This window comes from Amphiura filiformis, chromosome 13, assembly GCF_039555335.1.
Source record: "Amphiura filiformis chromosome 13, Afil_fr2py, whole genome shotgun sequence".
NCBI classification, from domain to species: Eukaryota; Metazoa; Echinodermata; class Ophiuroidea; order Amphilepidida; family Amphiuridae; genus Amphiura; species Amphiura filiformis.
In genome coordinates this window covers 14,087,781-14,231,959 of record NC_092640.1, presented here as the reverse complement: position 1 = coordinate 14,231,959, position 144,179 = coordinate 14,087,781, and the positions used below count along the sequence as shown (strand labels likewise).

The 144,179-nt window shown below is 37.3% G+C and overlaps 1 protein-coding gene across 1 annotated transcript; it reads left to right on the top strand.

Moving 5' to 3' along the window:
• The first annotated feature begins 66,968 nt into the window (after positions 1 to 66,968).
• LOC140168026 (alpha-2,8-sialyltransferase 8B-like) lies at positions 66,969 to 127,800 on the top strand. Its single transcript, XM_072191330.1, has 4 exons — positions 66,969 to 67,083; positions 71,493 to 71,576; positions 73,261 to 73,845; positions 127,284 to 127,800. Exons 3-4 carry the CDS (start codon positions 73,325 to 73,327, stop codon positions 127,546 to 127,548), a joined length of 786 nt encoding a protein of 261 aa, XP_072047431.1. The 5' UTR covers positions 66,969 to 67,083; positions 71,493 to 71,576; positions 73,261 to 73,324; the 3' UTR covers positions 127,549 to 127,800.
• The last annotated feature ends 16,379 nt before the right edge of the window (positions 127,801 to 144,179 follow it).

Sequence of the window (144,179 nt, the reverse complement as noted above, 5' to 3'; positions counted from 1 at the left end):
ACAGGGTCTAATTCTGCATAAAACCGGGCAACGTTATTTCTATAGATCTGCTGCGCATTCAAATTGCATTGTATTGCATCGTAATTTCATTTGTGTCTATGCTAATTATGTTTACACAACATGAACTAACGTGTTTTAAAGCAAATTCGCCGATAATAGGTGATCAAAAGCGATCGGAATGTTACAAAAGTACAGATCGCATTCAGCTTACTTCATATGAGATGATCTTTGGAAAATACGGCATAATTTGTCTTGGTGTTTGCGGAATGCCATGCAGTAAAATATTAATACGTTGCGGCAATTCATGATTGATAACTAACAATCGGCGTGTCCTTCGTATCCTCCACTGTCAATTTCTTATCCACTCACTAATCCTCACAAAAGCTTTGTATTGATTACGTAATGTGTGGAGGCAAATTGCAATAAGTACAATGAAATAATGAGTAGGGCGGGCTCCGAGGCGGGTTTCTTCTTCATCTTACGTAACAGTATTGTTCTCCAAAAAACCCGGAAGCTTGTCGTTTGGAGCTCTAGCTGAAATACAGCAAGATAATGTAAGATAGTAAATGTAAACCTGTATTTTAGCTAGAGTATCTCGAGCTAGTTGGGAGTGATGTGAACATTTTTGTGTTCGTGACATGCAATTTTTTCATTTTCCGAGCTACTTTGGACATGTTCAAGCTTCTTTTTTTTAAATTTAATTCAACTTTTACACGTTATTTGTTGCTTTACACAAATGTTTGATATCTTATCTGTGGTCAGGGTACATAAATTTAGCAATATACGACCCGTGTCTTCCATTTCTGGAGCTATTTTGATAAAAAGCGTTTGCCGGCTAAAATTTTAACATTGTGTTACGTAACCCGTGTTCACCAACCCGTATAAATTTTCTGTCGAACAAAAGAGGTCACGAAGTTCCTGTCGTACTGTGAATGGGGCTTTGCAACGCGATATATTCAAAACTTGTATTCACCTACTGTTATAGCATTAATCCGATTATTACACAACTTCGCCAGCGTATTCAAGACATCCAATGCAAATAATCACCTAGATTATGACGTATCATACCGTAAATATGGCGGAGTACTCAAATTCATTCAACAAAAGCATGATTACAAGCTATTGCAATCTACCGCGACAGCTCGTCTCACACACATAACAAATGCACTATACGATCAAATAGGTTGAAGACAACGTTTGATTGAATGCACTGCATTGCGCCATGATTACTGTGAAGGACACCGGTTCAAATCCTTTGTATGGAGCCAATCAATAATTTCACGCACATCCTCTATTATTGCCCAATTATTGCCCGGGATGATTGCACACTGTAAACTAAAAGAGCTATTGTTATAATGTTTGATGAAATCGTGTTTAACTATTTGCTTAAGAAAGGCACAATACAGATAAAGCAGACAGATTTACTACATGTGGTATATACATTATAGGAATGTGTGTGACTATTACCTAATTATATACGTCTAGCCCTTTTCTATTCACAGATTATCCATTGTATTCCTTTTGTTTGAGGTTCGTTGCCTCGACCATTACCTAGAGTAATGGAGTTAGCTAGCTTGCCCAGAGACCGTTATCAACACAATAGCTCAAGATAACGGTCTCGGGCAGCGAGCTAAACAAAAGAAATACCATGGACATTTTAGAAACACTATGGAAAGGATCACAACATACATGTACATGTAGAATCTCAGTTGGTTACTAGTCTCAGATAGAATTTTGGAAAAAATGCATTTACAGCTCGATTTAAATGCAAATGTTACATGGCAAGAGAAAATTATAGAGGGCTCCTGCGGTCCGTATAACAGTAATTCATATAACACCACTGGTGCTCAGTTAGATGTATGCAAATTAAATTTTAATTAGCATAACGAAGTAAATATTCATAAATAAGAAGTAACAGTATCGTTGAATGTAAACTCAGTACATGTATATAAACTTGCCATTGGTTTTAGAAGGAATCTGTCTTTATCCTTGCCCAACCCAAAAACGCTGAACGGTCCATGCAAATTAGTTGCTAGGCAAGAACCCCCGGGATACTACCAAGGGGGTGACACTAAATTCACGGTTGTTCTATTAGCCACGCAAAATCTATGAAAAATTCAGCTGGTTTACTAGCTAGAAAGTGAGGCCAGTTATCGATCCGTTATAGCTCGTTATGAATAATTCATGTTCGACCCCTTGGATCATGTTAATTGAGTTTGGCAAATAACAACGTTGTTAGTTTTGCGAACTTTGCCTGTTCAATGAGAGTATACGCCGTAGAAGTGACGTAGTTAATCGGATTAACTACCATAGCAATAGATGAATACACTTTTGGCTATATCGCCCCACACTACAACGTTCATGCGGTACCGATGCATTGAAACATAGATGTCAAAGAAATACTAATCACTTGCACCTGTAAGATTAGTCTCTTTGAAAAGAGCGGTATTGTATTAAATCTATTATATGATTGAAGACAGGTGTTGAGTGCAACCTGCTGCAGTGCAGCGCGGTATATTCAAAAATTGTATTCATCTATTGCTATGGTAGTTAATCCGATTATGACGTCACTTCTACGGCGTATAGCGCGCCCCCAATACATCTGGGCACAAACGAGGCGAAAACGATCCAGTTTAATGAAATGGCGGACGGGTATTCCCATCAGGCACCAGTGATATGTTTTTTCAAAGAAAGTCTACTAATTTGATATGAAATGACATTTTGCAATAGCAAAGTCAAAATTAGGACTTGCTGTCAATAATATGAAGGAAATATGTGACAGAGGCAAGGTGTGAAATACAAGTAGTATTTAAGTTATAATAACCTTTGATACCCGACCTGACCTTCCATCATGGCGCCTTATTCGTCTTTATGTATTTCTATTGTGCTCTCAAGTAAAATAAAATACCAACCTGCACTGAGCAGACAATGTTACTTGGCTCCCAGCATGAATTATTGATTTCATACGGAGGTAAAGAAATGCACAGTGTATGTGCATGATGTGCAAGCATACTCCAAATATTTACGGTAAATCTGAATAGTGGTCACTTTGATATATCATGTGTTCGGGAAATCACGTGGCAACATTTTAAGATTTCAGGCTTGTTTACTAGTTAATTGCCATTTGTACTCTTTATTATTTATCTTTGTTAATTAACATATATTTTAAATACTGATAAATCGTGTTTGGCTGCCCATGATATCTGTTAAATTCAATGTTTTATGAATATAATTCTACCACGCAGAGGGGTTACGCAGCAGAATTTCACATCACCTGACTTAGCTAGATTTCGAAGCTCTGCTCTTCAAATTCATGTAAATTTCAAAGTTTATACATTTAAGATATTTAATATGATACTAATTTTTGTTATAACCAACTGGTACACGAAATATACTAGCTTATTACCTATACAGAAAGGTGATTATCAGCCTTCACTCAGCAAATTGACATGCCCGGCATATGCAGCCATTCTCCGTCTGGATAACATGACTGTCGCCCTCAATACGTCTGGGCACAAATTTAAATAACAATACGCTATTTACATATCAATGCGGCCTCATGCTAATTAAAGCTGCCCCATCCAGGAGTTCATCTATGATACTACCCGACTAGGGGCGCTTCACAAACTAACCTGCGGTACTCATTACAAGTCAAGAGGCTGGGGTGCAAAGCCTTACTGTGACCTACTCATAATGGGGAGCACCATTGGACACAACGTTACTAGGTCTTTCAAATATCTGCTTATACTCACATTTTTCTAAGATATAAATTTCATGGTGTTGAAACAGATTGTAGTCCAAGACAACTCTATATAATTTGCATTATTCATTAATCATTTGAATAACAATGGTCAAGGGTGAATAAACTCCAGCGGATTAAAGCAAGTGAATAACCTACCAAAACACATCAAATACAATTGTCAATTGACATCAATTCTGTATTGATTTGATTAAATCACTTGCATTTGTCATTAAATAGACTCTGACGCAGGACACATGGGAAGAATATTACACTATCTCGAGGTGTTTTTATTTTGGGGAAAATCCCACAACTTTTCCAAAAAAATACATCAGTTTTTTCCATTTTGTTTTTTGGAAAATGAATACACTTTTACAACAAATTCGTTTATTTTTGCTCGCCGTATATGTAAGATAAACGATTAAGACGACACCGATTATCTATGGTAATGGTCTGTTTCTCACCCTTTATCTACTACATAATAGGGCGTATCCAAAAATGAATTCACGCCCTTTCAAATGTCGAGACAAACTGTATGCCTTATGTGGACTCAGTAGAGATGAAGCCGCTCTGGACCGACTAGTCACTACCTTTCTTCATCTTGCCGGTCTAGTCAATCGATACCTCAAAAGCTTCCCAAAAACTTCCAGATCTTTTGAAAGGACTGGACATTATCAGCTCTCAGGAGAGATTGCAGTCAGATCAAGAGCAAATGCTGTGAAGCTACGTCACTTGATTTAGTTGCACTATGGAGACAATCCGTTCAAAGAGAAAACACCATTACAGAGTCTGGTTTCATCAGCGCTTGTGTCAGATGAGGCAAATAATGATATTCTCAATTTGCAGAGAAGGGCCAGAATCGCGTTGAGGAGTTCGTTTCTGAACATTTGATCTATACATCAAGAATCTTGTTGTGGGACAAAATAAAGAAGCTTAAGTTACAGACCTTTTCGAAAAGGAAAGTGCGTATTGGAGACAAGGTCATGAAGTTGCGTGAGGAACATGAGTTACTTGGAAGATATCTAATAATCCAAGACAGCCGACCAAGTTTAGTTCCTATACTTGAGGAAACAATCGGCGAGTATGAGATGTCAATGGTTCCCCACTCGATGTGTGTGTTGATGGAACCATGTACATTCCCACAGACAAAGCCAGTGTGATGCACGCTGTTGAAAATGCCATTGAAATTGTCCCACAGCCTGACCTGGTGCAGAAAAATCCTCCAGTTGCCCCACAGCCTGACCTGATGCAGGAAGATCCTCCAGTTGCCCCCACAGCCTGGCCTGATGCCGGAAGATCCTCCAGTTTCCCCACAGCCTGGCCTGATGCAGGAAGATCCTCCAGTTGCCCCACAGCCTGGCCTGATGCAGGAAGATCCCCCAGTTGCCCCACAGCCTGGCCTGATGCAGGAAGATCCTTTAGTCGTTCCCACACAACCTGACCTGATGCAGGAAGATCCTTCAGATGTCCCACAGCCAAAAGTTAGTTGATGCTATGGCTGTGCTTCAGAGTATGAAGAAGACACCAACCATGCTGAAACTGTGTCGGATTTTCAGAATGCATTCAACTAACGCATTGAAAAGATGATGGAAGGCTATGATGAGGGTCAAGTTGTGTTTGATCGATACATGGATCAGTCATTAAAGAATAAGACTCGACAGAAGAGAGCAACTACATCGGTAGAATACGAAATCCATCCAGAAATGAGTCTTACCATGTCCATCAAGGAACTCCTCTCTGCATCATCGACCAAGAAGAAGCTGACATGTGTGTTACGCCTGAGATTTCTTAAATATTTCTCAAGTGACAGTTCTTTCCTGTTGGTTGTTGTATATGATCAGGGTTTGAATTCGTTTAAAATTTTTGTGTAGCAGTTTTGGCTAATTCATCATAATCAGGATACTTCCATATACTAAAAGCACTATAAAAAGTGCTATACAAATGCAAAATTGGGTAGCAGTTACTTCAAATTGTGGAGAAAACTGCTATGTGATACAGCCGAATTCGAACCCTGTATATGATACCTTCACCAAGGGACGGTACAGCTGCTCAAACAATAACCTGCCTTGCACCCCTCTATGCAAATGCTATAAGGGATGATGTTACAGATGATGCCATGGATGATACAGATGACACTTCATGATGAATAGATCTAATCGATTGAACTAACTTGACTGGATGCCGGGGGGGCACTCGAATATGAAAGTGCATGACGTACCTGTGCCCACCAGCGTACGAAACTAGGGGTCTATTTTCAGGAAAAAGGGCGTCATTCGGTGTTGGCAATGTAAAAAATGGGGTGATTTTTGTATAGGAGCGCCCAAATTTCACATCATTGACAATCAAAAATAGCCCTTTACCCAATTTTACAGTACAAAATAGACAAAACTCATTTATTTTGCTCAAAATGCGCGAAAAAAAGCACGCCAAAATTTTAATTTTGAGGACTAATTGTTCAAAAAGGGGTTCATTCAGTGTAGGCTACTGAAAAAACGGGGTCATTGGGTGTAGGATTGGCCAAAAAACGTATGTTACTATATATATGAGAGTGCCCCCCAGGACTGGATGACTGCTTAGAATAAATCACCCTAAACGTTTGAAATTAAACTATACCTGTCAACCAGAACTGTCTCTTACAAAAAATGCTATATATAATTTGAGAATACTAAGAAACCAACAACATGACTTTCCCTCGTTTCAAGTTTTCTGTTTCGGGAGCTCTATTGTTCAGAAACGAAAACGCAAGGGATTAAGTAGGATGGTGTGTAAGTTGACTTCATTGTTACGTTTGGGGCATCATGCTTCTCATTTGAAGAGGTAATAATAGGTGCTGTCAATCACACTTATGTCTGTCAATAAAGGTTGGATAAGTCAATTATATGCAACACTGGCGTCTCAAGTGGGCAATCTTACTCACTCTTACTTACATCAGGTCTGAACGCAAATTTGGTGGCATTATGGTCCATATTACTATGACATTAAAAAAAGGACCCTGCCTCTTCTCCTCTCGCTTTCTTCTCTTTCTAGTCTGTCTGTCTCTCCCCTCCCCAACTCTCACCTGTGCCATCTTTTGAATTATGTGGATATCTGAATTATATTGGATGTTGTATTTCCTTTACCCTTCTCCCCCTCTCACTGTTTTAGCAGTAGGCCTATGATCAACGTGGAAAAATCAAAATAAACGGAATAAACTCCTCCCTGCTCTGCTCGCCCCTCTCTTCTCTCGATCTCCTCTCCTCTCCTCTCCTCTCCTCTCCTCTCTCTCCTCTCCTCTCCTCTCCTCTCCTCTCCTCTCCTCTCCTCTCCTTTCCTCTCTCTCATCTCATCTCATCTCATCTCATCTCATCTCATCTCATCTCATCTCATCTCATCTCATCTCATCTCATCTCATCTCCTCTCCTCCCCTCCCCTCCACCAGATCATCTCCTCGATTCATCATCCCCACTCTCTCAAATAATAATACATTTAAAATAGATTTGAGTCGGGCAATTTTGCCTGAAGCAATTATCAGATTACCAATTCCAATGAAAGAAATCCTATTAGTTTCACTTCAACGCACTTCTCTAGTGTTGCATATTGCCAAGTTTTAAGGTGTATTTGGGACGAAAATAATTCCCCGTTTAATCGCTACATAATCATAATAACCTATTTTTGCGTGATTGCACGAACAAGTACGTAATTCTTGGCAACACTGAGTACTATTGATTAATTTATTATTTCTACGTTGGGCAATTTTCACAATCTACTCCCGCTTAGGCTGGAGTACCTATACACCCAACGCAAGTCAATTGAAGCCGTACAATTTATCGCGAATTTACGACCGTAAAATTTAGACACTTCTTTTGTCTAGATTAGCATCAACCCTCTCATCTCACTTTTTTTCATGCCAGAAATTAACATAACTCCCGAAACCGAAACAGAAGTTATCTTCGTTCAACCCGAGAAGATGATAAAAGAGGAGGTCGCTCGCTGCCCACATCAAATAAATAATGTGTGCATCCGCCTATTGATGGAAACAATGATCTAATCCGATTGATCAACTAATACGATAAGTGGCTTTGCGAGTCACGACCGGTCACGACTGTCTAGCTCTAAACGACGCATGCCCGGATATCAATTTGTTACGTCAGTTGACCGCGAAATACAATTTCTGTATTGTTTGGCATGACTGGCTGCTAAGTTTGACCCGAGATCCCTGTGAAAAAGACCCGCATTTTGGATCCAAAATAGCATTTTTGGACACGTTTGGACACCAAACGGGAGTATATGGAGAAACTGACACGAGTTTAAATTACTGATTACACTGGTTTTAAGTTTCCGTAAACTGCCGCAAATATTCAAATAGTTACCATTTAAATTTCTTTTCCTTTGACCTTATATTAATTTGACTGGAAAATTAATTATGCTTGACTTTCCATAACTTAACAATTTTTTGATTTTTTTTATGCGAGTTGCGATATATATAATGCTTTCTCACTCGTTTAAAAATCATGGTCACCCTAGTTAGTATTATTTTTTAAAGAAAAAAGCATGATTTGACTGCAAAATTGGGACTTTAACGATGTACTTCCGTGTGTGTAATATTTTCTCCACTAGAGAGAACTACCAAATCAGACGAGCGTGTGGCGGATGAACAGATTACCACAAAGGAAATTTCAAGTGGTGTTTTAAGTACCCCAAACAAAGAAAAGTGAATAGAGGTTAACTGTGGGTAATCGGATTATATGTTCGAGCGATCTCCTCTTTTCTCATCTTCTCTGGTTCAACCTTTCTGTAGTCAACAAAAGACTAGAATAAAAGGATTGTTCACACGTACCATGCTAACACTTCAAAATAACAATGAGATCCGGAACCGAAACCGGAAACCGAAACAGAAACAGAAAAGATGAAAGGACCCTTTGTGCATTGGACCATTAGCATGATTAGTGACATACATAGCTGTAGGGGGGGCAACGATGAGGAGAGACCATAGAAATGAATAAAAGAAACTTCAAGTGCCTTAGAAAGTATAGTAAATATATTCAGTATACATTAAAAGATACAAAAGTTTCAAACATTATTAAATTTTGTTAACAAATGGCAGAAATATGTGCCAAAATAGGTTAAGGGGCCTAAAATGAGGTGCCCCCCCAGAAAGTGAGGGAGGGGTGTGAACATTTGAACCCCATCATTTTCTGATAGTTTGGTCAAATCAAAGAAGCCAAATCACCAAAAAAATCAATTTTAGCAAACAAATCCTACGGGAATACATACCATACCGCACTATAAGTACCATGTACTATGCTTGATATGTCAGAGTTAGTGTCCATGTCATTTTACCATTAACGCACACGGGACCCCACCGCTCACCCCTGGTCCTCCCCAAACATAAAAAACCCAAAGCGTTAAACCAAAATATGCCAGTAAGGTCAGGGTTAATACCCGGGGGTTAATAGGCTTTTCGAGAAGAAAAACTAGAGATAATTTGCGCTCACAGAGCGCAGACAATCGCCAGGCATGTAACCCTTTAATGACCTTTTGATCTGACCTTTAACCTTAATGTTTAACAGGTCACGAGGTTTGTTGTCATCAAAATTGAGCCTCGTACCCATTGCAGATGTCCAAAAATGCATTTCTAAAATTTGACCTCTGCATGACCTGACCTGACCCCTGCAAAATGTTCCCCTGGTCATGAGATCTGTTATCCCTGAGTTTGAGCCCCATACCCCTTACAGATGTCCAGAAAAAGAAATTATAAGATTTGACCCCAGATAACCTTTAACCTGACCCCTGCAAAGTTTTCCAATATATTCCCCTGGTCATCAAGTTTGTTGTCACAGAGTGTGAGTCCCGTACCCCTTACAGATGTACAGAAAATGCATTTCTAAAATATGAGCTCTGCTGACCTTTGACCTGACCCCTGTAAAATGTTCCCCTGGTCATAAGATTTGTTGTTAACGAGTTTGAGCCCCATACCTCTTATGGATGTCGAGATAATGCAATTGTAAGATTTTACCCCCTTAATGACCTTTTAGACACTGGCTAAAGGCGATGCAGGTATGCAAGTGACGTCATTGTATTATGTAATTTGTGGAAGAAGAAGCATTTTTAGTGAAAATCACATTTTGGCCATAATGGCCTTTGGATGACCTTTGACCTCGAGTTGGTCATGTAACATTTGTGCCCCTACCCAATGGTCCTTGTGACCAAATATGGTTACATTGGCCTAAAGCATATGGCTACAATGGCTCGTTAAAAGTTTGACAAAAGAAAGAAAGAAAGAAAGAAAGAACTAGATATATTGCATCCCTGTAAGGCTGCGAAGTCCAGCCCGTGACCTTGAAGTGACATCTGATGACCTTGAAAAGATTTTAAACAAAATTGCATTTTCGTGAAAGATGTAGGCATTAAGTTTAATAACAATCTAGCTAATAAAACAATTTGACCTTTGTTGACCTCTGATGACCTTGAAATGACCTCCATTTTGTTTTAATCACATCTATATTATATATTCTAATTTAAAGTTAATTTGGACGAATTTTGGAATTTTACCCCTTTTAACCTTTAGGTGACCTCTGGTGACCTTGAAATGACCTCCATCATATTTTGAATCATATCGTGATCACATATACTAATTTTCATTCGAATTGGACAAATTTGAGAATTTTACCCCTTTTGACCCCAAAACAGACCCCTCCCCATGTTCAAGCCAAATCTGATTATAACCCTATATGCACCGAATGTTATAGTCATTCTGGCATTATTCTGATGATCAGAGCACTTAATATGCAGCAAATAGTGAATTTTAAGGTAATTTTCAGTAATCTAACCTATTTGACCCCTTCATGACCTTGAAATCCAAATCTGTGTTTACCAGCTAATGTCAATGCATATGTGTCAATCGTATCTCTGTACCATGTAATCTGTAGGAAAAGAAGCATTTTGAAGTTATTTTATCCCCTTAATGACCTTTGACCCCAAATCTGTGTTTACCCCATAGACCCCAACTATAGTCCATGCCGATGACCAAGTCTCATTGCGCTACCATGTTATCTGTATTTTTAGCCAAAATTACTCATGCGTGACATTTGACCCCAAATGAGTCATGTCAAATGTAAAGGCTGGGGTAGTGGAGCCTTTGCCCAAGTTTGGTTAAAATCGGTCAAATAATTAGGGAGCTAGAGCCAATTATGTCAAATGTTGACAGAAAGAAGAAGAAGAAACCACTGAACTAGATATATTGCATCCTTAGTAAGGCTGTGAAGTCTAGCCGTGACCTTGAAATGACATATGATGACCTTGAAATGACCTTCACCACATTTTGCATCATATCCACATAACATATACTAATTTTCATTCAAATTGAATAAACTTTGTAATTTGACCCCTTTTGACCTTTAGTTGACCTCTGGTGACCTTGAAATGACCTCCAATATATTTTGAATCATATCAAGATCACATATACTAATTTTCATCTAAATTGGACAAATATTAGAATTTGACCCTTTTGACCTTTCGTTGACCTCTGGTGACCTTGAAATGACCTCCAATATATTTTGAATCATATCAAGATCACATATACTAATTTTCATTTAAATTGGACAAACTTTAGAATTTTACCCCTTTTGACCCCAAAACAGACCCCTCCTCCATGTTTAAGCCAAATCTGATTATAATCGTACATGAACATAATGCTAGAGCCCTTTTGGCATTATTCTGATGATCACAGCACGTAATATGCAGAAAATATTAAATTTTAAAGTGATTTTCAGTAATCATCCATTTTTGTCCCCTGTTTGACCTTGAACTCAAAATCTGTGAGGACCCCATAGACACCAACTAATGTCAATGCATATGTGTCAGTCGCATCTCTGTACCATAGAATCTGTAGGAAAAGAAGCATTTTGAAGGTATTTGGTTATGTGCCGGAAATACCCCCTTAATGACCTTTGACCCCAAATCTGTGAGGACCCCATAGGCCCCGGCTATAGCCAAGGTAAATGTCCAAATCTCGATACTCTACCATGTAATCTGTAGGAGAAGAAGCATTTTTGGTAAAAATCACATTTTTAGCCAAAATTACTCATGCGTGACGTTTGACCCCAAATGGGTCATGTCATATGTAAAGGCTGGGGTAGTTGAGCTTGTGCGCAAGTTTGGTCATAATCGGTCAAATAATGAAGGAGCTAGAGCAAATTATATCAAATGTTGACAGAAAGAAGAAGAACGAGATCTGATTGCGTTCGCCTGCGACCGCGAGCATGCACAGCCAGCAGTGACAAATGAGTTATGACCCCGAATCTGTGAGAACCGGAAGTGATCCCTTAATTACCTTTGACCCCGCAAAAATATTACATAGTGCTTAGGATGTCATAAGGAATATTCCTGGTGAATTTCAGCTTAATCGGAACTTATACATGGATTTTGATTTTTTTTAAAATTTATGATTGACCTTTTGACCCCCTTAATGACCTTTGACCTCAATGAAAAAAAAAACCTTATGTACACCCACAAAATGCATTGTTCTAATTTTAATTACAAAATTCTACTTTGTTTAGTTGTCGAGATAAAAATTCTTTAAGTTATTTAGCTAAAAACAGGAAGTGACCCCTTAATGACCTTTGACCCCCAAAATAAAAATATCATGCATACATCAGGTAACACTAATTCATGTATGATGATTATATTACTCTGGTCTGTTTACATTTTGAGATAAAAAAATTTTAAACTTTTTTGATAATTTTGATTTTTGACCGGAAGTAACCCCTTAATGACCTTTGACCCCAAAACTGTAGGCATCCTAAAGACCCTAGCTAGTAGCAATGCATGTGTGCTAATGGCGACTCTCTGCTATGTAATATGTAAAGACAGTGATTTTTTGAATATTTTTACAAATTTTTCAGACTTTTACCGGAAGTGACCACTTAATGACCTTTGATCCCAATTCTGTGAAGGACTTTTAGACACTGGCTATAGGTGATGTATGTGTGCAAGTGACGTCACGATGCTATGTCATATGTGGGAGGAGTAGCATTTTTAGTGAAAATCACGTTTTTGGCCACTGACCGGAAGTGGATCACATTTGATCGGAAGTTGATCATGTGACATATGTGGCACCACCCAATAGTCCTAGTGACCAACTATGATCAACATGGCTGAAAGCATGTGGCTACGATGGTTGATTTAATGATGTTGACAGAAAGAAGAAGAAGAAGAAGAAGAACGCGGTAAAAAGAATGCACAGCGCCGATGGCGGCTGTGCAACTAGACTTAGCTGTGGTCTAAGACCACGAACACAGCCGTGTTTTGACCCATAATGACCTTTAACCCCAAAATATATGAAAACGCCCATAGACATTGGCTAATGTCAATGCATGGGTGCACGTGGCACAACTTTGCTATGTTATTTGTGGCAGAAGGGGCATTTTGAAGGTTTTTCGTCTCAGACCGGAAGTGACCCCTTAATGACCTTTGAAAAAAAAAAAAAAAAATACCACGTATGAATTGGGTAACCACAATTCATGTGTGAACATACCGTTACTGTCCTATGTTTTTCTTAGCAAATAAAAAATTTTGAAGGTTTTTCGTTTTATACCGGAAGTGACCCCTTAATGACCTTTGACCCCAAATCTGTGAGGACCCCATAGACACTGAGTAATAACAATTCATGTGTGCAAGTGGTGTCACTGTCCTACGTAATTTGTGGGAGAAGAAGCATTTTAAAGGTATTTCGTTTTATACCGGAAGTGGCCCTTAATGACCTTTGACACTAAATAAAAAAATACCACATATACACAGGGTAACTACGATTTATGTGTGAACATATCTTAACTGTCATATGTTTTTCTTAGCAAATAAAAAATTTTGAAAGTTTTTCGTTTTATATCGGAAGTGACCCCTTAATGACCTTTGACCCCAAATCTGTGAGGACCCCATATACATTGAGTAATAACAATTCATGTGTGCAGACTAAGAAGAAAGAATTGAGAAGAGACAGCACAAGCCGACGTTTGACGTCGGCTTGTAAAGAAGAAAGAACTAGACTTAGCTGTGGTCTAACCGTCGTGTTGTGACCCCTTAATGACCTTTGACCCCAAAATTTATGAAAACGCCCATAGACATTGGCTAATGTCAATGCATGGGTGCACGTGGCACCACTTTGCTGTTATTTGTGGCAGAAGGGGCATTTTGAAGGTTTTTTGTCTCAGACCGGAAGTGACCCCTTAATGACCTTTGACCCCAAATAAACATATGAGTTGGGTAACCACAATTCATGTGTGAACATACCGCTACTGTCCGATGTTTTTCTTAGCAAATAAAAATTTTTGAAGGTTTTTCGTTTTATACCGGAAGTGACCCCTTAATGACCTTTGATTCCAAATTTGTGAGGAACACGTAGACATTGGGTAATAACAATGCATGTGTGCAAGTGGCGTCACTGTCCTACGTAATTTGTGGGAGAAGAAGCATTTTAAAGGTATTTCGTTTTATACCGGAAGTAGCCCCTTAATGACCTTTGACCCTAAATTTAAAAAATACCACATATGCACCGGGTAACTACAATTTATGTGTGAACATACCGTTACTGTCCTATGTTTTTCTTAGCAAATAAAAATTTTTGAATGTTTTTCGTTTTATACCGGAAGTGACCCCTTAATGACCTTTGACCCCAAATCTGTGAGGACCCCATAGACACTGGATAATAACAATGCATGTGTGCAAGTGGTGTCACTGTCCTACGTAATCTGTGAGAGAAGAAGCATTTTGAGTTGAAATCACGTTTTGACCCCTATGACCCCTGCGTGACCTTTGACCCCACAAGTTTCATATGACATGTAGGGGCATGGTCAATGATGGTTGTGACCAAGTTAGGTCAAAATCGGTGTAAGCATGTAAGTCCTAGAGCAAATGTAGTGGTCGGCAGAAAGAAGAAAGAATTAGCTGTGGTCTAAGACCACGAACACAGCCGTGTTTTGACGCCTTAATGACCTTTGACCTCAAAATACATAAAACGCCCATAGACATTGGCTAATGTCAATGTATGGGTCCAAGTGGCACCACTTTGCTATGTTATTTGTGGCAGAAAGGGGCATTTTGAAGGTTTTTCGACACAGACCGGAAGTGACCCCTTAATGACCTTTGAAAAAAAAAAAAAAAATACCACATGTACAATAGGTAAACACAATTCACGTGTGAATATACCATCACCCTCAATGTTTTTCTTAGCAAATAAAAAATTTGAAGGTTTTTCGTTTTAGACCGGAAGTGACCCCTTAATGACCTTTGATTCCAAATTTGTGAGGACCCCATAGACACTGGGTAATAACAATGCATGTGTGCAAGTGGCGTCACTGTCATACGTTATTTGTGGGAGAAGAAGCATTTTAAAGGAATTTCGTTTTATACCGGAAGTAGCCCCTAATGACATTTGACCCTAAATAAAAAAATACCACATATGCACAGAGTAACTACAATTTATTTGTGAACATACCGTTACTGTCCTATGTTTTTCTTAGCAAATAAAAAAAAATTTGAAGGTTTTTCGTTTTATACCGGAAGTGACCCCTTAATGACATTTGACCCCAAATCTGTGAGGACCTTATAGACACTGGATAATAACAATGCATGTGTGCCAGTGGTGTCACTCTCCTACGTAATCTGTGAGAGAAGAAGCATTTTGAGTTGAAATTACGTTTTTGACCCCTATGACCCCTGCTTGACCTTTGACCCCAAGAGTTTCATATGACATGTAGGGGCATGGTCAATGATGGTTGTGACCAAGTTAGGTCAAAATCGGTACAAGCATGTAAGTGCTAGAGCAAATGTAGTGGTCGGCAGAAAGAAGAACTAGACTTAGCTGTGGTCTAAGACCACGAACACAGCCGTGTTGTAACCCCCAATGACCTTTGACCCCAAAATGTATGAAAACCCCATAGACATTGGCTAATGTCTATGCATGGGTGCATGTGGCATCACTTTGCTATGTTATTTGTGGCAGAAGGGGCATTTTGAAGGTTTTTCGTCTCAGGCCGGAAGTGACCCCTTAATGACCTTTGACCCTAAATAAAAAAATACCACATATACACAGGGTAACTACAATTTATGTGTGAACATACCGTTACTGTAGTATGTTTTTCTTAGCAAATAAGAAATTTTGAAGGTTTTTCGTTTTATACCGGAAGTGACCCCTTAATGACCTTTGACCCCAAATCTGTGAGGACCCCATAGACACTGGGTAATAACAATGCATGTGTGCAAGTGGTGTCACTGTCCTACGTAATTTGTGGGAGAAGAAGCATTTTAAAGATATTTCGTTTTATACCGGAAGTGGCCCTTAATGACCTTTGACCCTAATTTAAAAAATACCACACATACACAGGGTAACTACAATTAATGTGTGAACATACCGTTACTGTCCTATGTTTTTCTTAGCAAATAAAAAATTTTGAAGGTTTTTCGTTTTATACCGGAAGTGACCCCTTAATGACCTTTGACCCCAAATCTGTGAGGACCCCATAGACACTGGATAATAACAATGCATGTGTGCAAGTGGTGTCACTGTCCTACGTAATCTGTGAGAGAAGAAGCATTTTGAGTTGAAATCACGTTTTTGACCCCTATGACCCCTGCGTGACCTTTGACCCCACGAGTTTCATATGACATGTAGGGGCATGGTCAATGATGGTTGTGACCAAGTTAGGTCAAAATCGGTGTAAGCATGTAAGTGCTAGAGCAAATGTAGTGGTCGGCAGAAAGAAAGAAAGAAAGAATTAGCTGTGGTCTAAGACCACGAACACAGCCGTGTTATGACCCCTTAATGACCTTTGACCCCAGAATATATAAAAACGCCCATAGACATTGGCTAATGTCAATGTATGGGTGCACGTGTCACCACTTTGCTATGTTATTTGTGGCAGAAGGGGCATTTTGAAGGTTTATCGTCTCAGACCGGAAGTGACCCCTTAATGACCTTTGACCCCAAATAAAAAATACCACATATGAATTGGGTAACCACAATTCATGTGTGAACATACCGTTACTGTCCTATGTTTTTCTTAGCAAATAAATTTTTTGAAGGTTTTTCGTCTTAGACCGGAAGTGACCCCTTAATGACCTTTGACCCCAAATCTGTGAGGACCCCATAGACACTGGATAATAACATTGCATGTGTGCAAATGGCGTCACTGTCATACGTAATTTGTGGGAGAAGAAGCATTTTAAAGGAATTTCGTTTTATACCGGAAGTAGCCCCTTAATGACATTTGACCCTAAATAAAAAATACCACATATGCACAGAGTAACTACAATTTATTTGTGAACATACCGTTACTGTCCTATGTTTTTCTTAGCAAATAAAAATTTTTGAAGGTTTTTCGTTTTATACCGGAAGTGACCCCTTAATGACCTTTGACCCCAAATCTGTGAGGACCCCATAGACACTGGGTAATAACAATGTATGTGTGCAAGTGGTGTCACTGTCCTACGTAATTTGTGGGAGAAGAAGCATTTTAAAGGTATTTCGTTTTATACCGGAAGTGGCCCCTTAATGACCTTTGACCCTAAATAAAAAAAATACCACATATACACAGGGTAACTGCAATTTATGTGTGAACATACCGTTACTGTCCTATGCTTTTCTTAGCAAATAAAAATTTTTGAAGGTTTTTCGTTCTGTGCCGGCCGTGATCTCTTAATGACCTTTGCCCCCAGCTCTGTGGGGCCCCCTAGACACTGGATAACAACAATGCATGTGTGCAAGTGGTGTCACTGTCCTACGTAATCTGTGAGAGAAGAAGCATTTTGAGTTGAAATCACGTTTTTGACCCTATGACCCCTGCGTGACCTTTGACCCCACGAGTTTCATATGACATGTAGGGGCATGGTCAATGATGGTTTTGACCAAGTTAGGTCAAAATCGGTGGAAGCATGTAAGTGCTAGAGCAAATGTAGTGGTCGGCAGAAAGAAGAACTAGACTTAGCTGTGGTCTAAGACCACGAACACAGCCGTGTTTTGACGCCTTAATGACCTTTGACCTCAAAATATATAAAACGCCCATAGACATTGGCTAATGTCAATGTATGGGTGCAAGTGGCACCACTTTGCTATGTTATTTGTGGCAGAAAGGGGCATTTTGAAGGTTTTTCGTCTCAGACCGGAAGTGACCCCTTAATGACCTTTGACCCCAAATGAAAAAATACCACATGTACAATAGGTAAACACAATTTACGTGTGAATATACCATCACCGTCCATTTTTTTCTTAGCAAATAAAAAATTTTGAAGGTTTTTCGTTTTATACCGGAAGTGACCCCTTAATGACCTTTGATTCCAAATTTGTGAGGACCCCATAGACACTGGGTAATAACAATGCATGTGTGCAAGTGGCGTCACTGTCATACGTAATTTGTGGAAGAAGAAGCATTTTAAAGGAATTTCGTTTTATACCGGAAGTAGCCCCTTAATGACCTTTGACCCTAAATGAAAAAATATCACAAATGCACAGAGTAACTACAATTTATTTGTGAACATACCGTTACTGTCCTATGTTTTTCTTAGCAAATAAAAATTTTTGAAGGTTTTTCGTTTTATACCGGAAGTGACTCCTTAATGACCTTTGACCCCAAATCTGTGAGGACCCCATAGACACTGGCTAATAACAATGCATGTGTGCAAGTGGTGTCACTCTCCTACGTAATCTGTGAGAGAAGAAGCATTTTGAGTTGAAATCACGTTTTTGACCCCTATGACCCTGTTTGACCTTTGACCCCACGAGTTTCATATGACATGTAGGGGCATGGTCAATGATCATTGTGACCAAGTTAGGCCAAAATCGGTGCAAGCATGTAAGTGCTAGAGCAAATGTAGTGGTCGGCAGAAGAAAGAAGAAGAAGAAAGAACCTGTAAGAAAAAAGACACAGCCGTGACTAACGTCACGGCTGTGTAAGAAGAAGAAGAAGAAGAAGAAAGAAGAACTAGACTTAGCTGTGGTCTAAGACCACGAACACAGCCGTGTTGTGGTGACCCCTTAATGACCTTTGACCCCAGAATATATGAAAACGCCCATAGACATTGGCTAATGTCAATGCATGGGTGCACGTGGCACCACTTTGCTATGTTATTTGTGGCAGAAGGGGAATTTTGAAGGTTTTTCGTCTCAGACCGGAAGTGACCCCTTAATGACCTTTGACCCAAATAAAAAAAATACCACATATGAATTGGGTAACCACAACTCATGTGTGATCATACCGTTACTGTCCTATGTTTTTCTTAGCAAATACAAATTTTTGAAGGTTTTTCGTTTTATACCGGAAGTGACCCCTTAATGACCTTTGACTCTAAATCTGTGAGGACCCCATAGACATTGAGTAATAACAATGCATGTGTGCAAGTGGTGTCACTGTCCTACGTAATTTGTGGGAGAAAAAGCATTTTAAAGGTATTTCGTTTTATACCGGAAGTGGCCCCTTAATGACCTTTGACCCTAAATAAAAAAATACCACATATACACAGGGTAACTATAATTTATGTGTGAACATACCTTTACTGTCCTATGTTTTTCTTAGCAAATAAAAAATTTTGAAGTTTTTTTTTTTATACCGGAAGTGACCCCTTAATGACCTTTGACCCCAAATCTGTGAGGACCCCATAGACACTGGATAATAACAATGCATGTGTGCAAGTGGTGTCACTGTCCTACGTAATCTGTGAGAGAAGAAGCATTTTGAGTTGAAATCACGTTTTTGACCCCTATGACCCCTGCGTGACCTTTGACCCCACGAGTTTCATATGACATGTAGGGGCATGGTCAATGATGGTTGTGACCAAGTTAGGTCAAAATCGGTGTAAGCATGTAAGTGCTAGAGCAAATGTAGTGGTCGGCAGAAAGAAAGAAAGAAAGAATTAGCTGTGGTCTAAGACCACGAACACAGCCGTGTTATGACCCCTTAATGACCTTTGACCCCAGAATATATAAAAACGCCCATAGACATTGGCTAATGTCAATGTATGGGTGCACGTGTCACCACTTTGCTATGTTATTTGTGGCAGAAGGGGCATTTTGAAGGTTTATCGTCTCAGACCGGAAGTGACCCCTTAATGACCTTTGACCCCAAATAAAAAAATACCACATATGAATTGGGTAACCACAATTCATGTGTGAACATACTCGTTACTGTCCTATGTTTTTCTTAGCAAATAAATTTTTTGAAGGTTTTTCGTTTTATACCGGAAGTGGCCCCTTAATGACCTTTGACCCCAAATCTGTGAGGACCCCATAGACACTGGATAATAACATTGCATGTGTGCAAATGGCGTCACTGTCATACGTAATTTGTGGGAGAAGAAGCATTTTAAAGGAATTTCGTTTTATACCGGAAGTAGCCCTTAATGACATTTGACCCTAAATAAAAAATACCACATATGCACAGAGTAACTACAATTTATTTGTGAACATACCGTTACTGTCCTATGTTTTTCTTAGCAAATAAAAATTTTTGAAGGTTTTTCGTTTTATACCGGAAGTGACCCCTTAATGACCTTTGACCCCAAATCTGTGAGGACCCCATAGACACTGGGTAATAACAATGTATGTGTGCAAGTGGTGTCACTGTCCTACGTAATTTGTGGGAGAAGAAGCATTTTAAAGGTATTTCGTTTTATACCGGAAGTGGCCCCTTAATGACCTTTGACCCTAAATAAAAAAAAATACCACATATACACAGTGTAACTGCAATTTATGTGTGAACATACCGTTACTGTCCTATGCTTTTCTTAGCAAATAAAAATTTTTGAAGGTTTTTCGTTTTATACCGGAAGTGACCCCTTAATGACCTTTGACCCCAAATCTGTGAGGACCCCATAGACACTGGATAACAACAATGCATGTGTGCAAGTGGTGTCACTGTCCTACGTAATCTGTGAGAGAAGAAGCATTTTGAGTTGAAATCACGTTTTTGACCCCTATGACCCCTGCGTGACCTTTGACCCCACGAGTTTCATATAACATGTAGGGGCATGGTCAATGATGGTTGTGACCAAGTTAGGTCAAAATCGGTGGAAGCATGTAAGTGCTAGAGCAAATGTAGTGGTCGGCAGAAAGAAGAACTAGACTTAGCTGTGGTCTAAGACCACGAACACAGCCGTGTTTTGACGCCTTAATGACCTTTGACCTCAAAATATATAAAACGCCCATAGACATTGGCTAATGTCAATGTATGGGTGCAAGTGGCACCACTTTGCTATGTTATTTGTGGCAGAAAGGGGGGCATTTTGAAGGTTTTTCGTCTCAGACCGGAAGTGACCCCTTAATGACCTTTGATCCCAAAAGAAAAAAATACCACATGTACAATAGGTAAACACAATTTACGTGTGAATATACCCACACCCTCCAATGTTTTTCTTAGCAAATAAAAAATTTTGAAGGTTTTTCGTTTTATACCGGAAGTGACCCCTTAATGACCTTTGATTCCAAATTTGTGAGGACCCCATAGACACTGGGTAATAACAATGCATGTGTGCAAGTGGCGTCACTGTCATACGTAATTTGTGGAAGAAGAAGCATTTTAAAGGAATTTCGTTTTATACCGGAAGTAGCCCCTTAATGACCTTTGACCCTAAATGAAAAAATATCACAAAACAAATGCACAGAGTAACTACAATTTATTTGTGAACATACCGTTACTGTCCTATGTTTTTCTTAGCAAATAAAAATTTTTGAAGGTTTTTCGTTTTATACCGGAAGTGACTCCTTAATGACCTTTGACCCCAAATCTGTGAGGACCCCATAGACACTGGCTAATAACAATGCATGTGTGCAAGTGGTGTCACTCTCCTACGTAATCTGTGAGAGAAGAAGCATTTTGAGTTGAAATCACGTTTTTGACCCTATGACCCTGTTTGACCTTTGACCCCACGAGTTTCATATGACATGTAGGGGCATGGTCAATGATCATTGTGACCAAGTTAGGCCAAAATCGGTGCAAGCATGTAAGTGCTAGAGCAAATGTAGTGGTCGGCAGAAGAAAGAAGAAGAAGAAAGAACCTGTAAGAAAAAAGACACAGCCGTGACTAACGTCACGGCTGTGTAAGAAAAGAAGAAGAAGAAGAAGAAAGAAGAACTAGACTTAGCTGTGGTCTAAGACCACGAACACAGCCGTGTTGTGGTGACCCCTTAATGACCTTTGACCCCAGAATATATGAAAACGCCCATAGACATTGGCTAATGTCAATGCATGGGTGCACGTGGCACCACTTTGCTATGTTATTTGTGGCAGAAGGGGAATTTTGAAGGTTTTTCGTCTCAGACCGGAAGTGACCCCTTAATGACCTTTGACCCAAATAAAAAAATACCACATATGAATTGGGTAACCACAACTCATGTGTGATCATACCGTTACTGTCCTATGTTTTTCTTAGCAAATACAAATTTTTGAAGGTTTTTCGTTTTATACCGGAAGTGACCCCTTAATGACCTTTGACCCCAAATCTGTGAGGACCCCATAGACATTGAGTAATAACAATGCATGTGTGCAAGTGGTGTCACTGTCCTACGTAATTTGTGGGAGAAAAAGCATTTTAAAGGTATTTCGTTTTATACCGGAAGTGGCCCCTTAATGACCTTTGACCCTAAATAAAAAAATACCACATATACACAGGGTAACTATAATTTATGTGTGAACATACCTTTACTGTCCTATGTTTTTCTTAGCAAATAAAAAATTTTGAAGTTTTTTCGTTTTATACCGGAAGTGACCCCTTAATGACCTTTGACCCCAAATCTGTGAGGACCCCATAGACACTGGATAATAACAATGCATGTGTGCAAGTGGTGTCACTGTCCTACGTAATCTGTGAGAGAAGAAGCATTTTGAGTTGAAATCACGTTTTGACCCTATGACCCCTGCGTGACCTTTGACCCCACAGAGTTTCATATGACATGTAGGGGCATGGTCAATGATAGTTGTGACCAAGTTAGGTTAAAATCGGTGTAAGCATGTAAGTGCTAGAGCAAATGTAGTGGTCGGCAGAAAGAAGAAGAAGAAAGAAGAAGAACGAGATCTGATTGGTTGCGGTCACCTGCGACCGCGAGCACAGCCACCAGGCGGTTTTGTTGATAACCGGAAGTGATCCCTTAATAACCTTTGACCCCGCAAAATATTACATACTGCTCAGGATGTCATAAGGAATATTCCTGGTGAATTCCAGCTTAATCGGAATTTATAAATGGATTTTGACTTTTTTTAAATTTATGATTAACCTTTTGACCCCCTTAATGACGTTTGACCTCAAAAAAAAAAAAAAAACCTTATGTACACCGACAAAATGCATTGTTCCAATTTTAATTAAAAAATTCTACTTTGTTTAGTTGTCGAGATAAAAATTCTTAAAATTATTTAGCTAAAAACAGGAAGTGAACCCTTAATGACCTTTGACCCCCAAAATAAAAATACCGTGCATACATCAGGTAATACCAATTCATGTATGATGGTTATATTGCTCTGGTCTGTTTACATTTTGAGATAAAAATTTTTTAAATTTTTGATAATTTTAGTTTTTGACCGGAAGTAACCCCTTAATGACCTTTGACCCCAAAACTGTAGGCATCCTAAAGACCCTAGCTAGTAGCGATGCATGTGTGCTAATGGCGACTCACTGCTATGTAATTTGTAAAGACGGTGATTTTTTGAATATTTTTTACAAATTTTTCAGACTTTTACCGGAAGTGACACCTTAATGACCTTTGATCCCAATTCTGTGAGGAACTTTTAGACACTGGCTATAGGTGATGCATGTGTGTAAGTGACGTCACGGTGCTATATAATATGTGGGAGGAGTAGCATTTTTAGTGAAAATCCAAGTTTTGGCCATTGACCGGAAGTGGATGACATTTGACCGGAAGTTGATCATGTGACATCTGTGGCACCACCAAACGGTTCAACTGACCAAGTATGGTCAACATGCCTGAAAGCATGTGGCTACGATGGCCGATTATGATAATGTTGACAGAAGAAGAAGAAGAAGAAAGAAGAACGCGGTAAAAAGAATGCACAGCGCCGATGGCGGCTGTGCAACTAGACTTAGCTGTGGTCTAACCCACGAACACAGCCGTGTTGTGACCCCTAATGACATTTGACCCCAAAATATATGAAAATGCCGATAGACATTGGCTAATGTCAATGCATGGGTGCACGTGGAACCATTTTGCTATGTTACTTGTGGCAGAAGGGACATTTTGAAGGTTTTTCGTCTCAACCGGAAGTGACCCCTTAATGACATTTGACCCCAAATAAAAAAATACCACATATGAATTGGGTAACCACAATTCATGTGTGCACATACCGTTACTGTCCTATGTTTTTCTTAGCATATAAAAATTTTTGAAGGTTTTTCGTTTTATACCGGAAGTGACCCCTTAATGACCTTTGACCCCAAATCTGTGAGGACCCCATAAACACTGGGTAATAGCAATGCATGTGTGCAAGTGGTGTCACTGTCCTACGTAATTTGTGGGAGAAGAAGCATTTTAAAGGTATTTCGTTTTATACCGGAAGTGGCCCCTTAATGACCTTTGACCCTAAATAAAAAAAATACCATATTTACACAGGGTAACTGCAATTTATGTGTGAACATACCGTTACTGTCCTATGTTTTTCTTAGCAAATAAGAAATTTTGAAGGTTTTTCGTTTTATACCGGAAGTGACCCCTTAATGACATTTGACCCCAAATCTGTGAGGACCCCATAGACACTGGGTAATAACAATTCATGTGTGCAAGTGGTGTCACTGTCCTACGTAATTTGTGGGAGAAGAAGCATTTTAAAGGTATTTCGTTTCATACCGGAAGTGGCCCCTTAATGACCTTTGACCCTAAATAAAAAAATACCACATATACACATGGTAACTACAATTTATGTGTGAACATACCGTTACTGTCCTATGTTTTTCTTAGCAAATAAAAATTTTTGAAGGTTTTTCGTTTTATACCGGAAGTGACCCCTTAATGACCTTTGACCCCAAATCTGTGAGGACCCCATAGACACTGGGTAATAACAATTCATGTGTGCAAGTGGTGTCACTGTCCTACGTAATTTGTGGGAGAAGAAGCATTTTAAAAGTATTTCGTTTTATACCGGAAGTGGCCCCTTAATGACCTTTGACCCTAAATTAAAAAAATACCACATATACACAGGGTAACTACAATTTATGTGTGAACAAACCGTTACTGTCCTATGTTTTTCTTAGCAAATAAAAAAAAATTGAAGTTTTTTCGTTTTATACCGGAAGTGACCCCTTAATGACCTTTGACCCCAAATCTGTGAGGACCCCATAGACACAAGATAATAACAATGCATGTGTGCAAGTGGTGTCACTGTCCTACGTAATCTGTGAGAGAAGAAGCATTTTGAGTTGAAATCACGTTTTTGACCCCTATGACCCTGCGTGACCTTTGACCCCACGAGTTTCATATGACATGTAGGGGCATGGTCAATGATAGTTGTGACCAAGTTAGGTTAAAATCGGTGTAAGCATGTAAGTGCTAGAGCAAATGTAGTGGTCGGCAGAAAGAAGAAGAAGAAAGAAGAAGAACGAGATCTGATTGGTTGCGGTCACCTGCGACCGCGAGCACAGCCACCAGGCGGTTTTGTTGATAACCGTAAGGGATCCCCTAATAACCTTTGACCCCGCAAAATATTACATACTGCTCAGGATGTCATAAGGAATATTCCTGGTGAATTCCAGCTTAATCGGAATTTATAAATGGATTTTGACTTTTTTTAAATTTATGATTAACCTTTTGACCCCCCTTAATGACGTTTGACCTCAATGAAAAAAAAACCTTATGTACACCGACAAAATGCATTGTTCCAATTTTAATTAAAAAATTCTACTTTGTTTAGTTGTCGAGATAAAAATTCTTAAAATTATTTAGCTAAAAACAGGAAGTGAACCCTTAATGACCTTTGACCCCCAAAATAAAAATACCGTGCATACATCAGGTAATACCAATTCATGTATGATGGTTATATTGCTCTGGTCTGTTTACATTTTGAGATAAAAATTTTTTAAATTTTTGATAATTTTGGTTTTTGACCGGAAGTAACCCCTTAATGACCTTTGACCCCAAAACTGTAGGCATCCTAAAGACCCTAGCTAGTAGCGATGCATGTGTGCTAATGGCGACTCACTGCTATGTAATTTGTAAAGACGGTGATTTTTTGAATATTTTTTACAAATTTTTCAGACTTTTACCGGAAGTGACCCCTTAATGACCTTTGATCCCAATTCTGTGAGGAACTTTTAGACACTGGCTATAGGTGATGCATGTGTGTAAGTGACGTCACGGTGCTATATAATATGTGGGAGGAGTAGCATTTTTAGTGAAAATCCAAGTTTTGGCCATTGACCGGAAGTGGATGACATTTGACCGGAAGTTGATCATGTGACATCTGTGGCACCACCAAACGGTTCAACTGACCAAGTATGGTCAACATGCCTGAAAGCATGTGGCTACGATGGCCGATTATGATAATGTTGACAGAAGAAGAAGAAGAAGAAAGAACTAGACTTAGCTGTGGTCTAACCCACGAACACAGCCGTGTGGTGACCCCTTAATGACCTTTGACCCAAAAATGTATGAAAACTCCCATAGACATTGGCTAATGTCAATGCATGGGTGTACGTGGCACCACTTTGCTGTTATTTGTGGCAGAAGGTGTATTTTGAAGGTTTTTCGTCTCAGACCGGAAGTGACCCCTTAATGACCTTTGACCCAAAGTAAAATAATACCACATATGAATTGGGTAACCACAATTCATGTGTGAACATACTCGATACTGTGCTACGTTTTTCTTAGCTAATAAAATTTTTGAATGTATTTCGTTTTATACCGGAAGTGACCACATAATGACCTTTGACCCCAAATCTGTGAGGACCCCATAGACACTGGGTAATAACAATGCATGTGTGCAAGTGGCGTCACTTTCCTACGTAATTTGTGGGAGAAGAAGCATTTTAAGGGTATTTCGTTTTATACCGGAAGTGGCCCTTAATGACCTTTGACCCTAAATAAAAAAAAATACCACATATACACAGGGTAACTACAATTTATGTGTGAACATACCGTTACTGTCTTATGTTTTTCTTAGCAAATAAAAATTTTTGAAGGTTTTTCGTTTTTTACCGGAAGTGACCCCTTAATGACCTTTGACCCCAAATCTGTGAGGACCCCATAGACACTGGATAATAACAATGCATGTGTGCAAGTGGTGTCACTCTCCTACGTAATCTGTGAGAGAAGAAGCATTTTGAGTTGAAATCACGTTTTTGACCCCTATGACCCCTGCTTGACCTTTGACCCCACGAATTTCATGTGACATGTAGGGGCATGTTCAATGATGGTTGTGACCAAGTTAGGTCAAAATCGGTGCAAGCATCTAAGTGCTAGAGCAAATGTAGTGGTCGGCAGAAAGAAGAAAGAAAGAAGAGAAGAAAGAAAGAAGAAAGAACCTGTAAGAAAAAAGACACAGCCGTGACTAACGTCACGGCTGTGTAAGAACGCCGTAAAAAGAATGCACAGCGCCGATGGCGGCTGTGCAACTAGACTTAGCTGTGGTCTAACCCACGAACACAGCCGTGTTGTGACCCCTAATGACATTTGACCCCAAAATATATGAAAATGCCGATAGACATTGGCTAATGTCAATGCATGGGTGCACGTGGAACCATTTTGCTATGTTACTTGTGGCAGAAGGGACATTTTGAAGGTTTTTCGTCTCAACCGGAAGTGACCCCTTAATGACATTTGACCCCAAATAAAAAAATACCACATATGAATTGGGTAACCACAATTCATGTGTGCACTATCCGTTACTGTCCTATGTTTTTCTTAGCATATAAAAATTTTTGAAGGTTTTTCGTTTTATACCGGAAGTGACCCCTTAATGACCTTTGACCCCAAATCTGTGAGGACCCCATAAACACTGGGTAATAGCAATGCATGTGTGCAAGTGGTGTCACTGTCCTACGTAATTTGTGGGAGAAGAAGCATTTAAAAGGTATTTCGTTTTATACCGGAAGTGGCTCCTTAATGACCTTTGACCCTAAATAAAAAAAATACCATATCTACACAGGGTAACTGCAATTTATGTGTGAACATACCGTTCCTGTCCTATGTTTTTCTTAGCAAATAAGAAATTTTGAAGGTTTTTCGTTTTATACCGGAAGTGACCCCTTAATGACATTTGACCCCAAATCTGTGAGGACCCCATAGACACTGGGTAATAACAATTCATGTGTGCAAGTGGTGTCACTGTCCTACGTAATTTGTGGGAGAAGAAGCATTTTAAAGGTATTTCGTTTCATACCGGAAGTGGCCCCTTAATGACCTTTGACCCTAAATAAAAAAATACCACATATACACATGGTAACTACAATTTATGTGTGAACATACCGTTACTGTCCTATGTTTTTCTTAGCAAATAAAAATTTTGAAGGTTTTTCGTTTTATACCGGAAGTGACCCCTTAATGACCTTTGACCCCAAATCTGTGAGGACCCCATAGACACTGGGTAATAACAATTCATGTGTGCAAGTGGTGTCACTGTCCTACGTAATTTGTGGGAGAAGAAGCATTTTAAAGGTATTTCGTTTTATACCGGAAGTGGCCCCTTAATGACCTTTGACCCTAAATTAAAAAATACCACATATACACAGGGTAACTACAATTTATGTGTGAACAAACCGTTACTGTCCTATGTTTTTCTTAGCAAATAAAAAAAATTGAAGTTTTTTCGTTTTATACCGGAAGTGACCCCTTAATGACCTTTGACCCCAAATCTGTGAGGACCCCATAGACACAAGATAATAACAATGCATGTGTGCAAGTGGTGTCACTGTCCTACGTAATCTGTGAGAGAAGAAGCATTTTGAGTTGAAATCACGTTTTTACCCCTATGACCCCTGCGTGACCTTTGACCCCACGAGTTTCATATGACATGTAGGGGCATGGTCAATGATGGTTGTGACAAAGTTAGGTCAAAATCGGTGTAAGCATGTAAGTGCTAGAGCAAATGTAGTGGTCGGCAGAAAGAAAGAAGAAAGAAAGAAGAAACTAGACTAAGCTGTGGTCTAACCCACGAACACAGCCGTGTTGTTACCCCTAATGACCTTTGACCCCAAAATATATGAAAACGGCCATAGACATTGGCTAATGTCAATGCATGGGTGCATGTGGCACCACTTTGCTATGTTACTTGTGGCAGAAGGGGCATTTTGAAGGTTATTCGTCTCAGACCGGAAGTGACCCCTTAATGACATTTGACCCCAAATAAAAAAATACCACATATGAATTGGGTACCCACAATTCATGTGTGAACATACCGTTACTGTCCTATGTTTTTCTTAGCAAATAAAATTTTTTGACGGTTTTTCGTTTTATACCGGAAGTGACCCCTTAATGACCTTTGACCCCAAATCTGTGAGGACCCCATAGACACTGGGTAATAACAATGCATGTGTGCAAGTGGTGTCACTGTCCTGCGTAATTTGTGGGAGAAGAAGCATTTTAAAGGTATTTAGTTTTATACCGGAAGTGGCCCCTTATTGACCTTTGACCCTAAATAAAAAAATACCACATATACACAGGGTAACCACAATTCATATATGAACATACCGTTACTGTCCTATGTTTTTCTTAGCAAGTAAAAAATTTTGAAGGTTTTTCGTTTTATACCGGAAGTGACCCCTTAATGACCTTTGACCCCAAATCTGTGAGGACCCCATAGACACTGGATAATAACAATGCATATGTGCAAGTGGTGTCACTGTCCTACGTAATCTGTGAGAGAAGAAGCATTTTGGGTTGAAATCACGTTTTTGACCCCTATGACCCCTGCGTGACCTTTGACCCCACGAGTTTCATATGACATGTAGGGGCATGGTCAATGATGGTTTTGACCAAGTTAGGTCAAACTCGGTGGAAGCATGTAAGTGCTAGAGCAAATGTAGTGGTCGGAAGAAGAAGAAGAAACTAGACTTAGCTGTGGTCTAAGACCACGAACACAGCCGTGTTTTGACGCCTTAATGACCTTTGACCTCAAAATATATAAAACGCCCATAGACATTGGCTAATGTCAATGTATGGGTGCAAGTGGCACCACTTTGCTATGTTATTTGTGGCAGAAAGGGGCATTTTGAAGGTTTTTCGTCTCAGACCGGAAGTGACCCCTTAATGACCTTTGACCCCAAATGAAAAAATACCACATGTACAAAAGGTAAACACAATTCACGTGTGAATATACCATCACCCTCAATGTTTTTCTTAGCAAATAAAACATTTTGAAGGTTTTTCGTTTTATACCGGAAGTGACCCCTTAATGACCTCTGATTCCAAATTTGTGAGGACCCCATAGACACTGGGTAATAACAATGCATGTGTGCAAGTGGCGTCACTGTCATACGTAATTTGTGGGAGAAGAAGCATTTTAAAGGAATTTCGTTTTATACCGGAAGTAGCCCCTTAATGACATTTGACCCTAAATAAAAAAATACCACATATGCATAGAGTAACTACAATTTATTTGTGCACATATCGTTACTGTCCTATGTTTTTCTTAGCAAATAAAATTGTTTGAAGGTTTTTAGTTTTATACCGGAAGTGACCCTTTAATGACCTTTGACCCCAAATCTGTGAGGACCCCATAGACACTGGATAATAACAATGCATGTGTGCAAGTGGTGTCACTCTCCTACGTAATCTGTGAGAGAAGAAGCATTTTGAGTCGAAATCACGTTTTTGACCCCTATGACCCCTGTTTGACCTTTGACCCCACGAGTTTCATATGACATGTAGGGGCATGGTCAATGATGGTTGTGACCAAGTTAGGTTAAAATCGGTACAAGCATGTAAGTGCTAGAGCAAATGTAGTGGTCGGCAGAAAGAAGAAAGAACGAGATCTGATTGGTTGCGGTCACCTGCGACCGCGAGCACAGCCACCAGGCGGTTTTGTTGATAACCGGAAGTGATCCCTTAATAACCTTTGACCCCGCAAAATATTACATACTGCTCAGGATGTCATAAGGAATATTCCTGGTGAATTTCAGCTTAATCGGAACTTATACATGGATTTTGAATTTTTTTTAAATTTTGATTGACCTTTTGACCCCCTTAATGACCTTTGACCTCAATGAAAAAAAAAAACCTTATGTACACCGACAAAATGCATTGTTCCCATTTTAATTAAATAATACTACTTTGTTTAGTTGTCGAGATAAAAATTCTTAAAGGTATTTAGCTAAAAACAGGAAGTGACCCCTTAATGACCTTTGACCCCAAAATAAAAATACCATGCATACATCAAGTAACACTAATTCATGTATGATGATTATATTACTCTGGTCTGTTTACATTTTGAGATAAAAATTTTTTAAACTTTTTTGATAATTTTGATTTTTGACCGGAAGTAACCCCTTAATGACATTTGACCCCAAAACTGTAGGCATCCTAAAGACCCTAGCTAGTAGCGATGCATGTGTGCTAATGGCGACTCTCTGCTATGTAATATGTAAAGACAGTGATTTTTGAATATTTTTACAAATTTTTCAGACTTTTACCGGAAGTGACCCCTTAATGACCTTTGATCCCAATTCTGTGAAGGACTTTTAGACACTGGCTATAGGTGATGTATGTGTGCAAGTGACGTCACGATGGTATGTTATATGTGGGAGGAGTAGCATTTTTAGTGAAAATCACGTTTTTGGCCACTGACCGGAAGTGGATGACATTTGATCGGAAGTTGATCATGTGACATATGTGGCACCACCCAATAGTCCCAGTGACCAACTATGATCAACATGGCTGAAAGCATGTGGCTACGATGGTTGATTTAATGATGTTGACAGAAAGAAGAAGAAGAACGCGGTAAAAAGAATGCACAGCGCCGATGGCGGCTGTGCAAGAAGAACTAGACTAAGCTGTGGTCTAACCCACGAACACAGCCGTGTTGTTACCCCTAATGACCTTTGACCCCAAAATATATGAAAACGGCCATAGACATTGGCTAATGTCAATGCATGGGTGCATGTGGCACCACTTTGCTATGTTACTTGTGGCAAAAGGGCATTTTGAAGGTTTTCGTCTCAGACCGGAAGTGACCCCTTAATGACATTTGACCCCAAACCAAAAAATACCACATACGAATTGGGTAACAACAATTCATGTGTGAACATACCGTTACTGTCCTATGTTTTTCTTAGCAAATAAAAATTTTTGAAGGTTTTCGTTTTATACCGGAAGTGACCCCTTAATGACCTTTGACCCCAAATCTGTGAGGACCCCATAGACACTAGGCAATAACAATGCATGTGTGCAAGTGGTGTCACTGTCCTACGTAATTTATGGGAGAAGAAGCATTTTAAAGGTATTTCGTTTTATACCGGAAGTGGCCCCTTAATGACCTTTGATCCTAAATATAAAAATACCACATATACACAGGGTAACTACAATCTATGTGTGAACATACCGTTACTGCCCTATGTTTTTCTTACCAAATAAAAAAAATTGAAAGTTTTTCGTTTTATACCGGAAGTGACCCCTTAATGACCTTTGACCCCAAATCTGTGAGGACCCTATAGACACTGGGTAACAACAATGCACGTGTGCAAGTGGTGTCACTGTCCTACGTAATCTGTAGGAGAAGAAGCATTTTGCCTTGAAAACACGTTTTTGACCTCTATGACCCCTGAGTGACCTTTGACCCCACGAGTTTCATATGACATGTAGGGGCATGGTCAATGATGGTTGTGACCAAGTTAGGTCAAAATCGGTGTAAGTGTGTGAGTGCTAGAGCAAATGTAATGGTCGGCAGAAAGAAGAAGAAGAAAGAAGAAGAACTAGACTTAGCTGTGGTCTAACCCACGAACACAGCCGTGTTGTGACCTTTAATGACCTTTGACCCCAAAAATATATGAAAACGCCCATAGACATTAGCTAATGTCAATGCATGGGTGCACGTGGCACCACTTTGCTATGTTACTTGTGGCAGAAGGGGCATTTTGAAGATTTTCGTCTCAGACCGGAAGTAACCCCTTAATGACCTTTGACCTCAAATAAAAAATACCACATATGAATTGGGTAACCACAATTCATGTGTGAACATACCGTTACTGTCCTATGTTTTTCTTAGCAAATAAAAATTTTTGAAGGTTTTTCGTTATATACCGGAAGTGACCCCTTAATGACCTGTGACCCAAAATCTGTGAGGACCCCATAGACACTGGGTAATAACAATGCATGTGTGCAAGTGCTGTCACTGATCTACGTAATTTATGGGAGAAGAAGCATTTTAAAGGTATTTCGTTTTATACCGGAAGTTGCCCTTAATGACATTTGACCCTAAATAAAAAAATACCACATATACACAGGGTAACTACAATTTATGTGTGAACATACCGTTACTGTCCTATGTTTTTCTTGGCAAATAAAAATCTTTGAAGGTTTTTCGTTTTATACCGGAAGTGACCCCTTAATGACCTTTGACCCCAAATCTGTCAGGACCCTATAGACACTGGGTAATAACAATGTATGTGTGCAAGTGGGGTCACCGTCATACGTAATCTGTGAGAGAAGAAGCATTTTGAGTTGAAATCACGTTTTTGACCCCTATGACCCCTGCATGACCTTTGACCCCATGAGTTTCATACGACATGTAGGGGCATGGTCAATGATGGTTGTGACCAAGGTAGGTCAAAATCAGTGTAAGCATGTAAGTGCTAGAGCAAATGTAGTGGTCGGCAGAAGAAGAAAGAAAGAACCTGTAAGAAAAAAGACACAGCCGTGACTAACGTCACGGCTGTGTAACTAGACTAAGCTGTGGTCTAACCCACGAACACAGCCGTGTTGTTACCCCTAATGACCTTTGACCACAAAATATATGAAAACGGCCAAAGACATTGGCTAATGTCAATGCATGGGTGCATGTGGCACCACTTTGCTATGTTACTTGTGGCAGAAGGGGCATTTTGAAGGTTTTCGTCTCAGACCGGAAGTGACCCCTTAATGACATTTGACCCCAAATAAAAAAATACCACATATGAATTGGGTACCCATAATTCATGTGTGAACATACCGTTACTGTCCTATGTTTTTCTTAGCAAATAAAAAAAAATTGAAGGTTTTTCGTTTTATACCGGAAGTGACCCTTAATGACCTTTGACCCCAAATCTGTGAGGACCCCATAGACACTGGGTAATAACAATGCATGTATGCAAGTTGTGTTACTGTCCTACATAATTTGTGGGAGAAGAAGCATTTAAAAGGTATTTCGTTTTGTACCGGAAGTGGCCCCTTAATGACCTTTGACACTTAATAAAAAATACCACATATACACAGGGTAACTACAATGTATGTGTGAACATACCGTTACTGTCCTATGTTTTTCTTAGCAAATAAAAATTTTTGAAGGTTTTTCGTTTTATACCGGAAGTGACCCCTTAATGACCTTTGACCCCAAATCTGTGAGGACCCCATAGACACTGGGTAATAGCAATGCATGTGTGCAAGTGCTGTCACTGTCCTACGTAATTTGTCGGAGAAGAAGCATTTTAAAGGTATTTCGTTTTATACCGGAAGTGGCCCCTTAATGACCTTTGACCCTAAATAAAAAAATACCACATATACACAGGGTAACTACAATTTATGTGTGAACATACCGTTACTGTCCTATGTTTTTCTTAGCAAATAAAAATTTTTGAAGATTTTTCGTTTTATACCGGAAGTGACCCTTTAATGACCTTTGACCCCAAATCTGTGAGGACCCCATAGACACGGGATAATAACAATTCATGTGTGCAAGTGGTGTCACCGTCCTATGTAATCTGTGAGAGAAGAAGCATTTTGAGTTGAAATCACGTTTTTGACCCCTATGACCCCTGCGTGACCTTTGACCCCACGAGTTTCATATGACATGTAGGGGCATGGTCAATGATGGTTATGACCAAGTTAGGTCAAAATCGGTGTAAGCATGTAAGTGCTAGAGCAAATGAAGTGGTCGGCAGAAAGAAGAAGAAAGAAGAAAGAAAGAAGAAAGAACCTGTAAGAAAAAAGACACAGCCGTGACTAACGTCACGGCTGTGTAACTAGACTTAGCTGTGGTCTAAGACCACGAACACAGCCGTGTTGTGACCCCTTATTGACCTTTGACCCCAAAATATATGAACGTCCCATAGACATTGGCTAGTGTCAATGTACATTTGCATGTGGCATCACTATGCCATGTTACTTGTGGCAGAAGGGGCATTTTGAAGGTTTTTCGTCTCAGGCCGGAAGTGACCCCTTGATGACCTTTGACCCAAAATAAAAAATACCACATATACACTGGGTAACCACAATTCATATATGAACATACTGTTACTGTCCTTTGTTTTTCTTAGCTAATAAAAAAATTTTGAAGGTATTTCGTTTTATACCGGAAGTGACCCCTTAATGACCTTTGACCCCAAATCTGTGAGGACCCCATAGACACTGGGTAATAACTATTCATGTGTGCAAGTGGTGTCACTGTCCTACGTAATTTGTGGGAGAAGAAGCATTTTAAATTTATTTCGTTTTATACCGGAAGTGGCCCCTTAATGACCTTTGACACTAAATAAAAAAATACCACATATACACAGGGTAACAACAATTTATGTGTGAACATATCTTTACTGTCCTATATTTTTCTTAGCAAATAAAAAATTTTGAAGTTTTTTCGTTTTATACCGGAAGTGACCCCTTAATGACATTTGACCCCAAATCTGTGAGGACCCCATAGACACTGGATAATAACAATGCATGTGTGCAAGTGGTGTAACTCTCCTACGTAATCTGTGAGAGAAGAAGCATTTTGAGTTGAAATCACGTTTTTGACCCTATGACCCCTGCGTGACCTTTGACCCCACGAGTTTCATATGACATGTAGGGGCATGGTCAATGATGGTTGTGACCAAGTTAGGTCAAAATCGGTGTAAGCATGTAAGTGCTAGAGCAAATGTAGTGGTCGGCAGAAAGAAGAAGAAGAAGAAGAAAGAAGAAGAAAGAACCTGTAAGAAAAAGACACAGCCGTGACTAACGTCACGGCTGTGTAAAAAGAAAGAAGAAAGAACCTGTAAGAAAAAAGACACAGCCGTGACTAACGTCACGGCTGTGTAAGAAGAAGAAGAAAGAACCTGTAAGAAAAAGACACAGCCGTCACGGCTGTGTAAGAACTAGACTTAGCTGTGGTCTAAGACCACGAACACAGCCGTGTTGTAACCCCCAATGACCTTTGACCCCAAAATATATGAAAACCCCATAGACATTGGCTAATGTCAATGCATGGGTGCATGTGGCATCACTTTGCTATGTTATTTGTGGCAGAAGGGGCATTTTGAAGGTTTTCGTCTCAGGCCGGAAGTGACCCCTTAATGACCTTTGACCCGAAATAAAAAAAATACCACATATGAATTGGGTAACCACAAATCATGTGTGAACATACCGTTACTGTCCTATGTTTTTCTTAGCAAATAAGAAATTTTGAAGGTTTTTCGTTTTATACCGGAAGTGACCCCTTAATGACGTTTGACCCCAAATCTGTGAGGACCCCATAGACACTGGGTAATAACAATGCATGTGTGCAAGTGGTGTCACTGTCCTACGTAATTTGTGGGAGAAGAAGCATTTTAAAGGTATTTCGTTTTATACCGGAAGTGGCCCTTAATGACCTTTGACCCTAAATAAAAAATACCACATATACACAGGGTAACTACAATTTATGTGTGAACATACCGTTACTGTCCTATGTTTTTCTTAGCAAATAAGAAATTTTGAAGGTTTTTGTTTTATACCGGAAGTGACCCTTAATGACCTTTGACCCCAAATCTGTGAGGACCCCATAGACACTGGATAATAACAATGCATGTGTGCAAGTGGTGTCACTGTCCTACGTAATTTGTGGGAGAAGAAGCATTTTAAAGGTATTTCGTTTTATACCGGAAGTGGCCCTTAATGACCTTTGACCCTAAATAAAAAAATACCACATATACACAGGGTAACTACAATTTATGTGTGAACATACCGTTACTGTCCTATGTTTTTCTTAGCAAATAAAAAATTTTGATGGTTTTTTTTTTATACCGGAAGTGACCCCTTAATGACCTTTGACCCCAAATCTGTGAGGACCCCATAGACACTGGATAATAACAATGCATGTGTGCAAGTGGTGTCACTGTCCTACGTAATCTGTGAGAGAAGAAGCATTTTGAGTTGAAATCACGTTTTTGACCCCTATGACCCTGCGTGACCTTTGACCCCACGAGTTTCATATGACATATAGGGGCATGGTCAATGATGGTTGTGACCAAGTTAGGTCAAAATCGGTGTAAGCATGTAAGTGCTAGAGCAAATGTAGTGGTCGGCAGAAGAAGAAGAAAGAACTAGACTTAGCTGTGGTCTAAGACCACGAACACAGCCGTGTTGTGGTGACCCCTTAATGACCTTTGACCCCAGAATATATGAAAACGCCCATAGACATTGGCTAATGTCAATGCATGGGTGCACGTGGCACCACTTTGCTATGTTATTTGTGGCAGAAAGGGGCATTTTGAAGGTTTTTCGTCTCAGACCGGAAGTGACCCCTTAATGACCTTTGACCCCAAATGAAAAAATACCACATGTACAATAAGTAAACACAATTCACGTGTGAATATACCATCACTCTCCAATGTTTTTCTTAGCAAATAACAAATTTTGAAGGTTTTTCGTTTTATACCGGAAGTGACCCCTTAATGACCTTTGATTCTAAATTTGTGAGGACCCAATAGACACTGGGTAATAACAATGCATGTGTGCAAGTAGCGTCACTGTCATACGTAATTTGTGGGAGAAGAAGCATTTTAAAGGAATTTCGTTTTATACCGGAAGTAGCCCTTAATGACCTTTGACCCTAAATAAAAAATACCACATATGCACAGAGTAACTACAATTTATTTGTAAAAATACCGTTACTGTCCTATGTTTTTCTTAGCAAATAACATTTTTTGAAGGTTTTTCGTTTTATACCGGAAGTGACCCCTTATTGACCTTTGACCCCAAATCTGTGAGGACCCCATAGACACTGGATAATAACAATGCATGTGTGCAAGTGGTGTCACTCTCCTACGTAATCTGTGAGAGAAGAAGCATTTTGAGTTGAAATCACGTTTTTGACCCCTATGACCCCTGCTTGACCTTTGACCCCACGAGTTTCATATGACATATAGGGGCATGGTCAATGATGGTTGTGACCAAGTTAGGTCAAAATCGGTACAAGCATGTAAGTGCTAGAGCAAATGTAGTGGTCGGCAGAAGAAAGAAGAAAGAAAGAAAGAAAGAATTAGCTGTGGTCTAAGACCACGAACACAGCCGTGTTTTGACGCCTTAATGACCTTTGACCTCAAAATATATAAAACGCCCATAGACATTGGCTAATGTCAATGTATGGGTGCAAGTGGCACCACTTTGCTATGTTATTTGTGGCAGAAAGGGGCATTTTGAAGGTTTTTCGTCTCAGACCGGAAGTGACCCCTTAATGACCTTTGATCCCAAATGAAAAAATACCACATGTACAATAGGTAAACACAATTCACGTGTGAATATACCATCACCCTCCAATGTTTTTCTTAGCAAATAAAAAATTTTGAAGGTTTTTCGTTTTATACCGGAAGTGACCCCTTAATGACCTTTGATTCCAAATTTGTGAGGACCCCATAGACACTGGGTAATAACAATGCATGTGTGCAAGTGGCGTCACTGTCATACGTAATTTGTGGGAGAAGAAGCATTTTAAAGGAATTTCGTTTTATACCGGAAGTAGCCCTTAATGACCTTTGACCCTAAATTAAAAAATACCACATATGCACAGAGTAACTACAATTTATTTGTGAACATACCGTTACTGTCCTATGTTTTTCTTAGCAAATAAAATTTTTTGAAGGTTTTTCGTTTTATACCGGAAGTGACCCCTTAATGACCTTTGACCCCAAATCTGTGAGGACCCCATAGACACTGGATAATAACAATGCATGTGTGCAAGTGGTGTCACTCTCCTACGTAATCTGTGAGAGAAGAAGCATTTTGAGTTGAAATCACGTTTTTTTTTTTTTAGGACCCCTGCTTGACCTTTGACCCCACGAGTTTCATATGACATGTAGGGGCATGGTCAATGATGGTTGTGACCAAGTTAGGTCAAAATCGGTACAAGCATGTAAGTGCTAGAGCAAATGTAGTGGTCGGCAGAAGAAGAAAGAAAGAAGAAAGAACCTGTAAGAAAAAAGACACAGCCGTGACTAACGTCACGGCTGTGTAAAAAAAAGAAGAAAGAACCTGTAAGAAAAAAGACACAGCCGTGACTAACGTCACGGCTGTGTAACTAGACTTAGCTGTGGTCTAAGACCACGAACACAGCCGTGTTGTAACCCCCAATGACCTTTGACCCCAAAATATATGAAAACCCCATAGACATTGGCTAATGTCAATGCATGGGAGCACGTGGCATCACTTTGCTATGTTATTTGTGGCAGAAGGGGCGTTTTAAAGGTTTTTCGTCTCAGGCCGGAAGTGACCCTTAATAACCTTTGACCCGAAATAAAAAAAATACCACATATGAATTGGGTAACCACAATTCATGTGTGAATATACCGTTACTGTCCTATGTTTTTCTTAGCAAGTAAAAAATTTTGAAGGTTTTTCGTTTTATACCGGAAGTGACCCCTTAATGACCTTTGACCCCAAATCTGTGAGGACCTCATAGACACTGGGTAATAACAATGCATGTGTGCAAGTGGTGTCACTGTCCTACGTAATTTGTGGGAGAAGAAGCATTTTAAAGGTATTTCGTTTCATACCGGAAGTGGCCCTTAATGACCTTTGACCCTAAATTAAAAAATACCATATATACACAGGGTAACTGCAATTTATGTGTGAACATACCGTTACTGTCCTATGTTTTTCTTAGCAAATAAAAATTTTTGAAGGTTTTTCGTTTTATACCGGAAGTGACCCCTTAATGACCTTTGACCCCAAATCTGTGAGGACCCCATAGACACTGGGTAATAACAATGCATGTGTGCAAGTGGTGTCACTGTCCTACGTAATTTGTGGGAGAAGAAGCATTTTAAAGGTATTTCGTTTTATACCGGAAGTGGCCCCTTAATGACCTTTGACCCTAAATTAAAAAATACCATATATACACAGGGTAACTGCAATTTATGTGTGAACATACCGTTACTGTCCTATGTTTTTCTTAGCAAATAAAAAAATTTGAAGGTTTTTCGTTTTATACCGGAAGTGACCCCTTAATGACCTTTGACCCCAAATCTGTGAGGACCCCATAGACACTGGATAACAACAATGTATGTGTGCAAGTGGTGTCACGGTCCTACGTAATCTGTGAGAGAAGAAGCATTTTGAGTTGATATCACGTTTTTGACCCCTATGACCCCTGCGTGACCTTTGACCCCACGATTTTCATATGACATGTAGGGGCATGGTCAATGATGGTTGTGACCAAGTTAGGTCAAAATCGGTGTAAGTATTTAAGTGCTAGAGCAAATGTAGTGGTCGGCAGAAGAAAGAAAGAAGAACTAGACTTAGCTGTGGTCTAAGACCACGAACACAGCCGTGTTTTGACGCCTTAATAACCTTTGACCTCAAAATATATAACACGTCCATAGACATTGGCTAATGTCAATGTATGGGTGCAAGTGGCACCACTTTGCTATGTTATTTGTGGCAGATAGGGGCATTTTGAAGGTTTTTCGTCTCAGACCGGAAGTGACCCCTTAATGACCTTTGATCCCAAATGAAAAAATACCACATGTACAATAGGTAAACACAATTCACGTGTGAATATACCATCGCCCTCCAATGTTTTTCTTAGCAAATAAAAAATTTGAAGGTTTTTCGTTTTATACCGGAAGTGACCCCTTAATGACCTTTGATTCCAAATTTGTGAGGACCCCATAGACACTGGGTAATAACAATGCATGTGTGCAAGTAGCGTCACTGTCATACGTAATTTGTGGGAGAAGAAGCATTTTAAAGGAATTTTGTTTTATACCGGAAGTAGCCCCTTAATGACCTTTGACCCTAAATAAAAAATACCACATATGCACAGAGTAACTACAATTTATTTGTAAATATACCGTTACTGTCCTATGTTTTTCTTAGCAAATAAAAATTTTTGAAGGTTTTTCGTTTTATACCGGAAGTGACCCCTTATTGACCTTTGACCCCAAATCTGTGAGGACCCCATAGACACTGGATAATAACAATGCATGTGTGCAAGTGGTGTCACTCTCCTACGTAATCTGTGAGAGAAGAAGCATTTTGAGTTGAAATCACGTTTTTGACCCCTATGACCCCTGCTTGACCTTTGACCCCACGAGTTTCATATGACATATAGGGGCATGGTCAATGATGGTTCTGACCAAGTTAGGTCAAAATCGGTACAAGCATGTAAGTGCTAGAGCAAATGTAGTGGTCGGCAGAAGAAAGAAGAAAGAAAGAAAGAAAGAAGAAAGAACCTGTAAGAAAAAGACACAGCCGTGACTAACGTCACGGCTGTGTAAAAACCTATAAGAAAAAAAGACACAGCCGTGACTAACGTCACGGCTGTGTAAAAAAGAAGAAAGAACCTGTAAGAAAAAAGACACAGCCGTGACTAACGTCACGGCTGTGTAAAGAAACTACTGGGATTCAAGAGTCTAGCCGCCGCTCGGCTAGACTAAAAACAGGAGTCCAGCCGCCGCTGGGCTGGACTAAAGAAGAACTGACCAAAAACAGAACACTCGCAAATTGGACATTTGCGATTGTAAAAAACCCTGCCCCATAGAGGATATAATCCTCTATAATGGGTAGAACATTTTTTTCTAGAATAACCCAATAATAAATAATGCAAAGAATACTGGAAAACATTGTTGCTTAGTAATGGCATACGGTCGAATCCAACCAAAAGTGTACACAGTCCCGTTTTAAAGGTCCAAAATAGAATTCCTCAGCAATGTTTCCTTTTGTCCATAAGGCATATTGGCCTTATAGGAACCAAAGTGCCATTACTAATCTTGAAAAATAAATCCAGGACGTGTGATAGTTAATGTGACATCGTAACCCAATGTTACCTACGAATACTACTAGGATGCTTTCACTATCGCAACACTAATCTAAAACAATTTTCATTTATTGTTTTTTCGTGTATGGTAGACCACACCACAGGGTGTCAGGAAAAAGCTAGCTCAACCAGAACATATATTTTTTCATTTTTATAACTCGAACAATATGATCTTATTCAATTTATGTCAGTTTATTTTTTGAAAATGAAGTTTAGGTCAGTTTCTGTATTTTGTTTATCAAATGAGTATGAATCAATTTACATATTGTATTACAAAGAGTAGGATATCTGTTTTCTGGAATATTAGGAACTATAAGCATACACCTAACGCTTTTTATAATATTAGGTAAACAAACCCGGGTATTCGTAGGTAACATGATCGATTAAGCAACATCTATATTGAGTTTAGAGTTTCAGATTTTGCTATATACCGGGAGTCCCAAAAAAGGTTACATCAGGGTCTGGGTTACATGTAGATATTTGAAAATGATCCAAGTTAATGTTAACAAAATATAAATACCCTTTTCGTGACATAATCTATGTGCCCTCTACTAGTACCCCTGCGAATGTCAAGTTCACAGCTTGCGTACTTATCCCGCATTCCACGCATTCCTGAGCAAGCTGTTTATGTGATATATACTGCAACACGAGATTCATTACCACCGCCACAGTCACCGTGCATTTGGCGGGGCATTTGAGTAGGCCCAGCCATAGCATGGCAGATGCAGTATTTTATTCTGGTGAACAGAGAATAAAACATGATCAGAAGTGTACAACATTCTTACAGCATATAAGACAGCAGTCGGATTTCAACTAAAGAAAACTCAAACAAAACTTAAATGCAAAAAATTGTTATTAATTTCACTATGAGATTCAGCATGCAGAAACGCCTTCACCAAAAATGTGTTCTTCTCTAATGACCATCTTCCTTTATTTGTTACCACCAAGCGTCAACAACCTCTAAAATTTATTTACATTCAGTTTGCACTATTTAATTTTTCAATATGTTTCTTTTGTGCAATAACTTAAACCATGAAAAAAAATAAGAGAAAAATAAAAAGAGAAAATATGAAAAGTGTCACTTTCGTTCTGCGATATTTGTATGGTTAGCCACTCTTGACACTCCTGTCATCTTGCGCTCATAAGTTAAGTTGCTTTTAAGATACGGAGTTAAAACTTAACATACAGTTGCAAAAAGGATTAATAAATAATATCTGTAAAAATGACAATGTTTGGTTGTACCATCACATTTTCTACATGTAACCTTGTATATGTTAATGAATGGATAAAACGGTAATTTTCAGATCTCTTTAAGATGGTAAGTCCAAATAAATAAATGTCTTTACCTTAGATCACGAAATTTTGATGCTTTTAGCAAGGTTTTAGCACATCATTTTGACATATATAAATAGTTCAACAGCAGTAATAAATACTTGTTGAATGAATCCATATATGGAAAATATTATTGTCCGGGGGTACCACTTTACATTTTTGACAATTAATTTCCATTCATATGTACACTTCATAATACAATGTCATGTAATATGCTGTATTCGTAAGTAACATTTCATTGTTTGTAGGTTACAATTTTCTAAAGCTCTTTTGAGGTATTCTTGTCTTTATGTGAGTTTATTGATACTAGAGGCCCTATCATACAGGGTGATTTAAAATGAACTGTACCCAACTTCAAAAATTAAAATAAAATACTTACCGACATTTAAATAATTTGTGCTTGTAAGCTATAACAGGATATTATGTTTTCTATTATTGGTGAAAAAATCATGTCTTTACCTCTAATGGTTTTGAAGAAATAAACATTCTTAGAAAACACACCAAAAACGATGTTGCACACGGATGAGTATTCTATTCAAACTACCTGTTCTACGGCATTCTGCTCATTCAACTGCCCTCAAACACTTTGAGTTCAACATAAATTGCGCGTGTTTATTTAAAAATGAAAATAAGATGAATTGTAATAAGTAAATACAATTAAAATTAAAAACTTACCGACACTTTATATTGCAAGCTGTAAGAGGGTAGTAGTATATGTTTCCTATCATTGGTGAAAAAAATCAGGTCTCAATTACGAGTGTATGACTATTGCACCAGCACCATTTCTATTTGAATTCAAATTTCCCTCTACAATTTCAAGTCAACGGGTCCTTTGTTCTCAATGTATTATTTAACATGTAATCTTTGCAAACCTGATATTGTAATTGAATATTAATATTATTGATTTAATAATGCGAAATAAGATTTGTCTTGGTTTTGCTGTACATGTACGTAGTAATGGTAGTTGCAGTGTGTTACTGCAGTAAAGAACACGGATAAACCTAGTTCCGTGTGTTGGTCTAAAAATGGGATGATAACTTGAAAATGCAATATCTTCTGACTAAAACCACTTATTATCAAAATTCAAAATTTCTACTACAGAACACTTATCACTGCTCTCTACTATAGTTTTTTTTATATATACAATATCCGCAAATAATGTAAAACAATTGGGTGAAGTTGGGTACAGTTCATTTTAAATCACCCTGTATATTAATAATGTTGGTTCACAGCGGTTGAATAAGGATTGAAATGAGAAACAAACGAAACGTGACTTTAATGTGCTTGATTGCACACACGTCGCATAAAATCGTTATTACAGACTTGTGAAGTCCATCTTATAGTCAGTTACGTCTTATGGCATTTCGTTTGAAGGCAACTACAATTAGCTTTATATAAGGGTCTATAACGGTGTTGTCTAGATCATGAGACAATAAGAACAGTCGTTTTGTCTATGATATTCGTAGATAAACTTAGCGAAAACATCAATTTAGACACAAAGGTCGGTAAACGTTTAGAAAGAAGCACACATTACAGATTCCAAATCCAACTATTTATCCCCTACTAATCTCCCTCGAATCTGATTTTTCTTTCAAATAGCACATAGACGGTGACAATGATCATTGTGACCAAGTTAAGTCAAAATCCATGTAAGCATGTGAGTGCTAGAGCAAATTTAATGGTTGACAGAAAGAAGAAGAAGAAGAAGAAGAAGAAGAAGAAACGTCACGGCTGTGTAAAGAAAGAAAGAAGAACCTAACGTCACAGCTGTGTAACTAGAGCTACTGTGCTTCAAGAAGCACAAATATCAGGTGGCAGTTGATATGGTTGATGATATTAAATGTGGAAATGCTAAAAATGGAAGTATAGTTTTATAGAGGTTGTTTTCCCCGAAATACAGCCCAATGGGAGGAACTTAAAATTTGACCTGACCTATGACCTTTACGGTTTCATACTCCTAAAGCGTCAGGGATCATTTTCTGCAAGTTACAACTCAATCAGAGCAACTTCAAATTAGACCTTACCTTTGACCTTGGATGACCTTTGCAGTTTCATACTCCTGAAGTGTCAGGGATTGTTTTTCCTGAGTTACAGGGCAATCGGAGCAACTTTAAATTTGACCTGACCTTTGCCCTCAGGTAACCTTTGCGGTTTTATACTCTCCAAGTGTCGGGGATCATTTTCTGCCCGATTGGAGCAACTTTAAATTTGATCTGACCTTTGACCTCAGTTGACCTTTGTTGCATCATACTCCACAACTGCTAAGGATTGTTACTCTCGAGTTATAGCCCAATTGGAGCAACTTTAAATTTGACCTGACCTTTGACCTCGGATGACCTGTGCAGTTTCATACTCCCCATGTGTCAGGGATCATTTTCCCCAAGTTACAGACCAATCGGAGCAACTTTAAATTTGACCTGACCTTTGACCTCAGATGACCTTTACGGTTTTATACTCCCCAAGTGCCAGGGATTGTTTTCCCAAAGTTACAGTCCCACCAAAGCAACTTCAAATTTGACCTGACCTTTGACCTGGGCAAAGTTTAACATTTGAGTGAACACCACCGGCACCCCCACTACCCATTTTCTGCCCGATTGGAGCAACTTTAAATTTGACCTGACCTTTGACCTCAGTTGACCTTTGCTGCATCATACTCCCCAACTGCTAAGGATTGTTACTCTCGAGTTACAGCCCAATTGGAGCAACTTTAAATTTGACCTGACCTTTGACCTCAGATGACCTTAACAGTTTTATACTCCCCAAGTGCCAGGGATTGTTTTCCCAAAGTTACAGTCCCACCGAAGCAACTTCAAATTTGACCTGACCTTTGACCTGGGCAAAATTTAACATTTGAGTGAACACCACCATCCCCACCTCCCCCCCCCACTGCCCTCCCACACATGAACAAGCGAAACTGCATTCCTATAACAGTTCTCGACGCCTCTTACCTGGTCCACTCATACAGTTGATAGGCCCCCAAAAAATCTTATGTGAGATCCACTGTTTATCTTCTGTGGTTAAAGATTCTACTTTTACTTGGGTATTTCACAATATTTACTTTTCTTAGAAATTCAAGTTGTAACTTGTCTACTATAATAAATGTAGGTCACCGCTGTTCTATCAAATTTGACACAAAGATGATCAAAGCCAAATTAGGCTAATTTTAACATGTGACCTCATTTGACCTTTGACCTTGGGTTGACCCTTAAGCTATGGTACCATATATAAAGCTTGGGCCAGTGATTCTTCTGACCAAGTTTAGTGGTCATAGTATGCAACTTAAAGGAGTAGCAGCTTTTTTAAGATTTTCACTAAATCACCCCTAATATCCGCTATATGACCTTTGACCCCTATCTGTGTACAACTTATATCAAGCTTGGGTCAGCGGTTCTTATGGCCACGTTTGGTCGAAATTGGGTCAAGCGCCTTGCACTAGTAGCATTTTAAAGATTTTCTCATAATGACCTCTAATGACCCCTACATGACCTTTCACCCCTAACTGTGTACAACTTAGAAGGAACTTGGGTCACTGCTTCTTATGGCCAAGTTTGGTTGAGATTGATGCAAGCGTATGGCACTAGTATCATTTCAAAATATGGTTTGACGAAAGAATCGGAAGAAGAATCAGATTTGCCTGCTCAACAATATATCAGTGTGGCATTTCATGCCACCTGATATAATGATGTCTGAATGCTACGCATATCACTACTGGGCATATCAAAGCTTCTATAGATCGCACATTAATTAGTGACTTCCATTTTTTAAACAGACATAATAGTTCTATGAAATATTGTATTCGTAGGTAACGTAAAAAATACCATTCGAAAAATTATCACAAAAAAAAATACACAAATATGTGCAGATATGTCAAAATTTGAACAGGCAATCTTTGAATACACACCTTTCAGGAAACGACTGCTTTTCATAACTAATGTAGATGTTTACCTTAAGAAATATTTTGAACAAAAATGTGTCAAAAAAGCATGTTTTTGTGTGCATGATAGCATGATTCATGTGTCTAAGTTTGTCACGGAAGGGGGTCTTACTTAAGCCTATAAATATAAGCGAATAAGAACAATACAAACACGAAAGCCAAGTGTTTCATACTTTTGCGTTTTACGTTGGTACCAAATAGAACCATGATGGGGTTGGAATATGGGGTTGTAGTTGATTTTGTTGGATAAAGTGTATGTGCATTATGTATATGCACTGAATACACACAAACTTATCAATGTACATGTGAACCACATTTGCAAATTTGTTGGAGTTCAAGCCATCTTTACATACATCAGTGAACATCAAAAAAGAAGGCGGTTGTGCTCCAGGTTAAAATTTGACCCGAAATAACTGAAGCGCTTGTGTATATTATTTGGGTATGTAAGCCCGAAATCATTTTTTTAAATAACATGGCAGTTGGGGCCCACTTGTTCTGTCAGTCCGTGCACACCAATGCTATTATAGTTAACAACCCAAAAGATTGTTTAAGTCATATAACAACAGTGGTTTAGTTTACTTTCTTGGCTGACCCCTCAATCCCTGTAAGCAACTTCCCTGCTGCCACGAACGTAATCCTGAAAAAAGTTAGTATTATCTTCTTTAAACCGATGTTTTTTTACAAATGTAATCAAACAATGTAACCCCCTCTCTCCCAAAATGTAATTAGTTTCATTTATAAATCTTCATCTATCTACTGGGCTGTTCCCTTACATTAAAGTCATTCGGCAACTTAAAATTGTACTAAAAACCAGTAATTTATCCTATACTACATGTAAATATATTGATTGTATCCATTTAAAAAAATAACATTTATCTCAGAAACGTGCATGTATGGTATTGGTATCTGATTTGTCCCTAACCCTGGGTTGTTACTACCTTAATTTATTGAGGTAAAAATGACAAATTTGGCTAGATTTACTTATGCACATACACAGTGAATACATTATTAATCAAGTACCTTCATGACATTTTATTAAAATAAATAGAGAAACATAGTATTTCATTGCTAAGAAGAAAAACAAACTCTCTTGCCACTTTCGTAAATGGAGATTTGACATCTAATTTTCAGTTTTATTTTGTCTTGTTTAGGATGTAATGTGTATCGGACTATACATGTATGTATAATTATTATTTTTTTGGACTGATTTGATAATTTTTTCATGTATCTTAGAATGTTTGGGTAGTGTGACTGCATAACTTTGTATTTCTAATTTTTGCTGCCTCTTTGTAATTTGTTGCTGATTTTCTTAATTTGTTAATTTGTTTGCTGAAATGAATAAAAATTATAAACATTGAAAAAAAAAAAAAAAGTACCTTCATGACAAATTTAACTAGATTTACTATTGCACGTACACAAGGAAGTACAGACTTGACATTTAATATGGAATATTTTTTCGCAAAATTCCACGACTGGTCTGGAAGAGGTCTGTATAAACCGCACGGGCTAAATATAAATTGAGGCGTATCGGTAGATGGTGTATGATAATTGTTTGATACAAAATGTGCTTTTCATGATTTTACATTATGGTGCTCAAAATGGAGCGAATTTACCTAAAATGGCGTATTTAGGGAGGCTGAATTTGAGCTTTGTGGGGATACAATTTTGGACTTTATGCAACATTGTTCAGTTATTATCAAATTTATTGGGGTTCGAGGTGATATTTCCTAAACTTCGTCAGCAATTGGCATTCGTCACAGCTGTCAAAATACACTTTCAATAAACCAATTTTTAGAAAATGGGGAAGTTTAAAAATATGGCTCTTAAACTTGATACGTACTCAGAAAGTTTGAAGCCCTCCCCCCTGGGTTAAGTGTTATAAACTTACGGTACAAAAACAACTGCGCGGATTCCTGGTTGTCCAATAAACTCACGCTGTTTTTTGTGTACAGTAAGTTTGTAACATTTGGCCCAGGGGACCATTCAAACTTTCTGAGTGCGTACTACCTTTAAGATACATATTTTTAAAGCTCCTCCCGCTTTCTAAACTGGTAAATTACAAGTTCATTTCAGTTCTGACGAACACTTATTGGTATTAAGATTCAGTAAATATCACCTCAAATCTCAATAAATTTGATAATATTACAATAATCTCGAAGTTTTACCTCCACAAAACTCAAATGCAGTGTTCTTAAAGCCGCCGTTTTAAGCTAATTCACTACATTATCAGCGCCATATAATGTAAACTCATCGAAAGCACATTTACTATCAAACAATTATTTTACACCATCTCAAATGTTTTGTACATTTAGGGAGTGTTCAGAAATACTTTGGTGGGGGGGCTGGTAAAAGGAGGGGCCAAAAAGTTTTGGACCTTAAAGAGGGGGGACCAAAAAGTTTTAGGTGGTAGGAAAGGGGGGTCAAAAAAGTTTTCTGCTTAAAACCCAAAATTTTCGCGCCCTTCGCGCGCATTGAGACCCTCTATATCACTTTTAACATAGGCAAGTTTGGGTTTTCAGTGCTTTTGTTTGAAAAATGATGGCACTTAGTGTACACATATCTGCTAATTAATATAACATTAAAGATGATCAGCAACATATGTGTTGGTCTGAGAAATATTGGCACTTTTTATCATAGAATTTTATCTAAGTATAGGCTACAAACATCAGTAGACTTCGGTTGTATATATAAATGCGCATATATAAATGCGCACGTGACCAGATGGCCAGCGCCATATTTGCATTACATCACTGTCAATCACTGAAATGGCGATCATTGAAGGAGTGGCTACAGTTGTGACCTTGTTTCGTGGCTAGCATTGGCAAGGAACATTGGCTGGAGGTTCGATGCTATAAATTTGCAAGGATAAATCATGGATATCAAAGGATCATGATTATTGCACAGCACCCCCATGTACAAACATAACTAATGTTTATTTATTTATTTTTATTTATTTATTTATTTATTTATTTATTTATTTATTTATTTATTTATTTATTTATTTATTTATTTATTTATTTATTTATTTATTTATTCGACGAAAAACGAAAAGCCTGTTCTATTTTGAACAAATTGGGAAACAAATTTTTCCTGTACAAATGAATGCCGACCCCAAATTTCGGAAATTTCAGGACAATTTTTTTTTGTATTTTCTCAAATTGAAATTTATTTACAGATTTTTGTGATTTTTTGGGTTATTAAAAAATTTTAAAAAAAATACCAACCGACCGACCGACCCTACTTGAAAGGTCCGTTCGCCCGTAGAACAGGGTTTCTCTCTTTCTCGCCTTACTTATAATTTTATCAATATTATTTGCCCCCCCCCCCCCTTCCCCCAAAACCACCTCTCCCCTTTTACACTCATAAATTAATTGTTTTTTTGCTAACTTTCCCCTTCCGTGTAAAGTAAAACTTTATAAGCCGGTTGAATCAAACTGAACAAAATTGACGTATACAATTATAATATACCATGACAATAATGTGTATGACGAGATCTAACTTACCAGCTGAATAAACCTCAAACCATCTCAAACCATGCATCTCATACGTGATTGTACGTCATATTGTCATATAACGTATGAGCGTGATGTATAGTATACGAGATGATTAGATGCCGGGATGATTAATCATGTACAGTCATCTACGTGTTTATACTCTAAATTGTGCGTCAAAGGGTGACAAAGGGTGTACAGATTACCGATTTAGCATGGGGGACACAAAAGGTGCTTAAAACACATTTTGAATTTGTTTTTGTCCATTTGCGAGCGAAGGAGGTCGGGCGGGGACATCTAGCCTATTAGTTTGAGAGGGTCATTATACCGAAAAGGGCTAAAACTATAGTTTCCTCAATTTACGTTATAATTAGAGTTAAAATTAGGGTCAGAGTTATGTTCATTGGCGGCGCTACGGGGGGATACTTATCTTGACTCCCAAATTAATAAATCCATGACCCCTTCCTTCCGAAGAAAATGACGGCCCCCTAAGTTCCCTACGTGCAAACATTATCAAATAACATCATCGGCAGCTACCCAGTTCTGACCTTAATGCCAGTAAGAATCACATTTCGTCATCAATATGGCCAATTGCCACGCCCATTTAGCACGGAAATAATGAAATATAACTTTTTAAATCAGCTATATCTAGCTTTTCCGTCATAAATTTTTTTTTCCGTAATGGAAAATCCAAATAAAGAGTTTATGTTTCGGGTCAAATTATTTTGCCCTTTGCAATCAATGCCACTATTTTGCAAAGCCAATTTTCCTTGTAACCTGTCATTTTCGCCTATACTTTTGCGTGTGGAATTTGTGCACATCCGGGTACCTTACATCGTTGAACACGGTATGGCAACTTGTAGATGTCACGTGCGCATTTATATATGCGCATTTATATATATACCCGAAGTCCACTGAACATGATTATGTACCAATCTGATCAAAATACAACTAAATCAAGAAAAAATTGCAAATAAATTGGATTTCTTTGCACGTAAACTGCACACTTCAGTTTACTCTTTCTCATTACAAAATTATTTTGTACATGTCATAGGCCCATGGATAGATTTACCATAGGGCAGAGTGGGTACAGGCCCAGGTGCCACGGGTTTTGGGGGCCAAAACTGATACCTGTGTGAAAGGGACGGGGGTGTTGGGCTGGCTGACCCTTTTTTTGTTTGAATGGCCGAGCGGATTTGCCACAATTTTTGGAGCAGCGCCACCCCCTCCTTTGAAGGAAAAATAATAAAAGTAGCGAAGACTGGTTTCTAAAAGCGCAGATTTATGCGAACAGAAATACTGCCACCATCAGGGTAAGTTGGTGTGGCAGAACACACCGAGGTATCCGTCAAAGGAATCCCGGTCAGGGTTAAAAACACAATAAACAATGAATATTATTTTATTTTTGTTAACAAGTTTTATTGAAAGTTCTTACTCTACAAAATGCATCTTAATCTACTACATGAACAACATCAGTTATGTCAATAATGGCTTACCATACCTGACTGAAAGAAATGATTTGATTTTACAATGCACAGCTGTTTAATTAAACAATTAGCAACAGTGTGTTTTTATCTGCTGTTATGACGCAAATGGCTTACCATACTTTATTATGACGCAAATGGCCTGCCATACTTTATGTTCTTTAAAGGTCAGGTCTATTGCAAAAAGAAGTTTATCTCTATTTGAAGAGAATAATTATTACAGTATAAGTTGACACTTCTTGCAATTTTTTATGCGTATTTCTCCTTAAAAAAGAGAAACTGTGTGGGTAAAGTTCAGCCTCGTACGTGTTCTTCCCCCGTTTGAAGCGTACGTGTTCTCCCCCCGTTTGGCTGATGACGTAGGTATATGAAGCGGACACTATACCATGCTCTCAGCATACAATAACAATCACTTTGACAAGTTTGACATTAGCAACAATGAGTTGTACTATCATTCACCATAACAATGCTGCATAACAATATGCACACTTTTGTTACTATGCGTTTGCTTTGTAATATTTCATCCAACTGAAACTATAATAACTGCATGAGTTTGTGGACTTAACACAGTTTATATGCTAGTCTCAAATGAAATTCTAAGCTCAAATTACTTATTTATTTTTTAGGCCTAATATTTCTCATGATATTGATACATATGAATTGTAATATCACAATTTACTAATATATAAAAAAGAAGCGGCTGATTTTATCCATATGTTTAAGGGCTGGGGTATGAACGTTTGGACAGTATTTATTTTGGGACATTAGAGCACATCAGACATATCGAATTGCATTCTGAATATGAAGAATGTCATTCTGATATCAAATAATTTTGATTTTTGAAATTCGCAATTTAATACACATTTTATGGCAAATCATTAAAAATTGATATTTTTGATATTTAACAGTACTTGAAGTAAACTTTATAAATCTGATGATTTATACTTAAAGGGTATGTAGGTGGGATGAAAAGCCGACGATCAATTGAAAATTTTGACCTTTCGTATTGAAGATATGGATTTTTTTCCCAAAACACCAAAAAAAATTAGGTCTTTTTGCGAAAAAATTCATATCTTCAATATGAAAGGTCAACATTTTCAATTGACCGTCGGCTTTTCCTCCTGCTACATACACTTTAAGAATATATCATTAGATTTATATAATTTACTTCGAGGACTGTTATATATCAAAATTTGAAAAATATCAAATTTTTATAATTTGTCATAAAATTTGTATTATATTGTGATTTTAAAAAATGAAAATTATTTGATATCAGAAAGACATGCTTCGTATTCAGAATGCAATTCGATAGGTCTGAGGTGCTCTCATGTCCCACAAAAAATACTGTCGAAACGCAATAAACGCTCATTTTGGATCCCTTAAAAACCATTAAATTTGTAATACTTTTTAGAGTTTTTTTTTCTTGAACAACAACAGTATACGTTCTGTCCATTGAGAGCGTTTATAGTCCCTTTTCTCAAAGCGGGCACATCTCATTTCATGACGTCACCGTTTATCTAGGCCAAATCTGTCTCGTTCGAAGGAACTCACCGCTTAAGTTAGTTTTTGCGGAATATCAATTTTAAACGTCTTATTTTCTCAAAAAAGGAGTCATTTTCATTGTCCTCATATTATTAGCTTGCCAATGATATGATGTTGTTTTCGCAATAGACCTGCCCTTTAACACCTTACATCATTTTACATACAGTTTCACAATACAAAGAATACTTTTTATATGAGTTTCATCAAAGCACCTTACACAATGACAAGTTACAATACATGGTACCTTTTTTTAGATTCATCAAAGCACCTGACACAAGTAAATACATAAACAAACAAAGGTGCACTATTAACTTCATGCACAAACTATTTGAAATGCCAAACCTCACAACCATTAATTTTTCCTGAACCTTAATGTCTCTTACAACTGTACTTCTCGTTTCCCAATGTTCTCGCCCGAAACCCTTGTTTCGAAACGTCATCACCTTTCTTTCCTTTAATAATTTTACCCGCAACACCTGGGCCTAAACTATTTTAATGGTCTCACCCGAAAGTTGGCAAAAATGCGTGGGTCTAACCATGTTTAATGTCACACCTGAAAGTTAATTAAAACACGTAGGTTGAATCATTTTAATGGTCACATGACCCGAAAGTTTGCCAAACCATTTTCATTATTAAATCCGTACCCGCGACAACTGTTTTAATCCCGCACAATCCCATGCAATACACGACTCTATCATTGTACACAAACGTTAACTCGCAATTTGAGCACCTAAAACCTCCGCGTCTCTAAACTCTCACTAAAGCTCTCTCACAACTCGCCTAATCTGCAACTCCTAAATGCATAAACCACAAAAGCGCAATTGCCAACATTATTATTACATTTTACAATTATTTCACAAAAATGACATTATGAATGCACACTGCAAGCATTATCTTTGAAACCATCATAGGGCCTGTACTTTGGCTCGTTTTTTGCAGGTTTATATGGTCCAATAATCACAAGATGACTGACATGTGGTAACAAAGGCAACAGTCACTGCTATTTGATTAATTCGCCTGTGATTGGCCATCACTGTGATACGATGGTCAAAAAACCAATAGATGACTGACATGTGGTAACAAAGGAACCAGTCACTGCAAGTTGATTAATTCCTGTATGACTGGCCATTCAATACATGCCTGTGATACACTATAGTCTTTTCAAAACGTTTGCTTGACTACATTGACAATACCCGGGAACAATACACACAGTATATGCATTGGACCAGGGACTGTGTATGAAGGGACTCGAAACGGATTAGATAGCTATTGTCAAGCTATTGTTATCAGGTTATCTTTTATGGCCTTCGATTACATGCGAGTTGCATCGAGGGCGTGATGTTTGTTTTCTTATTATTTACTCATGTTGCCCTATTCAAATATTTCTAAAGTTATGTCAAATAGAGTGCTTGCACGAATGGTCATTAGTTCAAATCATCCTCCAGACAAGCTCCATAAGATATGCTAATGCATGGAGTACAAAGATTTACTTTGATCTATACCAGTTTACAGGTGATTGGTATTGTACTCCATGCATTTGCATATGTCTTCTGGAGCGTGTCTGAGGATGATTTGAACTTTCTGATCTTCCGTGCAAGCACCCTATTGTGTAAAATGTCTATCCTTTGTAGAAAATAATTTCTGTGTAACGATGGTGATTTTGGTATCTAATTATGTTTTCTTGCATGAGAAATACAACTACGCAACTTAAAAAACTGTACATGAAACCAATAACCTAATAATTACAATATGGATGTTTTTAGCAGCCCTGTTGCAAAAGAGGGTCATCGGTTCCTTGTATAGTTTTTTAATTTGCTTAGTTGTATTTCTCATGCAAGAAAACATATAATTAGACACCAAAATTACCAAAATCAGACGTTGTTAGGGGATCTAAAATGAGCGTTTATTGCGTTTCGACAGTATTTTTTGTGGGACATGAGAGCACCTCAGACCTATCGAATTGCATTCTGAATACGAAGCATGTCTTTCTGATATCAAATAATTTTAATTTTTTAAAATCACAATATAATACAAATTTTATGACAAATTATAAAAATTTGATATTTTTCAAATTTTGATATATAACAGTCCTCGAAGTAAATTATATAAATCTAATGATATATTCTTAAAGTGTATGTAGCAGGGAGGAAAAGCCGACGGTCAATTGAAATTTTGACCTTTCATATTGAAGATATGGATTTTTTTCCCAAAAAGACCTAATTTTTTTGGGTGTTTTAAATCATCAGATTTATAAAGTTTACTTCAAGTACTGTTAAATATCAAAAATACCAATTTTTAATGATTTGCTATAAAATGTGTATTAAATTGCGAATTTCAAAAATCAAAATTATTTGATATCAGAATGACATTCTTCGTATTCAGAATGCAATTCGATATGTCTGATGTGCTCTAATGTCCCAAAATAAATACTGTCCAAACGTTCATACCCTTCCCTTAACTCATGGTCAGAATTCAAAAGGTCGTTGACCTTTGAAATTTATCATCAAAGCGCCCTCTAGAAAGGTCTGACGCATAACAAACTATACATCTTTGGAATCCTCATGACCATACGAGTATTTTGATATATTACTTGGCATAGTTGGAGCACTCTGAAAATTTGACCCCCATGTGACCTTGATTGACCCCTCCCCGGAATGCCCGGAAGTTTCAGGAGGTGAGCCCAAGCTAAATTTATTCACAATCAATCAAAGATCCCAAAATGACTCTCAAACTTTTGTTCTATGATTTAGTCACGGAGTCTACAGGCTGGTCCTCTACTAAGAATGCTATAACAAATTTACATTTTTCTGGAATGTGTACACCGTACGCTTGCTGTTCCTACTGATTTTGATACTGAAATAATTATTAAAATAACGTTCTTTGATTATTTATATTGGCATTTCTAGAGTCTATCATTATAGGCAAACATGTAAGCTCATTTCGCAATGTTCAAGACAAGCCCGGGAAGACAAGCCACACGCTGTGTTGTAACTGTGCTTGGGTTCGTACCAGGGTATCGATCAACGTAGTGCCGTACTATTACACTGACTTTCCTATTCGGCGAGGATGACAATTTTGACCTCCTCATCTATTTAGAAATAGAGAGGTAGACAAAAGACCGTTCCAATTGTCCAAACATTCAAGTATCAGAAGGATGGTCCACAATAGCGTGATTCACGTAACCATGGTAACAGGGATTAAAAAGCTGTCAAGTAGAACCATGTGCTTCTTTTGTCCAATTTGCCATCAAGATTTCAAACGGAAACAGTTCAGACCCAGAGCACGATTATGTCAGAAATTTATATTTTGTTCTGGGCAGTGACGTAGCGTCATAGGGGCACGGGGGGAGGGGTCACGTGCCCGCACCCCCAATCGATTGCAAAATTTTAAAAATCCCATAGGAAAATTGCCAATCATGGTCGGTGCCCCCAATCAGATGACCCACGCTACGCCACTTGTTCTGGGACTGATTATTCGGACTACGAACGTATTATTCATGCTTGCTCAACTGAGGATAATGTAAACCAACAACCCGCATGGGACAATGGGTGGAAGCCATTTCCAGTCCCTTCAACACAGTCCCTGGCATACCATACATGTATAGGCCTATGTATAGTAAATTTGTCTGCTTTATCTGTTTTGTGCTGTTTAAGCAAATAGTTAAACATAATTTCCATAAAATGTAAGCTTTTACTGTCAGATATGTCCCCTTTTAATTTTTGAGCCTAACAAGTGAGGTAAAGCAAAGAAAATTGGAATTTACTACTAGCGCCAATGAATGTTATACGATTGTAAAACGGTACGATCCTCTGGGTGTGTGGGGGTGTGTGGGGGGTGCGTATGTGTGTCCTGCACGAGTATTTTTTTCTGCAACTATAACGGGACGCAATACGATACCGGTATGTTATAAGAATCAAACTTACAAGAAAGATGGCTGTTGTGAAATCCTACAATTCTGTCAGAGAAAATATGCATATTTGCATTAAATTTTTAATTAATTGACATAATTGATTAATTAATAAATATTTTATTTAATGATTTACCATAATTCCAAACATGTCAAACAATATGTCAAATTAAAGCTAATGAAATGCTTTATATATTGGTCAGAGCACATTTTGCAGAATGCATTTAGTATTTTAGTTACATGATTCCAAACATTCTATTCCAATTTTTTGCTATACACGCATAGGAGCTGTACTTTTAAAATCCGCACCTAATCAATAATTTCACTCCATTGTCAAAGTACTGTGCTCTCTGCATTATGGAGTGACCAGGTCCTAGAGTGTGATGGTTTTGTAGCAGATGACAGTCAAGTCTGTCAAGGTCAGTTAGTAGCCACTTGCTGAATGGATGGCCATTATCGGCTATCAAAGAGATGCCTTGTGCAGCTGCCAATCACAGTAGAGGTTTGATAACATTTTGTTAAAAAACCCAAAAATGATATAAGGACAAAGCTGTGCATGTTGGTACTTAATTGTTTGGATTCTTATGTTGAAATTCCATTGTATTAGTATTTTTATGTGTAGTGTATATTGTTCATAAATTATATAGGTTTTAAATTTTGGGCATTTTTGCTCTGTTGCACTGTACCATTATGGAATTAGAGCAAATCAATTACCGACACAAGCAGGTATACAGTGTATTATTTTATTTTTGTTTCGTATCTCAGGAGCATCTAGCTCACTTGGTAAGGCATCAGAATTTGGTACACGAGCGCAACTTTAAATCGCAAGGTGGTGAGTTCGAGCCTCATCACGGTCACAATAATTTTATAAACCAAATATTGTTCGAACTTTTCATATTTGTTTTTCTTTTATTGTTTCTTTTCTTTGTCTTTTTTTTTTTTCTTGTTTTATTTAATTTTTTTCTTTATTTTTCTTTGATTCATATTGCCAGGGTAAGGAGAGGAGGGTACTAACGGCCCATTCAGTGATTTTTTCATCCGGGCGATCGTAAAAATCATCAAAATTCAGAGTTTGTACTAGACTGCGGAACTCAGTCTTCAATGATATAGTCAGTAATAATCTTTTGGTCATTATATGACCACAGAGAACCTATTCTCTATTCACGTGGTTTCTTTTCCAACGCTAAAAGATCACGAATTTTGGTGGTTTGCAAATGAAAAGTGTCCGCACTATCGATCGATTACGTAACTGTTATGAATAATTTATTAGGTTTTTCAATGCAATCGCCTCGATCCATTAATACATATTATCTGTATTATCAAAGTACTTGGAATAGCAATCTGGTGAGTTCACTGAACTACGCCCTAATACTGATGGAGTTTTAATGGCGTTAATCCTCTCCATACACAGATGAACAAATACAATAGGAGAAGGTCAACACATATGACCTCCTACATGACATGTTATATGAGATGTACAGCAACCTGAATATCATAAAGATCAGTGTTCGTTTGTGCATATGAACTGCATATTTACAATACTAAATATTACTCGTTATATATTATGACAAATATTGGTATTATGACAACACGGTATATACATTGTATATAAAACGACTAATAGATCCTACTATCATGGCGTCAGGTCAATGTTCATCATATCCCGTATGTTTCTTAAAATTCATTCATATTTGAGACAAATTGCTGTGCCCATTTTATAGGTGCACAGGTAGATCCGTGTTTTTTTTTTAATTTTAATTTTCTTTTAATGAAAGAATTAAGGTTTCCACTGCGGGGGCCACAAGGGTGATACTAATTTTAATGCTATATTTTCAAAACGAATACGTGTTCCCGGTTGGCTCTATAGCGATTTCACAGAAAAGGTAATTCTAGTGCAATGCAGCGTCGGACTCTAGCTGAGAGCGTAGCCTAAGTCCAAACGGACTCCAAGAAGGGCTCTCCATACACAAATGAACAAACACAAAGGAGGGTAGTCTCCTCCGTGACCAGCTTGATTTCGATGGAGCGAAACCAAATTGGCTGCAGAGGAGACGGGTCATTTTGCTATGCAAATGAGCTGAGTAGCATAGCCCTGACTATCATCATTTGACGACTGAGTTCTTATAATACATCATCCGAAGAGCAGTTTCAGACAATTGCTTGGGATTGTTGGGGCAGAGGTTATCTTTTGAATTCTTTCATGACCACTGAAGCAAAGTCAAACCTGTCAAGGACACTCGGCGTGAATTGAACTGACCATGTCACTCGCAACAAAAAAATTTCAAAGGTCATAAAACATCAATTTGGTATCTTCTGCTAGTGGTTCAGCCGAAAGCCGTGCAGCCCTAGTTAAGACAAAAATAATGCATTTACGTGAATCTGTAATTTATATACAGACAGTATATATAAATTAGCTACATGTATTTGAATGGGGCTTCAACTTCGTCGATACTGCCTATTCTTGGGTTTTTTGCCAATTTTTTTCATTTAAAAATTTATAAAAGTAACAATTTTGATTTTCACTTTCGCTGGGATCACTGAATGGGGCTTTGCAACGCGATATATTCAAAACTTATTCACCTACTGTTATAGCATTAATCCGATTATTACACAACTTCGCCAGCGTATTCAAGGCATCCAATGCAAATAATCACCTAGATTATGACGTATCATACTGTAAATATGGCGGAGTACTCAAATTCATTTAACAAAACCATGATTACAAGCTATTGCAATCTACCGCGACAGCTCGTCTCACACACATAACAAATGCACTATACGATCAAATAGGTTGACGACGTTTGATTGAATGCACTGCATTGCGCCATGATTACGGTGAAGGACATCGGTTCAAATCCTTTGTATGGAGCCAATCAATAATTTCACGCACATCCTCTATTATTGCCCAATTTATTGCCCGGGATGATTGCACACTGTAAAAGAGCTATTGTTATAATGTTTGATGAAATCGTGTTTAACCATGGAGGTATATAAATAAATGGAGAATGATCGCCAGAATTCTAATCTCTTAAGTGGAGATTATCCTATTACCTCTATTCAATGAGTCACCAAACTTGAATGACTAGCCACTTCAGCCAAGCTATTGATCTCCACGATGGTTATGAGACTCTACCATGGTTCATTGATCGTCACTCCCAAAATTTCCTCATAGGAATTGACCCTACATTGACCCGTACCGGAAGGCTTGTAAAAGAGACTGTATAATGACGTCAGCTAGTCAATTAGCTGTTCAAAGTCGCCAGTTTTGATAGCTTATAGTTTCAATGTATGATTGTGCGAAAACCCGATGAAATTTGGATGTTCTGTTCTCAAGTTATGAAACTGTTTTCTACACTAGTTGTGCCGTAACTTGACAAATATACTTAGTTTTCATGTTCATATATTAAGCTTTTAAGGGGTCTGAGGAGTTCAAATATAGTGCATATGAAAGCAAAACGTTTTTACCTTCCGATTGTGAAAAAATTATGTTGGGCCAATTTGGGCCAATTGAGTTAAGAGCGAGTAAAATTTACCGGAAGTACTTCGGAATTCAGGTAAAATCTTTTCATCATCATTAAACTTCTCATTTTATAATAAATAATTATCAGTATTTAGGCCTAAATGATTATTAATATTATTAGGGGCCATCATTTTCTTTGGAGGGGGGTTCCAAATAGGTACGGGGGGGGTCATAACTTTCTGGAAAGAAAAATAGGGGGTCATAGCCTAATTTAATTTGTCAAGAATCATGACCAAAATGTAGGGGGTCACAATATTAACACAGATATAGGCCTACAGATAGGGTGTTTATTTTATTCAAAAGACTGATTTCAATGCAATTTTTTGGCGAAAATGACATTTTGATATCAAATTTTCTGAAACATGAGCACTTTCCAATAAACATTATAAGTAACTGCATTTAGCACCCCATTGAAATAAATGACCAGTGAAACAGACTTAACAATGTAATCAGCTTAGCATAATCAATATCCCCTGAAATTGCCTATTCAACAATAATTGGTCATAACCAACGTAGTACAAAAGATGCTTGGCTAGATCATTCTCCATTTATTTATATACCTCCATGGTTTAACTATTTGCTTAAGAACGGCACAATACAGATAAAGCACACAGATTTACTACATTTGGAACATGTATATACATATAGGGAATGTGTGTGAGTATTACCTAATTATAATAGGGGCGTATCCAAAAATGAATTCACGCCCCTTTCAAATGTCGAGCCAAAGTGCAGGCCCTATGATTACGCCTACACACTGAACACATATTTAACGAATGTCCTCATTGAAATCTATGTTGCGCACAACCTTCGGGAGTTGATGCTGGGAACCACATCAACACATTCTGCACCACTGCGCAGATTTCCACTTGAAAGACAATCTTTTTATATATAACACACATTTTTGAGTTGGTACACAAATCCTGTGTAAATTTATCCATTACTAAACTTGACAGATTACAACACACACTTGTACAATATTTCAACAATGGCTGCATCATTTATCACATTTTTAATGATCTATTTTTGTCACACACCAATCATCAATTTCAATTCTAATTTTGTCAACAATGGCTTGCCATAACCAAGTTATAAATACACAATTGTATTTATCAAAATGTTACACATTTTTATCAAAACATATTTTTATAGGCCTACAAATCTCGAATCAAATGATGCACTAATATACCTCTTCACAAGCATTTAGCCAAACCCAAAATATGATTACGGTACGCAATCAGCATGCACAAATTTGGTAAATTATGCAACTACATGTTATTTAAAGTCACACATTGTTTCAACCTGGCCTACTTTTTCGCAAAGTGCACAATATCTGAACCATGCTCACAATCGCAATTATGACTCTTTTGGCGCACCATAGTTTAGCTACAAAATGTCAATCAACATGATAAAATAGCTTCAAATATTTATTTACACAAAGTTTGACTTTCTGTACACAAAATGTCATGACAATTTGCAATCATCTGTGCTGCTTGTTTTACAAAAACATAATATTTTAACCCAATTTACTCTCCACAAGGTTTTGTCCCAATCCCTGCCAAACAATGACCTGAACTTGAACTCTGACCCAATTTCAGATATTTTGACTCTCAAAACAATGTTCAAAACAAATACAACCCAAAACATTGCACAAAACACATCCCAATTTGGCAAACATTTGTTTTACTCATCCCCCCACAAGAAGCACAAATTATTGTTTACATTTAAATATGAATATAAAAATCATGAAATCACAAACTCACATTAAATTTATACACAAAATGTCCCATGTCGTCGCAGGTCGATCATGCTTGTCTGCCGTTGTCGCGGAGTGCACTTTCGAAGAAATTAATAAATCCGACATTTTGCTGGCCAGCCTTTTAACTGCGAAATGTCCATTGCAGAAATACATGCGATGGAAGAAAATGGCGTCTTCGCTAAATCACTTGAAAATATCCACTCAAATATAAAGGGAAATATGAATCTTTCTCATACTACGAAGTGAATGTCGTCACAATTAAAACTCGTCAACTTGGTAAATTTGTATCGTCCATTCGCTGCTGTCAATATTGTCACGGTAATCTCCATCTCTTCCAAACTCTCGTCTTACTCCTCCAGAGAAACACACAAAAGTAATATTATCTGTCCATTGTCGAAATTGTCTTCTCTCGTCGCTTTCTACTCGCCTATCCATCACGTCTTACGGTCTGCACACAGTCGTCGTCAGTCTCACATCACGGATCGGTCTCTTGGTCGTCCTAAATCAGTCTCTGGTCTGACAAGTTTCTCAAAGTGCACCTCAAGACCACGCTAAAATCTTGATCAGCTGACTTTCAACCAATCAGCGTCCGCAATTGCAAAATCTTCACAAAGGCGAGCCGCTTCCTGACTAGCGGTGCTTATACGCGCTGAATACAATGGAGAACTTTACAAAAACAACTTAAGTACCGTACACGAGCAGTGCCTGAGTGGTTGTACACAACAGAAATACCTTGATGTAGCCGCAAAACACGTGATTATTTGGCTTGCAAAATAATGGAAAAGCACGCTATTTATAGAGGGGAAATCCCGTTACAAATGTGTACATTTGCGTGACCAAATTAATCTAATATTTGACCATTTTAGCTTTTTGCATAAATTAGTTCCAATTTTAACAATATTAGAACATTCAAGCTTCAATATGGCCAATTTTTTGGCGCGGTTCGCGCATATATTTGTACTATTTTGTACTATAGCCACAGATCCTAATTATGCTGATGTGCTTATGAACCTCCAAATAAATGCTCTATTTCATTTATCCCCATAAAATCAGATAAACACCCTGATTTGGGACAAATCTAAATTAAGTATAAAATGAAAATTTCCTTGTGCTTGTATTTCATGCGCAATTGTCCCACCATTTGCCTCCCTCAATGTTAAGTATTAAGTATAATGTTTGTTATACGATAATGGGGGGGTCAAAAAGTTTTGTCTGTCAAAAGAGGGGGGGCAAAAGAGTTTAGCAGTCCATCAAGGGGGGTCAAAAAAGTTTTCGAGCAAAAAATTTGAGGAAGACCAGCCCCCCTACCAAAGTATTAATGAACACTCCCTTAGCATGCATGGCTGAGTGAAAATAATGGTATTACATACCTTAAAGTGAACCATTCAACAGTAATTTCATGGTCTCCACGCTGTAGTGAATGTCGAGGTCACTGGCAATTTGAAGCCAGACGCATATACTGTTAATATATATAATGTAGTTGAGCATATATGCATATTATTTAAACATCAATTAGTAGGATAGGTCTATATATATGGTATATGTTATAAATAAAATCGGACTCAACTACCAAAGTATAGGCTACACCAACCAACAATTCAACGATGCCATCGTACTGTACTCCTCGGATATACCATGCGGTGAAGTCTGGTCTACGAATACCGTAAAACCCCGTCTACAAGGATATACCTAAGAAACGCCCTCAATAAAATTGGTTGCTTGTTGTATTTGGAGTTTGAGCAAATAATATACTGGCACTGGGTGGCTATGCATTCCATCTAAGTATGTTGTAACACCAATCAATTGTATTGACATAATAACGACTGTTTCGTATATCAGGATCGTATAGCTCAATTGATAGAGCGTCAGACTTTGGAACTGAAGACATGCTGAAGAGAGCATGGTCCGGGCACCGGTTCCGTTTTTTCATTCTCGTTTAATTTTAACTTTTTGACATGTTCTTTTTATCTTTCTTCAAATCTACCTTTCTACTTTTAATTTTAGGTGTGTTTTTTTTGTTTTTTTTTTTTGTTTTTTTTTAGTTTTTTTATAGTTTTTTTTAGTAATTTTGTGGTTTTATAGAAACTAGTAAAAGCATTTATTCTAAATAATAGCGAAACCCACGGTTAGACAGATGTGTTGTAACTACTTGTCTGTCCTCGTCTTTGCAATAAAAACCTATGTTGCACCTTCGTGCCATCCCAATTCTTGAGGAATGGTAGGTAGGGTGCGTTTTTGGCTTAAGCACGATTTTGTTTCTACTTGAAATGAAATCAAAATAAATATTGTTCTGTTGCCACAATTGCAGTTTTTAAAATAAAAAAAAATAGATGAGGAATAATAATTATTCCATATTTGAATCTATTGTCCCATCAAGAATAGAGTGTCTTCAAAACTTCAATCAATTCATCTGACAAAGGAAACTATTCTGGTCATTCAATTTTGTTTCGCTTGCACCTGTTATATCACAGGCGTTGGTACTTGTCTTCACCGAAGTAGTGATGTAAACACTAACATGATTAATTACCATAGCTAGCAATGGACATACACTATTTTTTGTTCCACTTGAACCCATACTATAGGCTATTCGCTGTCGATGTGACGTAATTAATCGGATTAACTACCATAGCAATTGATGAATACAATTTCGAATATATAGCCCTGCACTTCATCGTTCACGTGGCACCTATGCATTAAACCATAGTTGTCAAAGAAATGCTAATCACTCGCCATGTAAGATTAGTATTTATGAAAAGAGTGGTATTCAATCTATGTTTGGTGACATACGCGGGTGATTAGTGCAATCTGCTTGATGGTAGTTATTGCGATTATTACGTCACTTCGACAGCGAATTGTAGTATAGACGAATCCAACAAGCCAAGTGATGGTCAGAATTTATTCGGCCATTATACGCTGGTGAAGTTGCGTAATTAATCGGATTAATTACCATAGCAATAGGTGAAAACAATTTTGAATATATCGCGCTGCGCTACAAGCAGGTTACACTCTTCACCTGTACTGTCAGTGTATGTCTGCAATCATAGATTGAATACAATACTGGTCTTTTCAAAGATCTTACAGGTGCAGCATGATATGGTTCAATGAAGAGGTACCGCCTGAACGTATCAGTGTATAACGCGGTATATTCAAAAATTGTTTTCACCTATTGCTATGGTAGTTAATCCGATTATTACGTAACTTCGCCAGCGTATTGGAAATAAAACAGGAGGATGTGAGTTCATAAGGGCAATGTCGGGGATTATAGGTCACAATCGATGTGGAGAGATGAGAGGTCCGACCAACAGCCATAGCGAATGGTTCATGTTCAACTAATTCCAGCGGACGGTCTGTGGCTAGTAAGGAATCGTCTTTGACCACATGCGCAGATCTGTCTCGTCAGGAAGATATTTAATATCCCGAATTTATAATAGGCCTATGCCTACCAGTTCCATCGTATAACCGATCTGCTAGAGAATATTTGTTACCATGTTTAATAAATTCGTATTTATCGTATAATAAAATGTAGCCAAATGTATATTATGTGTCACACGATTTTCTGCTGAACCACTAGCAGGCTATGTTACCACATCTATGACAATGACAAAGGTGAATTTTGATGATTTTTACGACCGTCCGGATGAGCAAATCACTGAATGGGTCTTTAGTTCCCTCCTCTCCTTATCCTGCCAATATTATATGAATCAAAGAAAAAAAAAGAAAAAATAAAATTAAACAAGAAAAAAGACAAAGAAAAGAAACAATAAAAGAAAAACAATAGAATAAACTAAATATGAAAAAAAAATGATCACGAAAAATCTTTAGAAAATGCAAGAAAATATAAATGAAAAGTTTGAACAATATTTTGTTTATAAAAGTTTGTGTGACCGTGATGAGGCTCGAACTCACCATCTTCCGATCTAAAGAACCAAAGTCTTATGCCTTGCCAAGTGAGCTATGCTCGTGAGATGCGAAATAAAGATAAAATAATACATTGTATACCTGCTTGTGTCGGTAAATGATTTGCTCAAATTCCATAATGATATAATATTGTGGAGGGCGCTAGCGTGAAATATGCTATCATCACAGTCGCTTCTATTCCTTATAGACGGGTTTCTACGGTATTTCTGTTCGTATCTGTATTTTATTTGCTATTTCTGACACTGTTTTCTATTCGTTGGTACACGGAAATAAGTGCGGCTACAACATTGGTAACTTCACGTGACAACGCTGTCTTACACAGGTGTGCTTTGGCCACAAAGTAATGCATACAGTTTGTCCACTCTGAAGTACAAAGTGACAACGCTCGCGTATACAGCGCGTAAACAGTGCGTCGTGCTGCGTCTCTGCTGATGTATTCGTGCCTTCAAAGTCGGCACAATGTGTGCGTCCGCGTCGGTACTTTGTACTTCAGAGTAAACTGACTGTAGTTAGTCAGCTACATTATAACATGAATCATTCCATATCAACGCTACTCATTATATATAGGTTTGTCAGTGGTATTCCATAACTACATGTACATTGACTTGAAACTGTGTGCATAACCCTCATATAGCACTCAGTACAGATATCATTATTTGAATGTGCTCAAATACAAATAATTATGTTTCATTCGGTGATGTTTCTCTTAAACATATGGTTGAATCCAACCAAAAGTGTCCACGGGCCAAAAATAAAAGTCCAAAATAAAAATGTCTCCACATTTTTTTCCTTTTGCCCATTGATTGATGGCATGTTGGCCTTATAGGAACCAAAAGTGCCATCACTAATCTTGAAAAATAAATCCAGGATGTGTGATAGTAAATGTGACATCAAAACCCAATGTTACCTACGAATACCACTAGGATGCTTTCACTATCGCAATACTAATCAACCTAAAACAAATGGAATATTCCCATTAACACTTTTTTTTCGTGTAATGTAGACCACGGGGTGTCAGGAAAATGCTAGCTCAACCAGAAAATACTTGTTTTTATTTTTATAACGCGATCAATATGACCCTAGTCAATTTATGCTAGTTTATTTTTGAAAACGAAGTTTAGGTCAGTTTCTGTATTTTATTTATCAAATGAGTATGAATAAATTTACATATTGTGTAAGAACGAGTGGGATATCTGTTTTCAGGAATATTGGGAATTATACGCATACACCTAATGCTTTATAAAATGATAGGTGAAGAAACCCGGGTATTCGTAGGTAACGTGAGCGATTTAACAATTTCTATATTGAGTTTAGAGGTTCAAATTTTGCTATTATGATAATGAATGAATACAATGGTAGTTTTTAGATTTTGTTCAGATGGTACGTCCAAATGAATAAGTGCTTTTACTTTAGATCAAATTTTTTTTGATACTTTTAGCAAGATTTTGAACACTTCATTTTGATAAACAAGTAGTTAAACAGCAAATTTACATAATAAATAATTGTTGAATGAATCCGTATATGGGTAATAATATTGTCCGGGGGTACCGCTTAAAGTTTTTGACAATTAATTTCCATTGGTAGGGACACTTCATTACGCATGTCATGTATATTTATGCTGTACTCGTAAGTAACATTTCAGTATTTGTAGGTAAGAATTAGACTTTTGGTGGATATTGCAATCAAATCTTCATATTATAAAGCACTTTGAATGTGTTATTTTCTTTATGTGCGTTTATTGATACTTGAGACCCTATCATGTATATTTAATGTCGGTTCACAGTGGTTGAAAGAGGATTGAAGTAAGAAACAAAGGCATTAAAGTGACTTTAATTTGCTTAATTGCACACAAATCGCTTAAAACCGTTATTGCAGACTTGTGAAGTCCATCTTGGAGTCAGTTACGTCTTGTGGCCTTTCGTTTGAGGGCAACTATAATTAGCTTTATACTAGGGTCCACCACTGTGTTGTCTAGATCATGAGACAATGAGAAAAGTCGTTTTTGTCCATGGTATTCGTAGGTAAACTTAAGCGAAAACGTCAAAAGTTACCTTCGAATAATTTGGACATAAATTACTCAGAAACCAGAAGGTCGGTAAACGTTTAAAATGAAACGCACATGACAGCTGACAAATCCAAGTATTTATCCCCTTCTAATCTTCTTCGAATCTGATTTTTCTTTCAAATGAGCAGACCGTCGTCTATTTCAGTACACATTTTTTAACAATTAAGCTGTATTCAGTTTTGCATGGTGGGCATATATGTGAATTCGCAACTTTCATTGACATATGATTTGATAGCAAACATACAGGCCTTCGTTATGCACCAATATGGGCATTGGTATGAATGGCGGTGTTTCACAATACTATCATGATGTCAAATTGTATTCGTAGGTAACATTCGGTTACCGAAATTTACCTACGAATACTCGCTTTTTTTGTTGACATCTCAGAAATATTTAAACGCAGGCTATTGAAACTTGGTAGAAATAAAGAGTGTATTACCCTGCACCTATTGCTTAACTATTGTTTTCTATTCTCTCAGTTTGTGGAAATGACACAGTTTTTAACATGTATTCGGAGGTAATGCATATTTTTACCAAACCTACCTTTGTGCCATTTAGAATTTCTGGCAGCTAAACACAATAATAAAGATGTCCGAATGCAATGCATTTCAGTATTGGACATATCAAAGCTTGTATCAATTGCGCATTTATTAGTGATTTCCATTTTTTAAAGATATATCTAGTGCTATGAAAAATTGTATTCGTAGGTAATGTAAAAAATACCACTCAAAAAATTATCACAAAAAATTCATAATTATGTACAAATATGTGAAAAATTGAACAATTGGCAATCTTTGAATGCACACCTTTCAGGAAATCAATTTAGATTCAACCCAATGACTTCGTTTCATAACTGATTTAGATGTTTTTAAAAATACTTTAAGAAATATTTTGAAAAAATTGGTAAAAATAGCATGTTTTGGGGTCTCTGTGTCTAAGTTTTTCACAGAAGTGGGTCTTATTATATATGGCGCGAAGCGTATGATCAAGGCGAATAAACACAATACAAAAACGAATGCCAAATACTTTTAAGTTATGGCCCTGAACATGCCGTGTACACTTTTCGTTGGATTCGACCATATGTGACCGTCCACGGCGAATGAGCCGTAAATTCCTCCCCGGTCAATTTTGTTTTATTTCGTGTTTAAAAATAAACATCATAAACTTTAAAATGGTATATCATTTGACTTCAAACGATATCCAGAAGCGGGGTTATGGTTTGTTAAACTTTGCTCCTTCAACAAAATTATAGCTTTTTACGTTTTTACATGTGTCTCTTTTCCCACATTGCTGGCAATAAATATCAAACAGTCATAATTGGCGGTCATTTCAAATCATCCCCAAGTCAACGAGGTTTAAGAAAGTTCTCTCATTGTTAATTGTTGGTTATGCATACCTGTACAAAATACAATGCCTGGTAACCCACCACTTGAACAGGATTTAGCAAAAGCAAACAAAGACCAGAGCTATTAAAAGTTCTATAGCCATCTAAGGTAGAAGCTTACTATCCACTTCAACAATAGGATTATTGATTAGTTTTGACTACCAAAATAAGACAGATGTCGGGCCAGCTTAAGTAACCGATGAATACGACCTTCGTACACATTTTACACCGTAACTCAGAATACAATTTAGGGAATTTACGGCTCATTTGTGCTGCCGGGTCACATATGAAGAGCTTAGATGCCGAAATTGATTTTTATATGGACGTATTAAACAAGTTAAAAAACATCTTTTGGTGTTTGTTTCACATTCATTCTTTTTCCGTTACTGAGATATTCAAATTATTGATTTCCTGAAATCTTCGTTACTTTCCGGAAAATGGGGGTACAATTTGAATAAAAACAGCTATAAAAGACCATTTAACTGACATTTTAATGTTTTTTTGTTTTTTTGTTGTTGTTTAATTAGGTTACAGAACAGTGTCCTTTTTTTTCATTTAAAACCTAAAAAATACCATTTAAAACAATTAATTTTGTCAAAATTTAGCAAAAACTGAAATTTAATGAATTTTCGGAAAATCTAAGGAGCAGTCATAAATCGCCTATATTTTGGGAATAAGTTTATAAGATATCTACAGAAAATGTTATAGAAAGTTAATGCTAGGATCACGACATACTTCTTTAACTATTAACATAATAAAAACAGTTGACAATCTCACTTTCATGAGGCGAGAATAAATTTAACTTTCCGGGAAGAGCTGGTGAAAGAGATTTCTTAAATGCATGGGAGGTATTTGGCGATTGTCAATGGGCAGATAGTTCCAAAGGCGAGGCGTTTTGTGCGTAGAATGGCAAGACTAGTATTGTCTCCACTAGATCTCAAATAAGCCAAATCAGCATTGGAAGTTTGCAATGCATTGTGGGACAGTTTTTGCACATTTGGGACACTTTGCCCTCTGACCTATTGGGAAAATTCAGAAAAAAATTGTTTTTGTGCGTACAAAATATAATCTTAAATGTTTTACAAGAATGAAAACAAACCCACAAAACATTATTATTGAATAAACAAATTATTTAAATATTTTTAATGATAGCATTATGAAAATAATAAATTAATTTATAATAATTACAGCAATTTCCCCGATATGTCAGAGGTCAAAGTATCCCAAATTAACCGGAAGTTACAATGGCTATTGGGCTTATTCTCTCTTATCATTATTACAGAAATAACAGTCCTGTGAATAAGACAGGGATAATAGCAGACGGTCTTTTTACAAACTACAATCATGAAGCTGCAACCTCAGCCAGGTGAGCCAATCATAATTTATTCTGACTAAATCATCAATGGTGGGTTTCTCATATTGACGAATTCGAGATAATTAAAATCATCCGTTTGCATTTTATTGACTGACTGAAGGCCAGTGGCGTAGCCAGGATTTTGGAACCGGAGGGGCACAACTTGTAAATGTACCGACGGAAAGATTTTTTGACGACGGAAGTTGACCCAAAAATGGTTGCATGGTTTGAAAAAGTGAAGAGCAAAAAAAAAAAAAAAAAAAAAAAAGGATGATAAGCGATACCAACAGAAAAACACAAACTTTTTATGTTTAATTCACAATTTTTTCATAATTTTAATATAATTTTCTCCCCTTTTTCTGTCACCCTGGGTTAAAAATAGTCTATTGTAAACCCATTTTTTTTTTCACCAACGCCTTCCGTCTACCGACGGCCTTACATGAACCGACGGCCATGACGAGCGACGGCCACGACGAGCCCCTGCCACCCCCCCTACTAGTTATGCCACTGCTGAAGGCGGCATTATCACGTGTGTGGTACAGTGCAAAGCTGTCTTGTTGTGATCGCTAAAGGCATGAATCGTGTATTTTTGTAACAGGTCCCATTCAGCCTGATCCCAGCGAAAGTGTAAACAAATCAAAATTGTTTATACATTGATTTAAAGTAATGGATAAGTTTTGAAAAGTATGAAAAGTATGGAGTATGAAAATTTTGGCAAAAACGAAGATTACGGCAGTATTAAAGTTGAAGTTGAAGCCCCATTAAAATACATGTAGCTAATTTGTATACTGTCAGTATATAGGCCTACAGATTCATGAAAATCATCTTAAATACACGGCTTTCGGCTGAATCACTAGCAGGCTGTGTAAGCATATCTTTGATAATGATAAAGGTACCAATACTTTAATTTTGATGATTTCTACGATCGTCCGGATGAGCAAATCACTGAATGGGTCTTTAAATCGGGCTTTAAATAGCATAGATTTAAAAGGACCTTGTATTCGCCAGCATGCGGGAATGTTTCGCATTCTTGTCGTTTTTGCATCCTTAACAGGGACGGGATTATGGTTCCAAAGACGGAGCAAGGGGAAATGGCTGGGTTATGGGTACAGAGGACGGGTTTAGGGGTATGGGTACAGAGCACGGGTTTAGGGGTATGGGTACCGAGGATGAACTACGTGTTCCAAGGACGAGTTTAAGGTACCTGTGACTAGAGGAGTATTGTTGCAACGGGAATTGAACACCATCCGTATCCCAGGAATTAGCCGGAATATTCGATAACTGGAAAACCGTGACCCATGGCGTGTTTTTCACCTTCGATTGATAATTCCTTTTTATCTCCTTATTTCACCAGCAGATCCCGTTCGAAGCCCGAGTACACCCTACCCCTATCATAATCAGGGCTGTGCAATAATATTATGAAATTTCCAAATGGCTCGCCAAAAATCTGTTGCACACACCCCCCTTTTTTAGAGCCCCATAAATATGTGCCAAAAATCGCTTGCCCCCCCCCCAGGCTTGCCAAAAATGCCCCCCCTTCGGCTCGCAAAAAATGTCTTGCCCCCCCCCCACACACACACACACAAATTTTACCCTCTTCCAGGGTTCATAATTATTGCACAGCCCCTAATGCGTATAAGTAGACCAACATTCAAATCACAGTAAACCCTATTTTCTCATTTTTAATCCGTGTCAGATCAAAGGCCCAGCAAAGACTGAGACTGACAAATGCTATACAAATCTACAAGCCTAATGTTCCAATGATGTTTTTGGAAGACTATTTTATAAAGTTAAAGGTTAGTCGTACAAAGATACATCATACCAAACTAGCCAATAATGATCGTGTGACAAGAGTGTTAAAGATCACCGATATGTTGGGAATCCGCGGTAAAGGAACGTGTGCAGTAGTTGGTAATGGAGGAATTCTATTGGACAGTGGATGTGGAATGGAAATTGACGCACATGATTTCGTTATCAGAAACAACTTGGCTCCCATCAAACAATATGTTAATGATGTGGGATTCAAGACAGATATTATGACGATCAACGGCGAGAGGCTAGGACGCGTTGTTACTACGTTACAAAACGACACTGCTTCACAAGGTGTAGAGGAATTATTGAACAACTTACGATTCTTAAATGAATCTGTCCTGTGGCACCCAAAGTCAATAGTTGGAGTAGGGGGTGAATTAGTTGCAAAGTTGTATGATATTTTGCAGAATAATCATCTTCCTATTAGACTTGCCTATTCACCGCAAAGCAACGTTCCGATTGCTGGAAGGTAAGTACGTTATTCCTCATGGGTTTCTCCTGTTGTCCAACAACCGATAAGGGGCTGTACAATAATTTCTAAGTCCCAAAATGTGTGTTGATGTTGTGTTTCAGGTTTTAATAAAGTGGGGGTAAACATACATAATATGCACTATACACTAGGGTGCATCTATAGCCCCCCTATTTTTAAAATGTTAACCCTGATTTTTGTCCATAGCATAAATGTGTTCCACTATCAAAATAAATACCTCGCACAAAATTTCATCGAAATCGGACCTCGTCCTATGGGGCCACCGGCCATCAGAACATTTATAATAAGTTATACCACAATTTCATAAGGCGCCTATTTTGATTCATATACTTTGTGTGGTTTATTATAGCTGCTGTATTCTCAATATTGTTAAGTGCATCAATTTAAAGATATTTTATACCATTTCCAAAGCATTTGCATATTTTTTTTGTAAATGGCAGATGTTTGTAGTCTTGATTGCTGTATCAAGTAATAGCTGCCTTACGTAAAAGAGTTTTACAATCATAAAATGCTATTTTCAGCACTCCCTATTAGGGGCGACACGTAAACGAATCTGATGCGATTGTCCGTTTTCGGCAGTACAAAGTCTGATGTCAATGCCGATATGCGGCTCTTGCACTGCGGATTTTGAAGACAATTTCGTAACTGTAATATCATAACATCGGATAGCAAGTTTCCGATTTTACTTTAAAACGGCAATTGATCGAGCTATCACTCTTTTCAAATCAAGTATCGACTTATCAGAATACTTCGAGTACCACTTACAAAACAACAAACATGACAATAGGCAGTACTCAGTGCGTGACGAGAATCAATATTGATTTATCTGGAAGTTCACCACCAATCTTGTACTACTATTTATAGAATAAATAGATCAAAATGACATTATATGGCCTAAATTCCTGTCTATGTGAATAACTCAATATTATAGGCCTATTATTTAATAATTATTGTATATATATTTTTTTCTCCAAATTTGCCAACTATAAAGTGCTTCAGTTCTCCTTTTATTTAGTAGAAGGAAAAAACCTATCCAATTTTCCAGCTATACCAAAGAACATGACTTCCATATTCATGAGACGGTTAGTTACGATTTATATAAGTATATATTTATTCATTCGTTAATTCGCATCATTATGTTAAAAATTACATACCTTCCTTGTACAATGTCTATAATACAATGACGTACAGTTCACGCAAAATCATGCATGGACGGCCGCGGCGGCGCTGAAGCCAAACTGCCCCGCAATCTACCCGTACATAATGAGCGTAAGCATAGGCCTTACATTCACAGCGGTGATCCATCTCCCACTTGTCACGGGTTGAGGTCTATTCCCTTTTCTATTCCATTTTAATTACTATTTTTTTAGTTATTTAGACTTGACTTTACCCACACTGAAAATTTTTCCCGGAGCGGTTCGAAAAAGGGTTATTTTTAGATCTTACAAACCACTAGCTTAAACTACGAACTTTTTAATATTAAATCCATTATTTTCCCGCTTGTTAACTCCAAAACTCGTTTTGAAATGATTTCCCACGTTTTTGCAAAATTGAAATACTACATTTCATGTTATTTTCGATCTTGTACATTTGTAATAATTCATTCATTCATAATAATATAGGCCTACGTAAAATATGTTGACAATATCCATGATCAGATGATAAATCAAACAATATATCAACCTGTACCAGTCATTATTTTTCATGAATACTTTCATTTATGAAGTTCAGTGCTTCTTGAGGAGTCTGGTTTTAATCATCAGTGTTAGATTTGCGCTTTCTGAGATTTGGTTCATTCTTGTGGCTTAGTTCAACAACTTGTAGTGTATTTTGGTAGTGCTTTTCCGTTCTTGCTGCATCCAAGAAGTCCGCGCTAAACTTTACACCGCGTTCTGCACAGTGCACAGTCATTGATAACATTGATGGCTCCAATGTTGGCAAAGGATTCTTGATATGCTGGAGAATTTGACCATGTATCAACATCTTCAGTGAAAAACCATGAGTCCTCATTGACCAAGTCTCCAAGAGATGTTGCAGCGGTGCACGGTGATGTTGGTTGGAAACTCAGGCTTTCCAAAGGTTAATCCAATCCGCTTCTTAGGTACTAAGCTGTCTACTGCAGGTTTAACTGCAAGGAGTTTATCAGCGAGTGCACGTCGCTCATCTGTGCATGGGCACTATATCACTAAACAGTGCCAGGGGCAGGGCACCATCTCTCCTGTCCTGTCCTGTACCATAGGTGATGCTTCAAAGCTTTAATTGCACTTGAAAAAATGGCTGGATTCACAGCCTCATACCCCGGGCCTCATACATGTACATGAGCAACTTGTGAAACAGATTGAGATCATGCCATGGGGCATCATCAGCTGAAGTGCAGGTCAACCACCACAGTTCTGTAGATCAGCAGAGTGGCGAAGATAACAAATTCTCTCACTTTGGGCACTTGATGTGGGCGGCTGTTATGGTACCTTGTGACAGCTGTGATATCTGGGCTTCAAGCAAACAGATCTTTACTGAGTAAAGTTGCTTTGCCATCCACCTGGCTTTGTGGAAAGCTCCAGGTTGCTTGAATTTAACTGATATTATTGCATCATCGCTTCCTAAGGTGTGGAATCCTTGATCAAGATCTTATTGGAAGAACTGATAAAAAAGAAGACCAATGATTTACACAACATGCAGTATTACTTTGCTCTGATTGTTATTTATATGTTTATTGTTGATCTTTGACCTTGTTTGGTTGACCTTTGACCTTGTTGACATTGAACTCTGTTGACCTTTGACCCTCATCTGAATATCCAAGAAACAAATCCCACAGCAGAGTATTAAAGTTAAGTTTCATATGGCCCTCTTCTTTCCATTTACACATTACATGCATTGTAGGATATTAGTGTGTTTTTAGAGTGCAAAGTTCACTTTACTACACGTTTCAATGGACAAGCCCATTTTCGGACTTCAAGCCTGTGGTGGCCCCATAAGACAAACTCCAAATTAAATAAAATTTGGTAGGGATTAGTTTTGGGACAAGTGGAACATGTTAAGGGATCCAAAATGAGCGTTTATTGAGTTTCGACAGTATTTTTTGTGGGACATGAGAGCACCTCAGACCTATCGAATTGCATTCTGAATACGAAGCATGTCTTTCTGATATCAAATAATTTTCATTTTTTAAAATCACAATATAATACAAATTTTATGACAAATTATAAAAATTTGATATTTTTCAAATTTTTGATATATAACAGTCCTCGAAGTAAATTATATAAATCTAATGATATATTCTTAAAGCGTATGTAGCAGGGAGGAAAAGCCGACGGTCAATTGAAAATTTTGACCTTTCATATTGAAGATATGGATTTTTTTCCCAAAAAGACCTAATTTTTTTTGGTGTTTTGGGGAAAAAATCCATATCTTCAATACGAAAGGTCAAAATTTTCAATTGATCGTCGGCTTTTCATCCCACCTACATACACTTTAAGTATAAATCATCAGATTTATAAAGTTTACTTCAAGTACTGTTAAATATCCAAAATATCAATTTTTAATGATTTGCCATAAAATGTGTATTAAATTGAAAATAAAAAAAAATCAAAATTATTTGATATCAGAATGACATTCTTCATATTTAGAATGCAATTCGATATGTCTGATGTGCTCTAATGTCCCAAAATAAATACTGTCCAAACGTTCATACCCCAGCCCTTAATGCAAACTATGGGGGCTATAGATGCACCCTACTATACACGTGTGTTGAAATTTTAAAGAAAAATTACCCAGAATGTGTCCCAGAATGTGTGTTGTTTTTAAGGCCTCGAAATAAGAACAAAAATCCAAGGGTCCTCCGGGCCCTTGCCTTTGAAATTTCAAGGGAGAGAACTAGCTACGGCGATCCGGGTTGAAATCTTGATGGGAAACTAAAATGAAAGTGTACTAAGGGAGCTGTATAGTTGGCTTTTGCTACGAAAAAGGGGGTGAATCCAGGCCCAATTCTTGATAATTACCCCCCTTTGGTCAATCACACTTCCAGCTGGACAAGCCCACCCCAATGATAAACCACAGTAGACAATCCAAAAGATAGAAAATTGTTATGTAATAATGTTATTATGAAACCTGTTGGCACACTTTTTGATAGTTCTATAAATGGGAAATCAGCAGGAGCTAATTGGAGAGATTAGTGGTTTTGATTTTTCAAAATTCAACTGGAAGAAGTTGCAAGATCCTGATACAAATGAGGAATTTCAGCTGGAGCTATCAAACAGATTCCAGGTCTTAAGCATGGATGATGCCACACCCATCTCTGATAGGTAGGAGACCTTTGAAACTGCGGTTCGTTAACAGTCTATAATATCGAATTGATTAATTCGAATTAAACAATTCATCGAGTGGCCATGGGCAGCGCCATTAGACATGTTACGAGACTACCAAGTGACAGGTGATGGACCGTACCCACACAATTGAATAGGCACTTTTTTGATAATTTTCATCAAGGTTACTCAAAACTTACCTAGCTAATTTATTATACATCAAGGGTCTCTGTCTTTTTAATATGTTATGAAAAACTTAATTTTAAAAATATCTACCGACGGAAATAAAATTCCATCGACGGATAGTCTTGTTATGCTCTCACAAACTTAGAAAAAAATCTGAAAAATCCAAAATGTTGGTCTAAAACATGCCCAAGGTTACTGCTGTCCCATTCAAAAGTACAGGAAGACCACCTACAGCGTTGAGGTCAACTTTCTAGATTTCCTGTCTACTGGCAGTAATGGCTACTACCCAGTGCTAACATCAATGAATTGTTTAATTCGAATTAATCAATTCGATATTATAGACTGGTTAAGTTGCTGAGAAAGTTATTGGAAAGCAAGAGCCAAGCGGACTGCCAAGTTTCAACCATCAGATTCAACTATCAGACTTAAACTTGAAAGGGATGAGGCCAAAAAGCGGTACTCCATTTCAAAGTCTCGTCAAGCTAGAGAAAGATGGAAGGACTTGAACACCAGCCTTAACAACTCTTATAAAGATGACGACGACCTGAAGCTGGCCAATGAGATGGGGAATTACACCACCACCTGGAAAATCATACACTCCCTTTCTGGGAAGAACTCAAGGACCAGCCCCAAACAGTGACCATGAACTGCTTGAGGAATGGAAGGAATATTTTAGCTCACTCCTTAACAACGACAGTGGCACAGCAGCTTTATAACTCACTGCACCAGCTGTTGAAGATCGTCCTATCATCACTGTGCCCCCAACTCGTGAAGAAGTAGTCGAAGCGATAGCAGCCATGAAGACCAACAAGGTAGCAGCATTGGACTGTGCTATAACTGCTGAAGCACTTCAGAAAGGAGAGGATAGCATGATTGATACGATTCTCGAATTCTGCATGGAAGTATTCTCAACGCTGACACCGCCACGTCAATGGGTCACAAATATAATCATTCCTCTACCAAAGAGTGGGTCACAAATGTAATCATTCCTCTACCAAAGAAAGGCGACCTCTCTAATGACAGACTACCGTGGTATTTCGCTTATGTCCATTGCCGCAAAAGTGTACAACAAGATCCTTTTGAACATGATCCGACCTTACATTGATCCTTTACTGAGAAGCAACCAGGCTGGCTTTAGATCAGGTCGCAGCTGTGCTCAGCAAATACACATTTTGAGGAGGATCATGCAAGGCTTCAAGGAGTACCAACTTCCCTTGACAGTCACTTTTGTGGACTTCAAAGAAGGCTTCGACTCCATCAACAGGTCCGTCGTTTTTTCAGTGCTGCGGCATTATGGAATATCAAAGATAAACGCCTTTGCAACATCTTGCTAGAGAGTCATGTTAAACATCAAGCGTGTGGATCGGATTCCAAATGAAACCATCCACAATCTGACCAACACCACTCCAAGATCCACTGGTTGCCAGAGTCAAGATTCATCAACTCAAATTTCTCGGCCATATACTGCGTCTTGAAGATGACGAGCCTGTGAAAGAATATGCCCTTTATATTCCACCACACGGGAAGAGGAAACCGGTACGGCCGCGCACATTGTACTTACAGTATGTCCAGCACCTCCTGGGAGATACTGAAGGGATACTGCAGCCAAACAAAATTGTTTCGCTTGCCCAAGATCGCAATAGTTGGAGAAAGCTTGTAGTCGCCTGCTCCGCAGACGACTGATGGTGATGAATGCTCAATACATGTTCTATCTGCTTCGTGTCATTAATTTACTTTCTTCTAATCTAACTATGACTGTATGCAGTGGCGTAACTAGGGTTGGTAGCGCCCGGGACAAGAAACAAAATTGGCGACCCTAACCCAACCCCCCCCAACCCGAGAATATCTTAGACGCGGGCAGTGGCGTAGGTAGGGGCTGTGGCACACAGGGCTAAGGATACATAATGGCGCACCCCCCCATTCTTGCAACAATTGCGCGCGGAGTGCGCAAAATGTTGGACAAATAAGGCCTACCACTAATTAATTTTGGTTACCAGAAGTTGAATATCGGTCTTAAAATGTTCTTTCAATTGATATCGCGGTGAAATGCGCGCGAAGCGCGGGAAAATTTAAGCTTTCATCGCTTAGGGGCGCAGAATCGATGCTGAATTGGTCAATTTGGCGCCCCTCCCGTAAGGGCTGCGCCTGGGGCATGTTGCCCCCCTGCCCCCGGTAGTTACGAGTCGCGCTAAAAGTCGATCGGTACATGTTAAAATCAGCACAATTCAGAGATACACCTTTTTGCTATGAATTTTTTTTTAATCCTGGTGTTAAAATTAAGCATCAAATTGTATCTTTTAGTGTGATATTTTTGATTTTTATAGGCCTTGAGTTCGCCCGCGAGCTTTTTACGGAATTGATTTTTTAGCGTCTCAAACTAATATAGTTTGCTAAAGAAAGATAGTTCCCACCTCTGTAAGGCACATTGTGTGGGTCTATATATTATAGTTTTGTCAGAATTTCCGTTTTTATTTTACCCTTTTTCCCTTCATGCTCCGAAAATATCAAACTCAGTGCTTTTATCTCGTGCGCAACCAGCAGAAATAGTCGATATTTTCATTGTTGTCATCCAGGTTTGAAAAGCAAAGATCATGAAAATTGCCCGACTAGCGATTTGGTAGCCCAAATCCCCAATTGGGTTTTCTGGTAAATGAGGTGAATTTTAAAAATTTGCTCCCGTGATTATTATTTATATGAATTCCATGATTATGAAAACCATTTTTTCTGTCTGTTTGTTTGTTTACCTAGGTTAGTCCGTATTAAGTGACGCACGCTTGAGGTCCATGAAATCCACGGTCCAAACCTAGAAAAATTAGCGTGTTATTATAGGGGATTTTAATCTTCTGTCCCTCCTATCTCCAGGTGAATTTTGTATGACCTGAGAACTCAGTATAGGCTTCCTTAACCCTAACCCGCCTGAATACTACAAAATACTACTTGATATATGCGCTGTTCGTGCATGCATCCCACGTGGTGTGATGACGCAATCGTCCTAATATAAGTGATATATAGGCACGGTTTCGCTGGCCAGCGAAGCCCAAGACCCGTGGCAAAGTGTCGCCGACCGAGTGCTTGGCATGCGAGGGGTCTCGGGTTCGAATCCCACCCAGAGCGAACAACTTCTTTCCTTCTTTTCTCTCTTTATTCTTTCCTTCTTTCCCTTCCCGTCGCCGAAAAGCCCTTAGGGGTTAGGGTTATAAGGCACAATCTCTGATGAGGAACTCAAAGCGCGTAAAGCACGAAATTTACAAACAAACATAAAAACAATCAATTTATAAAGATTGGTTTTAAGCTGGCGTTTAAATAACGAAAGTCTGGGGGCGTTACGAAGGTTATTTGGAAGTGTGTTCCAAACAGTTTGCTTGATCATAAAACATACAGCGTAATATTATGTTTTGTAAAAGGAAGTTTTGTTTAAAATATTGCCCAATTGCATGTAAGATTGTCGGGCAAAGTTGTTTTGAGGAGAAGCAAATTTCAACACATTGGTCCGAATAACTCACGTGATGAAAGATCCTCGTCGTGCTATAAACATGATCAGTAGGAGCGCTATTAGGCCTGGGAATTTCGTTGCTATATTGAAGTTCTGGCAACACTGTAGCCATGCCGGTATTCCCATTAAACCCAGGGATATCGATCCACAATGCTAGTATTAGCCTTAGATTTCACGCGTTGATTTTGAAAATTTTTCAGCCGGCAGTAAAAAATGGTGAAATCAAAACGGAAATTCTGACAAAACTATGATATATCGCTCATGGTGATGTGCGTTAGAAAGTTGGGAAAAATCCTTCATTAGCGAACTATATTACTTTGAAAAGCTAAAAGGTTGATCCAAAAAAAGGCTCGCGGGCAGAGTTTAAGCCTATCAAAATCGAAAATCTTACACGAAATGACTGAATTTCACGCCTAAGTTTAACACTAGGATTTGAAAAAAATACAGTATCAAGCACTACAATTTGACCTGACATTTACTGAAAAAATTAAAATGATTGCTTTTCATTTGGCCGAGAAAATTAATTTTACATTGAAAAGGTGCTCATTTCAACACCAAATTCGATCGTTTGTATTGCCACATTAAATGACTGAGTGAGCCTTGCATAACAAAAGAATCGGTTGTCCAGGTTGCTAACTGAACAGGCTTTCTTACACAGAATCGATCATGCGTAAGCGCTATAATAGAGACATTGCGATTTCCAAACGTAGACATCGCCTCATTTCAAATATTGAGTTTTAGTTTTGGTTTTGGTTTTGGTTTTGGTCACGTGGTTTTCTATTGTCCTGCCTAACCACTTGAATCACAAGATATCGAACTCATTGTTTCTACCTTTTGTTTAAAACTAAACATTTGTGACAGGTAGTTTCGGTTTTGCTTTCAGTTTCTTATAAGTGGTGTGACGAATAAAATTACAGGATTTTCGAGTTACCTGATCTAAGTATACAAAAGAAATGTTTAAATTTCGCAGTGCAATATTTACGAGCAGAGAAGTCGAGCAAAGCAGTCTACATTTGAAAGCATTGATTTAGTTTGAAAGCATTGACTTGAGACTACGAAATAGCCTAAGCTGATTTCACTGTAAAAATATATAGACCATCGAAATATTTGCATTCGACATTACAAAAGGGGCCACTATTGTAATTGTATAGGTGCTATAAACAAAATCGATTCATGTCCTTAATCCCATGTACCAGAACCTCTAATAACCTAATGACTTTTACTGAAGCAATTTTTACTGCAAAAAGTAGAAGATAGAGGGGAGAAGAGATTGTGTGATGGGGGTGTGTGTGTGGGGGGGTGGAGGGCAAGGGGGATATGGGCCGGGAGAGAGAGAAACATATGAGAGAGAGCATTGGAAGTGAAAGAGAAGGGGAGGAGAGCTCGAGATGAAGATATCGAATGTAGGGGAGGAGGAGGGGAAAGGGGTAATTTAGGGAAGATGCAAATAATATGTAAAAAAAACAACATTTTTCCTGGTTTATGATGACATTATATCCATCACTTGGAATTGTTGGGTGTAGGGTTGAAGGGTATTTGAGCCCATGCACCAAAATTGTTACAGGGGATGATCCCCAAGCCCACCTTTCCCTAAGCCTATATGAACTTTGTTTATACTGGTCAATGCCCACTTTTTCATTTATATGTATTTATTTATTTATTATTATTTTGTTCCAGTAGTTACAAGTTTGGCAATACTACTTTGCTAAAGTTATGTGCGTCATATGTTTTGTGTCTAGATAGTTTGGCATATTTTGAACTAAGGGACGCACCATTTGATACTCAGGGGGGGGGTAGGAAGTTGGGGTTGGGGGAAGAAATTTTTTTTCACCGCCGAAGGCGGCTGAAGTTTTTTTTTTTTTAATTTCATGCATTATACACAGTTTGGTGGGGAAAGTTTTTTTAATTTTTTTTTTAGTGTTGGTGGGGAAAGTTTTTTTTTTGCTCATGTAGTGGGTGAAGTTTTTTTTTTTTGAAAAACTTCCTACCCCCACCCTGAGAATTTAATGGTGCGTCCCTAAAGAATTCTCAACTTCTTACATGAATAGGTGATGACGCACACACATTGTATGGAAAAACAATTATGACATTTTTCTGTTCCTTTTATTTCTATATACCTTCAAAAGACTGTCAGAAATCATGTGATTTCAACCAAAGCATATGGGACCGGATGACAAATTCAATTTATCGCTATAACTAATGCATTCCTTTACGCTGGTGACTTTAACGTTGAACTTGATAATGAAATCAATTTCAATACCACTAGCAATATTTAAATGTATATTCTTATTTTATTTCATAACCATGATAATATTTAAAAGTGAACAATAAAATTGTGGATTTATATTAATCTAAATGATTTAAGATGAAATACAGAACTACCATAACAAAATATATACCATGTTGTAACTGTGATTATGCTCTTCCTTTAATTCCATAGGGTTTGATAATCCATACGCTATGATAATTGAATCGGGGGGGGGGCAAACATGCAAAACTTTCCACATTTTTCATTCAAGACCAATCCCTAAACTAATATTTTCATGACCTGGTTTTACTCTACAATCTACATTATGCTCAAAGAAAGGTAACAAACTGCAGTAATAAACCATTGCCAATAAAATTTAAATGTCAATCTTTGTGTTTATTCCCTCTCTAATTGGCAAGTATTCTTTAAAAACATTATTGTTAAATTTAAATTTTGTTCCCTTTCCTGAAATATTGGGCCTAGTAGTAAACCTTACAGTAATTTTCTTGCAATTTCAACCGTGTCCAGTTATATTTTCCTGTGGCAAACATCAGGATCATGTACAACAACTGAGCATTACGTACATAGAGCTATACCTCTGGTGGTTTTTTTATTTTTTTTATTTATCTCTATCGCGTTTAGGGTGTCAAAATCATGAAAAATTGGAAAAAAGGGTAGCAAAATTGCAATTTCTAAATACGCGGAAATGAAATTTAGGGTATGAAATTTGATGTTAGGAATGAAATCCCTGTTTAGGGTGTCGTTTTAGCCAAGGGTTCAATCCTTCTTTAGGGTGCTTTTCAAAAGTTGATTATCGCGGATGGTGTACAGGCCCCAATGGGAGTCACCCCCCCCCCCCCGGGGCTGTATTTAAGTACATGCCGAAGCTGTCAGTATAAAGTGATATACCGTAAACGTTCGCCTAATGGCGCTTTTGGATTCTTAGAAATGTGAGAGCGTCATCCTTGTAAAATCTCAACAGCATTAAGGATACGTGTATGTTAAATTGAGCAACCTGGACATAGTGCCTTAGAAAAAAAGATCTTGACATGACCCAATACTTTAGGTCACTAGGTTAGTTGCTAGAGCAGCAAATGTTTTGGGGCTTCTTCGGGTATTCTTTCTCAAAGTGCCATTGGACTTAATTTGTAAATCGATTCATACGTTATACCTAACTCATTTTGGTAAATCTTTTTATAACATTGTAATTTCTTCATATTTTTTTATATTCTTCAGTTCAAAATTACACCCTTCTATTGTCTGACCCGTTAGCTCAGTCGGTAGAGGGTGCGCCTTGAATGGTGAATGGTACTGGTTCGAATCTTGTCTGTATTTCTGTCCCCACTTTTATGTGAAGAAGGGTCAAGAAATGTTTTTGGATTTTGTCCCCATTTTACGAACGAATATTGTGAATTTTTTTTTAATTTAATTTTAATTTTCTTATTTTTTTTAGATAAATAGGCACTGCGAACAAACGGCAACAAAAACCGCTGACAAAATTTGCTCCACCTGCTACCTATCAATGCGTGATATATTCCACTACATTTAACAGTTAAATGACCTTTGAAAAATAGAACGGCCTCATTGTTTCAAATTGTGTAACTACATTACTTTATTCATTTATGCATTATAAATGATCAGCTATTTTTTCTTTTCTTAAAAGGATCGAACCCAAGTAGATCAGACCATTGATCATATAACTATCAGACCACGAAGAGATTACGTAACTCCGTGATGGTATCGGAACCAAGCACTGTTTGTATGGCGATCATTACGATCACGCTATTTTGGTATGCCTTTTTTGTGTACTGATTGTTTCGATCGTGGTTCATTACTTAAGCGCGTGATCCCGTTGACATAGTAACATTACGTAACTTCGATACCGGGCTTCGATACTGAATAGTTGTTGAGTGCACATAATATGGAAAGCCATTGGGGTATTGTGTGCCTTCCAAAGCGCCTTATAACATGTTCTCATTGTGTTGTGGAATCCTAGCCAGTATTCAACGATAGCTATAGAGGCCTTGCGTTTATCGATTGGCTCCAAACAAAGGATTTGAACCGGTTTCTTTTCGGTAATCATGGCGCAGTGCAGTCCATTCAATCAAATGTTGTCATCAACCTATTTGATCGTAGTGCATTTTGTTATGTGTGTGAGACGAACTGTCGCGGTAGATGCAATCATGCTTTTGTTGAATGCATTTGAGTAGTCCGCCATATTTACGGGATGATTCGTCATATGCACAGCCTCTATTCAGTTGGTCGTTGTATGATTTTGTTCGTTCACTCATTCAAATTTTATTTATATCATTTGAAGACTGAGCCTATTATGATACATCCTCCGTGGAACAGTTTCAAACAAATATAGCTAGGGATTATTGGGGCAGAGGTTATCTTTTGAATCCTCTTAGAGGGCTATCATTTTTTTTCGGAAGGGGGTCCCAAATTTACAAAAGTACCCCAAAACTGTATTGAAATCAGTCTTTTTGAATAAAATAACACACTTTCTGTGGTCATCGTGTGACTCCCTACATCTTGGTCATAAAACATTTTATGACCCCCTCCTATTATTCTTTCCAAGAATTTATGACCCCCGTATATTTGGGACCCCCCCCCTTTCGAATAAAATGATATACCTCTTATGACCACTGATGCATAGGCAAGGACACTCGCGCGAATTGAAAGACTTGTCGCACGCGACAGTTCGTCTCACACACATAACAAATGCCTATACAATCAAATAGGTTCATTACAACATTTGATTGAATGGATTGAGTTACTCTAAAATGAAACGATAAAAACAAAGAATCATGAAAAAAGACACATACAAGATAAAATAATAAAATTACATAAACAATGTTAAAGATAAAATCAAGAAAATAGAGAATAAAATTTCCTCAAATCAGAAAAAAAACATTGACAGACATCATAATCTGTCAGAAATTACTGCATGAGATTCGAACCATCAATCATCTCCACAAGTTCTCTTTATCCTCACACTATAGTCTAATGCTCTGCTCACTGGGCCACAACGTATCAGGTGAATGATTACCGCATTATCATGAACAAGTGTGTTCGATCTTGTTCATAATTGTATGTGTCTATAGGTTTCACCCTTTAACTACACGTACCCTTAATGATCAGAGATAATAGTCGGCTTTTACAGGGATGGCGCTCTCTCATTTCCATGAACTCCATAGCGCCATTAGGCGAACGTTTACGGTATATGACCTTCACGATGCTATTAATTTAGCCCAAAGATTAGGAAAACTAGCAAAACTGGTGAACTGGTACTGTTCAAATAAAAACATCTGCAAATCTTGCTGCAATTTCCAAATAGTATTTCTATTACTTAAATAATTATTTTTGTTATTTCTTTTAATACAAACACATTACTGCCTATGACGACTTTATCGTATTACTTACATATCAAAATCAAGTAATAATTACAAAACTCGCCGTAATCTATCACCTCTGTGGGTGTTTGGGATATAACCGGCACGAATATTTTCTCAACACTGCGGCATGTGAAAAAGTAGGTCAATAGTCAGAGAATACAGGGTGGGTGCGGCACGCCGCACCCACCCAAAAAGGTGGAAAACCTGAGGGGGATGAGGGTGTAAAGTTAAGTGCCAATATTAAAACCATGTCAGGTTGATTGATTAGTTTGACTATAAGGCCTCCGTAATTATCTGATACAAACAAAATACAGAGAATACTCATCCACAATCCCTTATTGTGATTATAAGGCATCTCTAGTCATGGTAGTGATTCACTCGAATGAGTTGGTATTAAAAATAACATTTTTAATCAACATGTAATGTATGTTGATAGGCAAATGTCATGTGACACGATCTGGTCCATGGAGGCCAAAGGAGGCATTTTTGAAAATTGAGTTACTATTATATTTATTACCTTATATATTACCTTGTATTCTTGCATTGCTTATATTTTTTATTTCCTGAATAAAGGTTGATTAACAACACATTAGGCTATTATACTTTTGTGATGTCTATTTTCTTATGTATTTTATTGTTTTTTACTACATATTTGTGCATATCTCAATTTCAAATTTGCTGCCTTAGGCCTCCATGGACCAGGTTGTGTCACATATCTGCCTTTAAAAAAAATAAAGATTAAAATAAGGGGGTTTTCAGTTATTTCAGGTGACTAGCAAAAACATAGATAAATTATATTCTGTAGCTGGTACATGTATGTTTCAGAATGATAAATCTTCAGGTGTGTGTTGACCATAATTATCAATTACTATATTGCCTATGACTGGTATTAAAATTTAGCAAAGGGATTATAAAATAGGGCCTAATAATGTGATTCACTAGCATGTGATAACTAAGGAAGCTTAAGAATCTTATATGTGACACGATCTGGTGATCTGGTCCATTGAGGCCAAAGCAGGCAAATTTGAAAATTGAGTATAATTATTACCTTATATAGACTTTTGGCTATCGTATATTGAAAAAACCAAAGGTCTAGCATACTTGGTTCTAAAGTTACGAAGTTTTGTGATATCTGTAGAACTGGCTCAGTTCCTAATCCTTGAACTACGACGAGGCTGCGAAGTGGCCGAGAGGGCATGTGAAGCGCGCCCACCAACTGAGTGCTACTTCCATCGGGTACAGGTCACGGCACTGGGTCCAGGACTATGATGTCTGTTTTCTTATGTATTTTAATGTATTTTGAAAACTCCATGCCTTTATCTCAATTTCAAATTTCTTGCCATGCCTATAATGGCTCCATGGACCAGATTGTGTCACATATGATACATTTCTATTGATATCAAAACATTCAAATTAGGTATTGAGCATGACCTACAAGTCTATTAAGTTTTTACAAAGAAAAACCAAATTTTATTTTGTGAGATAGACTTTTGAAAATTGAAATAACGTACATTGTTGCACTAAATTGCACAGTGTGAGGTTCCACCAAATTATGCGTTTGCTTGACACAAATTTACCCTCTACATTGTATATTGAATTGTTGCACTCACCGTAAATCCATGATTGTCATGGTAACTGAATCTTGTATATTTTGGAGAGAAATTTAAGATAGCTTGACAAATAGTGAGTCAGGTGTGCAATCAAGGTGATGGAAGTGACTGGTAGGGACAGGTATCCTATTCAATGTACTGTCATACTCATATTGTAAAGCAAGCAGCATGTTATATTTGACAAGTTTATATGTGCATACATGCACCACTCTTTTATTCATCAGAGCTTGTTTTTTCTACAATTCAGTGGAAGTTTTGTTTAGACATTTTAAAAGGGCATTTCGTGATCCACAGCCAGCCTCGTCCCCGCACTTTTTTATATTTTTATACCACTGGAAATCTCTGGGTACATAATATTTAAGTACAGGAAATTTCTTGCAGATTAATTCGTTTAACAGAAATATTGCCAAATTTGAACTACGTTCTGGTGTGCTAGAACGTAGTTCAACACAGTGGCCTATGGAGTAGTGTAATACATATAAATGTGACACGATCTGATCCATGGGGGCCAATTAGGCGGCAAATATGAAATTGAGATACAGTCAAAAATGTGGAGTAAAAAACAATAAAATACATAAGAAAATAGACATCACAAAACTTCATAACTTAAGAACCAAGTATGCTACATGTGTAGACCTTTGGTGTTTTCAGTATATGATAGCCTTATGTTTTTGTAAGGTAATAATCATAGTAAATCAATTTTCAAAAATGCCTCCTTTGGCCCCCATGGACCAGATCATGTCACAAATGTAATCATGCATAACTCGCAAACGTAAAATCGGACTCAACTGAAATTTTGGGAAATGCTTTTTTCATGGATATATTTTGAAAAATGTCATAATGCTAGGATGCTAGGATCACAAAATACTCCTTAAATATCAAAGAACAGAAGAAACAATGACGATAAATAGAAGAAAGGGAATCATCCATCCTGATAAGATGATGGGCAGAGGCGTATGGGGGATGGGCACGTTGCCCCTCCTGGCTCGAAATACCGGGACAAAATTGACCAAAATTTGTAATGTGCATCCTCCCTTGGTCTGGTTTTAGGTCACAATAGGCCTCAATTTGTTCCAGTTTTAAGCATTAAAATTTTTGCACGCTTTGTGTACATTTCTCCCAATGGAGTCATTTTAGTAAATATGTCAGCGGGATGGTTTGGAAATTTTGCCACCTCTGCCTCAGTCCAGAGTCTCGGTGGACCTGGTACGCCCCTAATGATAGGGTAATATACTTAGTATGCATAAATTACTAGTAAGCCCTTATTAATTCATTGATTTACTGCGCAAAGCACCCCCATCTTAACTAATTACCAATATATAACTGCTTAATAGAAAGCACCATGGATCCAAAAAAAGATACAGGATCTACCAGGGTTCCCACTAGACTGAGTTTTGGGGTCTTGCACAGTAAAATGGTGGGGGACCCTATTTGAATACTATGTCAAAACTATAGTGTCCACCACTTCAACATGTGCGAAGACACAAAACAAGTCAAATTTTGCAGATTAATTTGTTGGATCTATAGAGGAACCCTGATTCAAATATATATGACATTAACCATTCATGTGCTAAGCTATTTGGTAGAAATTTTATCCTTACAGGTGTTAGTGTTCACAGGTTCACAATGACAGTACACAGTATCATGTTACCAAGTCACAGATCCCATTGCTCATCTCCTTTTCAAATTGTCCCACATTTATCTTCATCTTTTAGTTACGCAAATATACGCTGAGTCAGCAAATGTTGTCATGTCTCAAATGCCTCAATTGAGGAATCAAGGCAGACTATTGAATGTTGAATGAAGGGGAGGTTAAGACATGTTGAATTTTGAATAAGGAGGATTGAGTTTTCAGGCAGGAGATATGCCTCGATTTTGAAGTGGCGTTTGGAAGTCATGAGGTGGGTGTTGGCATCCAGTGGCACATTCTGATCCAGATTTCCTATTCTAATTCCATGTTATTTTTGAATGAACATGTGGACAGGAAAAGAATCTGCCCAGTGGCTAGACTGAAGTGTATTATGACTTAGTATTTTGATAGTGAATTAGATGAATGTTCACACTTTAAAGCGTGCATGGTTTGTTGTCAACACACGGAATCGAACCAAAGGAAGATTTTCATAGATCATCGAGCATGTCCAGGAATAGATACAGCAGGCTTGAGAATTTTGTTTTTTTAAAGGGAATTCCTTTTTTTTTGCCCAAATTTCCAAGTTTTTTTTCTTTCTTTTTAGACCGTTTTGAGCATTTTTCCATATTTTTTCCTCTCTTTTTTCAGAATTTTCCTTGTTTTTTCATTGAAATGTACCGGTATTCTCATGCCTGATACATTAAAAGATTCAGATACATTTATGAGAGAATAAAGTTTCCAAGAAACCACCAAGAATTGTGGCTGGTTTATAGGGACCCAATGCATCCTATGGAGGGTTATTGGGAGTCAAAATGTAATGGAGTTTAAATTATTTGTTATCCGTTGCCAGTTGATCCATGATGTTACGATTTCAGGTTTGTGTTAAAAATAAATGTTGGCGTTAAAAATAGGCTCAGGCATTTTGGTAGGGCTTGAAGGTGAAATGAGAAAGGATACAGTAGGCTATATGAGTATCATGGAGCTGCAAGAACAACATTGTGCTGTATGTATTAAAATAGATATTGCCAAGTTTAATAATGTCATGTTAGGTTTAAAATTGGATGTCAGGTTTCTTTAAGCCCTCAGGGTGAAGGCTTCGAGGCTCTGTTACATCCTGAAGTAAGATACATTTGGTTATCATGTGGCTAGCATCTAGGGTGTGTCCCTGTCAAATTGTCATAGATGGGTAGGAGTTATGTGCTCAATTGAATAATTAGTTTATCACTGGACACATCCATAGGAATACAGGATGTCCTATACTATGCCCATGGCATCAGAATATAAACATGCTGATGCATAGTTATACAAGTAGACATGAACTCAATACCGAGTATTCAAATGTAATAGGGTAGGTTAGGACAACTACTGTCAACTATTTTTGACAACTGCTTTTTGCTGAACCATGAAAATTATGGTTTCAGCCAAGTAGGCCTAAGTGTATCTTAATACTTAGTTAAAACTTATTTACAGGCTGATATAACCCTTTGGTCTGAAATGGAAGAGACAAAAGTGAAGAGATAATAAAAATATTTCCCCACTAAGGGGTGGCACTCATCATAACCCTCGGGTCAATATTAATATGGGTCCTTTTCATATCTCAAAATACAAAGAAGATGTGACCCCCGAGTGGAGTCAAATGAAAAAGATGTATTAGAATTATCTCCATTAGACCTGGGTCAATATTCCTATTTTGGGTCTTTTCGTTTCATATCTCAAAATCCCAAGAAGGTTTGTATTGTAAAACAGAATGCATGGAAGTTGATGAGTCAGTCCCAGCAGGCACTGGGGAGAAATTGGTAGAGAAAGAGCAAAATTGGTTGGAGAATGGTGAGATGGGAGCTATGGGGATGGGTTAGTTAGCTGGGGGTATATGTCACACGGGGGTGTTATATGTGTTACTTGTTAAATTGACATGGTAACAAATTTGTCATGTAATAAATGATCCTGTGTCAATATAGTCTTGGTTGAGAAAAGGGTTGATCGAGTGCAGCATATTAAATAATATAATTTGCTAGCAAGTGTAGCTAGCCAAACAATTTTCTTGGCATTAACTACATGTATTTTACACCAACAAATGTGGCAAATCCGATTTTTACATACATGTCAGCTTTATTATGTTGCAATTTGAATAGGACATAAAGTAAAGAATACATTCAAAAAAGCTTTATTCACCAGACAACGTTAACGTAATTGTCACCTGGCAATTCTAGTCATGCATCCCTAAACCAATTGCAACCACTTCCACACTGATGCACCGAAAGGCGAAAGACGGACGACTGACCAAATACTTGGTTGACCATTGCTAGTCTAATTTGCAGGACCCATCCTCTGTTATCCACCCTTTGATCAGTTTGATATATGCCATCAAACTAAATTATTCTGTAATTGGCTGTTGCTGCTAAAACCATTTTAAAAAAATGTCATTGTGTTATTTTAATTAGCATCATGAACATAATTGCAAGCGAAAATTGCTTGCGAAAGGTTGCAAGAGCCGCTTGCGGATACATGCAAGTGCTTGCGAAAGGTTGCAAGAGCCACAGTGTCAACTTTTCTGTATATTTTGTTGCCTTTTCATTCATGGGGACTTATGTGAAATTTATTATATGATTTTACAATACATGTTAATAGGCATGAGGGGATGGTGGTGCAGTGGTTTTGATTTTGACTCATTTGTGGGTTAAATGCCCCCTAGTCAGAGATCTGCCCTCACAAAAAAAAAAAAAAAAAAATTAAAATGAACCATTTTTGCAGCAATTTTTGTGGAAATTTCTTGATTTTTAACCCCCCCCCTGAAATTCACCCCTCCCCTTAGTTGGCAGCAACATGTATTTCCACCACATCATATTGGGTTTTTATACTATTAAAGATTGACTCAAGTTCTGTTGCCTGGTCAAGGAGATGACCCAGTTCTTCTTTGATTCAAGTGTCATCCTATCATGATTGGTCCAGTGGAACCTATAGGACCAGTTTATCCTGCAGCTGGTCAATTAGTAGTAGCCTACAACAAAAATGTATACACAATAGTGGCGTGGGAGAGGATGGACATGATGAGATGCTGATTGCCAAGGTTACAGATGCGGATGATGATGCACAGCATAGCAACAGATGAGTCACCTAGTGATGGATGTCTTATTTTAGAATGTGTGCTACTGTTTGAATGGTTAGGGTCTTTAAAGCATCAAGAAGATAAATTATTTCAACTATTATGATGGAATGCTTGTATTTAAAGAAGTCAAATTTAGACAAAGAAAACCATTACATTTGAAAGCAGAGAATCCTGGAGGAGGGTACATATATTTTTTTGTGGGTATGCTCCCTCAGAATTCTGAGATGGTGGGTCTTTGGGAGGTGACAGCGTACCGGTAAAAAGCTGTGAATGGTCAAAATTCAGAATCTTTATTTGGCTTTCTGGGAGAAAATTGCCTAAAAAATTAAATGTTTGGAGTGGGCAATTAGGGGTCTTTAGAGCTAAAATTATCAAAACCAGAGGTCTTTCAGCCCTCTGTTTTGTTTTGGTACAATTAAGCCTAGGCATTTTGGAGTTGCGCAGTCCCAAAACAGGGGTAGTTCCGGGGGAGCATACTGCATAACTGTATGGTCATTTGTGTTAAGTGCCCCCCAGAAAAGACAATATAACTGCAATTGTAAATGAATAGTGAAAAAAATGTTTATGAACATTGCTATGTATTTTATTACCTTTTGTAATAATCATTTATTCATTCATTGATTTATTCATTTGTTACTTTTGTGAAGGTTAGACCAAAAAAAAAAAAAAGAAGATTTGTCTCATGTCTCATGTCTCATAGGAGTTTGAAATCTAATGCGGTATGTGTTTTTTTATTTTATTTTTTTTAGAAATGTTTAAACTCTAACCTTGGAAGTATTCAGGCTATGTTTAGCTGGAATACTGGTTACATCTAGCATTACAATTTCGGAATTGCGGTGCGATCAGACTCAAAATTGAAATTAACATCTGATTTTCGGCCAAATTTTATTAAAATGTAAAATAAATCAAATGGGCGCAGGGACATACTACCAATCTTTTTTTTTACCCTTAAGGGAACAATTTTCTTAGCACAATCTCTATTTAGTCCACTAATGTATTTCATGGCCTCTGTGATTTTGATTTCTGTAGTACATTAACAATCCTAACATGAAACTGTGTTGAAATTGTGAGACACTATTACAGTTTGTCAGTGGCCCAAGGCGCAAATGTGGTCAATGTGTATTAAATGAAATGTATTACTACATAGTACATTACAAGGTACATATTGAGTGCATGTGAGTTAATTAGAATACATCATGCATGTCTTCAATTCTTGTCAAGTTTTTCATCTAGAGCCTGTGGTTTTCACTCCATATTCAAAGGCGCAATTCGCCGTAGAAGTGACGTCATAATTGGATTAATTACCATAGCAATAGAGGAATACAATTTTTGAATAGATCACCCTGCACTACAAGCAGATTGCACTAGTCACCCGTGTGTGTCTGCAAACATACATTGAATATACCGCTCTTTTCAAAGATACTAATCTTACAGGTACGAGTGATCAGCCTTTCTTTGACCTCTGTGGTTCAACACATAAAAGTTGTAGTGCAGGGCGATATAGTATTCCTCTATTGCTATAGTAGTTATCTGATTAACTATACATCACTTCTATGGCGAATACATGATCGTTCTTAAATTTCAAAATATATATCCTTTATTATTTTGGATTATGTTTTTCAAATATTGTGCATCATTTATTGCAGTGTGCACAATGCCCATGTATGGCCTGAAAATGTATGTTTTGGCAATTTCAGAATGATCATGTGTACAATGTACGGTAAGTGCATGTTAGAATTACAGTTATGCATGGTTAGGTTTTGGGATAAGGTTAAGGCCATGTTTAAGGTTAGGACTCGGTATAAGGTTATTTAGGGTAAGGGTTAGGGTTTATAACTAAGGTATTTGTTTTTTTGGACTAATAACCCAAACTATCAAACCCTCCAAAAACCAATATCACCTGAGAATCACCACCAACCACACCACCCAGGATCTTAAATCTAGAATCTGTTGATAAATGGTCATGGGCAGGTTAGCTCTCATGTGATATTGGTTTTTGGAGGCCACAGTAAAAGGGACCTATCTAGTAAGACCTGACAGTAGGGCTAAGTAATATTATTAAATATTTAACATTTTAAATTATGCAGTTAATTGAAAGTTTCAGTAATCTTTTTAACCATGTCAGTAACATTTCAATTTACAATCGCTCTCTTCAAAAATATTAAATTTTAGTTTTTTTTATGAATGGATAAAAATTATAATGAAAATAATGAAATCTGTGCCTCAAACGCTACATTTGCTCTATAATCTGTCCTTTGATTTCATAGAAAATATTGTTATTCCAGGCAAGGATTATATCAATATAGGATGTTGATGAAATTTGTTAAGAAGAATAATCGTAGCCTCTGGTTGGGATCATAGCTGAGTCACCATTCATCAACACAAGATTGTATTTATTATCTACAGGTTCTCTGCAGAAGGTGACACAGAATTGCGTTTAGAAAAATCAATCAAGTTTACATGACATAATGAATTGTCAGTTATATTTAGAAATTATGAACATTTTCTTTTATTATTTATGTTGGCCTGGAATGCCTGGATTTTGCCTCCAGGAAAGATTACAGATATTGTTAGTACGCATCTACAGGTTCAATAGCAATGATTAGCAACACATGAACAGTGTAAAACGTGACAGACAATTTAAGTGGGCTTCTACATATTTGAACATTTCCCAAGAATAACCATTTAATATTAATCTGCTCTTGTCAACTTGTTTCAAACCACTCAAGCAGACCATCATTGTGTACCTCTACATCCTCAGGTATTCACCCATTCCTATGAACCCTAGCCTAACCCAATCACTAACAGTAAGACTAACCTAATAATATCAGTAACCTAACCTAATGTTAACCCTATAAACTCAACATTATATCCCTAACCCTAATGCAAACATAAAATGCCCTTAACCCTCACTTTAACCCTTTTCGGACTAATGGGATGTTCGCTTTAGAGGCCATACATGTAGTAGTGAAAAGGGCAACCCCGGGGGGCAACCAGACAAATACATGAAGTGTAAAAAAAGCAAGAAGAAAAGCAATAAAAATTCCTTTAAAAGGAATAGGGTGGGCAAATGAAAAATTGTCAAGAGAAATGAAAGAATGAGTAAGTCAAGTTCACACTTAAAAACAGGGAAAATATGACACAACATCGATTTCCAATAGGGGAATAACACAAAACGTATAAACAAAGTTAAAAGAGTTTTTAACTTTATACGTTTATACGTTTGTTATTTCCCCATTGGAGGTTGTGTCATATTTTCCCTGATTTTAATCTTATCTATTGCTTATCCTTTGTTCTCTGCTGGTCAGTTGGAACAGATTTTCCCTGTTTTTATATTAACCCTTCACATCATAACACAAGACGTTTTATGTTAACATTTTATATAAAACATGGTTATAAAACTTTTGTAGATAATAGGTATTTAAAACCTTTTCGTAATCATACCTAGAGTGGTTTTTTTTTATCATCAGATAGAAAGACTTCTGCTCATCTTCTCTGGTGAGACAACAGGGCTGGGGTATCTTTCCATATCAAAGTTTAAAAATCTGTCATATCAATTTCCTCAATATGTTGTATTGCAACTTATGAGAGGAAATGTTTGATTTTACAATATTTCGATATTATTTTTAACTTTGTAACTTTATTATGATTAACATAACTGTATTTCAAAGCGTCAAACTATATCATTATTTTGTCCCAACAAAAATAATCCAGGGAATAAAATATTCATTCATATGTTTATTTATTTTATTCAACCTGGGCCATTTCTACTGGTTCACATGCATTCTAATAATTTGTCTATAATACCTTATACAAGCATCATCAAGCACTATTTGTCACAAGATTTGAAAAGTAAATAGCCTATGTACACACTGAACACAATGCACATACAAGCTGTATTCCCGGGGGGTCACTCCCATTGTGGCCTGTACACCATCCGCGATAATGAAAACGCGTAAAAAGGGTCGTTTTTCGTGGGTAGGCACGATACACTCATGTAAAAAGTTATAAGCATGCGTGTGAACAAAAACTCGGGGAAAAGGGTGATATTTCTACTGCAACGTGGGTCTTAAGGGTCTCAAAATCATTGATTATAACAAATAAGGGTGTCTTTTTTGACACCATGTGTCCGTGCTAAGGGTAGTTAAATTCAATCACATTCTTACCCCCACAAATGTCATAATAAGATAATACTGTTAATGTAGAATTTTGTTCTGATTAAGATGATATCAAATATATATTTCAAAGTAAGACGTAACTCGACTTATAGCCTAAAACATGACCCCTATTTTGCACGTAAAGTCTATGGAAAGCTATTTTGTGGTATGTACCCTTTACGATGAAGAGCCCAGTTAAGAGGCGGCGATAAAGGAGTCCCGAGAAAGTAGTTAATCACCGTAACCTTCCGAGTCCAAAATGTGTAACCCGTAACATAGTTCATTTTTAAATATAAAAAAACATATAAATTGGGTAAACACAATTCATGTGTCAACATACCATCACTCTCCTATGTTTTTCTTAGCTAATAAAATTTTTTGAAGATATTTCGATGTATACCGGAAGTGACCCCTTAATGACATTTGACCCCAAATCTGTGTACACCCCATAGACACTGGGTAATACCAATGCATGTGTGCAAGTGGCGTCACTGTCCTACGTAATTTGTGGGAGAAGATGCATTTTTAGCTGAAATCACTTTTTTGACCCCTGCCCCTGCGTGACCTTTGACCCCACAATTTTCATGTGACATGTAGGGGCATGGTCAATGATGGTTGTGACCAAGTTAGGTCAAAATCGGTACAAGCATGTCAGTGCTAGAGCAAATCTAAAGGTTGACAGAAGAAATGTAGACGATCTCGTAAGAAACAAAACACAGCTCTCGGCTGTGTAAAGAAAGAAAGAAAGAAAGAAGAAGATCCTGTAAGAAATAAGACACAGCCGTAGTCAACGGCTGTGTAAGAAGAAGATCCTGTAAGAAATAAGACACAGCCGTAGTCAACGGCTGTGTAAAAACCAAAAATAAATGTTATTTTTTACTTTAATATTCAAATGCAACATATAAAGTGCTTCGAATGAATACAAACATGCATAGTATTTATCAAGAATTTCTTTGACTAATGAATATTATAAAAAAAAGTGACCAAAAAACGATAGCGTGCATTTTGTTCAGTGATGGTTATCAAGCCGCAAACAAGGCATTGTCTACGTCCTATCTGTGAGTGACACTTTCCGCTATCTGTCCATCCATCCATCTTTTTTTTCTTTTTTTTTTTTTTTTTAGTAGTCGGTTTGCTAAGTCGCGGCTGTATTCTACAATATCTTCGATCCTAAGAAGAGTCGCGTGTCAGGAAGTAAAAAGCACGTTTATCTTTTATCGGCCTTTTAGTACGCTATAGCCACTTCATTGTATAAAATCAGCTACTACTATGTAATCGCATTTTTTTCCACCATGGTGGGATAATTCTGAATTGACAATTTGGGTGTACTTTGTCTTGGGTCCAATCTCTATCATGGAAAGTTTCCTATATCTTTCTAAATATATGATTGTTTGTTCTAGATTTGGGTTTTCGCGTTTCATATTTGAAAGAACTAATGTTTAATTGCAACATTTCGAAACCACAAACCAAAACTGGGTGCTATGATGTACAAGATTGGGCTACGAGTATGCATTTTACCAAGTTAGCAATAGGTAATTGCTTCATTTTGCATATGCATTACTTTCTTTATTATACTCAAAATAGGATTTTATTATAAGGAAGCTGTTTACGTGCATATAGGCTCCTTCACAGCCGGTTTCTGTCGTGTATGTTTGCGAGTGAGCCACAGCAGACTGGGTTGCCAGGAACTACAACAGGACAAAATACCTGTTTCTGACTATAACTATTAGCAAGACACCTTACCAGCTATACTGATAATGGTTAATTGGAAATCTGAAAATAAACACTTATTTTGTAAACAGATGATACGCTGTGATTATTTATGGATGGAAACTTAGGAAATTGCTGTTAATGGAATAATTGATATATTAAACATACATTTTGTTTTGTTAACGATAAAAATCCATTCACAAATAAGGTTTTTAGGAACCATTTGACATTAAATATTTTGAACAATTGCTCTATGAAAAAATGATATAAATGCACCCCTGCTGATCCAAGCTACTGATAAGCTGTCAACAAGTGACCATTAATTCAACAATTATAATGAGCAATTATCTGACCAGACAGGAACCAAGCTGGGTATAAGGTGCCCAGGCACCTGCACTGTTAACTAGGGTTAGTTACCATCACTAATTGATGTTGGGAGTGACACTAGCGGAGGGGGGGTTAAATACCAGTAATTGGGGTAGATAGTTGCTTTGGTTTTATACATTTTGGTAGAGCAACTGGGCAGTTAGTAGTAACAATTATAATCAACACATTCAGAAAATAAAGATTGAATTGAGCCAGGAAACCCCTGGGATTGAGTAATCAGTCTTTTTGATTTTAATTGTTAAAGGTTATCTGAGCCTGAGGTGGAATAAGTATATATTGTTGGATTGTCAGAATGTTCAAAGTCATGTCATAATCACAAAGTCGTCTGAATATAGATTGTTGGATTGATGCGAAACTCGGTGGATGTGATTTCCATTGATCCCTTTGTTTGTACAAGTATAAATTAAGTATAAATTAAATGTAGACCTATTTAACACACATTTTTCAATTTAGCTTATAGTATGTCATTGGTGGTATTCGTGGTAACAACATTTCCAACCCTGTTAGTTGTGCATGTGCTACACACAAAAAAATTACGGGTACTAGCATTCCAAGTACTTGTCAATGTAAAATTATGAAACATGAATTTCATCCATGGTGTTGTCTTTTTAAAGACATTTCTTGTTCCTAATATTGTCAAACGGCCTAGGATAGGAAAATATCTGAATTTTGCTCCAATTCATTGAAAATAATATGTCATTTGTTGACAAGAATTGATATACCGTATATGCCCGGGATTTTTGTATACATTATTTTTTCAAAGGTTTCCAAGGATACTTGATTCATGAGATGTTGCATGAATAATTTCCTTTGTATTTCTTTTGTAATGATTTAATGACCCGTGACTTTTGTATAGCTAAGAATTAAGTTCATTACAGGTAGACTTACGACTATCAAATTTATTTACGATGATAAAAATAAGGAATGAATTCCTCTTCCAATTTTTTTTGTAGTCATCAACGTTTCAAAAATTAAAACCATACATTTATAGATATATTATTAAATATAATGTATATCATCAACATGGAAGAGTGCTCAATACCGTATTTGGTAGAGCTGTAATACAAATTGATTACTATACACTTATTTGCTAGAGCTGCTACACTGTGTCCAACGTCCGCGAATGTCGTGAAAACGTACTAGTGTGTTAGCTGGGAAGGTGGGTTAAACCAGAGTACTTTTCTCTTTCTGTTCTTCTTCTTTCCCTTACTGCTTCCATCTGTTGCACTGCCTTTGTTATACTTTATTTTCTCCTTGTAACCGCTTTTGCTATTTTGGATTTATAGATATATATGTGGCATGATCAAGGGGAATGAGTACATGTCCACCCTGGTCGAAAATAAGTTTTACATATGTTTCTTAAAAGAACATTTAGAGCTTTCAGAAACTGAAAACCCCATGTTGATACGACTTTGCAAAGTTAATCTCAAAAAAAAAAAAATTAATGACGTCCCACTCATTTCCCTTGATCGTTTCACATATAGACCTAAGCAAAGATATAAAATAATCTACATAGTTTACAAAATTCAAACAAAACTGGAAGAAGATTAAATTGTATCGTTTGGAAATATGGTTCATTCACAAGGTTGTTTTATGTGATCATTTATTTATTTATTTAGTTGTTAAACTTTATATAACTTCTAGATTCTAGACCTGGACAATACCAACAGCTATCATACTAATATACACATACAGTTTTTAGCTATATTTAACATAGATATTCCTTTGTTTATCTTTTTTTTAACCGCCTTTTCGAGGTGATTTTAGGCAATGTATTGTATTATTGTGTGCAAATGGAGGGTGTTGTTTATGTACATTTTATTTAACCCAGTGATATGAGTTATTTCCTCATTGTGTGATGAAATATTTAAAATTCCATCTTATTTGTTACTAATTTCTTTGATTGATGTCATTACACAAGTGTCTACATGGCTACTAGTCAATGGCTACTTTCAAAATGCTTAAATAATCAGAAACTCACAGTCCTGCTTTGCATTAATTTTACACGTTGCATGGTGCTGGCCAAAAACAAACCGTTTTTGGATATAACCAGTAGGGTGGAGTGAAAAAACAGAAAATTGAGATACTTTTTTTGGATAGTTATAAAAACTTGCTTACATTATGAAAAAAGTAACCTGGCAAAAAATAGGAAAATTTGAAGTATATCTTGAGGTTCCACAAAGCACCTGAAAAATGTGGGAAAATGACCAAAATTACCCAAATTTGCACATCGCATCACAAAAGCGCATGTTGAGATGTTAATATATTCATACGTACAGTCTCTAAAACTATGAAATTTGGTTTATATGGCTACCTTATACTGTTTAATCCATTGCTGTAATCACAGGCAGTGTAGCATGTACCGATTGTAAATGATAAGTGTCCCAATATAAATGAAAACTCTGCCTGGGCCAATATTTGGGTGGTTCGTGGCATGAATGCGCATGTTGAGATGCTATTATATTCATAAGTACATCCCCTAGAGCTTTGAAATTTGGTATACAGGGTGTCCCAGAAAAAAAAATTACCGAGCAAATGAATTTGAACGTAAGTCTAAACATCAGCGTGTAGCCCATCTTACTCTGCATCTAATACGTCAATTTTACTGGAATCGGTTAACTGATTGCGAAGAAATGAACGATTACATAACGCATGCGTCAATCACTTCATTCCAAGTTTGAAAGAAAGATCATTCAACACAATGCGCACCTATAGTGAAATCCGTTTCGTTCTTTTTAAGCAATCTGTGTTTTGGTGTTTTTTTGCAAAACATTTAATTAGGTTTTGTTCAAATTTGAAAACTTGCACGACATTGACATATGTTGATATAATGTTGCATAAAGAATTATTGCATAAAAGAATTCCACCTGGCTTAAAATGCTTCTTAGACACGTTTAAGTTTGTGGACAATTTCGTAGAAATTGTAATGCAAACTTTAAATCTTTTAAAACTTCAACATTAATTTTGCATGGTATAAAAAAAATCACACGTAAACTGTAAGCACTTGATCATTGCCATTCTTGGCTCAAATGTTCTTTGGCAAGTTAAAATATAACATATTTGCACAAAGTTGGAAGCTTCCAATTACAGAAATCAAAGTTTTCTTGGACAAACTGTTATTCATCTTCAGTGAAAGCATGAACTAGACTTAGCTGTGGTCTAAGACCACAAACACAGCCGCGTTGTGACCCCTTAATCACCTTTGACCTCAAAATATATGAAAACCCCATAGACATTGGCTAATGTCAATGCACGTGTCCACGTGGCATCACTTTGCTATGCTTTTTGTGGCAGAAGGGGCATTTTGAAGGTATATCGTTTTATACCGGAAGTGACCCCTTACTGACCTTTGACCACAAATGTGCGTACACCATATAGACACTGTGTTATAACAATGCATGTGTGCAAGTGACGTCACTGTCCTACGTAATTTGTGGAAGAAGCATTTTAAAGGTATTTCGTTTTATACCGGAAGTGACCCCTAAATGACCTTTGACCACAAATAAAATAATACCACATATAAACTGGGTAACCACTGTCCTGTTTTTCTTAGCAAATAAAACATTTTGAAGGTTTTTCGTTTTATACCGGAAGTGACCCTTAATGACCTTTGACCCCAAATCTGTGTACACCCCATAGACACTGGGTAATAACAATGCATGTGTGCAAGTGGCGTCACTGTCCTATAGAATATGTGGAAGAAGATGCATTTTAAAGGTATTTCTTTTTATACCGGAAGATTTGACCCCAAATAAAAAAATACCACATTATACATTGGGTGACTGCAGATCATGTGTGAACATACCGTTACTGTCTAATGTTTTATTTAGCTAATAAAAATTTTTGAAGGTATTTCGTTTTATACCAGAAGTGACCCCTTAATGACCTTTGACCCCAAATATGTGTACACCCCATAGACACTGGGTAATAACAATGCATGTGTGCAAGTGGCGTCTCTGTCCCACATAATTTGTGGAAGAAGATGCATTTTAAAGGTATTTCTTTTTATACCGAAGGTGACCCCTTAATGAGCTTTGACCCCAAATAAAAAAATACCAAATATACATTGGATGACTGCAGATCATGTGTGAACATACCGTTACTATGCTATGTTTTACTTAGCTAATAAAAATTTTTGAAGGTTTTTCGTTTTATACCGGAAGTGACCCCTTAATGACCTTTGACCACAAATCTGTGTACACCACATAGACACTGGGTAATAACAATGCATGTGTGCAAGTGGGGTTGGTGTCCAATGTAAGTTGTAGGAGAAGATGCATTTTAGTTTCATGTGACATGTAGGGGCATGGTCAATGATCATTGTGACCAAGTTAGGTCAAAATCGATGTAAGCATGTGAGTGCTAGAGCAAATGTAATGGTTGACAGAAGAAAGAAGAAAGACACTAAGCCACCAGCCATGCAAAAAAACCTCATCTACACCGAGAAAATGCATTGTTACAGTTTAAATTTAAAAAATCTACTATGCTTAGTTATGGAGATAAAAATTCCCGAAGTTATTTAGCTTAAAACCGGAAATGACGTCTAAATGACCTTTGACCAAAAAAATAAAAATACCGTGCATACATCGGGTAACACTAATGCATATATGAAGTTTATGTCACTCTACGTTTTGAGATAAAAAAAAATAAAAATATTTGATGATTTTTGGTTTTTGACCGGAAGCGACTCCTTAATGACCTTTGACCCCAAAACTGTAGATACCCCAAAGACCCTGGTTGGTAGCAATGCATGTGTGCTAATTTTTGTGTGATTTTTTGAATATTTTTAGCTTTCAGACCGGAAATGACCCCCTTAATGACCTTTGACCCCTTATCTGTGAACACCGCATTTTAGCCATTGTGAGGAGGTCAAAGGTCAAATGGAGTTCAATGTCATGTAACATGTGGAGACATGGTCAGTGGTGTTTGTGACCAAGTATGGTCAAAATCGGTCAAAGCATAGCAGAGCTAGGGCGAAACGTGGCAAATCACGCAAAGTGTCACGGTTGACAGAAAGAAGAAGATCCCAAGCAAGACAGGACAAGACGGCGCAGCCTGCGCCGTCTTGTAAAGACGTGATTGCGGTCGCCTGCGACCACGAGCATGCACAGCCAGCAGTGACAAATAAGTTATGACCCCGAATCTGTGAGAACCGGAAGTGATCCCTTAATTACCTTTGACCCCGCAAAAATATTACATAGTGCTTAGGATGTCATAAGGAATATTCCTGGTGAATTTCAGCTTAATCGGAACTTATACATGGATTTTGATTTTTTTTAAATTTTTTTTTGACCTTTTGACCCCTTAATGACCTTTGATTTCAATGAAAAAAAAACCTTATGTACACCGACAAAACGTATTGTTCCAATTTTAATTAAAAAATTCTACTATGTTTAGTTGTCGAGATACAAATTCTTGAAGTTATTTAACTAAAAACAGGAAGTGACCCCTTAATGACCTTTGACCCCAAAATAAAAATACCGGAAGTGATCCCTTAATTACCTTTGACCCCGCAAAAATATTACATAGTGCTTAGGATGTCATAAGGAATATTCTTGGTGAATTTCAGCTTAATCGGAACTTATACATGGATTTTGATTTTTTTTAAATTTTTGATTGACCTTTTGACCCCTTAATGACCTTTGACTTCAATGAAAAAAAGCCTTATGTACACCGACAAAATGCAATTCTAATTAAAAGATTCTACTATGTTTAGTTGTTGAGATAAAAATTCTTGAAGTTATTTAGCTAAAAACAGGAAGTGACCCCTTAATGACCTTTGACCCCCAAAATAAACATACCATGCATACATCAGGTAACACTAATTCATGTATGATGATTATATTACTTTGGTCTGTTTATATTTTGAGATAAAAAAATTTTAAAATTTTTTGATAATTTTGGTTTTTGACCGGAAGTAACCCCTTAATGACCTTTGACCCCAAAACATCCTAAAGACCCTAGCTAGTAGCAATGCGGGTGTGCTAATGGCGACTCTCTGCTATGTAATTTGTAAAGACAGTGATTTTTTGAATATTTTTTACAAATTTGTCAGACTTTTACCGGAAGTGACCCCTTAATGACCTTTGATCCCAATTTTATGGTATAACTTTTGGACACTGGCTATAGGTGATGCATGTGTGCAAGTGCCGTCACGGTGCTATGTAATGTGTGGAAGGAGTAGCATTTTTAGTGAAAATCACGGTTTTGGCCACTGACCGGAAGTGGATGACATTTGATCGGAATTTGATCATGTGACATCTGTGGCACCACCCAATAGTCCTAGTGACCAACTATGATCAACATGGCTGAAAGCATGTGGCTACGATGGCTGATTTATATGATGTTGACAGAAAGAAAGAAAGAACTAGATATATTGCATCCTCAGAAGGCTGCGAAGTCCAGCCGTGACCTTTAAGTGACCTCTTATGACCTTGAAAAGATTTGGAACACAATTGCCTTTTCGTAAAAAATGTTGGCATTACGTTTGATAACAATCTACCTAATAAAATAATTTGACCTTTGTTGACCTCTGATGACCTTGAAATGACCTCCATTTTGTTTTAAATCATATCAATATTACATATTCTAATTTAGATTTAAATTGGACGAATTTTGGAATTTGACCCCTTTTGACCTTTGGTTGACCTCTGGTGACCTTGAAATGACCGCCATCATATTTTGAATTCTACCATGATTACATATACTAATTTTCATTTGAATTGGGCAAATTTCAAAATTGTACCCCTTTTGACCCCAAAACAGACCCCTCTCCATGTTCAAGCCAAATCTGATTATAACCCTATATGCACCCAATGCTATAGTCATTTTGGTATTATTCTGATGATCACAGCACTTAATATGCAGGAAAAAGTGAACTTTAAGGTGATTTTCAGTCATCAACCCTATTTTACCCCTTCATGACCTTGAACTCAAAATCCGTGTTTACCCTAGCTAGACACCAGCTAATGTCAGTGCATATGTGTCAATCTCATCTCTATACTATGTAATCTGTAGGAAAAGAAGAATTTTCAAAGTATTTGGTTATGTGCAGAAAAAATCCCCTTAATGACCTTTGACCCCAAATCTGTGTTTACCCCATAGACCCCAACTATAGTCGATGCCGATGACCAAGTCTCATTGCGCTACCATGTAATCTGTAAAAGAAGAAGCATTTTTGGTAAAAATGGCATTTTTAGCCCAAATTACTCATGCGTGACATTTGACCCCAAATGGGTCATGTCAATTGTAAAGGCTGGGGTAGTGGAGCTTTTGCCTAAGTTTGGTTATAATCGGTCAAATAATTAGGGAGCTAGAGCCAATTATGTCAAATGTTGACAGAAAGAAAGAAGAAGCAGAAACCGCTGAAAATTTCAATATTCCAGAAATTAAAGGCACACCCCCTAAAGAAGACATGGGATTCCCAAAAATTTTCACCATTTTTTGCTCTGGGAATTCCCCAAAAAATAGCCATTATTCTCACAACCCTAAAGAAGACATGGGAATTCCCAAGAAAAGGACGCCTTTTTAGGCTTGGGAATTACCAAAAATTTTTGCAAAAAATTTGCATGTCTTCTTTAGGGACACTGGGAATTCCCATTTTTTTACACATTTTTTTTTCAAAAAGGAATTCCCATTATTTCGGATATAATATTTTGGTATGGGAATTCCCAAAACATTATGGTACAAATTTACATGTCTTCTTTAGTCCCCTTTTGCCTTTTTTAGGAGTGCAAATTTTCTTCCAAAAGGGGTTGTCATTATTCTGGAAACCCTAAAGAAGACATGGGAATTCCCAAGAAAAGACACCTTTTTAGGAGGGGAAAGTCCACCAAATCGGCCATTGTTTTATTATTTTCAAAACCCTAAAGAAGACATGGGAATTCCCAAGAAAAATGTCCCCTTTTTTAGGAGTGGGAATTACCCCCCCCCCCCTGGTTATTATTCTTAAAACCCTAAAGAAGACATCAGAATTAACATGAAAAAGACCCCTTGTATCTTTTTAGGAGTGGACATTCAGAATAGGGGATTCTCTAGAATAAAGAAACTATTCTTGCAAATGATTGAACAGATTCATCAGGATCGGTATTAGGGAGTGTTCAGAAATACTTTGGTGGGGGGGCCGGTAAAAAGGGAGGGGGGGGGGCCAAAAAAGTTTTAGACCTTAAAAGAGGGGGGACCAAAAAGTTTTAGGTGGTAGGAAAGGGGGGCCAAAAAGTTTTCCCTCTTCAAAACCCAAAATTTTCGCGAGAGTTCGCGCACATTGAGATCATCTATATCACTTTTAACATGGGCAAGTTTGGGTTTTCAATGATTTTGTTTGAAAAAATGATTGCACTTTTTAATTGTGTACACATATCTATTAATTAATATAACATTAAAGATGATCTGCAACATGGGTTGGTCTAAGAAATACTGGCACTTTTTATCATAAAATTTTATATCTCTTCAAAGTAGGCTACAAATATGATTATGTACCAATCTGATCAAAATACAACTAAAAAAAAGAGAAAATATTGCAAATAGATTGGATTTCTTTGTACGTAAACTGCACACTTCAGTTTACTATTTATCATTGCAAAATTATTTTGTACGCATAGGCCCATGGGTAGATTTACAACAGGGCAGAGTGGGCACAGGCCCAGGTACCACGGTCTTTGGGGGCCAAAACTGATATATACGTACATTTGTGTGACCAAATTAATCTCATATTTGACCATTTTAGCTTTTTGCATAAATTTGTTCCAATTTTAACAATATTTGACCATTCAAGCTTCAATATGGCCAAATGTTTTGCGCAGTTCGCGCGCATTTGTACTATCATAATAGCCACGGATATCCAAATTATGCTGATGTGCCTATGAACCTCCAAATAAATCCTCTATTTCATTTATCCCTGTAAATGATCAGATAAACACCCTGATTTGGGACAAATCTAAATTACCGGCAAGTATAAAATGAAAATTTCCTTGTGCTTGTATTTCATGCGAAATTGTCCCACCGGGAATGTTTCAAACATTTGCCTCCCTCAATGACATGTGACCCAGATACCACACCACTGGAAACAACACTATTAAGTATGTTTGTTATACGATAAATGGGGGGTGGGTCAAAAAGTTTTGTCTGTCAAAGAGGGGGTCAAAAAGTTTAGCGGTCCATCGAGGGGGGTCAAAAAAGTTTTTGAGCGAAAAATTTGAGGTAGACCAGCCCCCCCCTACCAAAGTATTAATGAACACTCCCTTAGTAAACTGGTTAACAAAGTTCTTTGTATCTGATCCAGAATTTTCACTTACTTGTGTACGTTTCAACAACACCTGTTGTCTTTATCAACACTTGATGGGTACCCAGCAAACACAAAAACGTTTTAAAAACGTTTTTAATAAGTTATATTTTGGCTTTTGGTTTACATAAAAACGTTTTAATAACATTAAAATGTCGGGTTATATAAAGGTCATGAAAACGTTTTAAAACGTTTTGTATGAAAACACACTACAACAATATTTCTAAAATGTTTTCAAAAATGTTATTGTAAACTATTTTTGCAAACATTTTTTGTCAAATATTTTGTCAACACTTAAATAACATTATGTTAAAATATGTGCACTCAGCAAACACAGAAATGTTCTTCAAATGTTGTTTTCAAAACGTTTTAATAACATTTAAATGTCGGGTTGTATAAAGGTCATGAAAACGTTTTTAAAACGTTATTGCAAATATTTCGTGCAAACATTTTTCGCAAAATGTTTTTTCAACCCCAAAATAACATTCTGTTTAAAATGTTTTGTATCAAGTTTTCAAAAATGTTTTTGGAATGCTATTAAAACGTTTTATACCCTTTATATAACCCGACATTTAAACGTTTTCTCTAAAACATTTTTTGTTTGATGAGCAGTAGATTATCAAAAAATGATTTTTAATGTTATGAAAACGTTTTATACCCTTAATATACCCTTTATATAACCCGACATTTAAACGTTTTCTGACAACTTTTTATAACCTTTTGCGAATGATGTCGAAAACGTTTTGTGTTTGCTGGGTAGTGACTGCTAAAATCCCTTGGAGGAAAACCAACTGGCAACTCCAAGATCAACGCTGGAACTACTTCTAGTGTTGGTTGTCAGTAGCAGTCAAGTGTTGATAAAGACAACAGGCGTTGTTGAAACGTACACAAGTAAGTGAAAATTCTGGATCAGATACAAAGAACTTTGTTAACCATTATTCTTGCAAATATCATATAGGGTGGATAAATTTTGGTTAAAAAAGTACACAATTTTGTTCTTCTCTTATTTACCCCCATCAAAATTTCTTGTGTTAAAACCAATGTGCTAAGAACATTGTAGGCTTTCAAAAAAAAATCGAACTTCAATAATGAGTTATGTTGCCTTGCTGAAATACAGCACATATCCTGGAAATCAGGATCTGTGGATACAGTGTGTTTAAAAACCATACGTAATTTTAATATATTTTATGACTTTCTCAATCAAAACTATCTAACCATCTTCATACAAATGTGCATGAAATGGTATGTAAGATTTGGAATTCGCCAACCAAACATTGTGTGAGCACATGCTCAACTGGACAAATATCCACATTGACATCAAAATTGCTGATGGAGACATGGTTAGCCTATGTAAAATTATCTCATACTAGTATGGGCAGTATAGGTTTATAATGCAGCAAAAATTGAAATGTGTAGCATATGTCATCTCAGGACAAATCTATCATGTATTATGTAAGTCTAATCTAAAAACGGCCTAATATCTCATGACTAGTTATATTAAATTGCTGGTGAAATCTTACAACTAAACCTCATTATGTAGTTGAGAATGAGGTTTTAATAGCTAGTCAGTAAGTTCTTTAATAGCCAGTATCTCAGTACCAATGAACGCCTTTTTAGTTGTGACTGTCCTTTTTTAATAATATCGCCAAAATATTAACCCTAACAACGGCCCTAATCCTAAACATAATCCTAACCCTAACACTGATGCCTAAACAATATACCTAATCCTAAAACCATACTAAATATAAACTTTAAAAAAAGTATAGCATGCACATGTAATTTTCAAGTGGGGTAAAATAGTCCAAAAACAGGGTACTTGAAAGAAATCTTTAAACAACGTGGGACCATATTTCAAAACATTTTGCTGTTTTTTTGTAGTAAAATTACCCTTAGAAATGGAGTAAAAATAACCCCTATGATATGTGGTAAATATTACACCTATAGAAGCTTATAAAATGTTGTAGGGGTTTGAAGTTCCCCCACTCTGGCTTCTGCCCCTCCTGCCATGCAATGAATAAGTTTGATCATGTTGATAGTTGCGGAAGAGCAACCTAATTGGTATCATTTAGAGGCCTGCCACCAATGTCCACCATGACCAAAGACAAATGTAAGCATTTGCTACTTTCTTGTTCCAAGCAATGCAATTAAATAATATTTTAATATTATTTAAAAGAGGGAGCATGTTCATCTCTTATACTTCCACTTGCCTGATCCTGAGCTTGGGTCCCCTCGCCCCCGCCCTCTTTTCAGTCATTCTTCTCCATTTCGGTGTGCCTAACGACTGGACCTTTTGACCACCTATATATAGACATTCCTGAATAGTGCAACACATGGCCTTTCTGTCTTGTTGGTGGTCGTCCTAATTGTCTCAAGACATCGAAGTCATTCTGGTATAGACTTGGAATGGAATGGGAGTTGTTCTATATACTATGTGGGGGCAATTTAACAATATACCCAAACCATATCAATTGCCCAAAATTAAATCACAACAACAAAATGGGATGTTTTATTTCAGGCTGATATTTTTTATAATATAAGTGAAAAAAATCTTCACCGTCTCATCTTGACACATGTGCTGGGAAGTCAGTAGAAAGAAAGTTCCAGTGAATTGCCATTCATATTTCCCTTGCTAATTCTATAATAGTCCATATGACAAACAACATATCATATCAATAGAGTCTCTTGAGCTTCGGACTCCACATTGTTCCTCTCTGAGGTTGTCGCCATTTATTATGGTTTACTGGTTCAGAACCATCTTGCAGAATACTCTCCATCTCTCTGGGATGGGCAGAGTGATTGCTCATAGTTGGCCGAGTCTAGTTTCCCCTGGGCCTCAAGGAAGAACAGATGATTAATTGTGTTTTCAACTGATTGAGTGTCCCAGGTTAAAAAAGAAATAAAGCAAACAAACAAAATCCCTCTTCTTGAACCCTGGGTGACAAGACCCTTGCTCCTTTCAAATGTCAGGGCCTTTATTTCCCCCTTACTTTTTTTGTAACCTAGTGACCTATATTTCATGCATTTGGCTTTGGAATGGTCTGCAAGATCACCAGACCTCACACCGCTTGATTTCTTCCATTGGGGGCAACATCCAAAGCGACGTATATGAGCGAGGATCAGCTAGCCTCCAACTCCAATATCTTCGCAACCGTATTACTGCTGCATTCACAAGTATTGGTATGCAACGCGATTGATGCAATTTGGACCAGGGCTGAAACAGGTATTTGTCAAGAAGGCAACCAGGTAGATGGCAGAGCAGCACAATAAATTCACTTCAGAAGAACCAAAGACAACCCAAACAGCCCTTTTCAGGACTACCTTTTATCCCAAAAAGAGAAATGACTTATGTTGTAAATAAAAAGAAAGCAAGAAACAACAAAGTAAGAAACATAATAAACAAAGGCATAAATAACCAAAAAAATAAGTAATTACCCCACATCCATTTTGCCCACAATTACGACACGTGACAAATTCCATAGCCCATAAGCCCACCGGTAAAGCCCATTCCCTAAATAAAGTTGTTATTTTATAAAGATATCATTGAGTACTGTTTGATATTCATGCATTATATTTGTGTTCATTTTTAATCTTTGAAGTAGCCAAACCTCCTCCGTGGACAGAGGGGAAAAGGTGTACATTTCTTAAGGGCTGGGGTATGAACGTTTGGACAGTATTTATTTTGGGACATTAGAGCACATCAGACATATCGAATTGCATTCTGAATACGAAGAATGTCCTTCTGATATCAAATAATTTTGATTTTTTGAAATTCGCAATTTAATACACATTTTATGGCAAATCATTAAAATTGATATTTTTGATATTTAACAGTACTCAAGTAAACTTTACAAATCTGATGATTTATACTTAAAGTGTATGTAGGTGGGATGAAAAGCCGACGATCAATTGAAAATTTTGACCTTTCGTATTGGAGATATGGATTTTTTTCCCAAAACACCAAAAAAAAAGGTCTTTTGGGAAAAAATCCATATCTTCAATATGAAAGGTCAAAATTTTCAATTGACCGTCGGCTTTTCCTCCCAGCTACATACACTTTAAGAATATATCATTAGATTTATATAATTTACTTCGAGGACTGTATATATCAAAATTTGAAAAATATTAAATTTTTATAATTTGTCATAAAGTTTGTATTATATTGTGATTTTCAAAAAATGAAAATTATTTGATATCAGAAAGACATGCTTCGTATTCAGAATGCAATTCGATAGGTCTGAGGTGCTCTCATGTCCCTCAAAAAATACTGTCGAAACGCAATAAACGCTCATTCTGGATCCCTTAAAAACAGCATATCTTCAAAAGTTGTGAGCCAATTGAGGGGAAATATTTTTTTCAATTTATTAAAGCTAACGATTAGAAAGGTTTCTTTTATTGCCTCAAATCTACATTTCCTTAAAATGACTGAGATGTAGGTAGTCAAAGAATATGAGAAAAAGTGTGCCTATACATGTATATGAACAAGGTTAAGGGGGTACTACACCCATATGGTAAATTTGTGACTATTTTTGCATTTTTCTCAAAAAATAATTATACACTGGTAACAAAAGTTATGTATATTATTGGGGCAAGATATCCAATTACTACACTGAAATTTCAGTGACTCAAGACAAGCGGTTCAGTATATATGATAGGAAACGAGGTACATCCTAGCGGTACCTTATTTCTGATCATAAATAACAAACCACTTGTCTTGGGTCACTGAAATTCCAGTGTAGTAATTGATTCCTTGCCCCTATAATATACATAACTTTTGTTACCACTGTGTTATTAGTTTTGAGAAAATGCAAAATAGACACAAATTTATCGAGGGTGTAGTACTCCTTAACATTTTGTCATTAAATTGCCATTTGTTCATAAACCCGTAGAATTTATGTTAATATTATATTATTGACCAATTTGGTATTTCTACAAAGCCTTATAATTGTTTTCAAAGTGACTTAAGGGATCTGGAATGAGCGTTTTAAGCATTTCGACAGTATTTTTGTGGGACATGAGAGCACATCAGACATATCGAATTGCATTGTGAATACGCAGAATGTCTTTCTGATATCAATTTTTTTTTTTTTTTTTTGAAATTCACAATATAATACAATTTTTATGACAAATTATTAAAATTTGATATATTTCACATTTTTGATATATAACAGTCCTAGAACATGTAGAAGTAAATTTTATATTCTTAAAGTGCATGTAGCTAGGAGGAAAAGCCGACGATCAATTGAAAATTTTGACCTTTCATATCGAAGATATGGATTTTTTCCCCCAAAAGACCTAATTTGTTTGGTGTTTTGGGAAAAAAATCCATATCTTCAATACGAAAGGTCAAATTTTCAATTGATCGTCGGCTTTTCATCCCACCTACATACACTTCAAGTATAAATCATCAGATTTATAAAGTTTACTTCGAGTACTGTTAAATATCAAAAATATCAATTTTTAATGATTTGCCATAAAATGTGTATTACATTTCGAATTTCAAAAAATCAAAATTATTTGATATCAGAAGGACATTCTTCGTATTAAGAATGCAATTCGATATGTCTGATGTGCTCTAATGTCCCACAATAAATACTGTCCAAACGTTCATACCCACCCCTTAAAGAAGGCATTTTCACTCTAATAGTGTCCAATTAGTTACCCATGAATTGCCCTTATTTATAATATGATGAGAACAAAATATTTTAGAATTTTCAGGCAGGTATATTTTTTCAATTATTTTCTTTAATTTGAAGAACTGAGAAAGGCCACTGCTGTCATCAAACAGGACTTGTGTCATCAACCATATTTCTCTATTTTAGGTGTGGTATGCCTCTGAAGGGCCAAGACAAATATTGGAAACTTGAAAAACTAATTTTCTGTGATCTGTGGGGCACTCTTGACATTTTGTGGAAAATTGTTTACGCTTTAGCATCCATAGCACTAGCGTTGGGCTGGGACAGGCATCTGCTATCTACTGAAGATAGCAACATTCACACACTTAATTCTGATTGGTTTGTGTGCTTATGTGCACAGTGCACAGAGTGATTTTCTTCACTTGTTCCATTGTACTTTTGTATTGTTTACATGACACTGCTATGGGTCATATTTGGCCATCAAACTTTACCTATTTTTAATTTTGTTGTTCAGTTTAGCATGTCTGCATGCTTAGTAGTTAGTACACATTATGTTAGTATACCTTGCACTTTTTCTTTCCAATTCTGAAAACCTGAATGGCTACACATGGAATGCCCAATCTATTAACATGATTAAAAGCTGCCAATGTTTGTGATTTTATTATGAGTCAAAAGGCATGTACTGGAGGCATAGCTATTAAAGCAGACATTAAAGGGGTGTTTCGTGATCCACAGCCTCATCCCCCCAGTCTTTTCAAAAAAAGTTGAGATTTTTATACCACTGGAAACCTCTGGCTACATAATGTTTATGTAGGCCCCTACATGTACACAAAATTTCTTGCAGATTAATTCTTTTCAATAGCAAAAACATTGTCAAATTTGTATTTTGGTCTGGTTTGAAACAGAACGGAGCAGTGTTATACACATAATTATGCATATCTCGCAAACACAAAATCGTAATCAACTGACATTTTTGGGAAAAGCCTTTTTTCATGGATATCTACAGAAAAATGTCATAAAAGTATCACAAAATACTTCTTTAACAATACCATATCCTTGGTGACATTATCAACGCTATGTTGGGCGGGACGGGAAGAGAACTATTTTACCGTAGTTAACATTTGAATGGGAGCCTGTTTAAACAACTGTATACGTGGTGTCCCGCCTATTAGGGTTAGGGTTAGAGTTCAGTTCATTTTGATCGGAAATTATATAGATATTCACTGGTAATAAATACTGGTATCGTGTGTATGCATTTTATTCCGTAATCATAAAAATATATGTAGCACAGTGGTCATGGTGGTAGCATCTGACCCACAGGTTGTCGATTCCGAAACCGGGTGGATCCTTGGTAAAATTTTATATAAGCCTATTTCGTTTCTTTTTGTTAGGCAAGAGGAAATAATAATGGCATTATGTGGAATTTAACCTCATGATACTTATGTACATTATGTATATGATGCAAATGTTAAATACGGAAAAAATATTGAAGATGGGGAGCATGACCTAGTGGTGTTTCCATTCAAATACTCAGCTCAGACAAAGAAAGATTACACTCAAGCAAGAGAAATGAAGACCTATAGGTTCTATAAAAGATATCCCAAGACTTGTTATAAGGAAACTCTGTAAACTTTACAAGAATAAAGAAAAACGGATAAATTAAATTAAAATACTAGTAGTTGCCCGAGTTACTATTTACAAAAGGGGTGGGGAAAGTTCTTGATTTTGATTTGGGTAGGGGTATGCAGCTGGGATTTAAAAAAACAAAAAATAAATAAACCAAATTTGACGAGGAGACCAACATTCTTTTTATTATTTCTGTTTAAAATTATGGTAAATTTGCCCAACTATTTATAGTAGTATGGACAAAATTGTACAAAATTTGCTAAAACAATAAAGAATTTTTTTTTTTTTTTTAAAAAATTAGAAACACCACATGCACCTCAAGACACAAATTAAATTATGGCCCAGAGTAATGCCAATAAACCTGAAATTCACCCTAAATCGAGGAGGGGGGCACTCGCTAAAATTGGGTGACAGGGATGTTTAAGTGTGGCCACATTGACCCTAGTTCCAGTAACTGTAACTCAGTATCTTCATTTATTATATAGGACGTTATTAGATACTGATACAGGTCCGTAGATGTCAGTATGTTTATGATAAAGACTGAAGGACTTGCTTGCTTGCAGGACTCCTTCTCACCCAAATGACCCCCTTATTTGTTTAACCGAACTCCTTCTCATCCAATGACCTCCTTTGTGTTTGCCTGTCACCAAAAGATTACTTTTTTTTCACTTTTGGACACATTTCTGATAATCTCTCACCGAATGCGGGGCCCCGACATCTTTTATACTTATTTTTATACTTTGGCCCCAAATGTTTCCTAGTATCATGGAAAGACCCCCCCACACACACTTTTTTTGGTAAGATTTTCCCCAGTCTCATGGAATGACTCCCTTCTTTGGACCTTCAGTCCGCCAAATTAAGACCCTTAGTGGAAAGGTGGGTACCAAGATGTGCAGCAGATTTGCATAATTTCAGCTATTAACTTTGGGTATGTTTCAGTAGATATCCACAAAATGCCTATTCCCCAAATTTTAGTTGATTCCAATTTTTCGTTAGTGAGTTATGCATGATTTATATGTATTATAGGCTCAGTAGGCTACTTGTTATTTTGTAAACAAATACAAATTTGACATGTCACATGGGGGAAAATGGGAATTTAAACGACAAACTATTTTAAACTATTTTAAAATGTTGACACATTTTGACAAAATTACCGACATTTTTGTAACGTATTTTTGGGAAAAAGTTGTACAAAATTATGAAATTCAGTGAAATCACTCAAAATCTTATAAAATATTTTTTAAATTTAACAGTCCTCGATGTAAATGGTATAAATTTAATGATATGTACTTAAAGCGTGTGTAGCTGGGATGAAAAGCTGTCCATCATATGAAAATTTTGTCCTTTCGTATTGAAAAAATAGATTTTTTTTCCCAAAAAAATTTAGGTCTTTTAAAAAAAAATCACATACAAATAATAAATCACAAGAAAAAATATGTAATCGCAGGAAATAATGTGAAATAACAGGAAAAATCATTACATTATGATTTTTTTGTGTAAATTATTGTAAAAATTAGCCAAAGTTGTTAGTTTCTAAATCACTGAAAAATATATAAAAATGAAAAATAATGTAAAATCGCATGAAATAATGCAAAATATTTTTAAACACCTTTAATATTGTCGCTCTCCTTGGGACAACGACATGCGATTAAAAAAAAGTCCCAAAATATAATTAATAGTCTTATTTGGTCAATTTTAGTTACCATTTTTATAATATGTACATGTAATCACCTGATTGTAATCAGGTGCGGATCCAGGGGGGGAGCGGAGGGGGCGCGCGCCCCCCGTAAAAATAGCAAAAGTAGGAAAGATGGGGCGCGCGCCCCCCGTAAAAACGAGAAAAGGGGAAAGGAGAGAAAGAGAAAAGGAGAAAAAGAGAAGAGAAAGGCGAGAAAGAGAGAAGAGAGAGGTTAAATTCCGCGTAATTGAGTCCTTCATTTTGCAAAATTTTCCCCCTCAGACACACCTACGTATGCGTAAACAACTGGCCGTTTTTGCTTTTGTTCGGACACCCGTACAGTACACTTTAGGCCTATATTGTTTTAAGTAATAACTGAATAATAATGATTAGGCCTAGAGTAATAGTGAATAATGATAATGTTCCACGAATGGCTTCGATTGGGCCTTCATTTTCACACATTTCCGAACTTTATCTAACTAAAATTTTACACAATAACTGGACCTTCTTTTTGCACAATTTTCCAACTTAGACACCCCCCTGCGTATGTATAAAGAAGTTGTCCTTTTCTTTATGCTTTGGATACCCGGAACTTTATGTTTAAAGCAATTGAATCTATACAATAATATTGAAAACTTGTCCACGAATGTGAAATGAGCCGGCATGGTCATTTCACAAATTTTCCGCTCTTTAAAACTCAAATTTCATAATAATGTCAAAATGGTCCACCAAATGGCTTCAATTAGGTCTTCATTTTGCAAAAGTTTCTCACTTCTGAGGGGGCACATCCCCCTCAGACACCTATAAGCAATTAAATTTATACAATTATAATATTGAAAACTTGTCCACGAATAGGAAATGAGCCGGCATGGTCATTTCACAAATTTTCCACTCTTTAAAACTCAAATTTCACACAATAATAATGTCAAAATGGTCCACCAAATGGCATCAATTAGGTCTTCATTTTGCAAAAGTTTCTCACTTCTGAGGGGGCACGTCCCCCTCAGACACCCCCTGCGTCGCGCGAACAATTAAATTAATACAATTATAATATTGAAAACTTGTCCTCGAATAGGAAATGAGCCGGCATGGTCATTTCACAAATTTTCTGCTCTCAAAACTCAAATTTCACACAATAATAATGTCAAAATGGTCCACCAAATGGCATCAATTAGGTCTTCATTTTGCAAAAGTTTCTCACTTCTGAGGGGCACGTCCCCTCAGACACCCCTGCGTCGCGCGAACAATTAAATTAATACAATTATAATATTGAAAACTTGTCCTCGAATAGGAAATGAGCCGGCATGGTCATTTCACAAATTTTCTGCTCTTTAAAACTCAAATTTCACACAATAATAATGTCAAAAGTGTCCACCAAATGGCATCAATTAGGTCTTCATTTTGCAAAAGTTTCTCACTTCTGAGGGGGCACGTCCCCCTCAGACACCCCTGCGTCGCGCGAACAATTAAATTAATACAATTATAATATTGAAAACTTGTCCTCGAATAGGAAATGAGCCGGCATGGTCATTTCACAAATTTTCTGCTCTTTAAAACTCAAATTTCACACAATATAGTGTCAAAATGGTCCACCAAATGGCTTCAATTAGGTCTTCATTTTGCAAAAGTTTCTCACTTCTGAGGGGGCCACATCCCCCTCAGACACCCCCTGCGTCGCGCAAGCAATTAAATTTATACAATTATAATAATTGAAAACTTGTCCACGAATAGAAAATGAGCTGTTATATTATAATATTGAAAACTTGTCCACGAATAGGAAATAGCCGTTATGGTCATTTCACAAATTTTCCGCTCTTTCAAACTCAAATTTTACACAATAATAGTGTCAAAATGGTCTACCAAATGGCTTCAATTTGGTCTTAATTTTGCAAAAGCTTCTCACTTCTGAGGGGGGCACATCCCCCCTCAGACACCCCCCTGCGTCGCGCAAGCGCGACGCCATGACCGCTTCGCGGCCATATAGTTCGTCGCCCTCTAGAAATCTCATTATTTTGGGCCCCCCGTATTTTTTTCTCTCTGGATCCGCGGCTGGTAATCACCCTATAAAAATAAATTTTCTTGAATTAAATTTGACTGTAAAAAAATGATTAAATTTCATAGTCATTTTGAGAAAAAGCCCACAAATAATTTCACCATAATTAGAGTGTGGAATTTGCAAGTGTTTTGTTCATATTGAGATTGAGGCTTTTGCTTAGGTAGAACTCAATTCAAAAGTATATTTTAATGTTCAGCCCTGATCTTCAATTTGTCCATCAAGACGTGTTCTTGACATTTCACCTAGGGTTTATGGCCAAACCATATGGCTTTCACCTATGGCCAAACCATCTCCATAAAATACAGTTAAATTGATTTACAAAGATCTACAGGTTTATATTGATTTGAACAAAGTTTAATAACTAGAGACTAACACTTCAATTAATTGACATTAAAGAGAAATGTACGATATACTCAGTATACGGCCTAAAACCCCAGTAACCCACTATATTCCCATAAAACAATTCAAAAAGTAGCATGCTCAAGAAGCTGCAGCACTGAATGTTTTATCTAAGGGACGCACCATTTGATACTCAGGGGGGGGGTAGGAAGGTAGGGTCGGGGGAAGAAATTTTTTCGCCGCCACAGGCGGCGAAGTTTTTTTTTCGCCGCCAAAGGCGGCAAGTTTGTTTTTTTTTAATTTTATGCATTATACACAGTTAGGTGGGGAAGGTTTTTTTTTTATTTTAGAGTTGGGGGGGAAAGTTTTTTTTTTGCTCATGTAGTGGGTGAAGTTTTTTTTTTTTGAAAAACTTCCTACCCCCACCCTGAGAATCTAATGGTGCGTCCCTAATAGGTAATCTATGGTTTTATCAAACTTTGAACATGTACACTGTATAGCATGTATACTAGTCATGATAGTATTAATGCTGCAGGCATCAGGCATATAGACCAGATAGATATTGGAACACATGGGTCAAGGACAAGGTCATATTATGTAATAGTTTCTACCAAGGGTTTCTGGTTTCTACTGTCTAGCATGATCTGGTTAAATCAGGGATCTACTCTCACATCCCTGATTAAATTTATGTAGCATTTATATTTTTGCAAAAGTCTGGTTTAGACTTCCACAATGCAGACAAATGTAATTTCCTTGCCCCTTGAAGTCTTGGACAAAAAGTTAAAGTCATACTTGATTTATATAAGTTGATATTTTAATACCACAAAATATTAACAGGCAAAATAAAGAGTTGAAGTTTCTGAGATAACACATTTTGTCTTGTTTTGTGTGTCTTCCATGGGGTAAATTTGCAATTGAGTTATAAAAGTGCAGGAAATGATTGAAACTGCCCCCCAAAATAAAGCAATTGTATTAAGAATTTTTGAATATAAATGGTTAAATCGCATGACGTATTTATAAAAATGGTAAAATACCAAGTAATATTTCAAAGCTTCCCAAATAATTATACACTTGTAAGAAATTTACAAAAAATGCCAAAAAAGTTGTTAAATCGCATGAAATATTTAAAAAAAATTGCAAACAATTGTAAAATCACAGGAAATAATCTAAAAACATCCTAACATTTGTAGAATTCTGGGATATATTCTTAAAATGTCCTAAAAATTGTAAAAACACAGTCAATATTTCGAAATGGGCAAAAAATTAGTAAAATGGCAGGAAATCTTCAAAAATTGCTTCAATAATTTTTCTAAAAAGAGTGAAATCGCAGGAAATATTCAAAAATCGCCTTAACAATATTTTTCAAAAAGTAAACTCACAGGAAAAAATCTAAAATCGCAACACATTTAAGAAAAATAAAAGTGGAAATAATGATTTCCCATTTCCCCCCATGAAACACTCCCCGGTCGTTACACCTCTGAATAAGGGGCAGGGCAGAACAAATTTTGTGTCAAAGGGGTGCATGTGCAATAATTATGAGCCGGGGGGAATTCCAAACGGCTTGCCAAAAATCGCTTGTCCCCCTCCTCTCGGCCCGCCAAAATCACTTGCCTCCCTCTCGGCCCGCAAAAATTTTTGCCCCCCCCCCCTTTGGGATGCCAAGTTTCAAACCTTAAATGGTCTATATACATGTTGCAAGTGCTGCGAGCAGGAAGATTTGCATATTTAAGCGTTTCTGTGCCAAAAAATGTGTGCCAAAAATCACTTAACCCCCCCTCTCGGCTTGCCAAAAATTATTGCACAGCCCCTAAATTTTTCGGCTTGGGAATTCCCAAAAATATTGGTAACAATTTGCCTGTCTTCTTTAGGTACACTGGGAATTCCCAATATTTTAAAGCATTTTTTCTGGCAGTGGGAATTCCCAAATAAAAAGGGCAGCATATTGAGGCAACCCTAAAGAAGACATGGGAATTCCCAAGAAAAGTACCCCTTTTTAGGCTTGGGAATTCCCAAAAAATTTTGACAAAAATTAGCCTGTCTTCTTTAGGGTCACTGGGAATTCCCAAGTTTTTTAAGCATTTTTTTATCAAAATGGGAATTCCCAATTTTTTTAGATAAAATTTTGGTATGGGAATTCCCAAAAATTTTGGCAAAAATTTGCATGTCTTCTTTAGGGTCACTGGGAATTCCCAATAGTTTTAAGCATTTTTTTATCGAAATGGGAATTCCCAATTTTTTTTGATAAAATTTTAGTCTGGGAATTCCCAAAACTTTATGGTACAAATTCACATGTCTTCTTTAAGGGGGGTGCCATTAATTTCTGGAATAGCCCAATGCAAGAGTCCAGCCGTTGCTCGGCTGGACTAAGAAAGAACGCGGTAAAAAGAATGCACAGCGCCGATGGCGGCTGTGCAAGAAGAACGCGGTAAAAAGAATGCACAGCGCCGATGGCGGCTGTGCAAGAAGAACGCGGAGAAAAGAATGCACAGCGCCGATGACGGCTGTGCAATTAGCTGTGGTCTAAGACCACGAACACAGCCGTGTTGTGACCCCTTAATGACCTTTGACCCCGAAAATATATGAAAATCACATAGACATTGGCTATTGTCAACGTATGTGTGCATGTGGCATCACTTTGCCATGTTATTTGTGGTAGAAGGGGCATTTTGAAGGTTTTTTTGTCTCAGACCCTTAGGGCGAATTTCTCGACGGGTGGCTTAGCAGTTGGCTACTCTAGCCGCAAGGCTTAAGAGGTCGTAAGACCAGGCTTAACTGAAAACACGTTCCCCGAAGCACGGCTACCATAGCCTCGAGGCTTCGTTAGCCTGTGGGCCAGGCTTGTAGGATTAGCCCCAGGCTTCGGTAAAATTTGCATTTCTCGAAATCAGTCTTCTGTAGCCGTAGTCTACGCAAGCCTGTTAGGCCAGGCTTACAGAGGCTTTTCTGGGCACTGCTTTAGCGAAGGTATTAGGTCGTAAGCCGTGGACTATTTCAACTGACAAATTGCTTAAATTGTAACGCAAAGTTTTTCTTTCATATTTTGAGAAATCGAAACAGATGCTGTCTTTCATTCAACATTAGAGAGTAGGCCTACCCCTAAGTAATAATTATTGTTCGATTTAGTTGAACATTTCACCATTTTATTTTAGTGTTCATTCGAGTCGGTTAAACCTGCTGTTGCTTTAAGGCCTACTCATTTTGAATGATGAACTTTCTTTTGGAGCGAGACGCAATTTTCGACGTCAACTTGCTGTTGTGAGCGTCTTCAGGAGAGGAATGATCTTTTTCTGAAGGCTTACTGATCTGCTTGAACTTGTAACGGTCAACAAATAGGAGCAACCTTCTCCTTCATGTTCAACAATTTACTAACCTTACGATATTTTGCTACAAGAAGTGCCCCCCCCCCCATATTTCAGATGTCCATAAACCTTGACGTTCCACATGAACTTGCTCCCATGCGTTCCTCTTTTTTGCCTGAGGTTTATTATCGGACCCCTTGCTTTCGTCATCGTCATCATCATCATCATCATCATCATCATCATCATCATCATCATCATCCAACACCATCATCCAACACCATCATCCAACAACATCATCCACCACCATCATCCATCATCATCATCCATCATCATCATCATCATCATCCAACACCACCACCATCATCATCATCATCCAACACCACCACCATCATCATCATCATCATCATCATCCAACACCACCACCACCATCATCATCATCATCCACACCACCATCATCATCATCATCATCATCATCATCATCATCCAACACCACCACCATCATCATCATCATCATCCAACACCACCACCATCATCATCATCATCATCATCCAACACCACCACCACCACCATCATCATCATCATCATATTAAACTAGGCACTCATGCTAAATTCGCAAATAGAACATGAAAATATCAGCAGTATAATAGCACGCACGATCGGTTGTCAAATGCTTGGTTGTGTTTTTGTTTTTGCACCAAAATGATCCTTAAATAATGTTTTACATTTGACAAACATGCGTATGATTTGTTTGAAGTGTGAAACAATTTTTGCTTTAGGCCTACTTTTTTAGTAAAAAGTATATAAGTATCATTCATGCAAGCAGGACTCATAATAAAGTAAAGTGGAAATAAAATAATAGCTAATAATACATAAAAGACACAAAAACAGAAAAAAATACTAGCCTTGCATCAAGTTGTGTACCGTGTAAGCCCAAGCACAAGACCGCCGGTCTAGGCTTGTCTTTGCGCTGGTAACCTTGTTAGTACGGTAAACCGTGAAGGACAACAGCTTATGCACATCTACCTCCACCTGCCTATACAATTAAGTCGCTGGTAGAAAGGGACGCGGTTGTCAAGCGTTAAGCCTGAAAGGCCACTAAGACCAGCTTGAATTTGCGTTCAAGAAATCCGGCTACAGTTAAGACTCGGGCTTCGAGAGCGGGCTAGGCTTAGTAGCCTCAAGGCCACCTTAAGCCTAAGGCTTACTAAGACTCCTATCGAGAAATTCGCCCTTAATGACCTTTTACCCCAAATAAAAAAATACCACGTATACACTGAGTAACATCAATTCATGAGTGAATGTACTGTCTCTGTGCTATATTTTTCTTGGCTGATAAAGTTTTTTGAAGTTATTTCATTTTATACCGGAAGTGACATCTGAATAACCTTTGACCCCAAATATGTGTACACCCCATAGACACTGGCAGGCGGCGGATGACATGATCGAGCCGGCAACTCGTGAAACCGCCCGGCCGTATGGCATTTTCCATATACTCAGTTAGTTTTGTGGGGTTCATTATCGAACCCCAACGGTTTTAGCTTGTATTTATATTATTTATCAACATAGGCCTATTTGTTTGTGATATTTCAAGCGTTTTAAAATTTCAAAATAATCCCATTCAATTACACGGTTGACGATGAAAATTTACTGAATTTAGGGACTGCACGTCATACACCACCTGGACACTGGGTAATAAAAATACATGTGTGTAAGTGGCATCACTGTCCTACGTAATTTGTGGGAGAAGATGCATTTTAAAGGTATTTCGTTTTATACCGGAAATATATACATTGGGTAAACACAATTCATGTGTGAACATACCATCACTCTCCTATGTTTTTCTTAGCTAATAAAAATTTGAAGGTATTCCGTTTTATGCCGGAAGTGACCCCTTAATGACCTTTGACACCCTATAGACACTGGGTAATTCCAATGCATGTGTACAAGTGGCGTCACTGTCCTACGTAATTTGTAGGAGAAGATGCATTTTGAATTGAAATCACGTTATTGACCCCTATGACCCCTGCGTGACGTTTGACCCCACGAGATTCATATGACATGTAGGGGCATGGTCAATGATCATTGTGACCAAGTTACGTTAAAATCGATGTAAGCATGTGAGTGCTAGAGTAAATGTAATGGTTGACAGAAGAAAGAAGAAGAAGAAAGAACCTGTAAGAAAAAAGACACAGCGTAACGTCACGGCTGTAAAGAAAAGAAAGAAAGAAAGAAAGAAAGAAAGAAAGAAAGAAAGAAAGAAAGAAAGAAAGAAAGAAAGAAAGAAAGAAAGAAAGAAAGAAAGAAAGAAAGAAACTGTAAGAAAAAAATAACATAACACCGTGGGATTATAAAATAGATAATGTGGACTAAGTTCAATGAGATACACACACTATATCGGAAGCGGTGAGCGAGTATGAAAAAACTGCCTGTGATCAAACTTGGAATGAACTGCATTGATGGGCGCATTATGTAATAGTTAATATCTTCGCAACCAGTCAACCGAATCAAATAAAATTTTCGTACGTGATGAACAATAAAATAGGCTATGCGTTACATTTTATTTTGTTTGATTTTGATGTCTACTTCTCGACTTATGTTTAATTCTATTTACTCCGTATTTTTTTTTCTGGGACACCCTGTATATGGCCACCTTGCACTGCTGATTCTAAAGTTGTAATCACCGACAGTTTACCATTTACCAATTATATGGGCAGTAATACTGCCTGGACCATTGTTGGAAAGGGGGATTTGGGTGGTACCGCAAATAGTAAAATGTACTTTTTGACATTAGAAAATAGTAAACCGATACTGAAGCTTCTGTAACTAGTTTGATATGTCTATCAACAACCTGGGTGTGGCATGGACAACGAGCAAATTCGTATCTTACGTTTGTATGTTGCAAAAGAATGCTACGTCGTGTAAGGATGGCGCTCGACATGTACACCCCAACTTAGAAATCAAGCTTCCTCACAGACGAGTGTCAGGGGATTCTAAACTAGTATCTCTATACATGGAACAGTCGACATAACGTCCCATCCGAAGAACGAAATTAATTCTCGGTTCAAATATCCAATTATTCTGAACACGGTTGTTTAATGGCACGTGGAAGTTGGAACTATATTCATTTTAAAGTAAATTTGAACACTGATGGCTCTATCTATCTTATATACATCTTGTTTGCATCTTTTCAAGGGGTGCCAGGGTATATCATATTCAAAGTCCACGTGAACGATTTACAACTTACAATTATTGTTTTCTTCATTTTTTGTCTAATTTTCAGAATTTGGAACATTGAATATCCGACAATGGGACTTATGATGTACACGTTTGCATCTGTATTCTGCGACAAGATTTCACTCTACGGGTTTTACCCATTTTCAAAAGGACTGAACAGAGACGTTGTTCAACATCACTATTATGAAGAAATCAAATTGAATTATAACACAGATACTATTCACTCGTTTGTAAAGGAGTATCAAATACTTACCGATCTTCATAGGAAAGGTGCTCTAAGATTTGTGGGTGATAACTGTAATACCAAGTGATGGATACAAGTCTAGCACAATATCCACATACAGAAAATAAATCATTGGCGTAGAGACGGGGGTGGGGGCACCAGAAGTTTCAGAATTTGTAACATTAGATCTCCGACAGCAGGAATATCATTACCCATTTTTATTTTCAAAAGGACTGAACAGAGACGTTGTTCAACATCACTAAATGAACTATAAGACAGACACCATAATTCCAAAACGGTTAATTGTATGCCTAATGTTAAATATGTACGGAAGCATATTAGTGCCAAAAAAAAATTATAAATAATACTTATTGCGAATATTCGCAATAATTATTGCGAATATTCGCAATAATTATTGAGTATAAAACTATCGACAGTAGATAGCTGGTGCAAAGTGTGAACATAAAACTATTTACAGTAGATAGTGTGTGAGTAAAAACCTTTCTAAAGTAGATAGCAAAGTATGAATAAAACTATCAACAGTAGATATCAGGTTATGAGTGTGACAATAGGCCTATATATAGCAGATACCAGTGTGTGGGAGTAAAAGTATCTTCAGTAGATAGGAGGGTGTGATTATAAAACTATCTACAGTAGATAGCAAAGTGTAAGTATAAAAGTATATTCAGAAGATAGCAGGGTATGAGTGTAAAACGAGCTAAAGTAGATGGCAGGGTGTGCGTATAAAAGAATCTTAAGTAGATGACAAGGTGTCAGTGTAAATATATCTACAGTAGACAGCAAAGCGTGGGTATAAAAATATGTAGAGTAGATAGCAGGGTGTGGGTAAAAAACGTTCTAAAGTATATTTCAAAGGGTGAATAAACAAGTAAAAATCGGGGTGTAAGTATTTATAGTAGATATTAGAGTTTGAGAATAAAAGTATCTTCAGTAGATAGCAGGCTGTGAGTATAAAAGTATCTTCAGTAGATAGAAGGGTGTGATTATAAAACTATCTAGAGTAGATATCAAAGTATGAGTATAGAAGTATCTTCAGTAGATAGCAGGGTGTGAGTGTAAAACGAGCTAAAGTAGATGGCAGGGTGTGCGTATAAATGAATCTTAAGTAGATGACAAGGTGTCAGTAGGCCTATTAATATATCTACAGTAGACAGCAAAACGTGATTTTAAAAAGCAGGGTGAAACAGTAGAAAGCAGGGTGTGAGTACAAATCTTTCTAAAGTAGATTTCAAAGGTGAATAAAAACTACCAACAAGTAAAAATCGGGGTGTGAGTAAGAAGTATTTCTAAGAGATAGCAGAGTTTGAGAATAGCAAAGTAGATAGCAAAGTTAGAGTATAAAATTATAGATAGTATGGTCTGAGTAAAGCAGATAGCAGAATGTTACTAAAAAATCATCTACAGTAGATATCAAGGTGAAGTATAAAAAACTATTGACTATAAAACTATCTACAGCAGATAGCAGGACGTGAAAGACAAAAAGAAAGATAACTAGATGGCACAGCTGTGTTTGAGTAGTATAGATAGTAGCGTGGGTTGACCCATGACCTTCGACCTATGACCCCCAAAACAGAAAACAAAATTCAAAATACAACACTGATTCCAGAATCCAATCAAAAAAAAAATCCTCCAAAAAGTGTCTTTTAACCGCTTCTGTTTTTTATTTTCTTTAATGTTGTTTTTAAACCTAAAACAAGGTAAGAGACTTATAAGAAATATAATAAGATTTGATTTAAGTGTAGTTTTTCTTTAATGGTTTGTTTTTGTATAGTGTGGGTTTCTTTTGTAAAAAAATATTGGTAAATATAATACATGGCTGATTTTGAAACTCCTGCAGAAGATATTCCTTTAGATGATTTTGTGGAGGAAGAGCCTCGTACAACTGAGTGGGATGCCTATATAGATGATCGATATTTTGATTTTGACAAAGAAAACCCCAATGCACCAACCCTTAATTTGCCTAAGTCAAACGATTACTCAGAACGTAAGCCCTTTGAAAACCAAGAAGCAAAAAACAGATTTTATGAATCAATCAAAAACAAGGGTGGAAGTAAATTTAAATGCACCTCATAAAAATGAAGTGATTTTTGTAGAAGAACCAAAAACAAGGCAAATTTTTGCTATCAAAGATGATAAAAATATTAGACTAACAAATCCTAAAAATCCAAATAAGTTTCTTTCACTAAAATCTATTGATGCAATTAAAGGATAAGGTACAAAAAATGGTTATTATTTTATAAGGAATCTTATTGGAATTAAAAAAATTTAGGTCAGGACTTGACAAACCATTAAGTGAATTACCCGATGTGCCTGACACGGAGCTTAGTTCTATTGAAAACCAAAGAGCAAAACACAATTTTTATGAGTCAGTTAAACAACTTGGATGGGATGTGGATCCAGATGCATCAATTGGTTATAGAGTTGCTTTTATAAGGAACCCGACGACAAAACGCCTATATGCCCATTATAATGATAAAAACATTTCTTTGACAGACTTTAATAACCCTAATAAGTATCTTGCACTAGCCACAATACGAAAACATTATGGTGAAGGTGGTGTAGCTTTTGTTAGAGATGTCCTTGGCGTAAAAAATTATAGCGACGGTGCAAAACCAAAAATACCACTTAAACAACGGCGAGCTTTAAATGAAATAAATGATGATATTGAAACAACAGTTGGAAATCCAAATCGTCCAGAAGATATAGAATTACAAGATGTAGAACAAGTTGAAGAAAGCATTGAGCGATTAATAGAAACTAGCTTTCAAACTGATATAACAATTGTCCCTGAAGAAAACTTATTACCACTTCGCGAATTAAGAGGTCTAAATCGTTTACTTAAAAACATGAGAACAACTGTTCATAACTTAATAAGTGAAAGAGAAGTCAGGAAAGCAAGAGTAAGAGAACTTAAAGCTACTGATGAAGAAGATATTTCTGAAGAAAATAAAAGAGAAATTGAAAAACTAGAAGAAGAAATTAAAACATATGATAGTGAAATTCGTGAGTATGATGGCACGTGAGCAGGGAATAACAATAATTTCTATTATAACTGCTTTAGGTATGGTGATTGGTGTCATAGTTGAAGGAATTTTGTTAACTGCTAAATCCGCAACTTCTGTAATTCCACCTGGTCCAAAACCACCTGGCCCAAAACCACCTGACCCAACACCTGGCCCAACACCTGGCCCAACACCTGGACCAGGGATTAAAGGCTGGATAAAACAACAATTGCAAAACAATGCAATTTATTGCTAAAAATAGCTGATAAAATGCTAATTGCTTTGCCTGGTATTATTGGAAGTATTGGAAGTTTTATACTAAAATCTGCTTCAGCTGTTATCGGATTTGCAGCTGAACTATTAATAGCTATTAGTGGAATTTTGTATAATTATGTTATGCAATCTATTTCAAAGTCCAAATTAAAGTAGTGCCAGCAATTACTCCACCTACTGTTAAAAGTAATTTAGTTTCTTCATGTGTAAGTTGCTCTTCTTGAAGTAAAGGTGTATTTGCTTGGGTCAAAGTTTGAACAGGAGCCGTATCTGCAAGTGTAGTATCTGTCTGAATAGGCGCATCATCTTGAGGTAAATTATCAAGTGTATCAAATTCACTTTGGGGTTTATTATCAACTTGAGGTGGATCAAATGTTTCTTGAAGTGGTTGCTCATCATTAATATCATTTTGGCCTAATTGTATTTTTTTAATCTCATCAGATGATGCAATTACAATTAAATTATTATAACCATTAATTGTACCGATATACAAATCCATATCGCTGGGAATCATATACAACCCTAACCCAACAACATAATCAACCTGGCTTCTAGCAAATTGTTAATTGCGATTCTGGGTAAAAACCACATGTGCCTGCTAACGGTCAAATTTTTTTTATCGCATGAGGTGAAAGGGCTTTGGTAGTAGGTTACAAAAAGTCACATCAAAAATTCCTCCGTAGCTTGTTGCCATAGCAACGGCAGATTTATGATTTTGGCGATTTTTGCTTATTTTGGGGTGAAAATAAGGGAAAATATGTACTTTTTTGAATCGCTCCTGACTTTATATTTGAGGTCACATTAAAAAAACAACCTTACCACCATAAAGTAATATCTTTGTGCTTTAAAAAAAAAAAAAAAATATTTCAATAATATTTCCTATGTGCAATTTTAGGGCTGGGCAACATTGCCAATTTAGCACTTTTGAAAAAATGCAATTTTTACCCTATCTTTGAAGTCTAAAAACTAATTTTGCTTGAGCACCTAGAATTATTTCCTCTTTGTTGGTACTTGGGCAGACATTGCCCCTTCTAAATTTGGTAAAAAAATCTCTGGGGCTATTTGACCTGTAAAGCCAGTGTTGCCAGAAAGTTTGATAATTTTCAAAAAATGCATTTTTCGAAATAATGCATTTTCTACATATTTACTCATGTAACCTTTAATACCACCAACTTAATTGAAATATTTGCACACTTTGCACACATGATTAGACACACATTGCAACGGAAGCAACACTTTGAGGCTGGGAACAAGTTCTGTCCTGCAAAATCCGGTATTGCCAGAAAATCATATTTTATAAATCCAAATTTCCAATTTGTGCGTTTTACAATTATTTATTCGCTCAATTTTATACTATCAATGTTTAGTTGAATAGAATGTGCATTTAAACATCATCTGATACAATAGAGATTCAGACACATGGGCAAGTTTCTCGACAGGTAGCTTAGTAAGCCTTAGGCTTAGGCGTCCTTGAGGATACTAAGCTAGTTTTGACCAAAAATAGTACCGTAATTTTTCCATGGGAATTGTTTTGAAAAATGACATATGCATCTTGGAAAGTATCAGCTTATTAAGATGGATGTTTGGATCAAAAAAGTAAATCACAACATTTTCCTTTGACCTATGGTTTTTGACCCATGACCTCTCTTGGAATTCATAAGTAGGCCTAAAATGCAGGTTTTTAATGATTTTGGTCATTTTTGGCAAAATGGACCCTTTTAACCACCATCTCAAACAGGTTTTGAAACATAGGCAATGATGGTGTTACCAGATTATATGTGACGTGTCATGTCAAATGGAGACACTTTTGGGCAGGTTATCAATTTTGATGTTTTTACATATCTTAAATATAGAGATATTTTGCTCCATGACGCCGGTTTCCCCAATGAAATCGGACATTCCTAAGCGAAGATATTGAGTTCGTAAGTTATGGTATTATAAAATTTGAAATTAAGATATCGGCCTTTAAAATATTATTGACAATGTTGACAGTAGGAATTACCAATAAAAACGTCTCAAAAAATACAAGATGCCAGTTATATTCCGGTCTGAAACTATCAGACAATATTCTAAACATTAATAACATCACAAAAGTGTCTCCTTTTGACATGACACGTCACATATGACAATTAATTTACCCATACCCGTAATTTTTGAGTTCGTCTGCATTTGTTTAAAAATGTAGCCTGGTAAAATGAATGATACGCACAATAAAAACTTCAAACTCCCATGGGGCATCAATATTGACGTTTGCATTATTTGACGCCCTTATTTAATTTCTTCCCTAAATTTAGACATCCGTTTGTTGTTCCGATGCCTTCAATTTGACTTCTACTTACGTTGATACAGGACCTGTTGTCCAGGGTGGAAAGGTAACATCACATGTGTTCACATCGAAACAACCGTGCAGACAATATTTGTCATGTTTACAATGCAAGTAAAAATCCAACTGGTGATGAAGCTAGAGGCCTGATGGGCTGTTGCAATTAAAACACTCCCTATTCCCCCCATTTCCCCTAGTTTCTAACACAATCCTCAAGATAAATCTCTATCCGTATGTGTACATGCTACAATGGTTAAAATTGCCATGTATCATGTTATCAATTATTATCATGTCGGTGGTATCAAAGTATCATGGTATGATCATTGGGTGGAAGGGAGAAAAGATATAATACATATTACCCTAAAGGATGTTGAGGTTGAAGGTCATTTAGGGGTTGAATTTAAAATACCTGTGATTGGGCTCAAAGTTGGTGAATATGTTGGGGAACGTGTTAAAAAACACAGCAGAGGTCACTTCAGGTCAAACATCATGCACGGGTCAAATTTCAAAATTCCTCTGATTAATTTAATTGTGAATAATAAATTGCTAAATAACATTTGACACAAAAGAAGACCTCTCTTATATCTTGGTGTAGATTATTCATCCAGTAGTTCAAAACATTAGTTTGTAAATTAAATCTAATACTGGAACTAATTTGCAACTATAGGACCCGGCGTTACGAGACATTCCTCGCCGTCTGACGTCACAACATCTGACGTCATCACAACATCTTCAATCAGATGCCTGACGAAGTCCGATGTTTTCGGACGCAACGTAGCAAAGTGAGTTGCAAATTAGTTCCAGTATTAGATTTAATTTACAACCTAATGTTTTGAACTACTGATGAATAATCTACACCAAGATATAAAGAACAATTTCGGGCAGGAATGCCTTGATCTGGTTAGAAACCACGAAAAGACGGCAAGGAAGATCGCTAACTTCAGGAACCATTTGCGTTTCAACCTACGGTGTTTGCATGAGAAAATCACCCCGAGGAGTGTCAAATTGAAATCGAGTTTGCAAGGACATCGAGCGGATAACATCCTGAGAAATGCGGAACGGAAGCTGTTAAACGAGAGAATTAGGCAGACAAACTTTACAATAGATGTGTTACACCAGAAAAAAGTCGGATTTAGAAGATCGTTTATCCAACTTACTTCCGGGTACGGAATACGACAAGGTTGCCGAATTCAACAGGGTTGCACAGCTGAGTCAACACGCTGTAACCAAGGGACGCCACCTTGAAAAATTTGCGAAATACAAAACTGCATCGCAACAAAGATCGCAAGCGGACCTTGATAAGAATTGGAGATCAAGTTCTAATAACCCTGATTTCCAACGGAAATGGGTCCGGAACCTGTCGGATAGGAATTTGAAGGATAGTGAAGTATCTGTGTTAGCCAAGGGACTTAATTACGCGGTTGTTCCAAACAAAATTCCCACAGCAGATTTCATCACAGCTACGGAAACCGCGATTAAGCAGGCAAAATTAGACCCTCAAAGGCTGAAAATCTTCGTCACAAGGTCAGTAACACACTTCGTAACACCAAACCCCCACCTCCTACTATCACCAAAGAGGAAAAGAAAGCTCTTGATGAGCTGAGCAAGGACAATAACATTGTTATCGTACCTGCCGATAAGGGCAAGTGTATTGTTGTTCTGAACAAAACTGACTACAATAGCAAGTGCCAACTGTTGCTCAAGGACAAGAAAACTTATAAACCCATAGGTTATAACCCTACCAACGGTTATAGAAAGCAATGTCGGCGACCAACAAAATCTACACTGCTGGGGCGGTGGACCTCAGTCTCAAATTTAGATTGACCCCCCCTACCGAACCGAGCGTTCCAGCTTTTTATGGCCTGCCTAAGATACACAAGCCAGAACCCATACCAGTGAGACCAATAATTAGTAGCATTGGCTCGGTTACATACAACTTAGCCAAACACGCAGCGAAGATTATAGGACCGCTTGTCGGAAAGTCCCCACACCATCTTGTCAATACACAGGACTTTGTAAAGAAAATCCGCGATACCTCAGTGGACGATAACGAGATCATTACTTCTTACGATGTGAGCGCACTTTTCACCTCCATTCCACCGGACGACGCCATCAAGGTTGTGAAGGATTTCTTATCGGAGGATACCACTTTGAGTGAACGCACAGATTTAACCGTTGAACAAATTGTTGAACTTGTCACCATCTGCCTCAAAACAACTTATTTCTCGTACGACAATAAGTATTTCATCCAACAATATGGGTGCGCGATGGGCTCAGCCGTTTCCCCAATTGTGGTTAATCTCTACATGGAGAAATTTGAACAACACGTGCTGAGTAGTTACCCCGGCCAAATTGTGGCTTCGTTTTGTTGACGACACATTCATCATCATAGACAAAAGCGAGTCGGAGTTCATTAATCAAGTTGACCCGAACATCAAATTCACTCAGGAGGAATGTGTGGACAATAAGTTAGCTTTTCTGGACTGCTTGGTTCATTTGAACAGTGACGGTACCCTCAACTCAACGGTTTATAGAAAGCCCACGCATACCGATCACTATTTACAATTTGACTCACACCATCCGCTGATCCACAAATTAGGCGTGATCAGAACCCTCCAATACCGTGCGGACACTGTCATAAGCAATTCTGAGGACATTCCGGAGGAAAAAGATCACTTACAGAAAGCCCTTGAAATTGTGGATACCCCGGTTGGGCGTTTACCAAAGCGAACAAAACCAAAGACTCCACTAAATCCACCACAGGAGAGGTAAACCATGACAATCGCACACAGGTAACCATCCCATACATCGCTGGATTATCGGAAAGGCTCAAGAACTCTTTCAAGTCCTTCGGCATTACTACGTGCTTCAAACCTACCAACATCCTACGGGGAAGCTCGTGCATGTTAAGGACAAACCCCAGAGATAAACAGTGCAATCTAGTTTATGGCATTACCTGTGCTGCACCGGACTGTGGTGACTCCTATGTAGGCGAGACAAAACAATCTCTACGAGCGCGTTTGAACCAACACAGGCGCCCTAGCTCCAGCGAAGCCCAAAACTCCGCGGTTTACAACCACTGCAACAAGAAAACTGAACATTTCTTCAACCCTGAGGAAGCGGTTATTCTAGATAAGGAGGAGAAGTGGTTTGAGCGAGGAGTCAGAGAATCCATATGGGAGAGAGTGGAGGATCCCGCCATTAACAGAAAAGGGGACTCCGCTTCCAGTTGTCACGTGCATGGGACCCGGCGTTACGAGACATTCCTCGCCGTCTGACGTCACAACATCTGACGTCATCACAACATCTTCAATCAGATGCCTGACGAAGTCCGATGTTTTCGGACGCAACGTAGCAAAGTGAGTTGCAAATTAGTTCCAGTATTAGATTTAATTTACAAACTAAAGACCTCTCTTACTTCCATGACCCTACTAAAGCTAGCTTCCCTTTGAAAGGTCCGATGTTTAACATTTGCCCTGAAAGACTCACAATTTAAATTTGTCCTCCTCCCGGGATGCCCAGGATCAGGGATGTAAGGATGTGATCAACTGTGGATGATAACATTCGATGGTCTTTATAATAGAACATGAAGGATCTAAAGATTTACCAAATCCTGCATACCAGAAAAATGTTTATGTATGTGGGCCTTGATCTTGGTCACATTCGGTCCACATTGAGGGTTTGGGGCGAATAAGGTGGGCATATAGAAGAATTCATTGAGCCAAGTGATGGTCACAATTCAGTCGGCCATTACTGGGTCCCGTCTGCACCAAACTGGTGTTCTTACTGCCCAATTGGGCATTGATGGAATGTAGTTTCATATCCCCGCCAAGGCCCAGGCGAGGATTCGGGGGGTAGACCCGCCCCTCCTTCCAGCCTTCCAGGAAAGGAGAGAAGAGAAGAGAAAGGGGAAGGGGAAAAAGAGAAGAGAAAAGGGAGGAAAGGCGATTATTTTAAGCATTGTTTGAAGACGGGTCCTCGTCCTAAAAAGCATGTGAAAATTACTATGGACCCGCCAATATGCATATACAAGTGGCTATTTTCACTCCTGCTTTCGCGCATTTGTCAATATATGTTTAACACCATTTATAGGCCTACAATAATAGGGAAAAACTTATCCACGAAAGGCTTCATGGACCGCTCATTTTACAAATTTTGGCTTTTTTAAACTAAAATCATTAACAGGATTATCATAAAGCCTACAAAAATTGGCATAACATTTTAAGCTATTAGGAGAATTCTAAGAGAAGACAGTTTCCATGGAAACAGCCATTTAAACCCATTTTTTGTTAATTTTACTGGGAAATATTAGCTCTATTTTACAGATATTTGCTTAAAAATGAGCATTCATGGCCGTTGCCATGGAAACTGCATACTCGTTGAATTCTCTCAATAGCCTAAAATTAAAGAAGTCCTATTTATCAATAAAGTTAAGTGTAGTTTAAACTTTTGTAATACAAAAAATGGCTAAAAATGGTTAGAAAGGGTAAATTTTTGCCCAAAATGACCAAAATCATTAAAAACCTGCATTTTAGGCCTACTTATGAATTCCAAGAGGTCATAGGTCAAAAACCATAGGTCACAGAAAAATGTTGTGATTTACCTTTTGATCTAAACATCCATCTTAATTCATATTTTAAATTTCCATGTAATAATTACTATTTTTGGTCAAACTAGGCTTAGTATCCGCAAGGTCACCTAAGCCTAAGGCTTATTAAGAAACTTGCCCATGTATCTGAACCTCTATTGTATCAGATGATGTTTAAATGCACATTATATTGAACTAACATTGATAGTATAACCTTCACAGAATAAATAATTGCAAAACGCACAAATTAGAAATTTGGATTAATAAAGTAAGATTTTCTGGCAATACCGGTTTTTGCAGGACTGGACTGGTCCCCAGCCTCAACGTGTTGCTTCCGTTGCAATGTGTGTCTAATCATGTGTGCAAAGTGTGCAAATATTTCAATTAAGTTGGTGGTATTAAAGGTTACATGAGTAAATATGTAGAAAATGCATTATTTCGAAAAATGCATTTTTGAAAATTATCAAACTTTCTGGCAACACTGGCTTTACAGGTCAAATAGCCCCAGAGATTTTTTACCAAATTTTAAAGGGGCAATGTCTGCCCAAGTACCAACAAAGAGGAAATAATTCTAGGTGCTCAAGCAAAATTAGTTTTTCGACTTCAAAGATAGGGTAAAAATTGCATTTTTTCAAAAGTGCTAAATTGGCAATGTTGCCCAGCCCTAAAATTGCACATAGGGAAATATTATTGAAATATTTTTTGCATCTGGGGAAAGCACAAAGATATTACTTTATGGTGGTAAGGTTGCTTTTTTAATGTGACCTCAAATATAAAAGTCAGGAGCGATTCAAAAAGTACATATTTTCCTTATTTTCACCCCAAAATAAGCAAAAATCGCCAAAATCATAAAATCTGCCGTTGCTATGGCAACAAGCTCCGGAGGAATTTTTGATGTGACTTTTGTAACCTACTACCAAAGCCTTTTCACCTCATGCGATAAAATGCAGGCACATGTGGTTTTTACCCAGAATTGCAGGCACTCTTTTCTTATGACGTATATAGGGGTCACGCGTCAATGGTGAGAGCACTGTGTATTGTGTATAGGAAAACGGACAGTAACTGCAGTATGATTATGATACATTTTGTATCACAGACTCTCACATGTGTATTCAAAATTGATGCTTAAATTTGACCTTCTCCTAACAACACATCAATAACAACATCAATATCAAATTGACTAATGACTATGCATCTATTGTGTAAGTGTTTATTTAATTTATTCAGTGTTATATTTTGCAAGCACCACTAGATTTTCTATAGAGAGTATAACAAAGGATTTAATGTATTCTATTCATGTACCCTACTTGAACATGTTGAAAAGAATAAATTACGGTTTGTTATGAAACACGCATCTGAGTTACCAGGATATGGTAAACAAAAAATATATAGGGCTAAAATGACTTACTATACAATGGTTTAAAAGCACCTTTTTTTTTTTTTTTATTTTTTTTTTATTTCACATGATCCGTGCATATATCGCCTCGCTATAAATGAAAAAATATTTTTTTAGACCAATCAAACCAATATATAAGTTTTAAGCAATTCTTCTTAACCGGTTTAACGAGATCATCATGCTCATGGCGATAGCAAGTGCAACTTAAAAACCCTTTCAGTTTTAACTTTGGAATTGGATGGCACCATCATTTTCCATCGCCTATCATAAAGAACATCGGTGTAATATTTGATTCGAAAATGTCAACTCTGTGTTATCCAATCGTAAGAAAATTATTTTTTCATCTAAATTTTTGACAATAGCTGACAATGTAAGGTAGATAATTGTCGGCCTTTTAATTGACATAGGTAAACAAATTGTCTATGTTACCTGGTTAAGAATGATTTGTTGGGCGAAGCAGGTATTTCCTGAGACTTTTAAGAAATATTTAGATTTTAATGTGTTATACGTATCACTTTATTGACGAATAAACGTATCAGTTAGTGTGCTAATGATGTCTAGATTTGACAACATATATTGCAATTCTTTGCATATTAAAAACAGGTCTTAAAACTTCTGAAGGAAATATCGGAACGGACAAAACTACTTTCCAAAATAAACACATTCCTCATTTGAGATGCTAGGGAATACTGTCTAAAATACTATACATAAGGGAAACGTAACATCCAAAGGAAACAGGACTGAATTATGCTAAAAGAAGAAAAATTAAGAAGAAGATATAGGTTTGTGTTTTTTTAGATGTTCGGGAATAGCGATTAATACACATTGTCCGCGCTATTCATCTTTTCAATCAACATGCCACAAACAAAAATTATATACATTAACAAAATAGCCGAATGGACAAATGCAGTATTCGGTAAAAAGCTTTATGCATGTTACGTGAATGTAATTTTAACTCAGCCATGATTGTAGCGTGTAGGCAATTAAGAGCAACAAATGCACAAAAGATGTGACACACTTGCCATTCTTACTGAAACAGGCTGGTTTCGTGTAACATTATACTATATTATGCTAAAACTTTGATCAGCTCGTAATCGGCGGGAAATGGCTTTTACCACTACGCCGAAAAGTAGACCCACGTTAGAGTGCTAATCCTGCTATAGTTAACATGTCTGTTCCATATTATGCGAGTTAAAGAAAGTATAATGACTTGAATTAATAATTCGTGATGCTTAGCGAGATGTCACAAGACAATTTTCAAATTAAAATATATTGATATTAATCCGCGATGTTATAAGGCCCGCCGATTTACGAGCTGATCAAGGTTTAAGATTAAAATGATCAGAACAATCATAACACAGTTGTTACTTTTCTTTAATTTCATTGGTTCCTAGTGTATCACTGGGTGTCTATTCATCTGCGCGGTTGTTGTGTGTGTGGGTAACATGATATTCACGCACTGATCTCCGACGGCGCTGCGTAGCTCTGCGTGGTATTTTGCGTTAAATTACATCCAAACATGATTTAATACTTGTTTTGAGATCACCTTATAAAATACGAGATACCATTCTTTTTACGCGGAACAACTTGGTGTTCGTCTCGTTCCATTTAAAATAATGCTATCTCCCATGTTCATCAGGCGATAGATACTGCACGTGGTTCTTAAAACAATACTTTGTTCCTCTAGGTTTTTAATGATTTTTTTTCCTGAAACCTGCTGATAAGTTTAATGGTTTATTCTTATTTATTCTTTTTGGACGAGAGAAGAAAACGCTGATAGAGCTCGACAGAGACGGGCGCGTAGAAATAAAATTGCAAAAGATGACCTTTAATGCAATATTACATGACTATTTCGGCTTGGTTAATATTAAAGTGGATGGTAGTTTAATTTGCGCATTGTTTTTAAGAAGCACTCTTTTCTTGTGACGTGTGTTGAGCTGTAAGCATCGAAAATGACGAGTCTTAGATGTTGTGTTATATTCTACGGTAACTTGATAGGTTTGTCCCAGTGCCTGGTAACATATGTGTGCGATATCCATTGTAGGAATGATAAAGATTCTTCCTTACATTAACAAAATGGCGGGTTTTGATTTAGTTTTATTCTCCGGTATCTGCTTCCTCATCGTCTCAAGCGGCGCTCTTATAGGAAACGGGATGAATCTATTCGTCTTTATTCAAGAAAAATCTTTTAGGGGAACAGTAAACCGAAGCAATAACTTTATTATTGCTCTAACGCTTAATGACTTCATCAATGGAGTGTTTATATTTATTTTCCCGGGCATAGGAAATACATATGGCGGAGGGTACCTGTATGGAGAGTATGGGTGCATGGTAGCAGGTTTTTTGCACCATACTTTTGTTGTTGGAAACCTGTTGCTCCTCGCCATTATCGTTGATAGAGTTTTATTAGTATCCATCGATTATTCGAAGTATGTAAAATTTCAGACAACTGCTCGTTTAGCGATAGCGATAGCAATGTGTTACGCTGCTTGGCTACTGTTGGTCTTGGGCGATGCTAGTCTTTGGCATTATGCTAAGAACAAGGAGCACATAAAGGCCCGGTCACACTATGACGAATAGGGGTGAACGGCAAGCGACGTTAAGCTGCGAATTGCAATTTTGAATTTACCGTCACTCATCGTGGGTTGCCGTTAGTTGTCGCTGACGAATCCGTTAGCGACCGCAGACGGCCGAAATTATTCGTCGCGTTCGTCGGCAAAGTTTCAACATGTTGAAAATTTTGTGACGACAAAAAAATAGTTGTGATTCCGTTCCAATTTCGTTGGAGACCGCAACCCTCATTTCTTTGACGTTTCCATACCGTGCTAAGCCGTCTCTAGTCGCTTTGAGGTCGTCACAATTTCGTTGGTAGTCGTTGTCAACAACCATTGACGAAAAAACAACGGCAAGTGACGTCACATCTCGAACCCTGACGACACGTTGCGGCAAGTAACGAAATTGTAACGATCTTGGTGCGACAGTGACTTGCGAATTTTGTCCGGAGAGTGACGGATATTGACTGTTGATGGCGGGTCGTTTGCGAGTATCTGCGGCATTGAAACGGTGGTCTGCGATGGGTTACGATATTTAAACGATGGTCCACGATTTAAACCTTTTTGTGCGATTTTTGACATTTTTTGACGTCTGTTCGATTTCAATAGACTGTCCGGCACGATGCAATTTTGAAGTTTATATAAAAAGAAATATCAATAATAATCAAAAATATTAAAATTTGTGATTATTGTTGATATTGCTATAATAGTTTGGATTATTATTAATATTGATTTTAATATTTTGATTATTATTGATATTTATATTAATTTTTTTATTATTATTATTGATATGTGTAATATTTTTTATTATTATTGATATTGATATTAATATCTTTGATTATAATAATTGATATTGATGTTAATCTTTTTGATTATTATTGATATAGATATTAATAGTTTAGATTATTATTGACATTGATTTTACTATTTTGATTATTATTGATATTTATATTATTGTTTTTATTATTATTGATATGTAATATTTTGATTATTATTTATATTGATTGTGGATAGGCTTTTACGACAGGAATTCATAACAATTAGTGGGTTTTAGCGGGTTGCCGTCGGACAAGTTTAGAACTGTCAAGCATTCGTCAGGAGTAGCTGTGACTTCTTCTGGACAAAGTACCTAAGAATGAGACATGTAGACCGTCCCTTGCCTACTGATGACTCTGAAAAGAGCCGTTCACTGAAGACTGCCCCTTGACAAGAGGCAGTCTTCGTTGAACGGCTCTTTTTTCTATTTCTGCCAAAATCCCAGTAAATTTAGCAGATAGGCGAGGTCTACTTGTTTCTGTAGACAAGGGACAGTCTTCGGTGAACGGCTCTTTTCAGAGCCATCAAACCTTTAAAATCAGCAGATAGGCGAGGTCTGCTTGTTTCTGTAGACAAAGGGCAGTCTTCGGTGAACGGCTCTTTTCTGAGCCACAAAATCCCAGTAAATTTAGCAGATAGGCTAGGTCTACTTGTTTCTGTAGACAAGGGATAGTCTTCAGTGAACGGCTCTTTTCAGAGCCATCAAACCTTTAAAATCAGCAGATAGGCGAGGTCTACTTGTTTCTGTAGACAAGGGACAGTCTTCAGTGAACGGCTCTTTTCAGAGCCATCAAACCTTTAAAATCAGCAGATAGGCGAGATCTGCTTGTTCTCTGTTGACAAGGGGCAGTCTTCAGTGAACGACTCTTTTCAGAGTCATCAGTAAGCAAGGGGCGGTCTACATGTCTCATTCTTAGGTACTTGTCCTGAGTAAGTCAGAGCTACACTAATTTTAATTGATATTGGTTTTACTATTTTTTTATTATTATTGATATGGGTAATATTTTTTGATTATTGTTGATATTGATGTTAATATATTTGATTATTATTGATATAGATATTAATAGTTTGGATTATTATCTATATTGATTTTGATTATTGTTCATATTGATGTTAATATTTTTGATTATCATTGATATTGATATTTTTTAGTGGATGATCAGAACGTTGTGAAGAGTGGAAACGCAAAAGTGGACTATACGATCCGCACACACATAGGCTTTGATGTCGGCCGCTGAGTCACGTCATCATCGCCGCAATCCACCGTCAGCTGCCGTTCCTTGCCGCAAGCAAATCCGCTGCCAGCCGTCCGGCCTCGTTGCTGGTTGTCGGGCTCCGTCGAGACATCGTCACTCGCAGCCCAGACAACGTCCGGTTTTGGTCGCAAGTCTCCGTTTCCTGCCGCAGCCTTTCGTCCCTTACCGTCGTGTTGTCGCTGAAGGTCGTTCCCACTCGTCAGCGAATTTTGTTTTTCCTCTTTTTGCCGTCGCTTTGCCGTCAACATTTTGTGATTTTCACGTTCGTCACCTTTCGTTGCTTATCGTCCGTCATAGTGTGACCGGGCCTTAAAACAGTTGCTGAACTTCAAGGAATATTGCTATCCGCCACCTCGAAGTCTCAAAGGATATATAATCTTAGTGAAATTTGGATTTTACATAATACCGCTTGTATCAACCTTTGTTCTGAGCGCCTTCTTTTTATTCTCCTGCCCAAAAGATCAAAGGAAGCTCTAAAATTGGACAATCGAG

Coding starts and splice junctions, on each gene's coding strand:
- LOC140168026 (XM_072191330.1), top strand. CDS start 73,325: ATGATGTTTTTGGAAGACTATTTTATAAAGTTAAAGGTTAGTCGTACA. Junction 73,846..127,283: donor AACGTTCCGATTGCTGGAAG/GTAAGTACGTTA, acceptor TCTAATTTTCAG/AATTTGGAACATTGAATATC.